The following is a 144,179-nucleotide window of genomic DNA, read 5'->3' as shown; positions in this document are numbered from 1 at the left end:
CAATTGTCTCTAACTACTTCAACAAGTATGTCATTTTTAATTATTTTAGTTAATTTCAAAATTGTTTTTTTTAAATTACTCATTCTTATTTCTTTATTGCAGGAGAAAGATCATCAACAACAAGAAACACACATTACTTAGTGATATATCCCCGTTGCAGATGATTGGAAAATAAAACTGTGAGTTTCACATATATGGTAATTTACTAAACAATTCTTCTCATTCAATTGAAATCATACAAATATATCATCATTTATATATTTATATGACACAAATCAGTAACAAAGTGTGAGCCACATAAATTTATATACTGCACTAGAAAGATAAGTGTAAAATGTAGTACTCACTATATTCTTGATAAGAAATAGGAATCTTTCACTCCTCAATATTGTCATATTATGGAAAAAAATAGCAACTTAATCATTCAAAGGGAACAAATGACGTCCATCTTGCAGTTAGATAGAATCTATTTTTATGTTCGTGAAAGTGATTTTAAAAGAACTTTTATGCCATCAGCAATGGTAAACAATCACATCAATCTTGATAAAAAAAATTAGCACAACTGATAACATCATTGCAACGACTAAATCAATATTAGAAAAAAAATAGTAGACTACCACGTTCATTTCAATACTAATCTAATTAAGTAATTAAATTTCTTTTATATCAAAAAAAACTACTCTCATTTCAATCTCAATAGAAATCTACCTATTTTTTCTTCCGATGAAGCAAAAAAAAAAAAATCTACCTGTTTGATCCTTTTTTCCCTTATTAGAGAAAGAAAGTGTGAGAATATCATAACTCAATTATATTTAATTATACACATATTCTAAATATTCTTCTAAATAATAGATTTCTTACCTTTCTACAAATTTAAATATTACAATTAAAAAATACAAATTAAAAACGAACCCGTGCAACGCACGGGTTTAATTTCTAGTTTAATGTAAAACTCAAGTCTCCTTCACTTTTTTTTGGGACATCGGAAAGATAAATTGCACTCGCCAGGAATCGATTTTTGAACCTCCCTCTATCCAACCCATATGTCCCCAGCTCTTACCACTTGTCCTACGGGGACCAAGTCTCCTTTACATATAAACTCAAATGCACATAATTGTTTTTAATTGTGTTTTTTGATTGTAAGATCTTTATAAATTATAATTTTTTATAAATATAAGAAATATATTAAATAGAAGAAGAGTCACTATTTCCTTCACTATTGTCTTATAATTTTGTTTTTTAATTAGTTAATGGCTTTAAACATTGCAATTTTATTAAGTTTTTAGAGTTGTGGTATGTCACACGATTTCAGATTATAATCTCATTATTTTCTAATAACTGATACTTAAATTTTTTTTTAGTCGGTTACATCTCCATGGATATGCATGTAGTATAATTTTTTTGCGAGTTCATTTCATTGACCTTTCATTAAAAGAAAAATGAAAATACATCAGAAAACACAAATACATTCTAAGAGTACATTATATTCATTGTATGTTGGTTATACATATTCATCTGTTTATTTATTTAACTATTATTGGGAACTTTTCATTTCTGTCAGTTTCTTAATCCTTACTCCCTCATATGCCAACTTACTAATGTGAATTATCATGCTTATAAAAAAAAACTAATGTAGATTATTATTTTAATTCAATCTTTGGATTTAATACAATGATGAAGTCTCTTGTACATATACACATTTAATGCTTAAAAAAGCACAAGTGTGCTTTACATATATATATAGATTCGATAAATTTAAAATTGTGATAATTTTCTTTGCAAAATCCATGTACAAAATATGAACAATTTCAACAGGTTCAAAACTGACTAAGAAACATCTATATTCTACAACTAAAAAAACTCGTCACTACAAATAGGGTACAGTCCTCCATTCTCCCAGAACTTTCTTTCCCCTAAAAAATAAAGTAAGCAGACCAAAGATCCAACCCAGGGACAATGGTGATGAAAGCATTAAAAAATCATTACAATACTTGTCCAGCCTCAACTTCTTTAATGCAAGGCAACCGCAATTGAGTAGCCAGACTCATAGCAGCACTAACATTTACACTTCTACTACCAAGGAGTCCTACTACCAAGGAGTCCATAAATACAATCTCATCGCATAGCAAACTGAGAGAATAGAGACACCAAAAAAATCATTCTACTGAAACAAAATACACCAAAGGCCTCATTAAACTCAATATTACTAATGCTCTGTTTGGTAGAGAAGAGAGAGATAGAGAAGAGAGAGTAGAGAAGAGAGAAGTTGAGTAGAGAGAAATAGGTGAGAAATAAAGTAGATTTATTGAGTTGTTTGGTAGGGTAGAGATAAAGAAGAGAGATATGAGAAATAATGAGGTGGAAGAGAGAGAAAAAATTAAGTTTTGATTAAAAAAATCATTTTTAAATGCAAAAAGTGAAAAGTTGGGTGTCAGACACAATTAGTGGCGGTTTTAAACCGCCACTAATATCCAGAAACGAAAAAAAAAAAGAGAGAGACAGCCCATCTCTTCGCAATTTGCGAAGAGATTGAAAAGGGCAAAAGTTCCACCCCCAATCTCTCTCTCACCTATCATTTATACTAACCAAACAAGGTAACTCTCTCCTATCTCTCTCTCTTCCATCTCTCTCTTCTAACTCACCTTAAACAAACAATGTGTAAGGGAAACCTTTATGGGCCAAGATCAACTTGATTGACCCCAAGCCTCAAAGTGTTTTGAGAATTTAATTGAACTTTATCAAGGAATTATTGCAGCAAATCTTAATAATGTAGACCTTACTACCACACAGTTCATCTAGCTTCAAGAGGATGTATGTTGCAGTGTGATTTATCTTAAATGAGCTATTTTTAAAATTTAACTTGACATGTCGTATAAAGAAAATTGACTTCAGATAAAAGTTGGCCCCATTGAACAATTCTAGATAGAAATATGATAATAGTAACGTTATAATTTGTTAACCATATTTAGTTGAACCACTCTAGATAGAATTTTTAGAATTTAATTGAACTTAAAGCCTCCATTCCATACCTTGTACTCCCTTGTGGAATCATCAACCCGCGACAATGACAAATATATGGATTATTTTTCTAGTCTAAACTGGTTTGGAAACAAATTAAACATAAAAAGTGATTTACAATAGACTGAAAAATTGATCAAGTTGACAATATATATAATCGGACTATAATAGTGGAATGTTGATGCAAATAGCATAGCAAATATTAAGCAGCTGAACCTGAAAGTATTAATCTTCCCACCCGTCTTTCCAAAGTCTTTTCTCTCTGTCCAAAAAAAACTATTATCCGATACAAAATTGAAACATTTCAAAAGCTTAAAACAATGAAACTTATAAGACTCTATTCAACTGAGAACTGAGAAGCTTAAACTACATTACACAATATTCCTCTTCTAATGAGGGATAACTCCCTTGTGGAAGCAAATAATCCCTTTTGGATTCTCTCTAAACTCTACATTAACATCACCATTTTCTACCTCTATAAAAGCTCTCAAGCTTCCAAGTAATTTCACTACATTTAACGAACAAAGATGACACAAATCCAACATGAGGATCAATGGTAAAATAATCAAATATATTGTCATTTGGAAATCGATATTTCATCTCATGTGGGCAGCTCCAAAGAATCGATGAATTTTTTTTGACATGTACTGCTAGTTATTCTATAATCATAACTAACCTCATCAATCTCTTTATCAATAAAGAATCGACGAAAAATTTGTACCAAAAGAAAATCAACGAAAAAACATAACTGGATTGATCAGTCTTCAGCAGAAAAATCAATAACCTAGAATAATCAACGAAAAAATATCTAATTTTCGAAACAAAGAAGAGGATGTAACCTGGAAGTTCTTCAAAACCTGGGAAGCATTTTATCATACAGCTGATGTGCATTGCATTGCATTGGATAAAGTATCATTTAAGGACCTTGATACAGAGAACCACATATCGTCGTAGTCTCAGGCTCGTTCCTCGATGGCTAACATCTACTCAATGATGTAACACGTGGAATTTTTTTTATGAGAATTAACGTGAGAATGACACGTCACTAAATCAACTTGATGGGAGTTCTTCTTTTCTAATATATATTGATTGATATTGATGATTGATTGATATTGATATTTAATTTTAATATAAAAATAAGAGTATCAAAAGTAAAAAGAAATGTGACTTTGTCACGAACTCACGATACATCACTTCTAATTTTAATATAAAGATTTAAATATTAAAAATTTGAAAAATAAGAGATTGAAAAGTAAAAAAAATGTGACTTATCCATTACACATCATTTCATTTCATTTGTAAGAATATTTTGTTATAAGAATCTGTACTATAATAATGGTAGAAGAGTCACAACAAATATTGAATAACCATTAATTATTGAATATTTAAATTAGTGAAAAATATAAAAATACATATATGATATCACCTACCTACTAATAATAGTATGAGAGAAAAAATAGATCAAGAAAGACATAGTATGAGGGGTGACACCTATAGGAGTTGCCACTTTTTAATTTTAAAAATAGCATATAATATGAGATATGATATGATAGAATAATATAAGTGGACTGGGCGAGCCCCTAGGGGGGCAACGCCCAGCATGTATCCCGCCCTGAGGCGGGGCCCTGGCCTTCAGATGGGCCTTGACCTCGGAGGCCCAATTGGCCCAATAGGTAGTACCCAAGCTCTATAAATAGGAGGTAGTTATCAAGTGTAGGGGACTTTTGGCTCATTGGATGAAATAACACTCGAAATTCAGCACACTCTCTCTCATTCTGATTCTCTCTTAGCACAATCCCTCTACCTCTAGGTACTATACCTCTCTTGAATGTTCATTCCCAGAACATTTGGCGCCGTCTGTGGGGACCGAACCCACGACCACGTGGTTTGATTGTGCATGAAGTTACCTCTGATTGTGATTAGGCAATTCTCTGGTTTTCTGATTTTGATTCTGTGATTAGTGATTGGTTTTCCGATCGAGTTTGCATCGTTTCTGGTTTGGATGGAGACTCGACGCAGGAGGCAACATCATTCACCAATGCGACAGCGGATTTCGCCGCCTCGGCGGCCTCATCGTGTGGTCCTGGATTCTCCGGTACGAACGACAGGAGTACAATCGCCTTCTCCTCCTCCATCACCTCCTGTACCACCACCTCCTCCATCGCCTTCACAGGTGGGATCTCTGGAGCGCTCACCAGAGAATTCACCTGCTCCGGAACAACAACCGGCGGTGACGCAGGAGCAATGGCGCCATTTGATGCGCAGCATTGGAAACATCCAGCAGCGGAATGAGCATCTACAGGCTCAGTTAGATTTCTACCGCCGCGAGCAGCGAGGTGATGGAAGCAGAGAAGCAGATTCCGTGGCTGAGTTCCGTCCGTTCTCGGAAGATGTCGAGAGTGTGGCGATTCTGGATAACATGAAAACGTTAGTTCTGGATTCTTACAGCGGAGATTCCGATCCGAAGGATCATCTTCTGTATTTTAATACGAAGATGGTGATAATTGCGGCGTCAGATGCGGTGAAGTGCAGGATGTTTCCATCGACGTTCAAATCGACGGCGATGGCGTGGTTCACAACTTTGCCGCGCGGATCGATTTCAAATTTCAGAGACTTCTCATCCAAGTTTCTAGTGCAATTCTCGGCGAATAAGAATCAGCCGGTGACGATCAACGACCTATATAATATTCGCCAGCAAGAAGGAGAATCACTGAAAGAGTACATGGCAAGGTACAGCGCAGCGTCGGTCAAGGTTGAGGACGAGGAGCCTCGAGCTTGTGCTTTAGCATTTAAAAACGGTTTGCTACCGGGAGGGTTGAACAGCAAATTGACACGTAAGCCGGCGCGTTCGATGGAGGAGATGCGTGCTCGCGCCAGCACTTATATTCTTGATGAGGAGGACGACGCTTTCAAAAGAAAGCGCGCGAAGTTGGAAAAGGGCGACACGTCGCCCAAGCAGCGATAAAAGGAGGAGTTTCAGATCGGTGGCAAGGCGGAGGGGAAAGAACAAGGTGCGTTCACGAGAGAATGACAGATCGAGATTCTTCAAGGCGCATCCAGCGATGGTAGATCGGAGCAACACGGTTCAGACCGACAATGAAGAGCGTCAACAGAGGTGAAGCTTCAGATCGAGGAAGCATGTAGGCGAGGGAGAGCAGATTGGTAATGACGAAGAAAAGAACGAAGGCGAGGAATCTGTCCAGAGCACAATACATGAAGAGCAGAGCCAATCCCGAGACGTTTTTTTTTATGAGGCGTTGGAATTCTGGCGATCACGTTTGCTTTGGCGAGCACGTTTGCTTTGGCGAGCACGCGTTGGCTTTGGCGAGCACGTTTTGAGGTTAGGCGGCGAGCAAGTGTTGTTGGCGATGGAGTTCGGCGGCGGGAGAACGTCGCTGGCGTTGGAATCTGGCAAGCACGTTTTACTCCGGCGGCGGAATTCTGGCGGGCACGTTTTGTTTTGGCCGTGGAAGTTTGGCGAGTAAAGCGTTGCTATGGTTAAGATCGCTGGCAACAAATTTTCCAATTCCTTCAAACTTTTCCTCCATCTTTCATTTGATTCCCTTCTCAGTTGTTGTATTTCCTAATTTTCTTATTTTGAAGTTGATATTAGAAGTTATATTGTCTTCACTGGTTTTGATTCAGACAGAGAGGAGCAAATCGGATCAAAGAGAAGGAGTGGGTGAATTGAGGCACACCATTAAAGTTTTATGAAACTTGGAAGACTCTTCCATAAGCGGTTGGTTATTGGGTGGGACAAGCTCCTGATGGCGCGATTTAGTTACAAAGTGAAACAAGTTTCACGATGAACTAAATTAGCCCCGGAAAAGCCCACGTAACCACCGGATTCATTGGCGATGTGTGGGGTACAAATTGCCCATTCTACTGAGCACCGCTTTGGTAATCCAACTGGCCATTGGAACCCAAAGCACTTTGAGTCCCGAAATGGGACGATCACACCAAGGGTGGCGACCTACCGCTAGGGTGGTGACCTCATGCCAAAGGGTGGCGACCAAACGCTATGGGTGGCGACCTGTAAGACTCAGTTTTGACACACAAAAGTCGCCAAAAGGGTGGCGACCTCACGCTAAGGGTGGCGACCTACCGCAAGAGGGTCGCGACCTACCGCAAGAGGATGGCGACCTACCGCTAAAGGGTCGCGACCTACCGCCAAAAATGAGGGTAGCGACCTACCGCAAAATGGTGGCGACCTACCGCAAGAGGGTCGCGACCTACCGCAAGAGGGTTGCGACCTACCGCCAAAAATGAGGGTAGCGACCTACCGCAAAATGGTGGCGGCCTTACGCTGAGAGTGGCGAGCAAGTCAAACTAATTTCTTATAAGGCTAAAGCAAGATGGTGATGGCGATGCGGCAAGTGAGGACACTCCTACTCCTCATGACTTGGACACAGAGTCTGGTGGACTTGTAGACTATGGCGAGTGAAGGAGCATGCGTGCTGGGCGGATCTTCTCCTAGGGACGATGCGGCGGCGACTTCAGCTTGAAGACACATTGTGCTCTCATGCTTCGAGCTCGGTGTCTTGTGGACTGGTTGAGTCCCTTCGCCATATTAGGGGGCTCGCCCAGGAAGCAACTTGATCCATGAAGATGCTACGAGGGGCGGATGCGGGGGAGATTGGCGGGAGACCATGTCATCAGGCGAGCCAGCTTCTATTCAGCGAGTCACGTCATATAAAGCGGGCCACCACGACTCCTTAATCTTGTAGGCGTTTGTACACCATCTTTCTAGGTCCCGCGTCAATCGGAGATTCATGTATTTGCGTATTTCCTTGCGCTATTGGCGGTTTGTGTTTCATTTGCGCCATGTCGGCGACCTACACGCTTTATACATCCTTTGTTGATCCCGCCAAGTGGCGTGGCTAGGTGATCTTCTAGGCGGGGAAGCTATTGCAACTAGAAACTTGGGAATAGTTCCTGCGCGTTGGTCGAAACCGCCAGCCGAGGAACGCCGTACCAAGTGGAAAGTGGCAACGGGCGACTTGCTAGGGGAATCACAAGGGGACAGAGATTGACGGTCACAGTTTGGAGACACACTTCGCTCTCCTGCTTCGAGCTTGTGGACTTGCGGACCAAGGGCGCTCGCCCTTCATCTTTTGGCTGTCAAACCCAATTGTTATTGTTTGTGGGAAAGCGCGAAAAGCCTCGCCATTATAAAGATCAAACACCATCGCCTGGCAGGTGACACCAACAACAAAGTTCAGTCGCTCGCCGGGGTTACCGCCAGTCGGTGATTGAATGATCAGCACATGACCCATGCCTGCCACCTTTTCCGCCGGCGAACGATCATACACCTGCTCCAACTTATCGCCAATACGAAGTAATCGTTCTCGCCGCTTGTGGACTAGTGGACTTGCCAGCTCGGGTTGCTCGTCAAGTCAGTGGACTGGGTAACTGAAAATGCAAGTTTCCTTTTGCTCAAGCCATGTTGGCAGTGCAGATTCTGGTGTACTGTAAGACATATGTAAAAGCATTTAAAAGACACCCTTAGCTCTCGTACCTCGAGCTCGGTGTCTTGTGGACTAGTGGACTGGGCGAGCCCCTAGGGGGGCAACGCCCAGCATGTATCCCGCCCTGAGGCGGGGCCCTGGCCTTCAGATGGGCCTTGACCTCGGAGGCCCAATTGGCCCAATAGGTAGTACCCAAGCTCTATAAATAGGAGGTAGTTATCAAGTGTAGGGGACTTTTGGCTCATTGGATGAAATAACACTCGAAATTCAGCACACTCTCTCTCATTCTGATTCTCTCTTAGCACAATCCCTCTACCTCTAGGTACTATACCTCTCTTGAATGTTCATTCCCAGAACAATAAGATTTGTAATTTTTTTTACATACGAAAATATATTTGAACAATTAATAGAAATATAAGAAATAAATAAAAAACAAAATCTATCTCTATCAAAATAGATACTAATCTATAATAAAAATAACAAATCTGATCTTATTCTAATCAATCATAACAAAGTTATAATTATATAATCAAACAAAATATATCCGCGATGTGAGGGGTGTTTATGAGATCCCACATCGACTGAAAATATGATTAAAATAGAGCTTTCAAAGGGGCAACCCTCATAACCTCATTAGCTAGTTTTTGGGATAGAGTGCGGCCTAACTGAAATGTAAGAAGAGGAAAGGGCAGCCCATGTAATCCAAGGAAGGACGGAATCAAGCGTTTGGGTTAGCATTACTTGTATTTGCTAAAAGTTGATTCCTCGGCTTGAGCATGTGACCTTTGGGTTACATAGTGATAACTAACATTGCATCAAGGCTCCCTTTTTCGAGGAAAAATGTTTTAACGTGCTACCTAAGCTAATGCATAAATCAGTAGAATCAATGAATCATAATAATTTTCTGCTTCCTTACTTGCTACTTAATGCTCAGGCAATGTTAAATCATTGGAGGGATTTGGATAACTATGTGAATAGGCTTTGTCTTGAATCTCATCCACTTCAACTTCATATATCAATTCATGGCCTAATATTTGATATGTAGGTTGGGCAAACTGGAAAGATTGTTGCTCCCGAACTCTACATGGCTTTTGGTGTATCCGGAGCTATTCAACACATCGCAGGAATGAGGGATTCCAAGGTCATTGTTGCTGTGAACAATGATGCCGATGCTCCTATATTTCAGGTAATCGCTCTTGTTCAAACTGATAAAGCGGCATATTTTAGTTCAGCTTCTACTTTATTTGCCCCCAAAAAATCCCTAGAAAATTACTTTGCCATTTATGTGATGCTGGATTGGCTTATCAAAAAATAATGATGCTGGATTGCAGGTTGCTGATTATGGACTTGTAGGGGATCTATTTGAGGTGATACCAGAGTTGCTGGAGAAGCTTCCCGAGAAAAAAAAAAAAACAATGTAATCTGTAGAACTACATAGTTGGCCATTGTATGATTGTATCATCATCATTTTAGTCTAAAATATAAATAGCAGTTTATCTAAAATAAAAAGAAAATGAAGTTTTTAAATGGATCATCACTATATACCGGATGGCTCATTTTGCACTATTACAGTGGATAAAAATATTAAAGGCTCGTTTGTTAAATATTTTGAAAGAAATAAGGTTATGTAAAAACTGTTGTTAACCACTTGTTTCAGTGAGAATTTAAATCACATCCGCTCAATAAAAAACACATTTAAGTAAATTTAAGAACTGGAATTTAAAACTCAAAAGGCTACAAAAGAGTATATACCTATAAGAAAAGACTATCAAGGTCCTTAAACATCAGAAAGTGGCACAAAACAGTAAGAGCTTAAGTTGATAGTCTTGTTGGGAACCAATCGTACAGAAGTATGTATATCAAAGTTCATCTTGATTGAATGCGAGGTTGGACGGAAATCACAACCGCTTTCACCAACACCAAAGAACGAAATTTGATATACACGTCCTTCACTTAGAAAATATTGGAATCGGTAAATAGGAGTCTTCCTAACCGAAGCGTGAATCTTACAACCTTGAAATTCAATAAATAGAGAACATAAGAGATTTACCAACCATTAAAAAAAAACTTAAAACATGGTGATTATGTAAAAAAGTGTTATACCTTGTCATCCATAAGAATCATGTCCATGGAAAATGGAAGCTTCAAACCATATAAGCTCGGACTTAGCCATAAATGGTTCACCTTTGCAACAATAGTCAAGTTCTCATTTGAGGCATCGATGGTGGCGAGATTGTTGATTGCCATCAGGAAAAAGACTATTCCAAAGCTATTAGATGCTGGAAAATGGAAGGAATGATGAAGGTGAAGAATAGCATAAGGTGATTTATATAGATGAGTTAGAATTAGGGTTAATGATGACTGCAGGTTAAAAAAGGAAGGAGAATATTTGATGAAAATTAATAATGTAATTTATTTTGTACGATATTTGAAATTGTAATTATTACCTTTTTTCCAAATGAAGATTGTTTCTCAAAGATAAAAGGAATTTGAGATTGTGATTATTTTTTATTTATAGTCAGAGTTATTGGAGGCAGCCTTAACAGGCAATTACCGAATCTAACAATCCTTGCTTTCTATTTAATTATTTTTAATTTTCCAAATAAAGTTCATTGCTTAAATTATGGAAGGAAATTAGTGCATTTAAAAAACGCCCATAAATTAGTCAGTTTAAAAAAAAACGACAATAAGTTAGTGAGTTAAAATAAAAATTTAGTTCGCTAAATGTAAGGAACGAAATTAATGTATAAAGCAGTCAACGAAATTAAGACTACTAATTGTTAAAATCATCCCAATGTAATTAATTTTGTAAGGAATTTGAAATTGTGATTATAATTTATGCTCCAAATTCAGGCTTAACATTTCTCAAAGATGGAAGAAATTTGAAATTATCATTATTTTTATTTATAGTCAGAATTATTGTAACATCCTTAACTGAGCCAATTACCCTCGCAGTCCCGTCCGGCCGAGACTTGAGAGGAAGATGGAGGCTATGGCGGAGAGGAACAGGAAACGCCCTCGCCTCCAAGCGGAACGGATGAGGCGCACCTCTTGGTCCTCCGAGGAGGGTTCATCGTCAGGGAAGTCCTCTTCCTCGGATGCACTCACCGAGGAAGCACCGGATGACAATGAAGAAGAGCCCTAGGTTCACAGGTAAATTGCAGATGCGTTCTTGGAAGAGATAACTTTTTTGTAATAGTTTAGCTTATCAACTAGACTTTATTGGACCTGAGCTAACTAAATATTGTAATTACGTTAACCTTCTGGTTTAAATTGAGCGGGTGACAAATGCTAAACCCTCCTGCAAGGAATTGTTTTAAATGAAGCATTGTCTTTCTCTTTCTGGTGTTTTAAAATCGTTTCATAATGTTTTAACAGTTTATAGAGAGGCCAAGGAAAGGTGTGACGAGTCTTTTACTTGTTCAAATCAATTATTTAGTTTTGTGTTGTCTTTGACAAATGCTAAATAAAATCAATCATTTAGTTTTGTGTTGTCCAGCAAATCCGTTATTTCCGTTTCTGGCATAACGGCGTTCGCGGCCGCGATCGCGATTATCGCGGTGGCCGCTATGTAGCGGCAGAGCTATAACGGGTCGCGGCCGCTATAGCCGCTATTTGACAACACTGGTGCATTGTCAACACCATAATACGAAGACATTGTTGTGAATGCAACATTGATGTCTGAGGGGCTAACAGTTCAGGTTGGTCCTGCAAATGCTGATGGCGGAAATGCCAATGCTATTCTGAATGGTGTTGAGGTTTTGAAGATAAGCAACTCTGTGGACAGTTTGGATGGAGAATTCGGTGTTGATGGAAGAAAAGCCAGTGGCTCCCACGGTTGCAGCCGTTGGATTCGCCATGATGTTTAGAGCATTTGTTGGTCTTGGTGCCATAGTGATCAAGGGGCACAAGAGGCTACAAGATTGGCAAAAGAGAAACAGCTTCTCTTCGTGGTTGCTTCCTCTACATGCTGGTGACACAAGCTTCATGAGCAGCAAGACCTCAATGGGGAAAAGCAACATCTACTCCTCATCAATGGGGTTAGGAAGGCTTTTCACCTTTGCAGAAATCACAGAAGCAACAAAGAACTTTGACTCCAAGAACATCATTGGTGTTGGTGGGTTGGTAATGTGTACTTGGGTGTGATTGATGAGGGGACTCAAGTGGAAGTGAAAAGAGGAAATCCACAATCAGAACAAGGAATCAATGAGTTCCAAACTGATATTCAAATGCTGTCTAAACTCAGACGCAAGCACTTGGTGTCATTGATTAGTTACTGTGATGAGATGATTTTGGTTTATGAGTACATGCCTAATGGTCACTTAAGAGACCGTCTTTATGGAAAGGGCATGCCTGCCTTGTCCTGGAAGCAAAGATTAGATATCTGCATTGGTGCGGCGCGTGGTCTTCATTACCTTCACACTGGAACAGCACAAGGAATCATCCACCGCGACGTGAAGACCACAAACATTCTCCTAGATGAGAATTTCACAGCCAAAATTTCTGACTTTGGGTTTCAAAGGATGCACCAATGGGCAGGGTCATGTGAGCACTGCAGTGAAAGGTAGCTTTGGTTATCTTGACACTGAGTACTTCAGGAGGCAGCAATTGACTGAGAAATCAGATGTGCACTCATATGGAGTGGTGCTGTTAGAAGCTTAATGTGCAAGGCCAGCAATTAACCCTCAGCTTCCAAGAGAGCAAGTGAATTTGGCTGATTGGGCTATGCAATGAAAGAGAAAAGGGCTTCTTGACAAGATCATTGACCCTCTTCTTGTTGGTTCCATTAACCCTGAGTCTATGACGAAGTTTGCTGTGGCTGCTGAGAAGTGTTTGGCTGATAATGGAGTTGATAGGCCTCCAATGGGAGATGTTCTGTGGAACTTGGAGTATGCATTGCAGCTTCAAGAGGCTTTCACACAAGGTAAAGCTGAAGATGAGATCAAATCCTACCACACCTTCTGATGAACATCCACTTCCACCTGCTTCACCTTCTCCTGCTCCTGCTGTTGTTCCTGAAGTGAATAATAACAATGCGGCTCCAGCTCAAGTTCCTGCTTTCGATATGTACCGAGATTAACGTGCTGGGTGTGATATGTGCATTCAGTACTATTAATCATATGATGTTATTTAATTGGTTTGTTGTACGTTGTATGTAACATTTAGAGAGTAATTTTAAAAGCAAGTTCAAAGAACATGGCGAGTGATAGTCTGTTTGGATGCACATTTGAATCCCTTTAATCACTTCTTCTCCGACGTGAAAGACTACCTGTTAAAACCAATTAGTCCAAAAGCTTAAGCTGCTAGGTAAATTCACATGAATAATTTTATATTATATTTTTAACACGCTCCCTCACGCCAAAACTCACTAGGGCTTAAAGCATGGATCATGCACCAGCATACTCAGGGTCGTGTATTGAGGCAATTGTCTTATGCCTCTCAATTGTCTTAGGCCCCCAAAAATAGTATTTATATAATCTATAATACATGTCAATAATTGCAATGTGGGAACGGGGAAGTGCAACTTTAGAAGTTACTAGTATTGATGATACCACGCCATGCACGAATGAAATAAGAGTAATTTGTATATCACTTATATAGGGCTCGTTTGGCACGCCGTATTAGGCATGATAGTATAAGCTTATACAATACATTATGAGTTTATCCATTGTTTGGTGATGACATTGTATTGTATAAGCTTATCCATCAAAGTCCCCTTATACGTTAAAATGACGTATTATTTAATCCATCATGTGAGTGATGGATAAGGCATGATAAAGTTGTGATGTAGTCACCATCACCACCACCCTCTATTGCTGCCAACTTACACCATCATTGGCACCACCACCGCCACCACCCGATCACCGTCGCCGCCACCACCACCACCACCGCCGCCACCCGATCACCGTCACCGCCACCACCACCACCACCATTGCCTCCACCCTCCACCGTCGCCGCCACCACCACCACCACCATTGCCTCCACCCGATCACCGTCGTCGCCACCACCACCACCACCGCCACCACCCGATCACCGTCGCCGCCACCACCACCACCACCATTGCCTCCACCCTCCACCATCGCCGCCACCTTACTAAGCCGCCACCGCCTTACCACCACCACCACACTCTATCGTCGCCAACACCACAACCACCATCGCTGCCACCACCGCCACCACCCGATCACCACCACCGCCACCACCGGTGTTGCCGCCACCGCCACCACCACCGCCGCCGCCCTACCGCCGCCACCGACACCACAACCACCACCCTATCGCCACCACCACCATAATCGTCGTCACCACTCTATTGCCACCACCGACACCACAACCACCACCCTATCGCCACCACCACCACCATTGCCTCCACCACCGCCTTACCACCACCACCCTATCATCGCCACCACCATCACTTCCACCACCACCTCCAACCTATCTCCACTGTCACCACCACCGCCACCAACACCAACCTACCACCATTGCCACCACCACCACCAACCTACCACTACTTCCATCACCACCGCCACCACCGTTATAATCATCTCCATATTTGATTTTTATTATATACCATTATTCAATACTTCATTAAACATAAAATTGCATCAATTTAAACGATATGGTAAATTATACAGAGTATGTCCAAACGCTGGATAGTATAAAAAAGTTATCAGGGCTTATACTATCAGGCCTAATACTATCAGGTCTTATACTATCAGGCCTTATACTATACGTCGCACCAAACGGGCCCATAAGTTACATTCAAATTCATTTTTTTTTCTTTCTAATTTGTTATGTTTTGAATTAATACAGCAAAGCCATTTTAATCTTCTAGATGTAAATACGAAAACATAAAATACAAATCTTTTGAGTTAATTTCGAAATCAATTCTTTAAAACTATTTGATATCAATTTTTTAAGGCATATTTGATATCCTTTTGAACCTAATATATTACATTCAACTTTTTTTATTTTGTTATATAAAAAATTACTATAATTATTAAAAAAAGACTTTGTCAAGATATATCTTAATGGTAGAAAAGTTACAATTGACTTTTATTAATTATTTAATTTCATTAAAAACAATTAAATGTTAAATTAGTACAATAGTTATTTTCGAAAAGTAACAATTGATTTTTTTTTAATTATTCTAATGTCATATATAACTATTAAATGAAATGCTAATATATTAATAATTTTTAAAAATATGAAATTATTTAATATTTAAATTACTAAAAAATCAGAAAATATTAATATGACATCATTTACCTACTAATTATAATATGAGAGAGAAAACTTATGAAGAAAGACATAGAATGAGAGGGTGGCACTTGTTGAAGTTGCCACTTTTTAATTTCAGAAATAGTATACAGTATAAGATTAGTTTTTTTTTATAAGTCAAACAATATATTGAAATGAAGTACAAGGAGTACTTCAACCCAATCTATACACTTTATAAAAGAACAACCTTATCTGAAATCATTAGACAAGGTTGCACTCCCAGGTTCACTCTTCTCCCACCCCCTCACCAGTTGACAAGTGTCACACCCACAACAATTCATAGAATTTTATTAAATGCAAAAATTTCTCCTATAATTTGCTTTTGTTATCCCCCACTATTTATATATTACATTACCATTTACTATAAATGATTATGATCCTTTCAAATAATCTGCACAATTGCTAAAAACAAGAATTCTAGCCATTTGAATCAACCTTCTCATATCAAAAGGTATTTTTTCCTATTTTCTATTCAATTGACCTGTTAGATCTGAATTGTTTTTGTTAACTATTACCGAGTTATTGTCTTTTTCAATTGCATTTGATGTTTACCAACCAGATGTATTTTTCAATCGACCGTTTCATATCATTCGAACTTTTATCACCTTTATGCTGCAAATGTTTAGTTTCATGTGATTTATCATATGTTAGGTTCTAACCATTTTTTCTTTGGATGATGTAGCATTACTAAATTAGACAGGAAAGGGATATCCGACTAAAATTCAACAAACTATAACTTAGAACTAGGAGTTAGTTCCTCATACTTGTGAATCTAGAGCTGAATATAGTTCCCCAATTTGTGAATGTTAGTTTAGGGAAGAACTTGTGATTGGAAGGGTAGTATACCCTACTTATGATATGTGTGTGTTAGATGTTGACCCTTGCTTGTTTGTTGTTTGTTGTTTGGGGCGCTTAACGCCTAGACAACGAGCATGCGTGTGATAAGTCGAGATACGATCTTATACCTGCTTGATGTGGACGACGATAAGGCTTAGGACATTGACCGTGTAATTGATGGTTCAGCTATGGGATCGACGAGAGCAGAAGATGTGAGACGATGTGATGCGAGCGTGGGATGAGGCCTTGGAGGCACGTGGATTATGATTCGGGTATTGAGTTTGATAATTGAGTCTGTTCTTGGGGGTGAGCCGAGTTTGTTTATAGGGTTCGAACCTATCCTCGAGACCTTCTTCTTGAGTTGGCTCAAGGGCGGTCAAACACTAGTTTAATAATTATGTTTTAATTCGAAATAACCATTGTACGCTTTCGATGCTTTATTAATAAAATGAAATTATTCAGTCCATTTGCTCATGTTATTACTTCTTTATTGTTAAGCTATGTTTTAATTTTTTTTTATTTAGGCTAAAATTCACTCATGTTTTTGAAAATGTTACTAAAGTGACCCTCAAGAAATCGGGGCGTTATAGTTTCATTGCAGAAAAATCAGATACATTTGAAGTCTTTAGAGAACTTAGTCAACAACTTAAAATAGAGAAATGTTATGGGATTGTAAGGATTTGAAGTGATCATGGGAAGGAATTTGAGAACAGAAAATTTGCAGAGTACTCTATTAATGAAGGCATCAAACATGAGTTTTTAACACCAATTACTCCTCAACAGAATGGTGTGGTTGAGAGTAAGAACAGAACCTTGCTAGAATCTGCTAGAGTTATGCTACATGCAAAGAGGGTTCCTTATCATTTATGGGCTGAAGCTATAAACACTGCTTGCTACATACACAATCGTGTGACCATTCGTTTAGGTACTGATTCTACTCTATATGAGTTGTGGAAATGAAAGAAGTCAACTGTCAAATGCTTTCATGTCTTTTGAAGCAAGTGTTACATTCTAACAGATCGTGAGCAGAGAAGGAAATTGGATCCTGCAAGTGATGAGAGAATATTTCTGGGATAATCAATCAATAGCAAAGCATACATGGTATACAACTCTCGCACCAAGACCCCGATGGAGTCTATAAATGTTGTTATTGATGATAATGTAAGTGATATGAAAGAAGATGTTGTAGATGAAGATGACAATATACCTCAGTCAGTTGATGCTAGACCAAATGTCTCAGACATCCGGTCCAAAACTGCATCTGAAGATGAGAGTGAGTGTAACGCCCCAATTTCTCAACTGAGGAATCACATAAGTAACCTAACAAAGTCTAAGGACTATTCTGCAATCCCTAAAATCCAAGGGTATTTTTTTTATAAGACTAAATACCATAGGGTTGGAAACATTTCATAACTTTATTTAAATAACTGTTTCCTGACATAATAATATACATAACATAGAGTAGTTCACAACACCATAAACGGGGTTCCAAAATAAGTACGCCCACTTAGACAAGTGGCGAAAATAATGTTTAAACAACAGAGTTTTCAGATGGAGGAAGAAACTCAGGCATAGTCCACAAAAGGGAGAAGCAAACTGCTTCATCCACCTTTACTCGACCGCCCACAGTCACGGTCTCCAACTCGAACAGCTAAACTTCAGCGGAAGGCTCTCCATCGCCTAATAACGTTAAGCGCCCAAACAACAAATAGCAAATAGAAAAGGGTTAACTCCATGCAATTACCACATATAAAAGAGAAAAACATGTTATTCAAATCTAATTCATGCCATGGTAAGTAAGCTACCAATTTAATTCAGGATATATGACAACTCACCCTATCGATCATGAAATCAAACCATATATCTAACAGAATTAAACATATCAGCATATCAGCAAAATCAACGATATGGTTTTAAAACAGATACCAACAAAACTTAACAACATAAACTAACTCAGGAATCAATAACTTAACAGCATAGGTTAATTCAGATAACAATAACTTCAACAACATAACATCAAATCAGATATCAATAATCCTCAACAATATAACATCAAATCAGATATCATCAATCCTCAACAATATAACAACAAATCAGATATCAATGATCCTCAACAATATAACATCAAATCAGATATCGACAATCCTCAACAATATCAATCAAACAATAACGTCTCGCAAGACGGGACAATCCTGTGAAAATATCTACTCCACTGTCACTAAGTAACGCCTCGAAGGACGGGATAGTCATGTGAAAATATTCACTCCACTACCACTTGATAACGTCTCGAAGGACGGGACAGTCATGTGAAAACATCCACTCCACTGCAACTTGATAACGTCTCGCAAGACGGGATAGTCATGTGAAAACATTCACTCCACTACCACTAAGTAACGCCTCGAAAGACGGGATAGTCATGTGAAAATATCCACTCCATTATCACTTGATAACGCCCCGAAAGACGGGACAATCCCGTGGGACAAACCCACCTCATCGCCACTTCAAGCAAACCAAAACATCTCATCCAATTCAGTGGTCACTCAAACAACAATCTCAAATTCAATAATCAAATCAACAAAATCACATGTTATTCATATTATCAACAAACATACGTCTCATTAAAATGCATACTAACTCAGCTCACTATTTCAACATAACAACAATCAAGGTATCAACAATAACCATGTCTTATCCACTAGAAACCAGTAATGATAGAAACCAGTAAACGGCCGAAGCCTCTCAGAAAACGGAGACACACGTCTCAATAAGTTCACTCGGCCGAAGCCTTCAGAAAATATTTGGCACAAGTCTCAGAAACATTCAACATAAGCAAGCATACAACATTGCAAGCATACCAACATTTCAATCAATTTCCAATCAAGTTTAAACAACTTCATCTCAAACGCAAGCAGTGCGATAAAAGCAGGCAAGACTCAAGGACACTCTAAAACTGAATTACCCTTACCTTCGTGAGTAGAAGTTGTGCATGGAAGTTGCGAACCTAGAACAAGGAGACACAATCATCAACACAATCCTCACTAGGAGCAACACGATCTAATAATACTAATCGAAATCGTAAAGAAAGCATTTAAAGCTTCAGAGTTCCTATTTAGGCACGAATTGACAACAGAACTTCGTTTACTAAAACGCGCATAACTTGAGCTACAGAACTCGGAATGACACGAAACCAAAGCCAAAATTTCGGCAATCGAAAGAGCTACGCTATAGCTCAGGCCATACATACCCAAAAATTATTTTTGGACACGGTACCCTAACAAACAGGTTTCGGCCATTTTAGAAAATAGGGTTTCCGAACTTTTTCTTCGATCTAAATCAATTCCTAGGTATTCTTAGGCGATATCTAGGCCAGGGAAACTCTCAGAAAAATTATCGGATCGAAAACTAGAACAGGGGTATTTTGGTCAAGATTTTTAGCTCGGAAACTCAAAATCGGAATTTCGAAAAATAAATTGGATGAGCGTGATCCTAACGACATTTATAACAACTAATCCTACTGACTCTAAGCTCAGACGAGAGTTTTTGATTCAAAAAGCGGAACCTCAGCATAAAATGGGTATTTTGAGCAGAATTGAAGCTCGCGGCAATTCGGCGAAATGTAATCCGCTAGAAGTATTCTTGGGTTAGTAGAGAATAAGTTTAGACACTGAAATCAAGTTATTTGGACAGTTTTACAAAAAGCTCGAAACTTTGAGCACATAAAAACATAGAGAAAAGCGACAGAATTTACGATCAGAGGTAAGGAAAAGCATCAGTGCCTCGAGGCCTACGTATAGCAACTGTCAGTGAGACGATCAGTCAAGGATTGCAAAAAAGCTCTTCTCCCTCTTCTCCTCAAGCTCACCCACGGCCAAAGCATGGGTGTACTTCGTGAATTCTGAGTGGGTTTCCGATGTCAAGTTTCCAGAACTTGAATCAAGGTTTTGGAATAAATGAAACAATCCAAAAAGCGGTATGAAATAATTCAACCCAAAAAACTACTTTTTGCAGTGAATGTCAGATGCAGAAACTTCCTTCTGAAGAAAGATTGGAAACATCGAAATAAATGGGTGTACGCTTGTGGAATCTTCATTTGAAGCTTCGAATAGAAAAAGTCTTCATCGACAGTTTACTTTAAGGTTCTTGAGCTATCAGGGATTCAGTTTCGGCAAACTTCCGAGAATCAAAAACGATCATTCGTACGTTCCAGGGTTTCGTGTCGAAACACTTGTCGTGGAAAGGAATAAGAGAAATTCTTATATTCCTCTGAATATTTTTGAATATCGTTTCTACAGTGCTTTAAGAGCAAATTAGCCCTTTACTAACGTTTTCGCCCTAAGGCGGAAGTGAATAAAACTCGTGCTATAAACGATATCGACTATAGTACTATTCTTAGTCATTTCCTGAACTTTCTTCCTCATTATTCTAATCCGAACATCAAACATAGGTCGAGTTCCTCTCACGCTTAAACATAATCCTATGCGTGAGGTGGAAATTAATTAATTTATTTTAATTCTAAAATCCTGAGTCTTACAGTGAGCACATGTCACCTAAGGAGAAGGTTCCATCAATCAGAATTCAGAAGATTCATCCTAAAGAAAATATTATAGGGAATCTGAATGAAGGGGTCACTACCAGATCTAGAGAAATCATTGCTAATGCCTGTTTTATCTCCAAAATTGAACTAAAGAACAATAAGGAAGCTTTAGCAGATGAGTATTGGATCCATGCAATGCAGGAAGAACTTTGACAATTCAAAAGGAATGAAGTATGGGATATAGTCCCAAGGCCAGATGGAGTAAATGTAATAGGTACCAAGTGGATCTTCAGAAACAAGTCATATGAGAATGGTACTGTAACAAGAAACAAGGTCAGATTAGTTGCTCAAGGGTACACTCAGATTGAAGGAATTGACTTTGATGAGACTCTTGCTCCTGTTGCCCGTTTGGAATCAATCAAATTATTGTAGGAAGTAGCATGTCTACTGAAGCTCAGATTATACCAGATGGATGTGAAGAGTGCATTTTTGAATGACTATCTGAATGAGGAGGTATATGGAGAACAACCAAAAGGCTTCATAGATCCAACATTTCCAGAACATGTGTACAAATTGAGAAAAGCTCTATATGGATTAAAGCAAACACCTAGGGTTTGGTATGAAAGGTTGACTGAATTTCTAACAAAAAAAGGATACAACAAAGGTGCGATAGACAAGACCTTATTTGTGAATAATGACTGGGGAAATCTCATGATAGCTCAAATATATATGTAGATGACATTGTGTTTTGCGGGATGTCAGACCAGATTGTAGATCATTTTGTCCAACAAATGAAGTCAAAGTTTGAAATGAGCTTGGTTGGTGAATTAAACTAATTTTTGAATTAAACTAATTTTTGGGGCTGCAACTAAAGTAGATGGAAGATTCTATATTCATTTCACAAAGCAAGTATGCCAAAGAGTTGGTTAAAATTTTTGGACTTGAAGGTGTTTCTCATAAGAGAACTCCAGCAGCCACTCATATCAAACTGATCAAAGATGGCAATGGAGCTGATGTTGATCAAAGCTTATACAGAAGTATGATATGGAGTCTCCTGTATCTTACTGCAAGTAGACTAGATATTGCCTTTGTAGTAGGGGTGTGTGCAAGGTATCAAGCTGCACCTAAGGAAAACCATCTTATTCATGTGAAGAGAATCATCAAGTATATCAGTGGAACCATTGATTATGAGATCTTTTATGCTCACAATACAGATTCTAGTCTTGTAGGATACTGTGATACAGATTGGACAGGAAATGCAGATGATAGAAAAAGTACTTATGGGGGATGCTTCTTTTTGGGGATTAATTTAATTTCTTGGTTCAGTAAGAGGCAGAATTACGTCTCATTATCAACTGCAAAAGCTGAATATATAGCTACAGAAAGTGGATGTACTCAATTGTTGTGGATGAAGCAGATGTTGAAGGAATACAATGTCTTACAAGATGTTATGACCTTGTACTGTGACAACTTGAGTGCTATCAATATTTCTAAGAACCCAATTCAACATACCAGAACCAAGCATATTAACATTCATCATCACTTCATCAAAGACTTAGTTGAAGAGAAAATTATTGCACTTGAGCATGTGGAAACTGAATTGCAGTTAGCAGATATTTTCACCAAGGCGTTGGATGTGGCTAAGTTTGAGAAGTTAAGAGGGAAATTAGGGATTTGTGTAATAACTGACTTATAGTAGTTATTGACACATATCAAGGGCAACAACTACTTTTTCTTCTATTTAATCGCCCTTGATCGCTTTTTGGAAGTCATCAATTCACACTTCCTTGATCTTGCAAATTCTGATTATCCCCTCTCGCTCAAGTATCTAACCTCCAACGCTTATTTTCCAACTTCTCTCAAATTCTCCTTTATCAGGAAAGAAGAGTGACGCCGGTCTCAAACTCATCACAAATGTTCATGGTGTCAATTTCTTGACTTGAATTCTTCATCATCCACACCCTCTAGGGTTACTCGCTCCACTGCTGCGATTGCGTCTCCATAATCCTCTGGTCCAGCCAAAATGACACGAAATATGAGAATCAAGCATGTTGCAACCAAGAAGGGAATTGGTAAAGCCTCTAATGCTTAGGACATCCCTGATTGCTCCATGCCAGACAACGACGTTGATGTTGGTCAATCGAATGATGTTCCAGATGCTGAAGTGGATGTGGTTATCAATAATATGCTGGAGACTCTTGATGATGCTACAACAGTACTATTGCTTCTAACTTTAATATAAAATTTTTAATTTAAAAATTTAAATATTAAAAATTAAGAGTTTGAAAATTAAAAAAAATGTGACTTTGTCCGTACACATCATTTCAATTCATTTAATTCGTAAGACTATTTTGTTATAAAAATCTATACTAAAATAATGGTAGAAGAGTCACAACAAATATTGAATAACCATTAATTATTGAATATTTAAATTAGTGAAAAATATAAAAATACATATATGCCCACACATTACATTTATATATATATATATATATATATATATATATATATATATATATATTTTTTTTGAAAAGAACCTGCTATCAATTAAATAGGGGGCATAGAAGCCAAAAGGTCTGCGGTTACAAAAACATCGACTTCAGGCGGTACCTCCTCAATCCACACCAAACCGGCGTATGAGGCGGCATTCCTGGCCAAGAAGTCTGCGACAACATTGTCTGAACGGCGAACAAAAACTACAGACACATCTAAAGAACGACACAACTGAAAGCAATCACTAAAAATAGTAGCTAAGTAGTTCCTCCCGTCCGGAGGCTTCTTCCACATCTGAAAGAGAGTGAGACAATCCGTTTCAAAGCAAACCCGCATGAACCCAAGGTTAATAGCCAACCCAATCGTCCACCGGAAGGCTAATGCCTCAGCCTCCACCACCACACATTACATATTGGGAACTAAGACTTTTTTAAAAAACAAATAGCTAAGAGAAAATTGATTTTGACTTCTAATTTTAATATTAAATATTTAATTTTAATATAAAGATACGAGTATCAAAAGTAAAAAAAAAGTGACTTTGTCGGGATACATCATTTCATTTCATTTGTATTTGCTTCTAATTTTAATATAAGAATTTAAATATTAAAAATTTGAAATATAAGAGTTTGAAGAGTAAAAAAATGGGACTTTTTCGGTACACATCATTTCACTTCATTTAATTTGTAAGAATATTTTGTAGAAGCTCAAGCGTTGATAGACACAATCACTTTTTAAAAAATTGGCAAAAGACAGAGAAATTATAAAATTGAAGGAAAAAGTAAAACATATAGTGAAAGAGCATTCACCATTGGGAGTTTGATCAAACTTGAAGTGACTATGACCAAATCAACTATAAACCAAATAAAAAACAAAAATAAAGGTAAGAAAACCGGCAAAAAAAGAATGGAGCAAAGACGTATTTATACCTGTAGTTTAAGCTTTAAAGAAGATTGAAGGTTTAAAAAAACTAAAGAATATTGAAGGTCTCTTGAAAGGTTCTTAGGATCCCCTATGAATGCATGCATTGGTTTTTATAATTAAGTTTAGTGAATGCATTTGAGAATGCAAAAAGACAATGACATTGCTACGAAACAGACAACTGTGATTGAATCTGGGAGAATAATTTTCATTTTTACCAAAATAAGCATAGTCTAATTTTCAATGTAGTGTAATAAATTGTTGAATAACTATTTTACCTCAAGGTTGCCAAAACTTCTCCTTTGTATAGATGATAGATGATAGATAGATAGATAGATACAATAACACTATATGTTACAATATTTGTTAGAAATGCACAAATAATAAATTAATAAGTCAAAGAGATACTTAATGACCAATTTAATGCCCACACATTACATATTGGGAACTAAGACTTTTTTAAAAAACAAATAGATAAGAGAAAACTGATTTTGACTTCTAATTTTAATATTAAATATTTAATTTTAATATAAAAATAAGAGTATCAAAAGTAAAAAAAAAATGTGACTTTGTCGACGTCATTTCATTTCATTTGTATTTACTTCTAATTTTAATATAAAGATTTAAATATTAAAAATTTGAAAAATAAGAGTTTGAAAAGTAAAAAAAAAAATGTGACTTTTCCGATACACATCACATCATTTCATTTAATTTGTAAGAATATTTTGTCATAAGAATCTATAGTATAATAATGGTAGAATAGTCCCAACAAATATTGAATAACCATTAATTATTGAATATTTTAATTAGTTAAAAATATAAAAGGGTTAAGCGTCATATTAGTCCCTGTCTTTGTATCGTCGTCTGATCTAGGTCCCTCGTCGGAAAAATTATTGCAAATGGTCCTCGTTTTTGAAATATTTTTGGAGCGGATCCTCGCCGGAGGGTGGAGCTCCGACGAGTGCTTTGTTGGCTTGATGACTGTGTCAATAATGCCGACATGGATTAAAAAAAATTAAAATTAAAAAACAAATTACAAGTCAGAATTTTAAACCTAATTAACATATTCCTAATTATAACCCTAACTAAATCAACTAAATTAATTTTCCCCCAAAACTTATCTCAATTCACCCCAATTAACCCAAATCCTCAATTCAGACTAATCCCAATCTTCTCCTTCTTCCCAACACGCCACCCACCACTTCTTCACCCCACCACCGCCGCTTCTTCACCTTTCTTCTCCACCCCACCACCGCAATGTTGAAGAGAGGGGCAAGGAAGAAGGGCTCACGATCTGGAAAGAAATGAAGAAGTGAAAAACCCAGATTCGTCCCCTACAACAGCCAACAAACCCAAATCGACCAGAAAGGAAGATGGAAACACGTCCATCACTTCAAATCGAGATTCACGCTTCTGAGTTTGTATGAAAAACAGTGGTATCCCTTTCTCTAAGATTACTGCAAAACGGTGGTATCCCTTTTTTTGAGATTCACGCTTCTGGGTTTGGCTTGGCTCTTCAGTGGTGGGTATGGCACGACCTGGGCCTGTTACGTCTGGATCTTGCTCGAATTCATTGAAGCCAGAAGGATCTGGGTCTGTTTCGTCTGGTTGCTGCTTGATCTCGTGTCTCTCTGTCGCACTTCTGGGTTTTGGAAGTTTAGGAATTTTGTGTTTTGTGTTGTGTTCTGGGTTGTTTTGGTGGTTGTGGGATTTGATGTGTAAAATCTGGTTTCTATAGGTAGATGATGATGATGAAAAGGATGAAGTTTAGGACTTTTGGGGTTTGATTTTCTGGGATTTGAGATGTGAAATCTGGTCTCTCTCTGTCGCACTACCCCTTTTTCTTCTTCTCATACTTAATCATAAAAAACCATGCTTTTTCTCCTTTCCTTAATCTCATGCTCTCATCTCCTTTCCTGATTCAGTATCGTGATTATTCTTGATCTAATTTTGCCTCAAATTGCGTTAATTTTAATGGGTTCTTCTTATTTTTTCTTTTTCTTTTCCCGATCACTGATTTTATTATTACCTCAAGTGGCTTCTATTTGGATTGTAATGTTCAAGAGATATGTGATTTGAGAATTACAATACTCTGGGTTAGAATGATGAAGATGGACCAGAGTATTAGGGTTCAATTGTGGTAATGTTTCTGAGTTAGGGATTTGGGTTAATTGGGATAAGTTTGGGGGGATTTAATTTAGTTGATTAAATTAGGGTTAGATTTGTTAATTTATTTTATTTTTCTTAATTAAATTAAATTTTATGATGTGTTATTTATTTTTTATTTTTTTAATTCCACGTCGGCATTATTGACACAGTCAGCAAGCCAACAAAGCACTCGCCGGAGCTTCGCCCTCCGGCGAGGATCCGCTCAAAAAATATTTCAAAAACGAGGACCATTTACAATAATTTTTCCGACGAGGGACCCAGGTCAGACGGAGATACAAAGACAGGGACTAATATGATGCTTAACCCAATATAAAAATATATATATGATATCACCTACATACTAATAATAGTATGAGAGAAAAAATTGATCAAGAAAGGAAAAACATAGTATGAGGTGTTGACACTTGTAGGGTTGTCACTTTTTAATTTTAAAAATAGAATATAATATGAGATAGGATAGGATAGAATAAAATAAAATTTGTACAATTTTTATTTGTTACATAAAAAAATATATTTGAACAATTTATAAAAATATAAGAAATAAATAAAAAACAAAATATATCTAAATATATCTCTATCAAAATAGATACTAATCTATAATAAAAATAAGAAATCTGATCTTATTCTGATGAATCATAACAAAATTAAAATTATAATTATAATTATATATAATCAAACAAAATATATCCGCGATGTATAGTTTGATCCAGTTATTAGATTCGCGTGTCAGACAAAAAAGAACATACACTCTCCCTCTTCCTCTCAAACCGCCTCCATCTGTTCCAATTTTCAATTTTGTGTTTAGGGTTTGATCTTGTAGGCAAGGAGTGTGTGAAGAAGCGTTCAAAATTGAATCTCTTTGATCCTGCTTTGGTGATGGAGTCTTCTTGTGAACCCAATTTCAGCTTCGGTTTCAATGATATCCATTACTCCGACAGAGTTCTCCGTATTGAGTTCATTCCCGACCCGGTTTATGCAGATCGTCACCGTATGAAGAAACGCCAAAAAGGTAATTTCCGTTCGTGTTTTTTTGTGGGTTTTGATTCTGATGGATTCTGGTGTGGCAACTTTGAGAAAATTGTCTAATTATGCTCGTGTGATCGCCCCTATTTTCTCAATGTTGCAGTTTTGAATGGGAATCAACCTGTTGATATGGATGATGATGATGAGACTTGTGTAAACAATGATTCAAACTCTGCAGCTGCTACAGTTGTTCGAGTTGAAACACTGCATATCAGTTCTCTTATACTGGCAGCTCAAAGCCCTTTCTTTCTTAAGGTATATAAACACCTCTTCTTTATAGACTAATGCATACTTCGTTCTGCCAAAAATATGTTTGAATAGCACCAATTTTTTCTTTTCAGCTATTCTCAAATGGTATGAGCGAGACAAAGCAGAGACATATCTCCCTCCGGATTTATGCATCTGGTAAATTTTTGTATCTTTACTACTGATCGTTTTAATTTTTCGTCAAATAATCCACTAAATGTTATATTCTTTTTCATTACAGAAGAAGATGGTCTCATGGAGCTACTGAAATTTTTGTACAGTAATACTTTGAATATTACGGCAGCACCTGCTTTGCTGGATGTACTTATGGCGGCTGATAAATTTGATGTGCCTTCATGCATGAGATACTTGCTAAATTTGCCCATGACACCGGACTCTGCATCACTCTACTTGGAGCTTCCTCATACCGTTGATGCATTCCAACCGCTGATTGATGCTGCAAAGCAGTATCTTGTTGGTCGATACAGGGAAATAACCAATGACAAGTAAGACTTTGCATTTATTTAATTTCAGTTGCATCATCGTAAAGGAAAAAACGTACAAGTCCATTCCATCAAGTATAGAAATTATACCATTATATGATTGGATAACTTGATAAAATGGATATAAATAACTTATATAAGTTTTGTGCTATCTTAAATTCGAGCACTACAAATATTTTATGTTTTTTTCTCTTCTATAAGTTCCTTAACAAGTTGTATGTGTGTTGCATCTAATGTATGAATCTTGGTGGATGGATTTTATTTTTTCGTCTATTTTGGCATTCATGAAGTGCCGTTTTCAAACCTTTTCTATGACTTCATTGATTCTAATTGTCCATTCTTTTGAAAAACACATTTCTTTGTTTTTTAATCCTAATAATATTGTATCTTACAAGGTATAGGGAAAAGCATATGGCCTTGTCTCTTTCTGCAATAGAGGCAATCTTGGCTAGTGATGGGCTCCAAGTTTCATCAGAAGTGTATATGACTTTGCATTAAACTGGGCTAGACAAAAGTACGACAGTCTGAAAGAAAGGCGAGAAGTTCTGGCTACACGACTTGCGTGTTTAATTCGCTTCCCTTATATGACATGCCAAAAGCTTGAGGACGTCTTAACCTGTAATGACTTTGAACATGAGAGTGCATCTAAGCTTGTACTTGAAGCCCTATCTTCGAAAGCGGAGGCTCCACATTGCCAACGACCATTGGCAGCAGAAGAGTCTATTTCCTTGAACCGGCGTTTTAGGGCGAGGGCATATAAGCAGCTTTTCTACATGCATTTGGAGTGGAAGGATTGTGTCAGCTTGTTCCCATCTGGCCATGTGGATTCTGAGCCTTTCGATTTTGGTGGACAAATGTTTTTTCTATCTGCACAATGCAACATGGACAACAATGGCTCCCATTGCTTTGCGCTGTCTTTGGGAATGAAGGAAAGTTGCTCAGGAAGCATTGATGTGGACTATGAATTTACTGCAAGGTTGAAGAAAACAAAGGAATTTATTAGCCTGCACAAATCCAATTGCACATTTAACGGAGGGACCCATATTGGCTGTAAAAACCTCTTTGATGTTCCATGGACATTCTTCATTGAAGAGAATAGTATTTTCTTTGTTAACGGCAGTCTCCACCTAGCAGCCGAGCTCACTATCACACATTGATTCCTTATTTCTATCTATGAACTATTTTTGAACTATTTATTCTAGCTGGATAGCCTTGACTTTTAGCACATTGATCCCTTATTTCTTTATTTCTATTTATGAACTTACTATTTCTTTTTATTCTTGTTGGATAACCTTGACTTTTAGCTGCTGATTTTGATTTCTGATTTTTTTTTTGTTAAACTGCTAATGTCAATTTGATGTTATCTACTAACTGAAAATTCAGAGTTCAATTTCACTGTTCATGCGCACATTTTTCTTGTGTCCTCACTTGGCATGTTATTGGGCCTCTTCGTTATTGGGCTGTGTTGGAAACCCTGTTCTAACCCTCCTAGGGTTAGGCGAGACCCCCTCTCTAAACATCATCTACGCTGTAGCCGGCCAGACTGCAACTCTACCTGGTGGTCATCATCTCACCTCATCCCCTTTTGCACTTGCAAATCGTACTTCTGCTACCCTAGCTATTGCATGCGACATGTGCTCTACTCTTCTCTAGGTCGTCCTTTCTGTATCCCTTTGCTGGATTTTCGCATAAAGTTGGAAGCCATAACCCTCGAAATTTTACCTATTTCCTTGCACGATTCAAGCTTCGATTTAACCCTCCATCAGTGATCTATGATCTACACCCTACCTCGAAAACCAGCTATTGATTATGCTTTCCAGGTTGTGTGGCTACACTCTAGATCAGAAAGCCAGCTCTTAATTCTTCTATACAGGTTTGTTTATTTGATGCACTGCCAATATTGCTGGATTCACTATCTTTATATCTGTAGCTTTTTTGTGCTTATAAATTGAACCTTTGGTTGCCAGGTTCAAATTCATTCTCTACATGTTTACATATAGTCTGTTCTCAATGAGGTTGAGACTTGAGAGGTCGAAGAGACCAACGGAACCCTTCACCTGCAGATGTGACCTCCAGATTCATCACTGCAATGCCATCATTTCCACCACCCGTCAGTTCCAAATTTGGTGATTATCAATGGTCAATTTTCTTCCCCCATGCGTTGTTACTTGTTAGTACCAAGTTTCAAATCTTAGTTGCATTGTTCACACTTATCCCAATTCACAATGCAATGCAATGCAATGGGTGTATGGTCTAAGATAAAAGGGAAGCAGACAGGATTTAAGGGTATGTATTTTTCTTTTGGATTCTTTCTACTGATTATTGATTTTGGAATTGGATTTTGATATGCCAAATGGTGATATGTATGTTTTTATTTGTGCAGCTATCATTAACAATCTTCCTCCATCGGAAATTATTGACCCATGTACATCATGTAGCAGCTATATACACAGCTCAGGTACATGCACATTATGTGCTATGTATTTTTCAATTATACTTGATAAATTACCTACTTAGGAAACCTCCATTTTCGTCTTTGACCTTGAAATGGTTTTTCATATTAATCCCTGCACTAAAGAAATATGAATTAAAGTCTTAGACCTATATTTGAGGGCTAATGGGAGTATGTGACTATAAAAAGATTGAGGATTCAGTTGACTTAAAGAAGCCCAGGTGAGGATCTTTGTTCATGTTTTTTCAATGTAAGGACTAATATGAAAAATCATATCATGGTCGGCGATGAAAATGACATGCAATCATTTACTATTAGTGTGTTAGGATAACATAATAACGTGAACTAACTTTCATCTTAGTCCTAAGAAGAGTTTCATTCTTTTTTTTTTTACCTTTGAAGTGAGTTCTAACGTCTTCAGTGCCAACATTTATCAAACATAGCCTATAAAACTTTGTAATATTACTTATGCTTTGGTGGTTGATTCCAACTTTGAATCATTCTAGGTAGCTTCTCAACATGGCACATATCTTGCTGACTGTGTCAATCGCATGGAGTTGTGTGAGAAGTATCCTGAAGGCCCTCTTAGGTTCAGGGGTACAAGACACTGTTGCAAACCCAAACACTAGGCCCAGATTTGGCAGAGTTTATGAGAGAAGGCCCAAGCAAGTGCCAGCTGCACCTGGTGACCAACATTCTAGAAGCTAGGATCCCTAGATAACCGCCTAATGAGGTGGCAGCACCCATGTGGGTGAGGGGGGGACCATAGGAAATAGAATATATGTTGGTTAGGAAGAGAGAGAGAGGTAGGCAGAAATTAGACTGGTTTTGGGAGAGATAGAGCACTCTCGAATTTGCTCATATCCTTGTATTTCCTTTTCTTGTATTTCCTTCAAGCACTACTACTGGTTCATATCAGGGGAATTCAGTGCATTAATACAATTTCTAGTTCTTGTCCTTAATCTCATTTCTCTGGTACCTATCATTGGTATCAGAGCTCCCGATCCAAAGGGAGCTGTGTATGGTGCTCACCCGCGGCGCCATGGAAACACGAGTAGATCATTTGGAGCGTTCGATCACTGAAATGAAGGAGGTGGCACAGGAACAGTTCGAGGAGCTCCGGCGACTCTGTATGGGTCGCGACAGGCGGCGCACTCGAGGCCGTTCCCAGACCCCACGCCATCGGCGAACGTCGAGAGACGCAAGCTCACTCTCTATGATGCGAAGCGACGCTGGAGTCCATTCCGGGTCGCGAACCGGGTCACGAGACCCGACACTCGGTCACGAACACCGAGAGCACTACCAACACCGCCATCATCTGAGGGCGGTCACCGGACGAAGAGTCGACATACCGATGTTCAACGGTAATGACGCGTATGGGTGGATAACGAAGGTGGAGCGATTTTTCCGACTCAGTCGAGTCGACGAGGGAGAGAAGATAGAAATGGTGATGATTGCCATGGAGGACCGAGCCCTCAGCTGGTTTCAGTGGTGGGAAGAGCAAGCCCCTGAACGCGCCTGGGAACCGTTCAAGCAAGCTCTGATCCGTCGTTTCCAACCGGATCTGGTCCAGAACCCGTTTGGACCTTTGCTGAACGCCAAACAGCGAGGAAGTGTCATGGAATACAGAGAAGCGTTTGAGCTTCTAGCCGCACCCATGAGGAACGCCGACAGGGAGGTGTTAAAGGGGGTTTTTCTGAGTGGGTTACATGAAGAAATTAAGGCTGAAATGAAACTATACCCAGCGGATGACCTTGCAGAGTTAATGGATAGAGCTCTGCTATTAGAAGAGAAGAACTTTGCCATGAGAGGAGGGAAGGCAAGAGAAGATGACAAACGAGGTTGGAAGGATAAAGGGGGTGCGGGAGTAAGATTTTTCCCCAACAATGGAGACAGCAAAGGGAAATTTCCTAGCACAACAATGACTAACCACACTAAGAGTGGTACTGGAACCCCAGAAAATGAAGGAAAGAACCAGATGACTAAAGGGGGAACAGGAGGTAATGAAGGAAAACTTCCTGAGAGGAGGTGGAATGGAGGACAGAGGCTTTCTCAGTCAGAACTGCAAGAAAGAAGTAGGAAGGGGTTGTGCTTTAAGTGTGGGGAGAAGTGGGGAAAAGAGCACATTTGTGCAATGAGAAACTACCAATTAGTTCTGGTAGAGGGTGAAGAGGAAGATGAGGAAGAAGAGGTCTTTGAAGAGGCAGAGGATGGGGAGTTTATTTTGGAAGGGAAGGTTTTGCAATTGTCACATAACAGTAAAGAAGGGCTAACATCCAATAGGTCTTTCAAGGTTAAGGGGCAGATTGGGAGTAGAGAAGTGCTAATGTTGGTTGATTGTGGTGCCACTAGTAATTTCATCTCACAAGACTTGGTGAGGGAACTGAACCTTCCTGTAATTGCAACTTCTGAATACATAGTGGAGGTAGGGAATGGGGCCAAGGAAAGGAACTCTGGGGTTTGTAAGAACCTGAAACTTGAAGTTCAGGGAATTCCAATTATCCAACACTTTTTCATCCTTGGGTTAGGAGGAACTGAAGTGGTTCTGGGAATGGATTGGCTGGCCAGTTTGGGCAACATCAGGGCCAATTTCCAGAGGCTCACAATTCAGTGGGAAGTCAATGGTCAGAAAATGTCTCTTCAAGGGGAACCTTCATGGTGCAAGGTTGCTGCTGGTTGGAAGGCCATTAAAAGAACAGTAAGAAGTGAAAGGGAAGATTACTATCTTTCCTATGAGAATCTCATTGAGGAAACCAGAGTCACAACTGAAATTTCAGAAGAAATGGAAAGAATACTGGCAGAATTCCCAGAAGTCCATCCAGTTTTTCGTTCAAATAATGAGCCGGTGATCTTATTTCTAAAAACAAATGACATTCATTTAGGATTTATTGTTGAATTTCAAAAAGAAAATATCTTCAAGTGGTATTCAATGATTCCTCTTCATCCTTCTATTAAGTTATTTCCATTGCTCTTGGTGGAGACAAGAGAGACATGAGGAAAGAAAGGCTTATGTGTGTTTGTGTGCGTGTGTTGCATCTAATGTTTGAATCTTGGTGGACGGAACTTCCTTCATGTTATAAACATTTGAGAGGCTTTTTCAAATATGGCATTCCATTAAGTGTCTTTTGCAAAACATCTTTTTTTTATCATTATTTATTCTAATTGTCCATTCATTTGAAAAACATTTGTTTCTTTTGTTATCATTCTTCATTGTCTTCATCTCGAAGTCATCTTTCTTTACTAAAGCTAATAATCTTGTATATGACCAGCTTTCAGGAAGAGCTTATGGCCTTGCCTCTTTCTGGCATAGAGGCAATCTTGGCTAGTGATGATCTCCAGGTTGCATCAGAAGATCATGTATATAACTTTGCATTAAATTGGGTTAGACAAAAGTACAAAAGTCAGAAAGAAAGGAGAGAAGTTCTTGGTACAAGGCTTGCGCGTTTAATTCGCTACCCTTATATGACACGCCGAAAACAGAAGGACCTCTTAGATGACTTTGAAGAAGAGGGTGCATCTAACCTTTTAGATCAAGCCCTATCTTTCAATGAGAAGGCTCTACATCGCAATCGATCATTGGCATCAGAAGAGTCTATTTCCCTGAACCGTTATTTCATGTCGAGGGCCTATAAGTGTGTGATGCACATGAATTTGACGCGAGAAGATTGGGTCACTATGTTCCCATCTGGCAAGGTGCATTCTGAGGACTTTCCTTTTGCTGAAGGCATATTTGTTCTATCAGCGTATTGCAAAAAGGCGGAACGTGATTCTTGCAATGGCTTTGGGTTTTCTGTGGGAATGAGGAGATGGTGCAAGGGAAGCATTGATGCGGACTATGAATTTGCTGTAATGTTGAGGCCAACAAAGACGTTTGCAACACTGTTCAATTCCAATGCCACATTTACCCCAGGGCAACATAAGGGTTGTGGAAGCCTCTTTAGGGTTCCTTGGACTTCGTTCATTGCTGAGGGCAGTCCATTCTTTATTGGAGGCTTTCTCCACTTTAGAGCCCAGCTCACAATAAGACATTGATCCCTTATTTATGTTTATGAACTACACTTTAGGCTTAATGGTTTTAATTTAGTATCTAAAACATTTGAAAATTAATTATCATATAAAATATGAGATATATTAGGATGATTTTTGTATGAACAACTATAATTATTTGTCCATTATATAAAATTAAAGGGTTAATGGTCAAATTGGTCCCTGTCTTTGTAGTGAGTTTTGATTTTAGTCCCTTCCCGGAAAATATTTAGCGATATCCCCCTGCGATTGCATGTGTTTTGGTATTAGTCCTCACCGGAGGGCGGAGCTCCGGCGAGACCACGTGGCACGCTTACGTGTTTAATGAATCCTACGTGTAATATATATATATTTTTAATTTATTACACCTCATATTACTAATTAAAATATAAAAATAAGATATTATGAAAAACCTAAATGCCCTTAATTAATACCCAGATCATAAATCTAAATGCCCCCAAAATTCCAAAATCCCTAAATCAGATTTCCCCCTTTTTTTTTTTCTTCTTCTTCTTGCAGAAGTTCAAAAATCAAAAGCTTCTTCCTCCCTTCAACAATCTCATCAAAGAAAGTATGCAATAATGTTCTCTGCCCCAGATCTGAGAACCCAAAGATACTCTCATATTCTTCGTTCTGTATCCCAATCCATAACCACTCCTCTTCTCTCTAATTCCCCTCTGAGATCCTCCATGGAGATTGAATCTAGGGAAGACTTGCTGCGGTTGCTCTCGTTCCAAGGATTGTGGTCTGTTGTTTTCGGTCTTTTCCTGGTTTCCTTCTCCTTGTGATGGATGTGTGTCTTTTCCTGGTTTCCTCTTCTCTCTAATTCCCCTTTGTTTTTCCCTTGTTTCTTGCTGTGTTGTTTATTTGTTGTTTTTGTTTCTAGTTGTTTGGGTTTTTCTACACCGTTACTCTTTTCATATATAGAATTTGGTTTGATTCTCAAATAAAAAACTCTCTACATGGAACGCTTTGGGGATTATGTAGGTTTTGAAAGTTTGGGATTTTGTGGAATTTGAAAATTTGGGGATCTTGTGGGGTTTGAGTTTGGTGTTATGGGTTCTAGTGGTTGTGGGGGTTTGATGTTGGAAATCTGATTTCTAGAGGTGAATGATGATGAAGATTGAAGATGAAAGGATGAAGGTAGATGAAGATGGATGATGAAGATGATGGAGGGTTTAATTTAGTGATTAGATTATTAAGTGATTTAATTTAGTGACTAAGGTTGTTTTTGTAATTTTAATTTTTTAATTATAAAATTAAATTATTAATTGAATATATGGAAATTAAATTTAATTAAAAATGATGTGGATTATGCCACATAATCATTGACCTGCCACTAGGCAATCTCGCCGGAGCTCCGCCCTCCGGCGAGGACTAATACCAAAACGCGTGCAATCGCAAGGAGATATCGCTAAAAATTTTCCGGGGAGGGACTAAAATCAAAACTCACTACAAAGACAAGGACCAATTTGACCATTAAAGAGTAAAATACACTCACCCCCTTCAAGGTTTGTGAGAATAACACTTAGCTTCATTCTTGTCCAAAATATGCACTCCACCCCAATAATAATCTCACAATTACACTCAGCTCAATTCTTATCTAAAATCTACACTCCACCCCCCTTTTAACACCATCCAAAAGATGCTAACGAAATATTCATTTAACTCAAAATTAATTAATTTAAATATAAATATAAATAAATTACATTATCCTCTAACTAAATAATAAATATAATTTTTTTTTGTAAAAAAAAAAGTAGCACTAGATAATCATTGCTCATTCAAGTAAACAAATCCTTGTTATTTGGAGGGCAGCACAAATGATTTACAATAAAGCATGTTGTATTTTAAATAAAAAAATATATTTATTTCATTCTCAAAAAATAATCCTACAGTTTTCAAATTTTATTTTTACACCATGAAAACAAAGATCTGTTCTCTCAAACTTAATTATAAGAAACTTAAGTTTACTAAAAAAATTGTCAATAAGTTTACTAAACTTTCAAAAAATATTGTGTTATGACGATATGTGATTACCTTAGTTATTAGGTTGTATGAGCACTTAAGCACATGACATTTTAAGTTCTAAAATATAAGTTGTTAAAGGTTATACACAGGTGTTAAGAACTCATCATTTGATAAACATTTTGACCGAAATATTCCATATTTAAATTTGAGTTTAGAGAGAGAAATATTTTGACCATAATAAACATCAAGTTTAATTATTATTTTTTATTTGGAGGTATTTAAAATATTTTATAAATATTTAGAATATTTACAAAATTATAGTATATTTATTATTTGGTTAGAGATAATGTAATTTATTTATCATTTATATTTAAATTGATTAATTTGAGTTGAAGGAATATTCTGTTAGCATCTATTGGATGGTGTTAAACGGGTGGGATGGAGTGAAGATTTTAGAGAAGAATTGAGCTAAGTGTAATTATGAGATTATTATTGGGGTAGAGTGTATATTTTGGATAAGAATGGAGCTAAGTATTATTCTCACAAACCTCGAGGGGGTGAGTGTATTTTACTCAAATTAAAAACATCAAGTTGAATTAGTTTTTTTAATATTAGTCATGGTCAATCTCGTAGATCCCAACTAAATAAAAAAAAATAGTAAGAAAATGAGAAGGGGAACACTTATAGAAGGGGAAAACAATATAGATGAATATAAACAAAATACCCATTGTTTCACTCCCAATGTGGCCATGTGCAGACTGAGAAATAGAGGTCATCAAAGAAAAATTTTAGCAAAATTTTTAAAAACGTTGCGATCCGAGGTGCTTCAGTATTTCCATGCATTATTTGGTGCCCGTGCACCTCAGAATAGGGCGGTACTTCATCATCTGACCTTCCCTAGGCTTTTAGAGGTCGCGGTTCACTGCATTGGTGACTCTGTGGATAAGGAGGAAGTGCGTAAAGCTCTTATGTCCATGAAATCTTTTACGGCGCCAGGACCTGATGGATTTCAACCAGTATTCTTAAAAAAATATTGGGACGTCGTGGGTGATGATGTTTGGCAGCTAGTTCGAGATGCGGTTGATCATGGGAGAGTGGAGGCTAGTATTATGGAGACGTTGATTGTGCTGATTCCAAAAGTTGATCATCCAGCTAGCATCAAGGAGTTCAGGCTTATCAGTTTCTGTAACGTTGTTTGCAAACTGACTAACAAAGTTATGGTGAACAGAATCAGGCTATTCCTCGATGGAATTATTAGTCCAATGCAGAATAGCTTCCTTCCGGGTAGGGGTACTATGGATAACGCTTTTCTTGCCCAGGAAATCATTCATCATATGAATCAGTCTCAAGCCAGGAAGAGTAGCTTGGCTTTTAAGATTGATCTGGAGAAAGCCTACGATAGTGTGTCTTGGACGTTTCTTGAAGAAACCTTGGTTCTTTTTTGCTTCTCCCGCCGAATCACTCACCTGATCATGTGCTGTGTCACCTCTTCTTCTTTATCTATCCTTTGGAATGGTGATCGCCTTCCTTCCTTCCAGCCGGGTAGAGGATTGAGACAAGGCGATCCTCTGTCTCCCTATTTGTTTGTTCTCTGTATGGAACGTCTTTCTATCCATATTCAATCTCTTGTTGATGGGAATGTTTGGCAGCCTGTGCTTCTTTCTAGGGACAGTCTGCCTATCTCACATTTGTTTTTTGCAGTTGTTATGCTCCTTTTCTGTAAAGCCTCGGGGTCCCAAGCTCAGGTGGTGGCTGAGGCTTTGCGGGTGTTTTTCCATAGTTCAGGTTTGCGCATTAACATTACTAAATCTAAGGCTATTGCGTTTAGGGGTGTGAGTCATGCCATTCAGGATGAAATTCGAAATATTGCCCCAATTCCGTTTGTGAATAATTTGGGTAAATACTTGGGTTTTCCATTACATGGAGGAAGTAGAGGACGAAGAGCTTTCCAATTTCTTTTGGATAATATACAAAAGAAGTTGGCTTCGTGGAAAACTAACATGTTGAATCTTGCAGGTAGAGTTTGTTTGGCGAAGTCTGTGCTTGTTGTTATCCCAAGTTACTCTATGCAGGTGTTCTGGCTTCTGCGCTGGTTGACGGAGCGTATCAATCAACTTGTCAGGAATTTTATTTGGTCCTAGCAGAGTGGGAATCATGGCTGGCATTTGGTGAAGTGGAATACTCTTACTCGCTAGAAAGATTGTGGGGGTCTTGGTATAAAGGAGATGAACAGATTCAATACTGCTTTGTTAGGCAAGGCGGTGTGGCAGATGGTTCAGATGGCAGATAAGTTGTGGGTCAAGGTTTTTGTGCATGAATATATTAAGGAGTCATCAATTCTCAACGTCCAGGTAAAGCAGCAGGACTCGTTGATTTTGAAAGGGATCTTGCGCGCCAGGGATCAAATTGGGCAGAACTTTGGATTTAAGCTTGGTGATGGCAATACGTCGATTTGGTATAAAGATTGGAGTAGGACGGGTCTTCTTGCGAACCAAGTTCCGTTTGTCCATATTTCTGATACTTAGGGATGGCAATGGGTCTCGGACCCATATGATACCCACAAAAAATATCCACTATGGGTAGGGTAAAAATCCGCTAGATGGGTATGAGGTTGGGTATGAATAATTACCCGCAAAAAGTAGTGGGTATGGGTACTATAGTACCCAACCCGCCCCATACCCGTACACACATATTATTATTATTATTATTATTATTATTATTATTATTATTATTATTATTATTATTATTATTATTATTATTTAGTAATATATATGAACAAATTAACTTAAGCTATAGTTTTTCAAACTTAATTATTTTAAAAAATAGGTGAGTATTTAAGGTATTCATAATCATTGCTAATTTACATCTACTTATTTTTAAAATTAGTAATTTAATAACCTATAACTTTAGAACTATATTATAAATCCAAAATTAAAAATTAAAGTTATATCTTTCTTGCTTAGTTGAATGATTTTATTTGTTAAGGGTAGATAATCTTTTGTATTTATATTAGTGTTTTTTATTTAAAAAGTTAGTTGTATTTTTTATTTTTTATTAACAAAAATTGTGAAAAATATATTTTGGTTAGTTAAATTGCGGGTAATGGGCACGGGTACGGGTATATAGGTACCCAGAGGGTACGGGGACGGGTATTCAAATTGCTACCCACGCGGGTATGGGGACGGGTACGGGTAATTTTTTAAAATGCAGGTATGGGGATGGGTACTATAGTACCCTACCCAGACCCTACCCATTACCATCCCTACTGATACTAATCTAACTTTGAAGGATATTATTAGCAACCACAACTGGAACTTGAACCGGCTCTCCACCATGCTTCCTGACGATGTTCAACAGAAGCTGCTGGCGATGGTTCCCATTTTATGCGCGTCGTGAGGTGATGCTTGGTGCTGGACCGTGGGTAACTCTGGTTCTGGCAAGTACACTGTGCGTGAAGCCTATGCATGGCTCAACGATTAGCCCACAATGCAATGGAGGACTGCAACCTTAGTTGGGTTTGGAAACTTAAAGTACCTGAGAAAATTCGTATGTTTATCTGGTTGATTTTAAATGATGGCCTGTAGGTGAACCAGCTCAGAGTCCGGTGTCATCTTGCGGTTGATGCTACTTGTTCGCGTTGCTCGAATGCTCTCGAGGATGCCTTCATTGCCTCCGAGACTGCCCGCAGTCCTGGGCCCTTTGGCAGCGGCTAGGCGCGACGACTTGGCCTAATTTTCTCTGCTCCAACCTCGCTGTTTGGGCTGCTTCCTTAGCTCGGGATTCCCATGGGCTGTGTTTCCTGGCTGGCTTGTGGGGAACGTGGCGGTGGCGGTGCAACTGGGTTCTGGACCCCCATCAGTGGCCTCTTGAGGTGGCTTGGCAGAAACTTTCTCATGATCATGACAATTGGGTGAGGTGCCATTCTAGCAATGACTTGCTTCTTTGTAACGCTTGGTCGCCGCCGCCGCCGGGGGTGGTCAAGTGCAATTCCGATGGGAGCTTCCGTGAGTTGGAAGGGATAATGGGGAGTGACGATGTTATCAGGGACCACCACGGTCGTTGGGTGCTACTCCCGAGTGGACGGCGGGAACGCGTTCAAAGCGGAAGCCTTAGCGTTGCGTGATGTGCTCCAGCTAGCTTGGGACAGAGGCTTTCGACAAGTTATCTGTGATGTAGATTGTGTTGATTTAGTGAAGATTGTAGCTGGTCCAGAAGCGGTTCAGCTCCACATAGAGTTCTTGGTGCTTTTTTCTATTCGCCAACTTATATCCATGGAGTCGGATGTGAAGTTGAATGGTGTCAATTGCGATAGCAACGCTATAGCGGATTGCTTAGCTTGGAGAGGTGTTGCAGCTGGTTTGCTTGGTTCGTGGGTGATTGAGAATCCGGATTCGGATGTTGACTACCTTCTGTTGAAGGATTCTGTTTCTGTTCCTTAGTTTTCTGTTTTGTTGCTAGTTTTCCGATGTATCAAAAAAGAAGAAAAAGGAATGAGAATGGGTAAATAGCCAACTTGGTCCTTGAAAGTGTCACCCACCTTCAAGTTGGTTCCTAAACTTTTAAAATGCCTCCCGCAGTCCCTGGATGTGGAAAAATGCATTCAAGTTAGTCCCTGACGTTAAAAATCTTAAGAGACGTAAACGGAGACACTGACATGTCATGTTTTTTTCTCTCTCCCCCATCTTTCTCTACCTCTCCCCTCTTCCTCCCACCACCATCACCCTCTCTTCCTCCCCAACCGTCCACCCACTCCACCACCGCCACTCTAAAATCACAACTCAAAAACCATAAAACAAAAAACCTCCAGTTTATTTAAGTGGAGGTATGTGTGCTTAATATTTCATTAAATGAACTGCATTTTTGATACAGTCTTTGAGTTCTAAAAATCTTTTGTAAGAGTGGTATACTGAACTTTACATACTGACCAGTCCTAAGAAACAACATTTGATTATATTTCAGCTTTTGATTATGTAAAATTGCATGTCTGTTGTAAAAGTAAAAGGGTAATTTTACTTATAACACAAGTTAAAACCTTCTACACTGCCTTGGTGGATTCCACAACAAAAGGAGAAAAGATTCCTTTCTTTGGTTCTTACTCCATAACCTAAATCTGAAGTATGCACAGTATTTATGGAGAATTAATTTTAGATAAAATATGCACAGTATTCCTTTATTTGCAGTGGACACTTAATGCAGTTCCGTTGATTAAAGCATTGCAGCTCATGCTATCTTTTCTCTTTTGGTAGGTTTTGGACCTCATTTTTTGGCTTGTTGAATGTTGTAACGATTTTTAGAGTTAAAGTTGAAGATATGTATTTTTATTTTTATATTTAACTTTAAGTTCACGTTATCTTTCAATCAGTTCAACAAGGATTCTTTAGTTTAACCCCCCCTAAATGTGGTGCTTTGTTCCTTGATGTTTATGTTGTTATTGAATTCTAGAAAAAAAAAAGTATTGTCTGAGGCAACATAGATGCAAGCAAGTGGCCATTGTGTCAAATTTTGGGTCTGAAGATTTCCAAAAATAGTCAATTTAAATTGTTGAATAGTATCAGCTTACTAAACTCTATTGCTTAAGATTCCATAACAGCTCAAAGGGGAAGAAGTACTTGATTATTTGTATTTGACAACTGGAACGATACAGGTTATTGTGATGAAGGTATGTGGTCTGACCTATGCTGCTCCAAAAGATGTGGTTATGTGTCTGATTGAGAAGGAAATTGAGTTTGAGGCAGTGCATGTAGACCTCTCCAAAAGGGAGCATAAGGGACCTGAGTTCCTCAAGATTTCAGGTTTAATTTTTCACTTTTTTTTTGTAAAGTTAATTTTGATCTTCTACTTTATCACCTTGTTTGCCTCATTGGGTTTTCCTTTACCTGCTTGTCATAAATTCGTTTTCAGATAATCTTGTTTGTTTTTGATGATAGAGATTTGATATTAATATAAATAAAAAACACCGGATGCAACTCATGCAACGCCTATGTCATTTTTCAGTTTTTGAATTTGGAGTTTTTTTTTGGGTACATCATAAAGATAAATTACACCCTTCAAGGGTTGAACCCTGAACCTCCTCACCCCAACCCAAATGAATTTGAAGTTTTTTTTAGTAAGAATGGTGTTCTCCTTCGGAGGCAATCTTGTTCGAGCCGGAAACATCCACATTATGATGAGGCTAACTCTCTCAGCGAGGTTATTTCCATCCACAAGACTCAAACCCGAAACCTTACTTAAGAAGAATCAAGGATGTACCACTTGAACCAACCACCCGTTGATATATGAATTTGAAGTTTAGATCAATATATAGTAAAATAAAAAATATTAACTTTTACAGTTATAATTATATTACAAAATTTGAATTTACTATCACTTGAATTTGATTACCACTATATATGACCCCGTTTGGAAACACAGCTTAATTAAGCGCTTTTGATCATAAGCGCTTATAACATAAGCGTTTATTCATAAGCTATTTTAAATGTTTGTTGAAATAATGGAAAATAAGTTATATATAAGCATAAGCTCTTTTACATAAGCTATCCTGAGTAGCTTATGAAAATAAGTTCAAAACAACTTATAGTAGGTCATAAGCTGTTTGCATAAACTCTCTCAAACACTGGCATAAAAGTTTATGCTATCAGATAAGCTTAAATAAGTTCTTCCAAACGTGGTCTTTATATTATGAGGCCATAATTAATATTCGGTAAAAATTTTAAGAGAGCATAAATCATTCTTGTACACTTCTAAAGATAGAATAAAATATATTATTTTCTTGACAACCAAAAGAAAGATTGTTTTTATATGAAAGTATTTGCCAACCATTACCACTCTTTAAAACTACATATTGTAAATTGTATTTTAAAATTACCTAATATTAATACAAAAGTTTGTGATTAAATTAATAATTTATGTGCATTGTTAAAATTTTAATGATATTTAGTGGAAAAATATAACTGGTAAAAGATATTTTAATTGTAGTAATATAACCTAAAATTAAAAAGAGATGTTTTTAACTATAACTTGAAATTTTAAAAATTAATTTGGTAGCAAATCAATGTAATTGTGCCATGTGAACCCTCTAAGCAGAGCATAATTTTATATTCTATATTCTATTCACTTGCTGGTAAGTAGTAAATACATAAAAGCTTATCCTAATTATCAAAACTATATACATAGTTTCAGCTTAACCTTACAAATGTAAGGTAAAAAAGGCACAAGCAACTTTCAAAATAACGTGTCTCTTCAAATGCCACAGTCAATATAGAATATTAGTTAATGTACAAATGCTATAAAAATCACAAGGCAAATAATCATGTTAAGTTGGCAGTGGTGGCAGAGACATTAAGTGTAATGCATAATTTTCTTTATTATTCTGGTCACCAATATTAACAATTTAGACATGGTAAACTGGCTTCAGCGCAATCCACTTGTCCCCTTTGCGGACTTCAAGACCAGGATTTGAAGCAAGAAAGTCATGCCCACTGGATATGAGTGTGATGATAGTTACAGTGTCAACTCAAAGGCTCATAGACAACTCATAAAGTCAAAATAAATATAAGCCAAAGCTAAAACTCTAAAACAAACAAATATATATCATGACTTCAACCAAAAAAAAATGATGGAAGTTGACATTTCAAATTGGGATTTCTTTGTGAGTGAGGAAGAAGTAACACTCCATCCATGTCAGTGGCAGACCTACCACAGGGCTTGGTAGGTCCAATGTCCTGGCTCAAAGAAAAAAAAAATCTCTTTGGACTAGGTAGTTTTTTTGGCCAAAAAAAAAATTAGAAAAAAGGCAAAATTTAAAGGAAGGCAAAGTTTAGGGACTTAATCAAAAATTTTGCCTAGGCTTCCTAAAATTTCTAGTTCCGCCACTAATCCATCTGAACACTGCCTCCTCTTCCAAGGAAGTGAACAATTAGAGTCATTCCCATTCTCATGTGATCTTTCCATCTTGGCTTCTCGTACTTCATATGGTCTTATGAGCACCTAGAAAGACCTTATATCTTATACATAAGCACACAATTAGAAATGAATTTCATTAGTGATTATAATAATTAACATTTGTTGCACAAAGAGAAAGAATAACAAAATATAAGAGAAGAAAATTGTTAAGTAGTGAAGCTGGTTTGAAGTGTTTCACATGATCGTTGTACACTTGTACTTGTTCGATACATGGGGAGAATAAACATAATATCGCGTCTTGTTTTAACATTTTTGCAGTGGAAAAATAAGCTGGGGTAGATCTAAAAATACTGCATCAGCCAAGCCAACAAACTCATTAGAAATCCCTCACCCTTAATGTCTCTCATGCCAAACAAATGGTATATCATACTTCCAATGTTGGTAAGAACCAAGAGCAATCATCATCATTTCTACATAACAATAACATCGAAGAGTAAAATGAACAACATACAAACTGAAAATCGAAAGGTAACTGACACAGATTCAATTTCGATGTTTGTAGTTCATTTTCACAAGAGTAAAAGAACATAAGTAAACCAGCAAAGTGAAGAAGTGCTTGCAACTCAATTTACTAATCAAATCGTATCATGAGCTGTGTAAACCCTATTACATTGAGCAATTCAAAAAGGAAATTAAATACATTGGATTTGGAACCGTGGCAGGGCGTGATCCAGCAATGACAACAGAGAAAAACTAAATGGAAAACAAAAACACAAAGGAGAGCAGATCGAATCACAAAAGAGATAAAAGAGGGATGGAAAATTGGTGAAGAAAGAATTAGGAAAGAGTCACCTTTGTTTTAGTTTTGACAATCGTTCTTCTTTATGAGAAGATGATTCATCTCGGAGCAGGTGCATCTCTAAAAACTGAAAGTTGCACATAAGTTATATAGGTAAAAAAACAGGATGGCAACCACTGCTTTGTTCATGTGGTCATAGTCAACCTGCTTAATTGTGAACTTTTCAGTTAGGTCTAGCCATAACTATATCACCAATTTCAATGATTCATGTTAGAATATCCCATGATTGAAGTACAATTTTATTTTTAAAGTTGTCCTGTAAATTAATCTATTATCCCAAAGTTATAATAGTGGCTAAGATTTGATCATCAGATCATGAATTCTATAATAGTTGTAATAGTAGCTAAGATTAGTATTTTTCGGATCATGAAATATTATGCTAACACCATCCCCCTTATATAGGAAAATTCTATCTTTAATAAGAGGACCAAAGTAATAATACAACTGACCTAAATTTGAAGGTTGTGAAATTGTGAATGAGACAAGAGGGGCAGGAATATCTCCTTATCTGCACTTAAACACCAAACTTCAAAATTAAACCGAACCAGCATCATATGGGGAGCATGAGGGATATGTAGGAAAAAGCAATACCATCATATTCAGAGTAGCTATCAGGGTGAATTGAACATCATAAAGTGGACAAAAAACACATATATTGAACTGAGGAGTAAAGATCAAAACTTTTTTAAAGAAAAGCAAAGAAAACATCAGAACTTTGCTTTCAATTATGTCAGTAGAAATGAATATACTATAACAGATTATACGTTTGAATGAGAATTAAACAGTGTTCTTTTTCCTTTTCTTTTTGTGTGCCCTTTGAGGTCTTGTCTTGCCAAGAATTATATATCAAGACCTTAAAGTGTAGTGCAAACTTTAAAGTGGATCTTTAGATTCTGCTTGAGTCCCTACTAAATATGAATCTCCTTGTCCAGTCAGATACCACCAAAGCTCTTGTTCTCCAACTGACTTGTTTGCTGCATGTTTTGGGAATCGTTAGAGGATGAAAACCTAGTACCATTATTAAACCTCTAAAATACAGTTTATATGGAACAGAATAATACCTTGTGTAAGCTGAATACCAGAGCCACTGGCTACTATGGCCAATTGAAATCCAATCTCCTGGAAGCTGAGCTGCAGTTTGTTCTCCTAGAGGAGCAAATTGCACAAAATGCTTGTACCTTTCATTAATTAAAAAAACATTAGACAATGAAAAACTTGAATCATTGGATGTGAGCTCGATTGAATACGCTTTGGAAAGTATGAAAACAGGAAAATAACATATCATATGACACTTTTGTTGAAGTAGCAAGTTGCACATACCTGAAGGGATGAAACAGATGGTGTCTGATAGGTACCAGAGAAATGAGATTAAGGACAAGAACTAGAAATTGTATTAATGCACTGAATTCCCCTGATATGAACCAGTAGTAGTGCTTGAAGGAAATACAAGAAAAGGAAATACAAGGATATGAGCAAATTCGAGAGTGCTCTATCTCTCCCAAAACCAGTCTAATTTCTGCCTACCTCTCTCTCTCTTCCTAACCAACATATATTCTATTTCCTATGGTCCCCCCCTCACCCACATGGGTGCTGCCACCTCATTAGGCGGTTATCTAGGGATCCTAGCTTCTAGAATGTTGGTCACCAGTTGCAGCTAGCACTTGCTTGGGCCTTCTCTCATAAACTCTGCCAAATCTGGGCCTAGTGTTTGGGTTTGCAACATCACTCCCCCCTTGAAGAATCACCTTGTCCCCAAGGTGATGGTTAGGGAATTGTTCCAGGAGTTCAGTAAGATCTTCCCATGAGTTCTCGAATGCTGGAAGGTTCTTCCATTTCACTAGAACCTCAGTGTTCCCCTGCTCCCTTTCTCTGACCTCCAGAACAGTTTCTGGTTCTACCTTAAGTTCCCAATCCTCTGTCAAGGAAACTGGTAGAGGTTGGCAAGGGGTCCCTTCATTGATTGCCTTTTTGAGCAAGGAAATGTGGAAAACTGGATGGACTAGGCTCCCTTCTGGTAATTGGAGCTTGTAAGCAGCAGGATTGATCTTTTCAATAACTGGAAATGGTCCATAGAACCTGGGGCTCAGCTTCTGATTCTTTCTTTTTGCAAGGCTCTTGAGCTTGTAAGGTTGTATCTTGAGGTACACCATATCACCCACTTCAAATTGTACATCTCTCCTATGCTTGTTGGCTTGTAGTTTCATCCTGTTTTGAGCCCTTTCCAGATTTTCTTTCAGTTCCTTAAGGATCAAGTTTCTCTCAGCAGTCATTCTTTCAACCTCATCTATTGATGTTAGGGAATCAGTCCCCTTAATTATAACAGGGGCCTCTCTCCCATAGAGAGCTTTGAATGGAGTAGTCTTGATGGCAGAGTGATAATTGGTGTTGTACCAATATTCTGCCCAACACAACCACTTAGGCCATTGTTTTGGTTTAGTTCCTGTCACACACCTTAGGTATGTCTCCACACATCTATTAACAACCTCAGTCTGCCCATCTGTTTGAGGGTGGTATGCAGAACTGAACTTCAGCTTAGTTCCTGCCAACTTGAATAATTCTGTCCAAAATGCACTCAAGAAGACTCTGTCCCTATCAGAAACTATGGAGGTTGGAAATCCATGTAGTCTCACTATCTCCTTGATAAAAAGACCTGCAACTTCCTGAGCATTATAAGGATGTGAAAGAGCAAGGAAATGTGCATACTTGGTAAATCTGTCTACCACTACCAGAATTGTGTCTTTTCCCATTGCCTTGGGTAATCCACCAATAAAATCCATAGATATGTCAGTCCATACTTGTGAGGGAATTGGTAAAGGTTGTAAGAAGCCAGCTGGACTCAAAGCCTCATATTTGTTTCTTTGGCAGGTCTCACATTTCTGGACATAATTCTGAATGTCCAATTTCATTCCTTCCCAGAAAAAGAGACCTGATATCCTCTTGTAGGTCCTAAAAATTCCTGCATGCCCACCTTGGTTTGAGTCATGAAACTCCTTCAAGATAGTGAGGATTTTTCCAGATCCTTTGGGAATGACTATTCTCCCTTTGTAAAGCAATCTTCCTCTCCTCAACTGGTAGCCAGCAGCAGCATTTCCTTGAGTAATTAATTCTTGCATGATCAGCTTATATTTCTCATCTGCCATAATTTCAGCTTCTAGATCTTCCCATTCTGCACAGTGAACTGATGAAATAGCAGAAAATTGCAGCTTCCTAGACAAGGCATCTGCAGCTTTATTCTCAATTCCTGGCTTATACTTAATCTCGAAATCGTATCCCATAAGCTTAGATACCCACTTCTGTTGCTCTTCTCCCATCAGCCTTTGATCAGCCAAGAACCTCAAGCTTTTCTGATCTGTGTGGATAATGAATTTGTGGCCTAATAAGTAGTGTCTCCATTTCTGTACAGCAATCACCACTGCCATTAGTTCTCTTTCATATACAGATTTGGCTTGTGCTCTCTCTGATAGGGTTTTACTCATATAAGCTACTGGTTTTCCTTCCTGCATGAGCACAGCTCCTAACCCTTTCCCTGATGCATCAGTCTCTAAGACAAAGGTTTTCTCAAAATTTGGGACTGCTAGAACAGGGACAGTGGTCATCACTACCTTCAGTTTCTCAAAAGCTTTAGCTGCTTCTTTACTCCAGCTGAAATTGTTCTTTTTCAGTAGATGATTGAGGGGTTGGGCCAGTTTACTATAGATTTTTACAAACTTCCTATAGTAACCTGTCAACCCAAGGAACCCTCTTAGTCCTCTCACTTCTTTTGGAACAGGCCAGTTCAACATATCCTTGATCTTGTTAGGATCAGCTGCTACCCCTTCCTTTGAAATGACATGTCCCAAGAAGACCAGCTCATGTTGCCCAAAAGAGCATTTCTTCTGATTTGCCACAAGATGGTTCTCACTCAAGGCTTGCAACACCTTCCTCAAATGATCCCTATGTTTTTCCTCATTCTCACTGTAAATTAGTATATCATCAAAAAATACAAGTGCAAATTTCCAAAGATAGGGCCTTAGAACATGGTTCATGAGAGCTTGAAAAGTTGAAGGTGCATTGGATAGTCCAAAGGGAAGCACCAAGTACTCATAGTGACCCTCATGGGTCCTAAAAGCTGTCTTAGGTATATCTTCCTCCTTCATTCTGATTTGGTGATACCCTGACTTCAAATCAAGCTTGGAAAAAACCACTGCAGCTCCTATCTCATCCAATAATTCATCAATTATTGGTATGGGGAATTTGTCTGGGATTGTGAGCTTGTTGAGAGCTCTATAATCCACACAGAATCTCCACCCCCCATCTTTCTTCTTTACCAATATAGCTGGGCTGCTAAAAGGACTTGTGCTTGGTCTAATGATCCCAGCCTTGAGCATATCTCTCACTAATTTTTCAATCTCATTCTTCTGATAGAAGGGGTATCTGTAGGGTCGAATGTTGGGAATAGGGGCTCCTTGTTGTAATCTGATAGCATGATCAGTGGTTCTTTGAGGAGGCAAACCCTTGGGCTCTTGGAAGACTTCTGGGAATTCTGCCAGTATTCCTTCCATTTCTTCTGAAATTTCAGTTGTGACTCTGGTTTCCTCAATGAGATTCTCATAGGAAAGATAGTAATCTTCCCTTTCACTTCTTACTGTTCTTTTAATGGCCTTCCAACCAGCAGCAACCTTGCACCATGAAGGTTCCCCTTGAAGAGACATTTTCTGACCATTGACTTCCCACTGAATTGTGAGCCTCTGGAAATTGGCCCTGATGTTGCCCAAACTGGCCAGCCAATCCATTCCCAGAACCACTTCAGTTCCTCCTAACCCAAGGATGAAAAAGTGTTGGATAATTGGAATTCCCTGAACTTCAAGTTTCAGGTTCTTACAAACCCCAGAGTTCCTTTCCTTGGCCCCATTCCCTACCTCCACTATGTATTCAGAAGTTGCAATTACAGGAAGGTTCAGTTCCCTCACCAAGTCTTGTGAGATGAAATTACTAGTGGCACCACAATCAACCAACATTAGCACTTCTCTACTCCCAATCTGCCCCTTAACCTTGAAAGACCTATTGGATGTTAGCCCTTCTTTACTGTTATGTGACAATTGCAAAACCTTCCCTTCCAAAATAAACTCCCCATCCTCTGCCTCTTCAAAGACCTCTTCTTCCTCATCTTCCTCTTCACCCTCTACCAGAACTAATTGGTAGTTTCTCATTGCACAAATGTGCTCTTTTCCCCACTTCTCCCCACACTTAAAGCACAACCCCTTCCTACTTCTTTCTTGCAGTTCTGACTGAGAAAGCCTCTGTCCTCCATTCCACCTCCTCTCAGGAAGTTTTCCTTCATTACCTCCTGTTCCCCCTTTAGTCATCTGGTTCTTTCCTTCATTTTCTGGGGTTCCAGTACCACTCTTAGTGTGGTTAGTCATTGTTGTGCTAGGAAATTTCCCTTTGCTGTCTCCATTGTTGGGGAAAAATCTTACTCCCGCACCCCCTTTATCCTTCCAACCTCGTTTGTCATCTTCTCTTGCCTTCCCTCCTCTCATGGCAAAGTTCTTCTCTTCTAATAGCAGAGCTCTATCCATTAACTCTGCAAGGTCATCCGCTGGGTATAGTTTCATTTCAGCCTTAATTTCTTCATGTAACCCACTCAGAAAAACCCCCTTTAACACCTCCCTGTCGGCGTTCCTCATGGGTGCGGCTAGAAGCTCAAACGCTTCTCTGTATTCCATGACACTTCCTCGCTGTTTGGCGTTCAGCAAAGGTCCAAACGGGTTCTGGACCAGATCCGGTTGGAAACGACGGATCAGAGCTTGCTTGAACGGTTCCCAGGCGCGTTCAGGGGCTTGCTCTTCCCACCACTGAAACCAGCTGAGGGCTCGGTCCTCCATGGCAATCATCACCATTTCTATCTTCTCTCCCTCGTCGACTCGACTGAGTCGGAAAAATCGCTCCACCTTCGTTATCCACCCATACGCGTCATTACCGTTGAACATCGGTATGTCGACTCTTCGTCCGGTGACCGCCCTCAGATGATGGCGGTGTTGGTAGTGCTCTCGGTGTTCGTGACCGAGTGTCGGGTCTCGTGACCCGGTTCGCGACCCGGAATGGACTCCAGCGTCGCTTCGCATCATAGAGAGTGAGCTTGCGTCTCTCGACGTTCGCCGATGGCGTGGGGTCTGGGAACGGCCTCGAGTGCGCCGCCTGTCGCGACCCATACAGAGTCGCCGGAGCTCCTCGAACTGTTCCTGTGCCACCTCCTTCATTTCAGTGATCGAACGCTCCAAATGATCTACTCGTGTTTCCATGGCGCCGCGGGTGAGCACCATACACAGCTCCCTTTGGATCGGGAGCTCTGATACCAATGATAGGTACCAGAGAAATGAGATTAAGGACAAGAACTAGAAATTGTATTAATGCACTGAATTCCCCTGATATGAACCAGTAGTAGTGCTTGAAGGAAATACAAGAAAAGGAAATACAAGGATATGAGCAAATTCGAGAGTGCTCTATCTCTCCCAAAACCAGTCTAATTTCTGCCTACCTCTCTCTCTCTTCCTAACCAACATATATTCTATTTCCTATGGTCCCCCCCTCACCCACATGGGTGCTGCCACCTCATTAGGCGGTTATCTAGGGATCCTAGCTTCTAGAATGTTGGTCACCAGGTGCAGCTAGCACTTGCTTGGGCCTTCTCTCATAAACTCTGCCAAATCTGGGCCTAGTGTTTGGGTTTGCAACAGTGTCTTGTACCCCTGAACCTAAGAGGGCCTTCAGGATACTTCTCACACAACTCCATGCGATTGACACAGTCAGCAAGATATGTGCCATGTTGAGAAGCTACCTAGAATGATTCAAAGTTGGAATCAACCACCAAAGCATAAGTAATATTACAAAGTTTTATAGGCTATGTTTGATAAATGTTGGCACTGAAGACGTTAGAACTCACTTCAAAGGTAAAAAAAAAAGAATGAAACTCTTCTTAGGACTAAGATGAAAGTTAGTTCACGTTATTATGTTATCCTAACACACTAATAGTAAATGATTGCATGAAATTTTCATCGCCGACCATGATATGATTTTTCATATTAGTCCTTACATTGAAAAAACATGAACAAAGATCCTCACCTGGGCTTCTTTAAGTCAACTGAATCCTCAATCTTTTTATAGTCACATACTCCCATTAGCCCTCAAATATAGGTCTAAGACTTTAATTCATATTTCTTTAGTGCAGGGATTAATATGAAAAACCATTTCAAGGTCAAAGACGAAAATGGAGGTTTCCTAAGTAGGTAATTTATCAAGTATAATTGAAAAATACATAGCACATAATGTGCATGTACCTGAGCTGTGTATATAGCTGCTACATGATGTACATGGGTCAATAATTTCCGATGGAGGAAGATTGTTAATGATAGCTGCACAAATAAAAACATACATATCACCATTTGGCATATCAAAATCCAATTCCAAAATCAATAATCAGTAGAAAGAATCCAAAAGAAAAATACATACCCTTAAATCATGTCTGCTTCCCTTTTATCTTAGACCATACACCCATTGCATTGCATTGCATTGCATTGTGAATTGGGATAAGTGTGAACAATGCAACTAAGATTTGAAACTTGGTACTAACAAGTAACAACGCATGGGGGAAGAAAATTGACCATTGATAATCACCAAATTTGGAACTGACGGGTGGTGGAAATGATGGCATTGCAGTGATGAATCTGGAGGTCACATCTGCAGGTGAAGGGTTCCGTTGGTCTCTTCGACCTCTCAAGTCTCAACCTCATTGAGAACAGACCATATGTAAACATGTAGAGAATGAATTTGAACCTGGCAACCAAAGGTTCAATTTATAAGCACAAAAAAGCTACAGATATAAAGATAGTGAATCCAGCAATATTGGCAGTGCATCAAATAAACAAACCTGTATAGAAGAATTAAGAGCTGGCTTTCTGATCTAGAGTGTAGCCACACAACCTGGAAAGCATAATCAATAGCTGGTTTTCGAGGTAGGGTGTAGATCATAGATCACTGATGGAGGGTTAAATCGAAGCTTGAATCGTGCAAGGAAATAGGTAAAATTTCGAGGGTTATGGCTTCCAACTTTATGCGAAAATCCAGCAAAGGGATACAGAAAGGACGACCTAGAGAAGAGTAGAGCACATGTCGCATGCAATAGCTAGGGTAGCAGAAGTACGATTTGCAAGTGCAAAAGGGGATGAGGTGAGATGATGACCACCAGGTAGAGTTGCAGTCTGGCCGGCTACAGCGTAGATGATGTTTAGAGAGGGGGTCTCGCCTAACCCTAGGAGGGTTAGAACAGGGTTTCCAACACAGCCCAATAACGAAGAGGCCCAATAACATGCCAAGTGAGGACACAAGAAAAATGTGCGCATGAACAGTGAAATTGAACTCTGAATTTTCAGTTAGTAGATAACATCAAATTGACATTAGCAGTTTAACAAAAAAAAAATCAGAAATCAAAATCAGCAGCTAAAAGTCAAGGTTATCCAACAAGAATAAAAAGAAATAGTAAGTTCATAAATAGAAATAAAGAAATAAGGGATCAATGTGCTAAAAGTCAAGGCTATCCAGCTAGAATAAATAGTTCAAAAATAGTTCATAGATAGAAATAAGGAATCAATGTGTGATAGTGAGCTCGGCTGCTAGGTGGAGACTGCCGTTAACAAAGAAAATACTATTCTCTTCAATGAAGAATGTCCATGGAACATCAAAGAGGTTTTTACAGCCAATATGGGTCCCTCCGTTAAATGTGCAATTGGATTTGTGCAGGCTAATAAATTCCTTTGTTTTCTTCAACCTTGCAGTAAATTCATAGTCCACATCAATGCTTCCTGAGCAACTTTCCTTCATTCCCAAAGACAGCGCAAAGCAATGGGAGCCATTGTTGTCCATGTTGCATTGTGCAGATAGAAAAAACATTTGTCCACCAAAATCGAAAGGCTCAGAATCCACATGGCCAGATGGGAACAAGCTGACACAATCCTTCCACTCCAAATGCATGTAGAAAAGCTGCTTATATGCCCTCGCCCTAAAACGCCGGTTCAAGGAAATAGACTCTTCTGCTGCCAATGGTCGTTGGCAATGTGGAGCCTCCGCTTTCGAAGATAGGGCTTCAAGTACAAGCTTAGATGCACTCTCATGTTCAAAGTCATTACAGGTTAAGACGTCCTCAAGCTTTTGGCATGTCATATAAGGGAAGCGAATTAAACACGCAAGTCGTGTAGCCAGAACTTCTCGCCTTTCTTTCAGACTGTCGTACTTTTGTCTAGCCCAGTTTAATGCAAAGTCATATACACCATCTTCTGATGAAACTTGGAGCCCATCACTAGCCAAGATTGCCTCTATTGCAGAAAGAGACAAGGCCATATGCTTTTCCCTATACCTTGTAAGATACAATATTATTAGGATTAAAAAACAAAGAAATGTGTTTTTCAAAAGAATGGACAATTAGAATCAATGAAGTCATAGAAAAGGTTTGAAACGGCACTTCATGAATGCCAAAATAGACGAAAAAATAAAATCCATCCACCAAGATTCATACATTAGATGCAACACACATACAACTTGTTAAGGAACTTATAGAAGAGAAAAAAACATAAAATATTTGTAGTGCTCGAATTTAAGATAGCACAAAACTTATATAAGTTATTTATATCCATTTTATCAAGTTATCCAATCATATAATGGTATAATTTCTATACTTGATGGAATGGACTTGTACGTTTTTTCCTTTACGATGATGCAACTGAAATTAAATAAATGCAAAGTCTTACTTGTCATTGGTTATTTCCCTGTATCGACCAACAAGATACTGCTTTGCAGCATCAATCAGCGGTTGGAATGCATCAACGGTATGAGGAAGCTCCAAGTAGAGTGATGCAGAGTCCGGTGTCATGGGCAAATTTAGCAAGTATCTCATGCATGAAGGCACATCAAATTTATCAGCCGCCATAAGTACATCCAGCAAAGCAGGTGCTGCCGTAATATTCAAAGTATTACTGTACAAAAATTTCAGTAGCTCCATGAGACCATCTTCTTCTGTAATGAAAAAGAATATAACATTTAGTGGATTATTTGACGAAAAATTAAAACGATCAGTAGTAAAGATACAAAAATTTACCAGATGCATAAATCCGGAGGGAGATATGTCTCTGCTTTGTCTCGCTCATACCATTTGAGAATAGCTGAAAAGAGAAAATTGGTGCTATTCAAACATATTTTTGGCAGAACGAAGTATGCATTAGTCTATAAAGAAGAGGTGTTTATATACCTTAAGAAAGAAAGGGCTTTGAGCTGCCAGTATAAGAGAACTGATATGCAGTGTTTCAACTCGAACAACTGTAGCAGCTGCAGAGTTTGAATCATTGTTTACACAAGTCTCATCATCATCATCCATATCAACAGGTTGATTCCCATTCAAAACTGCAACATTGAGAAAATAGGGGCGATCACACGAGCATAATTAGACAATTTTCTCAAAGTTGCCACACCAGAATCCATCAGAATCAAAACCCACAAAAAAACACGAACGGAAATTACCTTTTTGGCGTTTCTTCATACGGTGACGATCTGCATAAACCGGGTCGGGAATGAACTCAATACGGAGAACTCTGTCGGAGTAATGGATATCATTGAAACCGAAGCTGAAATTGGGTTCACAAGAAGACTCCATCACCAAAGCAGGATCAAAGAGATTCAATTTTGAACGCTTCTTCACACACTCCTTGCCTACAAGATCAAACCCTAAACACAAAATTGAAAATTGGAACAGATGGAGGCGGTTTGAGAGGAAGAGGGAGAGTGTATGTTCTTTTTTGTCTGACACGCGAATCTAATAACTGGATCAAACTATACATCGCGGATATATTTTGTTTGATTATATATAATTATAATTATAATTTTAATTTTGTTATGATTCATCAGAATAAGATCAGATTTCTTATTTTTATTATAGATTAGTATCTATTTTGATAGAGATATATTTAGATATATTTTGTTTTTTATTTATTTCTTATATTTTTATAAATTGTTCAAATATATTTTTTTATGTAACAAATAAAAATTGTACAAATTTTATTTTATTCTATCCTATCCTATCTCATATTATATTCTATTTTTAAAATTAAAAAGTGACAACCCTACAAGTGTCAACACCTCATACTATGTTTTTCCTTTCTTTATCAATTTTTTCTCTCATACTATTATTAGTATGTAGGTGATATCATATATATATTTTTATATTTTTAACTAATTCAAATATTCAATAATTAATGGTTATTCAATATTTGTTGGGACTATTCTACCATTATTATACTATAGATTCTTATGACAAAATATTCTTACAAATTAAATGAAATGATGTGATGTGTATCGGAAAAGTCACATTTTTTTTTTTTACTTTTCAAACTCTTATTTTTCAAATTTTTAATATTTAAATCTTTATATTAAAATTAGAAGTAAATACAAATGAAATGAAATGACGTCGACAAAGTCACATTTTTTTTTACTTTTGATACTCTTATTTTTATATTAAAATTAAATATTTAATATTAAAATTAGAAGTCAAAATCAGTTTTCTCTTATCTATTTGTTTTTTAAAAAAGTCTTAGTTCCCAATATGTAATGTGTGGGCATTAAATTGGTCATTAAGTATCTCTTTGACTTATTAATTTATTATTTGTGCATTTCTAACAAATATTGTAACATATAGTGTTATTGTATCTATCTATCTATCTATCATCTATCATCTATACAAAGGAGAAGTTTTGGCAACCTTGAGGTAAAATAGTTATTCAACAATTTATTACACTACATTGAAAATTAGACTATGCTTATTTTGGTAAAAATGAAAATTATTCTCCCAGATTCAATCACAGTTGTCTGTTTCGTAGCAATGTCATTGTCTTTTTGCATTCTCAAATGCATTCACTAAACTTAATTATAAAAACCAATGCATGCATTCATAGGGGATCCTAAGAACCTTTCAAGAGACCTTCAATATTCTTTAGTTTTTTTAAACCTTCAATCTTCTTTAAAGCTTAAACTACAGGTATAAATACGTCTTTGCTCCATTCTTTTTTTGCCGGTTTTCTTACCTTTATTTTTGTTTTTTATTTGGTTTATAGTCGATTTGGTCATAGTCACTTCAAGTTTGATCAAACTCCCAACGGTGAATGCTCTTTCACTATATGTTTTACTTTTTCCTTCAATTTTATAATTTCTCTGTCTTTTGCCAATTTTTTAAAAAGTGATTGTGTCTATCAACGCTTGAGCTTCTACAAAATATTCTTACAAATTAAATGAAGTGAAATGATGTGTACCGAAAAAGTCCCATTTTTTTACTCTTCAAACTCTTATATTTCAAATTTTTAATATTTAAATTCTTATATTAAAATTAGAAGCAAATACAAATGAAATGAAATGATGTATCCCGACAAAGTCACTTTTTTTTTACTTTTGATACTCGTATCTTTATATTAAAATTAAATATTTAATATTAAAATTAGAAGTCAAAATCAATTTTCTCTTAGCTATTTGTTTTTTAAAAAAGTCTTAGTTCCCAATATGTAATGTGTGGTGGTGGAGGCTGAGGCATTAGCCTTCCGGTGGACGATTGGGTTGGCTATTAACCTTGGGTTCATGCGGGTTTGCTTTGAAACGGATTGTCTCACTCTCTTTCAGATGTGGAAGAAGCCTCCGGACGGGAGGAACTACTTAGCTACTATTTTTAGTGATTGCTTTCAGTTGTGTCGTTCTTTAGATGTGTCTGTAGTTTTTGTTCGCCGTTCAGACAATGTTGTCGCAGACTTCTTGGCCAGGAATGCCGCCTCATACGCCGGTTTGGTGTGGATTAAGGAGGTACCGCCTGAAGTCGATGTTTTTGTAACCGCAGACCTTTTGGCTTCTATGCCCCCTATTTAATTGATAGCAGGTTCTTTTCAAAATATATATATATATATATATATATATATATATAAATGTAATGTGTGGGCATATATGTATTTTTATATTTTTCACTAATTTAAATATTCAATAATTAATGGTTATTCAATATTTGTTGTGACTCTTCTACCATTATTATAGTATAGATTTTTATAACAAAATAGTCTTACGAATTAAATGAATTGAAATGTTGTGTACGGACAAAGTCACATTTTTTTTTAATTTTCAAACTCTTAATTTTTAATATTTAAATTTTTAAATTAAAAATTTTATATTAAAGTTAGAAGCAATAGTACTGTTGTAGCATCATCAAGAGTCTCCAGCATATTATTGATAACCACATCCACTTCAGCATCTGGAACATCATTCGATTGACCAACATCAACGTCGTTGTCTGGCATGGAGCAATCAGGGATGTCCTAAGCATTAGAGGCTTTACCAATTCCCTTCTTGGTTGCAACATGCTTGATTCTCATATTTCGTGTCATTTTGGCTGGACCAGAGGATTATGGAGACGCAATCGCAGCAGTGGAGCGAGTAACCCTAGAGGGTGTGGATGATGAAGAATTCAAGTCAAGAAATTGACACCATGAACATTTGTGATGGGTTTGAGACCGGCGTCACTCTTCTTTCCTGATAAAGGAGAATTTGAGAGAAGTTGGAAAATAAGCGTTGGAGGTTAGATACTTGAGCGAGAGGGGATAATCAGAATTTGCAAGATCAAGGAAGTGTGAATTGATGACTTCCAAAAAGCGATCAAGGGCGATTAAATAGAAGAAAAAGTAGTTGTTGCCCTTGATATGTGTCAATAACTACTATAAGTCAGTTATTACACAAATCCCTAATTTCCCTCTTAACTTCTCAAACTTAGCCACATCCAACGCCTTGGTGAAAATATCTGCTAACTGCAATTCAGTTTCCACATGCTCAAGTGCAATAATTTTCTCTTCAACTAAGTCTTTGATGAAGTGATGATGAATGTTAATATGCTTGGTTCTGGTATGTTGAATTGGGTTCTTAGAAATATTGATAGCACTCAAGTTGTCACAGTACAAGGTCATAACATCTTGTAAGACATTGTATTCCTTCAACATCTGCTTCATCCACAACAATTGAGTACATCCACTTCCTGTAGCTATATATTCAGCTTTTGCAGTTGATAATGAGACGTAATTCTGCTTCTTACTTTTTCCCCAAAAAGAAGCATCCCCCAGAAGTACTTTTTCTATCATCTGCATTTCCTGCCCAATTTGTATCACAGTATCCTACAAGACTAGAATCTGTATTGTGAGCATAAAAGTGAAGGTATGAAAAACGGTAGAAAGGGGGGGTTTGAATAACGTTTTCAGTATAAAACTTCCACCTTAAAGATTTTGACAAATCTTTCGAGAACTTAAGTGCTAAAGATAAGAGATAGAAAAGCACACAAGGATTTTATCCTGGTTCACTTGATAAATCACTCAAGCTACTCCAGTCCACCCGTTAAGGTGATTTCTTCCTTCTTAGAATGAAGGCAATCCACTAATCAGGTAAGAGTTACAACTGCACTTGAAACCTACAAGTGACTAACAATTACACTGACTTAGCTCACACTAAGATTCACTCTCTTAGTCTTCTCTAGGATCCGATCAGCCTTGATCTCCTAAAGGAACTAAACAAACTGTTTTTCAAAGAATTGTTTACAAGAGATTTGCTTCTAAAAAGCTAATAGTAAACTCAATGAATTTCAGATGAAAGAAAGCTTAGAAGAATTTAAGTTTGTCTTGCGCGTATGTGAATGCTTCTAGCCGTTTCTTTCAGTCTTCAGCCTCTTTATATACTCCAAGGATTAGGGTTGAGCGTTGCATGGGAAATGCTACCGTTGGAGGGCAGTTCTGGAAAATCCAGCTTCTGCTGTGTCTGAGACTGTTAGGTAGGTCGTCAGGAAGGTACAGTTGCTTTTGTACTTGGATAGCGACTTGACCTTTAAACCTAGGAGACTTCTGATCAGGGGAATGCTTCATATTGGAACTTGTGAAGCCGGTTGATCAGAGTCAGAGGGAAAGCCCAGATCCTCTGACCATTGTTTCTTCTGATTCTGAACTCAGAGGGAAGAACATGGTCTTCAGAGTATCTTGCTTCTGGACAACAGAATTTCACTAATCAGCTTCTAGATCTTCAGAGTCTTCTACACCATCAGAATATCTGAGCCTTCAGTGTTTCTTGGTTATCAGACTTTCTGGATCTTCAGAACTTCTAGTGACTGAGTCCACATCAGAGTTTGTATAACTTCAGAACTTCTGAAGCTTTTCCACTGTTCATACTGAACATGGTGAATGCGAAAGCGTTGCTTGGGTTGCTCTTTATACACAGTGCTTCTGATTTGTGTGAGATTGAGTTGAGGTCAGAGCCTGTAAATAGCACACTCAGAGAAACACGTTAGAGTACCACAATTGTTCATATCAAAAGGTTAAATTGTAATCATCAAAACATAGAGTTGTACTACTAGATCAAAACTTGATCTTACAATCTCCCCCTTTTTGATGATGACAAAACTAAGATTTTTGATGAACAATTCTTAAACATTAAACTAAATTCACTCAGAGTTTAGAGATATAGAATAATACTTATCCTGATGTGAATAGTTTATCTTGCTCATTCTGAATTCAAGTCACTGCTTGATTCTGAGCTTAGCTCCCCCTGAATCTAATACTTGATGAAAACGTTAGTAAAGTCTAGATTCTGAGCTAAATGATATAAGAGTTCAGAGTGAAAAACTTATGACATAGATGAAAATCGAGTAATCAGAGCGCATAAGTAATCAGAGTCACGGACAAGATATCAGAGTCTTGGGTATCAGAGTCAACTTGGAATCACTTCAGAAGAAGTGAAATGTATTCCTTGTATTTGCCCAGTGACACATCTATGGTCATGAAGGTGGAACTCTTAAATTCTCTCAAAAGAGAAAAAATAAATCACACTAACACATCTTACACATCAAAAACTGGGTGTACTCCCCCTTTTTGTCATAAGCAAAAAGCTTGGGGTGTGAAAAACTTAGCTTGAAGTACAAGGTACTCCCCCTTAGAGAAGGTCTAAGTTTAAAGAAAATGAAATCGATGCAATAATCAGAGTTAGGCGAAATGAATAGAAGAGTTAATGCAAGAGAAGAACGTTTACCACCGGTCAAGGGAGTAAAGAGAAGGGTCAGTTACCAAGAACTTAACCTCGAGAAACCGTAGGAGCATTAACTTTCAGAGAGAAAGTGAAGCCTATATAAAGCGTTGGAGAGAGAGGTAAGCTTCACACCTCGAACAATTTGCAGTAAGGAAAAAAAATGACATCATACATCGTAGCACTAGAAGAGCTGAGGAAGAAGGCCTTCGAGGAGGACTTGTTCCTGAACATCAGGCATCCAGAGGGTACAACGACCATCTCGGAGCTGACACGGACACTGCTGGAGGAGGACCTGCGTCCAGAGTTGAAGAGAGACCTGAGGGAATTTCTTGCCTTCGTGGAGGAGGTGCAAGAACTCAGCCGGCTTGAACTCAAGCTGCTGGAAGAAAAAGAGAGTTTGGAAGAGAAGCTCAAGACTGCATAAGAGATTCTGGAGAGGGATGAGCTAAAGAACAGGCTCAACAACATCCAGCATGCACTGGAGCGTCTGGAGAAGGATAGGTCAGAGCAGCGCCAGGAGTGCAGAAGAATGAGGAGGGATTCTCCATTCTAGATTTTATGGAAAGAATGTATGATGTAAACATAAAGAGAGTAGGAATAAAAAGATTTTTGCAAACACATGTAACAAAAATATATATAGATATGCATAGATAATCACAAACGAACAAAGGAGAATAATTAAGTAAAAAGAAACAGAAGTTAACAAAATAAAACAACGTTAAAGAAAAAGAAAAACGAAGAGATCCTAAAACTAGGGTTTATCAGTTCGACGCAGAAGTTCCATCATCATGTGCTTCATTTCAATTAGCATGGATTCATGAGTGTCAAGACGCTGTTCCATGATGTCGAGTCTGGATGAGCTTGACTGAGTAGAACCGGAAGGAACATTCTGAGCAGCTTGAGGATCTGGAATGGAAGCAGAAGCAGCAGGAGTAAACACTACTGGTGCAAGTGCTTGGCATCTAAGGGCTTCAGCCTCAGCCTCAAGTCGTTCTGCCTCTAATCTGGCTTGTTCAGCTTGAGCTGCTGCTTGACGTGCAGCTTCTTCTGCTTGAGCTTTCTTTCTCTTGGCTTCTTCAATAGCTTCAAGAAGCTTATGTCTCTGTTCTTGTTCATGAAGAGCCACCCTTCTAGCAAACCTTTGCTTTGCAGCCTCAATCCTCTGACTTCCCTCTGCATGCAGGAGCTGCATCATAATTGGAACTTGAGCCACTAGCCAAGTGCCCAGGTTGTTCCACTCATCAGCCACACGTTCAGCATTCTCACTTAGGTCAGTCTGACCGTGCACATTGCGTAGCATCAAAGAGGCTTCATGATAGAAAATATTGATGCACTCAGAGAGAGACGTGGGTCGGAGGTGAGTGTAAGGAATTATGGAGAGGTTGGTTTCAGGAGAGGCTGGGTGATTGCTGCTGTGAGCTTCAGAGGCACCTTGTGGAGAGCCAATGTTAAACATTTGAGCATTGGGTTCAGAGGTTCCAAGGTGAGGTTCTGAAGTTTCAACCAGAGGATGAGGTGATCTAACCGAGGATTGGTTAGACACAGATTGTTCTGGTTCAGGTTCTGGTTGAATAGGCTCTTGTTGGTCAGGGGCAGGGTGAGCTTGTTGAGTCAAAGGGTCTGCCTCATGTAAAGGATTGACCAAGATAGGTTCATCTGGGTCAACTAGACGTTCAGGTCTAGGGCCAGGATATCTCCTAGGGCTTGGACAAGTGAGATAATATTCTTCTAAGGTAGACACCTTTTCTTTTCTGACCTCCATGAATTTTCTAATGGATTCAGAGTTATTGGAGGGAGAAGAGTCAGCAACATTGGTTGGGAAGGATACAGGTGTAAGGGCGGTGGAAGAGTCTGTATCCGTGGGTCTGAGAGCCCGACGTTCTGATGCTCTTGGGACAGAGTGATCAGAGGTTCTGGGTCTAGGTTCTGTTTGGGTAGGCTCTGGTTGTTCAAGAATGATGGGTTCAGAAGTTAATGGGTTGTATGGAATGGTGATGGGAGAGGTTGGTTCATCTGACCTAGAGGGTTGGTTCTGGAGCAAATTCCAGAGAGGTGCTTCAGTAGGAGAAGGTTGAAAAAATGAAGACCTTGGGGAATGTGATGAAGAGGTGGTTTGTGCAGCTGGTTGGGATTCAGGAATAGGAGTGAGGGGATTTGAAGAGTGTTTGAGCATGGCAGATATGGGGAGTGCATCAAATAAATTCAAATCATCATCAGAAGCAATTGCAGACTTACTTGAATGTGCTGATGATCTTGTCACTCTGGCAGGAGGTTCAGTCCTTCTGAGCACTTCAGCAGCTGGTTCCACCCGAGTAGGCTTCACCACAATTCTGACCTGCTTCTTCTTCTTCTTAGGAGGACCATCCTCATTATCACCATCATCACCATCATCAGGCTTGCTGGTTTCATCTTGCTTTCTCTTGGATTGACCAGCCTTCTTCTTTTTGATCAGAGGGACATCTGATTCCTCAGAAGATTCTTCTAGGATCATCTTCCTCTGAACTTTCTTGGGAGGAGAAGGAAACTCTGGAGCTGGCGGCAGTCTGCTGAAGAAGTCATCGAGATCAATTTCGAATCCTTGAGCCCTTAGGTCTTCAACATAGCACCTAATGGCGTCAGGATTGTCTGCCTGTGTCCACAGAGGGTAGTCATTCAGAGGCATCCTTCTACTTCTGATCTCAGAAGATGTGTCTTCATGGGCAGGAGCAATCTTCTTCTTGATTAGGCCCATCTTCTTTAGAGAATTTGCCGTGAAGACATCACTGACAATGGTGGTCAGATCCTCTGTGCATCCAGCATTTATCAGATCTTGAATGAGGCCACTCTCAATGAAGAGATCAGACAAAAGTCTCCCGAAGGGAATATACTTGATCGCTGACTTGATGGAGGCAGTGGTACGAGACTTCCGGATACATTCCTTCAAGTAGGAGAACAGGAAGTAGGGAAGGCAGATCTTCTTCTGGTCTTGGATGAAGAACAACATCACCTTCTGGTTGAAGTTGATGTAGTCTGGGGAACTGCCCTTTGGTCTCTGGTTTATGCAGTGGAGCAAAATTTTGTGCCAGATCCTGAGCTTGGGATGAAGGTCCATTACCTTGTAATTCGTCTTGCCCGGTTTGTAATTGGTGTACAGGGCCTTGTTGATCTCATCCTTCGTCTTGGGTTTCAGCTTCGATTCCGTGAATTGGAAACGATACCCAAAAGCAGTTTCTGCACCCAGCAAGTTCACGAAGGACTTCTCTGTGATGATGATCTTTCTTCCAAGAATGTGAGATACCACCTGAGTATCATCGCAGTCGGCGTGCTTCCAGAATTCCTTGACCAGTTTATCATACACCGGTCCTCGAAGTCTGTTGAAGTAATTTCCCCAACCTTGAACTTGGACTTCAGGACGAAGATCATACCCATTTGTAGCCAGGTTGTCGAGGTCGAATCTCCATTCTGCCAGGACTTGAAGTTCCTCAGGAGCATATACGCAGTGAACGGCACAGCCCCGTTCTGCAATTGGAATAATCTGCTCTTGAGCTTGACCTAGATCTTGTGTCGGATTCTCAGGGCCCCTTTGACCCGTTGCTAGACCAACTACCATGTGAGGGAACTGGGTTGCATCTGCAGTAGCTCTTCTGGTTTGACTCACCATTTTTGAAGCGGTTGAAGGTTTGAGGTAGAAGATGAAGGTTGAAAGATGAAGAGAGATCGAGAGAGAAAACGAGGATAAGCGGTTTCGAAATAGCAGAGAGAGAGAGAGTAAAAACCGGAAGTGAAAGAGATCGTGTGTGTATAGTGGGTTTTGACAAATAACCGTTGTTGATTCCAAAAGCAATTTAAGATCAACGGTTGAAAATTAAAGATAGATAGTAACAGTAAATACACAAATCACACACAGGAGAGAAGCACATCTACACGCAATCATAACAGACTGTCACACGGGCACAAGGAACTATGCATCAGAAATACTGACACACGTGTTGTTGTCTCAGCTTCAGAGTCAGTACCAGTGGGTACACACACTCTGATTGAGTTACCTTCTGGACTAGACATCTTCTGATCAAGAAGTATCATAGTCAGAGGTTCTGATCCATCTTCACTCTGGACAAAAGTCCATGTTTAGATTTTTCAGAATGAAATTAAATCTATCCTCTGCTAAGGGCTTTGTAAAGATATCTGCCCATTGATGGTCAGTATCAACAAACTTCAGAAGAAGTACGCCCTTCTGTACATAATCTCTAATAAAGTGATACTTTACCTCAATGTGCTTTGCCCTTGAATGCAAGATAGGATTCTTACTCAATGAGATTGCAGCAGTGTTATCACAATAGATTGGGATATTGCTCTCAAGGATCTGATAATCCTCCAGCTGATGTTTCATCCAGAGCATCTGAGTGCTGCATGTTGCTGCTGAGATATATTCTGCCTCTGCAGTTGATAGTGCAATGGTTGATTGCCTCTTGCTTGCCCATGAGACTAGATTGCTTCCCAGAAATTGACAATTTCCAGAAGTACTTTTTCTCTCTGTTCTATCTCCAGCATAATCAGCATCACAGTAACCTGAAAGCTTATACTCTGATGTTTGCTTATACATCAAGCCAAGGTTAGTGGTGCCTTTCAGATACCTTAGGATCCTCTTAACAGCAGTTAAGTGGGTTTCCCTTGGATCTGATTGGAAACGAGCACATAAATGAACACTAAATAGTATGTCTGGCCTAGATGCAGTTAAGTATAGAAGTGAACCTATCATGCCACGATAGAGCTTCTGACATACTTTACCACTTTTATCTTCTTTCTCCAGAATGCATGTAGGATGCATTGGAGTCTTGGCCACTGTAGATTCCAGCATATTGAACTTCTTCAGAAGTTCTTTAGTGTACTTGCTCTGATGGATATATGTTCCTTCTGGTGTTTGATCAACTTGTATTCCCAGAAAGTACTTTAATTCTCCCATCATACTCATCTCAAATTCAGCCTGCATCATCTCAGAAAATTCTTTGCATAGAGATTGATTAGCAGAACCAAATATAATATCATCAACATAAATTTGCACAATTAAGATATCATCTTTATAAGTCTTGCAAAAAAGAGTTGTATCTACTTTACCCCTTACAAACTCATTCTCCAGAAGGAATGAGCTAAGTCTCTCATACCATGCTCTGGGAGCTTGCTTCAGACCGTAGAGTGATTTCTTCAATTTGAACACATGGTCTGGTTTCTTCTCATCTTCAAAACCTGGGGGTTGATGAACATAGACTTCCTCTGAAATATAACCATTTAGGAAGGCACTCTTCACGTCCATCTGATGTAGAACTATGTTGTGATTTACTGAAAAAGAAATCAACAGTCTGATTGCCTCCAGTCTTGCTACTGGAGCAAATGTTTCAGTGTAGTCTATTCCTTCCTGCTGGCTGTAGCCTTGAGCAACTAGCCTTGCCTTGTTTCTGACTACATCTCCTTTCTCATTCAGCTTGTTTCTGAATACCCATTTCGTTCCAATAACATGGACACTCTCAGGCTTCTTCACTAAGCTCCAAACATCGTTCTTGGAGAATTGATTCAATTCTTCTTCCATGGCCAGAATCCAATCCTTGTCCTGAAGAGCTTCATCTATGGACTTGGGTTCAATTAAGGACACCAATCCTTTCAGACTGAGCAAGGTCTCTTCAGAGGGTCTGAAGGCAGATCTGGTTCTGACTGGTTCGTCTTTGTTGCCCAAAATCAATTCCTTAGGGTGAGCTGCAGTGATTCTGCTCTTCTTCAGAGTTTGTGAGTTAGAGGGACCAGCTTCTTCCTCTGGTTCATCTTCCTCTGGCTCAACTTCCTCTGGAGCTTTGCCTTTGTCAGAAACATTAATGCTTAAATCTGAAAACTTTTCAGCTAGCTTTGACTGGTCAGAGTCAAGCTTATCGTCAAATCTAACATGAATAGATTCTTCAATAGTCTTAGCATCAGTATTATAAAATCTAAAACCTTTAGATCTCTCAGAATAACCAAGTAATAGACATTTAGAAGACTTAGCATCAAATTTATGCAATCTATCCTTAGTATTGAGAACATAACAAACACAGCCAAAAGGATGAAAATAAGAAATGTTGGGTTTTATGTTCTTCCACAATTCATAAGGAGTCTTATTCAGAATTGGTCTCACAGAGATTCTGTTCTGAATGTAACATGCTGTATTTACTGCCTCTGCCCAAAAGTGCTTAGCCATGCCAGTTTCTTGGAGCATGGTTCTAGCCATCTCCTGAAGAGTTCTGTTCTTCCTCTCAACAACACCATTTTGTTGAGGAGTTCTGGGACAAGAGAAATCATGTGCAATTCCATAGGAATCAAACAGACTCTCAAACTTGTCATTCTCAAACTCTCCACCATGGTCACTTCTGACACGCACAATCCTACAAGCCTTCTCGTTTTGCACTTGAGCAATGAAGGTAGAGAACACAGCATGAGACTCATCCTTGCGGGTTAGAAACTTTACCCATGTCCAGCGGCTATAGTCATCAACGATAACCATCCCATATCTCTTGCCACCTATAGACTCAGTTTTCACTGGTCCAAAAAGGTCGATATGCAGAAGTTCTAACGGCCTTGAGGTTGAGACAACATTCTTTGCCTTGAAAGGGACTTTTGTGAATTTGCCTTTCTGACATGCTTCACAAAGAGCGTCTGAAGCGAACTTCAGATTGGGTAAGCCCCTGACAAGGTTTAGCTTGCTCAGCTGAGAAATCTTTCTCATACTGGCATGCCCTAACCGTCTATGCCATACCCACTGCTCTTCATTAACAGACAGAAGGCACTTCACATTCTGAGCCTCCAACTCAGATAATCTGATCTTATAAATGTTGTTCTTCCTCTTGCTGTTAAACAGAACAGAGCCATCGATTTGACTTACAGCCCAACAGAGACAACTTTTGATTGAATATAACATCATAACCCTTGTCAGCTAATTGACTTATAGACAATAAGTTATGTGTTAAGCCGTCTACCAATAACACATTATCAATGCATGGACTACTATCTACACAAATAGTACCAGTACCAACAATTTTACCCTTTTCATTTCCTCCAAAGCCAACTTCGCCTCCAGGCTTAAGTTTCAGCTCTCGGAACATACGCCTTTCTCCCGTCATGTGACGCGAGCATCCACTGGCAAAACAAGAATGTCTCATTGAAGCTTTTAGCTAGGAATCTTTGAAAAGACTTTTCATACTTAGATTCATTTCTACAATCAGAGGCATCCCTGATTCTTTGCACTCAAAGCATGTGACTTCCTTAAGTGAGGACTTCTTCTGACCTGAGGATTCAGACTTTCCTTTTGCCTTTCCAGAGCCTTTGTATTTGCTCTGCCTGTGCTTCCAGATGCGATTGAGTCTCTTGGAGATCAGAGTCAGCTCATCTTCATCAGAATCTTCTGATGCTTCTTCAGATTCCTCTTCTTCAGCTTGAAGAGCTTTTGACTTCTCAACCTTAGCCTTTTCAGATTTAGATTTCAAGGCTATGGACTTTTTCCTTAGATCTTGCATCTCTGAGCGCTTCAGCTCATGGCATTTCAAAATGCTGATGAGTTCTTCTAAACTCATATTCTCAACGTCTCTCGTGAGCTCTATTGAAGTCACTAAAGGCATCCAACTTTCAGGAAGACACCTGATGACCCTTATGACATGATCTTTTGTTGTGTAGCTCTTGTTGAGAGGTCGTATGCCAGCTACAAGCAACTGAAATCTGGAGAACATTTCTTCAATGGACTCATTTGGCTCCATGATGAAGGATTCATACTTTTGGATCAAAGACAATGCCTTTGATTCTTTGACTTTCTTGTTTCCTTCATGAGACATCTTCAGAGATTCGAAAATGCCTTTCGCAAACTCACGATCTGTAATCTTCTGGTACTCTTCATAGGAAATAGCACTTAGAAGAATTGCTCTTGCTTTGTGATGTTGTGAGTACAGCTTCTTTTGATCTGCAGTCATCTTTGACCTTGGGATCTTCTTGCCATCTGCATCAACTGGACGCTCGTAGCCATCCACAATAATATCCCAGAGATCTGCATCGAAACCCAAAAAGAAACTTTCCAGTCTATCTTTCCAATATTCGAACCTTTGACCGTCGAACATAGGAGGCTTTGCATTGTAACCATCTCTTTGAGTTTCACTGGTGGTGGCAGCCATTGTTTTTCACACCGGCCCGGATCACTGAACACTGTTAGGTGTGGTAATCAGAACTTGCGCTCTGATACCAATTGAAGGTATGAAAAACGGTAGAAAGGGGGGGTTTGAATAACGTTTTCAGTATAAAACTTCCACCTTAAAGATTTTGACAAATCTTTCGAGAACTTAAGTGCTAAAGATAAGAGATAGAAAAGCACACAAGGATTTTATCCTGGTTCACTTGATAAATCACTCAAGCTACTCCAGTCCACCCGTTAAGGTGATTTCTTCCTTCTTAGAATGAAGGCAATCCACTAATCAGGTAAGAGTTACAACTGCACTTGAAACCTACAAGTGACTAACAATTACACTGACTTAGCTCACACTAAGATTCACTCTCTTAGTCTTCTCTAGGATCCGATCAGCCTTGATCTCCTAAAGGAACTAAACAAACTGTTTTTCAAAGAATTGTTTACAAGAGATTTGCTTCTAAAAAGCTAATAGTAAACTCAATGAATTTCAGATGAAAGAAAGCTTAGAAGAATTTAAGTTTGTCTTGCGCGTATGTGAATGCTTCTAGTCGTTTCTTTCAGTCTTCAGCCTCTTTATATACTCCAAGGATTAGGGTTGAGCGTTGCATGGGAAATGCTACCGTTGGAGGGCAGTTCTGGAAAATCCAGCTTCTGCTGTGTCTGAGACTGTTAGGTAGGTCGTCAGGAAGGTACAGTTGCTTTTGTACTTGGATAGCGACTTGACCTTTAAACCTAGGAGACTTCTGATCAGGGGAATGCTTCATATTGGAACTTGTGAAGCCGGTTGATCAGAGTCAGAGGGAAAGCCCAGATCCTCTGACCATTGTTTCTTCTGATTCTGAACTCAGAGGGAAGAACATGGTCTTCAGAGTATCTTGCTTCTAGACAACAGAATTTCACTAATCAGCTTCTAGATCTTCAGAGTCTTCTACACCATCAGAATATCTGAGCCTTCAGTGTTTCTTGGTTATCAGACTTTCTGGATCTTCAGAACTTCTAGTGACTGAGTCCACATCAGAGTTTGTATAACTTCAGAACTTCTGAAGCTTTTCCACTGTTCATACTGAACATGGTGAATGCGAAAGCGTTGCTTGGGTTGCTCTTTATACACAGTGCTTCTGATTTGTGTGAGATTGAGTTGAGGTCAGAGCCTGTAAATAGCACACTCAGAGAAACACGTTAGAGTACCACAATTGTTCATATCAAAAGGTTAACTTGTAATCATCAAAACATAGAGTTGTACTACTAGATCAAAACTTGATCTTACAAAAAGATCCCATAATCAATGGTTCCACTGATATACTTGATGATTCTCTTCACATGAATAAGATGGTTTTCCTTAGGTGCATCTTGATACCTTGCACACACCCCTTCTACAAAGGCAATATCTGGTCTACTTGCAGTAAGATACAGGATACTCCATATCATACTTCTGTATAAGCTTTGATCAACATCAGCTCCATTGCCATCTTTGATCAGTTTGATATGAGTGGCTGCTGGAGTTCTCTTATGAGAAACACCTTCAAGTCCAAAAATTTTAACCAACTTTTTGGCATACTTGCTTTGTGAAATGAATATAGAATCTTCCATCTACTTTAGTTGCAGCCCCAAAAATTAGTTTAATTCACCAACCAAGCTCATTTCCAACTTTGACTTCATTTGTTGGACAAAATGATCTACCATCTGGTCTGACATCCCGCAAAACACAATGTCATCTACATATATATTTGAGCTATCATGAGATTTTCCCTGTCATTCTTCACAAATAAGGTCTTGTCTATCCCACCTTTGTTGTATCCTTTTTTTGTTAGAAATTCAGTCAACCTTTCATACCAAACCCTAGGTGTTTGCTTTAATCCATATAGAGCTTTTCTCAATTTGTACACATGTTCTGGAAATGTTGGATCTATGAAGCCTTTTGGTTGTTCCCCATATACCTCCTCATTCAGATAGCCATTCAAAAATGCACTATTCACATCCATCTGGTATAATCTGAGCTTCAGTAGACATGCTACTTCCTACAATAATTTGATTGATTCCAAACGGGCAACAGGAGCAAGAGTCTCATCAAAGTCAATTCCTTCAATCTGAGTGTACCCTTGAGCAACTAATCTGACCTTGTTTCTTGTTACAGTACCATTCTCATATGACTTATTTCTGAAGATCCACTTGGTACCTATTACATTTACTCTATCTGGCCTTGGGACTATATCCCATACTTCATTCCTTTTGAATTGTCAAAGTTCTTCCTGCATTGCATGGATCCAATGCTCATCTGCTAAAGCTTCCTTATTGTTCTTTAGTTCAATTTTGGAGATAAAACAGGCATTACCAATGATTTCTCTAGATCTGGTAGTGACCCCTTCATTCAGATTCCCTATAATATTTTCTTTAGGATGAATCTTCTGAATTCTGATTGATGGAACCTTCTCCTTAGGTGACATGTGCTCACTGTAAGACCCAGGATTTTAGAATTAAAACAAATTAATTAATTTCCACCTCACGCATAGGATTATGTTTAAGCGTGAGAGGAACTCGACCTATGTTTGATGTACGGATTAGTATAATGAGGAAGAAAGTTCAGGAAATGACTAAGAATAGTACTATAGTCGATATAGTTTATAGCACGAGTTCTATTCACTTCCGCCTTAAGGCGAAAACGTTAGTAAAGGGCTAATTTGCTCTTAAAGCACTGTAGAAACGATATTCAAAAATATTCAGAGGAATGTAAGAATTTATCTTATTCCTTTCCACGACAAGTGTTTCGACACGAAACCCTGGAACGTACGAATGATCATTTTCGATTCTCGGAAGTTTGCCGAAACTGAATCCCTGATAGCTCAAGAACCTTAAAGTAAACTGTCGATGAAGACTTTTTCTATTCGAAGCTTCAAATGAAGATTCCACACGCATATACCCATTTCTTTCGATGTTTCCAATATTTCTTCATAAGGAAGTTTCTGCATCTGACATTCACTGCAAAAAGTAGTTTTTCGGGTTGAATTATTTCATACCGCTTTTTGGATCGTTTCATTTATTCCAAAACCTTGATTCAAGTTCTGGAAACTTGACATCGGAAACCCACTCAGAATTCACGAAGTATTGCACAGGAAAAATCGGAATCGGAAAATATTTGTTTTGCCGCGTTTTTTACCAATCTATAAATAGCCAAAATTTGAAATATCTTCATCTTTTCCATGCTTTGGCCGTGGGTGAGCTTGAGGAGAAGAGGGAGAAGAGCTTTTTTGCAATCCTTGACTGATCGCCGCACTGACAGTTGCTATACGTAGGCCTCGAGGTACTGATGCTTTTCCTTACCTCTGATAGTAAATTCTGTCGGTTTTCTCTATGTTTTTCTGTGCTCAAAGTTTCGAGCTTTTGTAAAACTGTCCAAATAACTTGATTTCAGTGTCTAAACTTATTCTCTACTAACCCAAGAATACTTATAGCGGATTACATTTCGCCGAATCTCGCCGAATTGCCACGAGCTTCAATTCTGCTCAAAATACCCATTTTATGCTGAGGTTCCGCTTTTTGAATCAAAAACTCTCGTCTGAGCTTAGAGTCAGTAGGATTAGTTGTTATAAATGTCGTTAGGATCACGCTCATCCAATTTATTTTTCGAAATTCCGATTTTGAGTTTCCGAGCTAAAAATCTTGACCAAAATACCCCTGTTCTAGTTTTCGATCCGATAATTTTTCTAAGAGTTTCCCTGGCCTAGATATCGCCTAAGAATACCTAGGAATTGATTTAGATCGAAGAAAAAGTTCGGAAACCCTATTTTCTAAAATGGCCGAAACCTGTTTGTTAGGGTACCGTGTCCAAAAATAATTTTTGGGTATGTATGGCCTGAGCTATAGCGTAGCTCTTTCGATTGCCGAAATTTTGGCTTTGGTTTCGTGTCATTCCGAGTTCTGTAGCTCAAGTTATGCGCGTTTTAGTAAACGAAGTTCTGTTGTCAATCCGTGCATAAATAGGAATTCTGAAGCTTTAAATGCTTTCTTTACGATTTCGATTAGTATTATTAGATCCTGTTGCTCCTAGTGAGGCTTGTGTTGATGATTGTGTCTCCTTTTTCTAGGTTCGCAACTTCCATGCACAACTTCTACTCACGAAGGTAAGGGTAACTCAGTTTTAGAGTGTCCTTGAGTCTTGCCTGCTTTTATCGCACTGCTTGCATTTGAGATGGAGTTGTTTAAACTTGATTGGCAATTGACTGAAATGTTGGTATGCTTGCAATGTTGTATGCTTGCTTATGTTGAATATTTCTGAGGCTTGTGCCAAATGTTTTCTGAAGGCTTCGGCGGAGTGAACTTATTGAGACGTGTGTCTCCATTTTCTGAGAGGCTTCGGCCGTTTACTGGTTTTTGTCATTACTGCTTTCTAGTGGATAAGACATGGTTATTGTTGATACCTTGATTGTTGTTATGTTGAAATAGTGAGCTGAGTTAGTATGCATTTTGATGAGACGTATGTTTGTTGATAATATGAATAACATGTGATTTTGTTGATTTGATTATTGAATTTGAGATTGTTGTTTGAGTGACCACTGAATTGGATGAGATGTTTTGGTTTGCTTGAAGTGGCGATGAGGTGGGTTTGTCCCACGGGATTGTCCCGTCTTTCGGGGCGTTATCAAGTGATAGTGGAGTGGATATTTTCACATGACTATCCCGTCTTTCGAGGCGTTACTTAGTGGTAGTGGAGTGAATGTATTCACATGACTATCCCGTCTTGCGAGACGTTATCAAGTGGCAGTGGAGTGGATGTTTTCACATGACTGTCCCGTCCTTCGAGACGTTATCAAGTGGTAGTGGAGTGGATATTTTCACATGACTATCCCGTCCTTCGAGGCGTTACTTAGTGACAATGGAGTGGATATTTTCACAGGACTGTCCCGTCTTGCGAGACGTCATTGTTTGATTGATATTGTTGAGGATTGTCGATATCTGATTTGATGTTATATTGTTGAGGATCATTGATATCTGATTTGTTGTTATATTGTTGAGGATTGATGATATCTTATTTGATGTTATATTGTTGAGGATTATTGATATCTGATTTGTCGTTATATTGTTAAGGATTGTTGATATCTGATTTGATGTTATGTTGTTGAAGTTATTGTTATCTGAATTAACCTATGCTGTTAAGTTATTGATTCCTGAGTTAGTTTATGTTGTTGAGTTTTGTTGGTATCTGTTTTAAAACCATATCGTTGATTTTGCTGATATGCTTAATTCTGTTAGATATATGATTCGATTTCATGATCGATAGGGTGAGTTGTCATCTATCCTGAATTAAATTGGTAGCTTACTTACCATGGCATGAATTAGATTTGAATAACAAGTTTTTCTCTTTTATATGTGGTAATTGCATGGAGGTAACCCTTTTCTATTTGCTATTTGTTGTTTGGGCGCTTAACGCTATTAGGCGATGGAGAGCCTTCCGCTGAAGCTTAGCTGTTCGAGTTGGAGACCGTGACTGTGGGCGGTCGAGTAAAGGTGGATGAAGCAGTTTGCTTCTCCCTTTTGTGGACTATGTCTGAGTTTCTTCCTCCATCTGAAAACTCTGTTGTTTAAATCTTATTTTCGCCACTTGTCTAAGTGAGCGTACTTATTTTGGAACCCCGTTTATGGTGTTGTGAACTACTCTATGTTATGTATATTATTATGTCGGGAAACAGGTTATTTAAATAAAGTTATGAAATGTTTCCAACCCTATGGTATTTAGTCTTTTAAAAAAAATACCCTTGAATTTTAGGGATTGCAGAATAGTCCTTAGACTTTGTTAGGTTACTTAATGTGATTCCTCAGTTGAGAAATTGGGGCGTTACACTCACTCTCATCTTCAGATGCAGTTTTGGACCAGATGTCTGAGGCATTTGGTCTAGCATCAACTGACTGAGGTATATTGTCATCTTCATCTACAACATCTTCTTTCATATCACTTACATTATCATCAATAACAACATTTATAGACTCCATCGGGGTCTTGGTGCGAGAGTTGTATACCATGTATGCTTTGCTATTGATTGATTATCCCAGAAATATTCTCTCATCACTCGCAGGATCCAATTTCCTTCCCTGCTCACGGTCTGTTAGAATGTAACACTTGCTTCAAAAGACATGAAAGCATTTGACAGTTGACTTCTTTCATTTCCACAACTCATATAGAGTAGAATCAGTACCTAAACGAATGGTCACACGATTGTGTATGTAGCAAGCAGTGTTTATAGCTTCAGCCCATAAATGATAAGGAACCCTCTTTGCATGTAGCATAACTCTAGCAGATTCTAGCAAGGTTCTGTTCTTACTCTCAACCACACCATTCTGTTGAGGAGTAATTGGTGTTAAAAACTCATGTTTGATGCCTTCATTAATAGAGTACTCTGCAAATTTTCTGTTCTCAAATTTCTTCCCATGATCACTTCAAATCCTTACAATCCCATAACATTTCTCTATTTTAAGTTGTTGACTAAGTTCTCTAAAGACTTCAAATGTATCTGATTTTTCTGCAATGAAACTATAACGCCCCGATTTCTTGAGGGTCACTTTAGTAACCTTTTCAAAAACATGAGTGAATTTTAGCCTAAATAAAAAAAATTAAAACATAGCTTAACAATAAAGAAGTAATAACATGAGCAAATGGACTGAATAATTTCATTTTATTAATAAAGCATCGAAAGCGTACAATGGTTATTTCGAATTAAAACATAATTATTAAACTAGTGTTTGACCGCCCTTGAGCCAACTCAAGAAGATGGTCTCGAGGATAGGTTCGAACCCTATAAACAAACTCGACTCACCCCCAAGAACCGACTCAATTATCAAACTCAATACCCGAATCATAATCCACGTGCCTCCAAGGCCTCATCCCACGCTCGCATCACATCGTCTCACATCTTCTGCTCTCGTCGATCCCATAGCTGAACCATCAATTACACGGTCAATGTCCTAAGCCTTATCGTCGTCCACATCAAGCAGGTATAAGATCGTATCTCGACTGATCACACGCATGCTCGTTGTCTAGGCGTTAAGCACCCCAAACAACAAACAACAAACAAGCAAGGGTCAACATCTAACACACACATATAATAAGTAGGGTATACTACCCTTTCAATCACAAGTTCTTCCCTAAACTAACATTCACAAATTGGGGAACTATATTCAGCTCTAGATTCACAAGTATGAGGAACTAACTCCTAGTTCTAAGTTATAGTTTGTTGAATTTTAGTCGGATATCCCTTTCCTGTCTAATGTAGTAATGCTGCATCATCCAAAGAAAAAATGGTTAGAATCTAACATATGATAAATCACATGAAACTAAAAATTTGCAGCATAAAGGTGATAAAAGTTCGAATGATATGAAACGGTCGATTGAAAAATACATCTGGTTGGTAAACATCAAATGCAATTGAAAAAGACAATAACTCGGTAATAGTTAACGAAAACAATTCAGATCTAACAGGTCAATTGAATAGAAAATAGGAAAAAATACCTTTTGATATGAGAAGGTTGATTCAAATGGCTAGAATTCTTGTTTTTAGTAATTGTGCAGATTATTTGAAAGGATCATAATCATTTATAGTAAATGGTAATGTAATATATAAATAGTGGGGGATAACAAAAGCAAATCATAGGAGAAATTTTTGCATTTAATAAAATTCTATGAATTGTTGTGGGTGTGACACTTGTCATTTGGTGAGGGGGTGGGAGAAGAGTGAACCTGGGAGTGCAACCTTGTCTAATGGTTTCAGATAAGGTTGTTCTTTTATAAAGTGTATAGATTGGGTTGAAGTACTCTTTGTACTTCATTTCAATATATTGTTTGACTTATAAAAAAAAACTAATCTTATACTGTATACTATTTCTGAAATTAAAAAGTTGCAACTTCAACAAGTGTCACCCTCTCATTATATGTCTTTCTTCATAAGTTTTCTCTCTCATATTATAATTAGTAGGAAAATGATGTCATATTTATATTTTCTGATTTTTTAGTAATTTAAATATTAAATAATTACATATTTTTAAAAATTATTAATATATTAGCATTTCATTTAATAGTTATATATGACATTAGAATAATTAAAAAAAAATCAATTGTTACTTTTCGAAAATAACTATTGTACTAGTTTAACATTTAATTGTTTTTAATGAAATTAAATAATTAATAAAAGTCAATTGTAACTTTTCTACCATTAAGATATATCTTGACAAAGTCTTTTTTTAATAATTATAGTTATTTTTTATATAACAAAATAAAAAAAGTTGAATGTAATATATTAGGTTCAAAAGGATATCAAATATGCCTTAAAAAATTGATATCAAATAGTTTTAAAGAATTGATTTCGAAATTAACTCAAAAAATTTGTATTTTATGTTTTCGTATTTACATCTAGAAGATTAAAATGGCTTTGCTGTATTAATTCAAAACATAACAAATTAGAAAGAAAAAAAAATGAATTTGAATGTAACTTATATAAGTGATATACAAATTACTCTTATTTCATTCGTGCATGGCGTGGTATCATCAATACTAGTAACTTCTAAAGTTGCACTTCCCCGTTCCCACATTGCAATTATTGACATGTATTATAGATTATATAAATACTATTTTTGGGGGCCTAAGACAATTGAGAGGCATAAGACAATTGCCTCAATACACGACCCTGAGTATGCTGGTGCATGATCCATGCTTTAAGCCCTAGTGAGTTTTGACGTGAGGGAGCGTGTTAAAAATATAATATAAAATTATTCATGTGAATTTACCTAGCAGCTTAAGCTTTTGGACTAATTGGTTTTAACAGGTAGTCTTTCACGTCGGAGAAGAAGTGATTAAAGGGATTCAAATGTGCATCCAAACAGACTATCACTCGCCATGTTCTTTGAACTTGCTTTTAAAATTACTCTCTAAATGTTACATACAACGTACTACAAACCAATTAAATAACATCATATGATTAATAGTACTGAATGCACATATCACACCCAGCACGTTAATCTCGGTACATATCTTATCCAAAAGTTTGCTACCGTGAAAAATATTATGCCACACACAATACAGAAAGACACTCAGGATACCAAGAGTACCTAGTAGAGAAACATCACAAATCATAATACAGAATTTTTTTTGCCACAGACCTTCAGAAACCAACTATAACACCCCCACCACATGATCAAATTTATATCAGTTCTGGTGAAAGTTCCACCAATTCATAGCTTTCACCTTCCATTAAGGTTGTTGAACTGTGCAAACATTGGAGTTCCAGAATGGTCATCGAAAGCAGGAACTTGAGCTGGAGCCGCATTGTTATTATTCACTTCAGGAACAACAGCAGGAGCAGGAGAAGGTGAAGCAGGTGGAAGTGGATGTTCATCAGAAGGTGTGGTAGGAGTAGGAACAGGTGAAGTAGGAAAAGCTGCAGAGGATTTGATCTCATCTTCAGCTTTACCTTGTGTGAAAGCCTCTTGAAGCTGCAATGCATACTCCAAGTTCCACAGAACATCTCCCATTGGAGGCCTATCAACTCCATTATCAGCCAAACACTTCTCAGCAGCCACAGCAAACTTCGTCATAGACTCAGGGTTAATGGAACCAACAAGAAGAGGGTCAATGATCTTGTCAAGAAGCCCTTTTCTCTTTCATTGCATAGCCCAATCAGCCAAATTCACTTGCTCTCTTGGAAGCTGAGGGTTAATTGCTGGCCTTGCACATTAAGCTTCTAACAGCACCACTCCATATGAGTGCACATCTGATTTCTCAGTCAATTGCTGCCTCCTGAAGTACTCAGTGTCAAGATAACCAAAGCTACCTTTCACTGCAGTGCTCACATGACCCTGCCCATTGGTGCATCCTTTGAAACCCAAAGTCAGAAATTTTGGCTGTGAAATTCTCATCTAGGAGAATGTTTGTGGTCTTCACGTCGCGGTGGATGATTCCTTGTGCTGTTCCAGTGTGAAGGTAATGAAGACCACGCGCCGCACCAATGCAGATATCTAATCTTTGCTTCCAGGACAAGGCAGGCATGTCCTTTCCATAAAGACGGTCTCTTAAGTGACCATTAGGCATGTACTCATAAACCAAAATCATCTCATCACAGTAACTAATCAATGACACCAAGTGCTTGCGTCTGAGTTTAGACAGCATTTGAATATCAGTTTGGAACTCATTGATTCCTTGTTCTGATTGTGGATTTCCTCTTTTCACTTCCACTTGAGTCCCCTCATCAATCACACCCAAGTACACATTACCAACCCACCAACACCAATGATGTTCTTGGAGTCAAAGTTCTTTGTTGCTTCTGTGATTTCTGCAAAGGTGAAAAGCCTTCCTAACCCCATTGATGAGGAGTAGATGTTGCTTTCCCCATTGAGGTCTTGCTGCTCATGAAGCTTGTGTCACCAGCATGTAGAGGAAGCAACCACGAAGAGAAGCTGTTTCTCTTTTGCCAATCTTGTAGCCTCTTGTGCCCCTTGATCACTATGGCACCAAGACCAACAAATGCTCTAAACATCATGGCGAATCCAACGGCTGCAACCGTGGGAGCCACTGGCTTTTCTTCCATCAACACCGAATTCTCCATCCAAACTGTCCACAGAGTTGCTTATCTTCAAAACCTCAACACCATTCAGAATAGCATTGGCATTTCCGCCATCAGCATTTGCAGGACCAACCTGAACTGTTAGCCCCTCAGACATCAATGTTGCATTCACAACAATGTCTTCGTATTATGGTGTTGACAATGCACCAGTGTTGTCAAATAGCGGCTATAGCGGCCGCGACCCGCTATAGCTCTGCCGCTACATAGCGGCCACCGCGATAATCGCGATCGCGGCCGCGAACGCCGTTATGCCAGAAACGAAAATAACGGATTTGCTGGACAACACAAAACTAAATGATTGATTTTATTTAGCATTTGTCAAAGACAACACAAAACTAAATAATTGATTTGAACAAGTAAAAGACTCGTCACACCTTTCCTTGGCCTCTCTATAAACTGTTAAAACATTATGAAACGATTTTAAAACACCAGAAAGAGAAAGACAATGCTTCATTTAAAACAATTCCTTGCAGGAGGGTTTAGCATTTGTCACCCGCTCAATTTAAACCAGAAGGTTAACGTAATTACAATATTTAGTTAGCTCAGGTCCAATAAAGTCTAGTTGATAAGCTAAACTATTACAAAAAAGTTATCTCTTCCAAGAACGCATCTGCAATTTACCTGTGAACCTAGGGCTCTTCTTCATTGTCATCCGGTGCTTCCTCGGTGAGTGCATCCGAGGAAGAGGACTTCCCTGACGATGAACCCTCCTCGGAGGACCAAGAGGTGCGCCTCATCCGTTCCGCTTGGAGGCGAGGGCGTTTCCTGTTCCTCTCCGCCATAGCCTCCATCTTCCTCTCAAGTCTCGGCCGGACGGGACTGCGAGGGTAATTGGCTCAGTTAAGGATGTTACAATAATTCTGACTATAAATAAAAATAATGATAATTTCAAATTTCTTCCATCTTTGAGAAATGTTAAGCCTGAATTTGGAGCATAAATTATAATCACAATTTCAAATTCCTTACAAAATTAATTACATTGGGATGATTTTAACAATTAGTAGTCTTAATTTCGTTGACTGTTTTATACATTAATTTCGTTCCTTACATTTAGCGAACTAAATTTTTTTTAACTCACTAACTTATTGTCGTTTTTTTTTAAACTGACTAATTTATGGGCGTTTTTTAAATGCACTAATTTCCTTCCATAATTTAAGCAATGAACTTTATTTGGAAAATTAAAAATAATTAAATAGAAAGCAAGGATTGTTAGATTCGGTAATTGCCTGTTAAGGCTGCCTCCAATAATTCTGACTATAAATAAAAAATAATCACAATCTCAAATTCCTTTCATCTTTGAGAAACAATCTTGATTTGGAAAAAAGGTAATAATTACAATTTCAAATATCGTACAAAATAAATTACATTATTAATTTTCATCAAATATTCTCCTTCCTTTTTTAACCTGCAGTCATCATTAACCATAATTCTAACTCATCTATATAAATCACCTTATGCTATTCTTCACCTTCATCATTCCTTTCATTTTCCAGCATCTAATAGCTTTGGAATAGTCTTTTTCCTGATGGCAATCGACAATCTCGCCACCATCGATGCCTCAAATGAGAACTTGACTATTGTTGCAAAGGTGAACCATTTATGGCTAAGTCCGTGCTTATATGGTTTGAAGCTTCCATTTTCCATGGACATGATTCTTATGGATGACAAGGTATAACACTTTTTTACATAATCACCATGTTTTAAGTTTTTTTTTAATGGTTGGTAAATCTCTTATGTTCTCTATTTATTGAATTTCAAGGTTGTAAGATTCACGCTTCGGTTAGGAAGACTCCTATTTACCGATTCCAATCTTTTCTAAGTGAAGGACGTGTATATCAAATTTCGTTCTTTGGTGTTGGTGAAAGCGGTTGTAATTTCTGTCCAACCTCGCATCCAATCAAGATGAATTTTGATATACATGCTTCTGTACGATTGGTTCCCAACAAGACTATCAACTTAAGCTCTTACTGTTTTGTGCCACTTTCTGATGTTTAAGGACCTTGATAGTCTTTTCTTATAGGTATATACTCTTTTGTAGCCTTTTGAGTTTTAAATTCCAGTTCTTAAATTTACTTAAATGTGTTTTTTATTGAGCGGATGTGATTTGAATTCTCACTGAAACAAGTGGTTAACAACAGTTTATACATAACCTTATTTCTTTCAAAATATTTAACAAACGAGCCTTTAATATTTTTATCCACTGTAATAGTGCAAAATGAGCCATCCGGTATATAGTGATGATCCATTTAAAAACTTCATTTTCTTTTTATTTTAGATAAACTGCTATTTATATTTTAGACTACAATGATGATGATACAATCATACAATGGCCAACTATTTAGTTCTACAGATTACATTGTTTTTATTTTTTCTCGGGAAGCTTCTCCAGCAACTCTGGTATCACCTCAAATAGATCCCCTACAAGTCCATAATCAGCAACCTGCAATCCAGCATCATTATTTTTTGATAAGCCAATCCAGCATCACATAAATGGCAAAGTAATTTTCTAGGGATTTTTTGGGGGCAAATAAAGTAGAAGCTGAACTAAAATATGCCCCGCTTTATCAGTTTGAACAAGAGCGATTACCTGAAATATAGGAGCATCGGCATCATTGTTCACAGCAACAATGACCTTGGAATCCCTCATTCCTGCGATGTGTTGAATAGCTCCGGATACACCAAAAGCCATGTAGAGTTCGGGAGCAACAATCTTTCCAGTTTGCCCAACCTACATATCAAATATTAGGCCATGAATTGATATATGAAGTTGAAGTGGATGAGATTCAAGACAAAGCCTATTCACATAGTTATCCAAATCCCTCCAATGATTTAACATTGCCTGAGCATTAAGTAGCAAGTAAGGAAGCAGAAAATTATTATGATTCATTGATTCTACTGATTTATGCATTAGCTTAGGTAGCACGTTAAAACATTTTTCCTCGAAAAAGGGAGCCTTGATGCAATGTTAGTTATCACTATGTAACCCAAAGGCCACATGCTCAAGCCGAGGAATCAACTTTTAGCAAATACAAGTAATGCTAACCCAAACGCTTGATCCCGTCCTTCCTTGGATTACATGGGCTGCCCTTTCCTCTTCTTACATTTCAGTTAGGCCGAACTCTATCCCAAAAACTAGCTAATGAGGTTATGAGGGTTGCCCCTTTGAAAGCTCTATTTTGATCATATTTTCAGTCGATGTGGGATCTCATAAACAACCCTCACGTCCAGGATTGGACGCGTGGAGAATGGTGGGATAACATGACTCGGAAGTCACGGGCCAAATAGATTTTAAGACAGTGACGGGTGGCCCAGTTTCAGATCTAAAATAGACTTTGATACCTTGAGAATTTGGACTAGGCCATCTAACTCTATCCAAAAAACTAGCTCATGAGGTGAGGATTGTTCAAGCCTTTATAAGCTCTGGTTTGGTGATATCTGTAGAATGTAGATGATGTGGATAGATATCTCTCAACAATAAAAAGTTGCTAAAAGATTGAAAGATAACATGAAAGATTAAATATGTATGACTACTTGACAAAAAGTATATGTTCAGCTTTCATGTTTAATAATATTTAGTCATGTCCAAGTCATATATGTTTTGCAATTTTAGTTTAGAGGCTTAGAGCTTTCTACTTATCTTAACTTTCACAGTATTTCCCATTTATTAAGAAGTACATACACTTCCTTGAGTTCTTAGAGCGCCCAACAAGCTTCTGAAACTAACCCCCATAAAACACTCCTCACCAGGTGCTTGATAAAAAATATTACTTTTCATCGGTTTGGACACAGTCCACATTGGCTTGGAGACTTAGCTGATTCTCATCTATGAGTTGACACTTGAAGTATAAGTTATAAAGAACTTCCTTTAAGTCATTAAAGAACTTTTAGAAAATCATAAAATAAAATAAAAAATAAACCGTAAATGTCAACAAAGGTCTAAAGCACACTCATTTGGGGTGTTCTCCTCCTGTTCATTCTTGTACCACCACCCCCCCTCTCTCTTCATAAACTATAAAAAATAATAATTAAACCCTAAATGTCAACAAAGGTCTAAAGCGCATTTCATTTGGGGTGTTCTCCCTCCTGTTCATTCTTGTACACCCCACCCCCCAACGTACATGTGAGAGATGAGAGTATTCTATCTTGATCATTTAACCCAATATATGGATAGTCAAGACTAACTCCTCTTACCTTTTCTTAAAATCAAACATGGAACAAAAAAAAATTACTATTCAGTCCTCCATTTTTAAGCAACTCAAACACATCCATACACATTGCCTCCGTGTCAGTGTTTAGATGCTAGTGTTCTGTTTGGTGTGCAATGCGTGTCTGTTAGGTTCCTAACAATATCTCAGTCTACACTTCAGCCTATTTACACAAAGCAACATGAAAATGAGCAGCATAAGCAAGGGAGGAATGAGTGTGGAATTAGCCTAGGATATAAAATGAGTTAACCCAGAATGAGATTTCTTTCATCTTTTCCCTTTCAGTTTTAGTTTTATATCTCTGTGGGTGGGATTTCAGGGGGTGGTTAATATTTATTTGAAAGGAAGAAAAGTTGTCACCTGGAGTTCATTAGGAACAAATCCTGCATCTACAGCAGCACGAGTGGCACCAACTAAAGCAAAGAAGGAAAAAGTTAGCAGATTTTAAATAATTCACAAAACAAAAAATAAAAGGGCAAACTAATAATATGCAGTCAATGGCTTACGAATATAAATCAGAATGCAATATAGTGAATCCAACAAAACAAAAAATAACAAATCCTGGGCAACGAAAATGACTCATTGTAACACAGATATAGAAAATAATACCAGCAGCACCCAGTTTCTCGGCAAGATTTTCTATCAATTTAAAGTTCTCAGCATTCTTTAGCGCTCGACCACCAGAAACTACAATTCTTGCATTCCCAAGATCTGGCCGTTCGTCCTCCTGAGTAGTTTGAGATATATATCGAGACTTGCCCAAATCTAGCAAACAACAATAATAAGAATAATAAAATAAGTTCATTTTGCTATAAGGGAAAGTTCCAAATATTCAAGTCTGACAGGCTGGCAATTGATCAAAATGAACGTAAATGGCTGAGGATAATTATCCCTCATACTATTGATGCATTGCTCTTCAAAGCACTCTATCAGGATCTATAGTCAACGGACAAATAAGATGCATTTCGTACTTCTTGACTGTTTAAATTTTCCCATAAACAAAATGTCCATGCACTAGAAACAGAAAAACAAACCTTCATCGAAGGTTGAAAGGTCAACCTGAGATATTGAAGCCTCATTAGATTTTGAGTCAACTGACTTCTGGGGAGCAGGAAAAGATGTAGCTCTTATAGTTAATATACAAGGACCGGCACCAGTATATCGCACAGTACAAAGCGCATTTCCAGCATATATAGGCCTGTATGAATTACAATCTTACTTTCAGTCAAATGAAGAAGCCAACATTTAAATTTCATACTAAGATGAAGGCAGGTTCATAATGAGCAACTCAAATACAAGAAGCACACGGCACTGCCTCCATTAGCTGCTAAAATCCCAAAATCGAAAAGACATCCCTACTGTGTTAGCTATCTCTCCAACTCTATAAGATGCCCTACCACATGCAAACTCTATCATTTAAAAACTATGCCATTAGCTATGAAGGTCAACTTTAGCAGCAGAACAAATAAAGAAGTTACACGAAAACTCGCAAAAGCTTAAGTCAGTATCATGTCCTTTTTCATCTAACCAATGTATACTATAGTTTCTTTTTTTTCTACTCCTTCTCTAGAAAGAATTAAGTATGGAATTGCAAAAATCTTCTCCTATATACATGGACCTATTCACATTGTATCACTTCAGTCCTCTCCAAAGAGTCATGCCTATGATGAGTATATTTGTTTGGATGTCTTATATCTGGAGCCAGAAGCTAGCTATGGGAAATACATTCTGATAGCAATAGCTTCCCAGAATTTGAATAATAAACCCTAGATAATCCAGGTTCACAGGATTTTAATTTATCTACTCTGCACTCCAGATTACTGCTAGATCTCCAAGTAGTCACTGCTTTGTTTAAAAATAACTCTTATAAAAGCTCTTATAGACCCGTCAAAAAGCACGAAAGAAAGATACAAATATTAACATCATTGGCGATTGAGCTGAAGAAAAGCTTGTCATACTAAAACAATGGGTGAGGAGATCATGCTTTAGTCTATAGCCAAGGGAAGAAGAAAAAGAGTTCTTATTTTAATTTTTCAGATATGAAAATAATCTTTTTACAGGGATTCATAATATAAGAGAGCAACAAAATTAAGAAAATGACACATCTTAGGCAATATTAGGATTAAGGCACTCAAAACCTTAAAAATGAAAAAGAAGTCAGAAGCTTGATTATATGGATTAGCTAGAATGCTAAATGATAAAAAAGATTCTACGGGACACAGTCCAAAAGCATTAAGATCTAACATGAAACAATAGTATAGATCTGAATTTGCAATGCGAGTTTGTCTCCTTTATTAATAGCATAGACACAACACAGTCAACAACTCATGATAACAATACCCAAAGAGGGTAATGTCAAATAGACAACAACACAGCATGGAATTTACAGTTACACAGTAAAATGATATTTCCATATCCAAAAAAGTACATTGGTTCAGGAGCAACAATTCATGACAGATCTAAATAGCAGGCTACCAGCATCGAAGTGTGCAACAGCCGGTTTCTATTTATTAAAATAAAAATAGAGCACAACAAAGTGCACCTTAAGATATTTAATATACCTTACAAAAGTATGAGAATCAGAAATCCCAGTAACATCAGTAACTGGAGAAACATCTAAGAGGGCAGCTGCGCGAGGCATGACATTTTTCCCAAAAGAACTTGAAGCAGCAATTATATGAGAGTAACCACCTCTCTGCTGAACCATATGGACCAGTTTAGCCCAGGGTTCTGCCAAAGGGCTCTTGAACGTATCCGAATCTGCCACCAGCACCTACACCACAAGCAGCACACCCACACCAACTATCAAAATCCCCAAGTTCAATCTTCCTTCCCAACAGGTATCTGTGCACACAACAAACTGCACCCTTTCTCAATCACAACGTTTCCATTTTATTCTCCCTCCCTATCATTTCAAGTTCAAAATTAAATGCTCAATGCACTAAGACACAAACTTCCACTCATCAATAACACATTATCAGCAATATCCCATAGAAGACAACAATCACTAATCAGCTTAATTATGCGCTTATATCAATAAGCACTTAGACAGTGTTTCAAAGAGTTTATTTGAGCTTATCTTATAGTATAAGCACTAACCCGGATGTTTCGGTAAGCTTATGAAAACAGTTTATGATCTACACGTTGTTTTGAGCTTATTTTCATAACCAGTTCATATTAGCTTATGAAAAAAAAATGCCCATACCCACTTATAAGCACTTTTAGTCTTATTTCATTTAGTTTCTCAAATATTCTTTTTTAATAAGGACGCATTTGGATAAACAACTTAATGTTTACGCCAATAAGGGCAAATCACTATTCCTAAGCTAATAAGTTCAAAATAGGCTCAAAGAAATGATCATCATAAGCTATTTGCATAAACTCAAATGAAGATTCCAATTTTTTTTATAGACAAATGTTAGTCGTTAATTGCTAATAAATTAGTTCCTTTGTCGGGATTTGGACCCTGACCCTTCACCCTGCAAATCTCTTTATTTCCCTTAGCTCACCAACCCTCCCCCGAAGATTCCAAATTCTGTTGCATGTCTTCAAAAAACTTCCCAAGTAACATATCCACCCAAATAAAAACCAATTTGACAGAGCATCTGAGTAACCTGAGAAATTGAAGGGTGGCAGGAAGCAGCATGTGAAGCAGCTTGATGGAGAGAAGGACCAGAGCCAGCCAAGAGGAGAGAAACGGAGGAGCCGCTATCAGGAAGACACGTAGTGGCCGTGAGCGCAGAGAGAGAAGGAGCTCTGATAGCACCACCGTCGTGCTCCGCCACAACCAGCGTGCTACCCTAAATCGAATTCAACAACAATGGCACAGTGAATAATAAATCGCAGAAAGAAAATCGAAAATGGGAGCGAGAGAGAGAGTGTGATTTGTTACGAGTCGAGTAGAGAAAATGGAGAAGCGAGGAGATGAGGGGAACAAGAAGGAGCGTTTGTTCTTCATTGCTTCGAGGATCGTGCGAGACGCCATTGTTTGTTTCTTCGGAACTGAAGACGATGGGTTGATCTTGATGTTGAATTGAAACGGTGCCGTATCGGAGTCAACAGTTGCAAATTTGCTGATTCAGCTTTAGGAAAGACTGAGGATTAGAAGAAGATGATGATGATGATGATGATGATGATGATAATGACAAGGATGATAGTGACGATGACGTGTTCTTATGTTTAATGTTTTACTCTCACTGCTGGTAGATGCATGTGGGCGTGGGCGTGGGCGTGTGTTGTCTATCTCCTTATTATCCAAAAAAATTCAATATAGGGTTGATAGTTGAGTTGCTTAAGGTGGCAAAGAGTTCCTATAGTTAAAGAATGAAAAGGGCTAGCAACACATTCTTTTACAGTTTCTTTTCAACACTATATCATTGATTGATTGAAATTTATGTAGGTTCAATAAAAATATGGGTCACACTTTCAATTTAATGAGACTCACATGAATTTTAATTTCTTAATTTTGAAAAAATTTGGATCCTCTCAAACTAAATTTCTCTCGATCTTTCTTAATCCATGACCATGAACGGTTGATTTTAAATCTAACTTATTAAAAAAAATATAATTTAAATTTTACCTCATGATGTGAACTAAGTGAAACTTTTTTTTATTCATCTGAAAATTAACAAACAAACTAAAAAAACTCAAGGAACTAACACAATATCTCTCATTACCAGGGTCTCAACCTCCCATGGAGGCTCCTCCAACACACAAAAATCGACGAATGCAGAATTAGCTCCACACATGGTAAGAAAATCTGCAGGGGCATCACAATCACTTGGCAAGAAACTTTTGTAGACTGTTTGATTTAAAATTTACTCATTAGAAAAAAAAAAAAATTATTAGGGCTCAAATCATGATTGAATTGAGAGAGATTTGGATCAAAATTCATTGAGAGAGACGGCTTAATATGCAAGCAATGACATAATTATTATAAACAGAATATAATAGCATCTTCTAGAGCATTCAAGAAGAGTGACCTGGGTCAGCTTATGTACACGTGGCAAGTCTTTACTCGTCAAACACAAGGATAGTTTCGTCATTGGGTCAAAAAATAAAACTATAAATAAGCTCCTCCTTGCCCTCTCTATTCATCGACATTCTCATTCGAATTGAATCAGTTCATCAAAACCTAATTCCTCTTCTCTCTATTTCTCCTACCAAGGTGCGTCTTCGTCTATTTTGAATTCATCAAATTGCGACTCTGGTTTCATTATCTTGAATTCTGATTCATCCCAAATTTATGGTTTAATATTTGTAGTTCTAATAGGTTACAATCCGATTAGGGTTTGATGGATTAGGGATTTGTTTGTTATAATCTGATTAGGGTTTGATAATTGATCCTGCTTATGTTTTCAATGTCATGAGAGATTCACTAGTTTCTGATTTTGTGATCTATTCATTATGTGTGAATTCGTTCCCCAAATTTGTGGTTTTAATGTTTATGGTCTCAATAGGTGCTTATGATTTTGATGGATTTAGGGTTTATATTTTGATTTCTATGGTGTAGTTGCTGTGTTTTTTATGATTTTGATGGATTTAGGGTTTATATTTTGATTTCTATGATGTGGTTGCTGTTTTTTGATGTTTTAGTGGTTTGATGTTATCAGATGCAGATTTTTGTGAAAACTCTCACCGGCAAGACCATTACCCTTGAGGTGGAAAGTTCAGATACCATTGACAATGTTAAAGCGAAAATCCAAGACAAGGAAGGGATCCCACCTGATCAGCAAAGGCTTATCTTTGCTGGTAAGCAATTGGAGGATGGTCGCACCCTTGCTGATTACAACATTCAAAAGGAGTCTACCCTTCACCTTGTTCTTCGCCTCAGGGGTGGCATGCAGATCTTTGTTAAGACTTTGACTGGGAAAACCATCACCCTTGAGGTTGAGTCCTCGGACACCATTGACAATGTCAAGGCGAAGATCCAGGATAAAGAGGGCATCCCTCCAGATCAGCAGAGGTTGATTTTTGCTGGGAAACAACTTGAGGATGGAAGGACCCTAGCTGATTACAACATCCAGAAGGAGTCCACCCTTCATTTGGTGCTTCGATTGAGAGGTGGCATGCAAATTTTTGTCAAGACCTTGACAGGGAAAACCATCACCCTCGAGGTTGAATCCTCGGACACCATTGACAATGTCAAGGCGAAGATCCAGGATAAAGAGGGCATCCCTCCAGACCAGCAGAGGCTTATTTTTGCCGGGAAACAGCTTGAGGATGGAAGGACCCTAGCTGATTACAATATCCAGAAGGAGTCCACCCTTCACTTGGTGCTTCGATTGAGAGGTGGCATGCAAATTTTTGTCAAGACCTTGACAGGAAAGACCATAACTTTGGAGGTGGAGAGCTCAGATACCATTGATAATGTGAAAGCTAAGATTCAGGATAAGGAGGGCATCCCACCAGACCAGCAGAGGCTTATATTTGCCGGGAAACAGCTTGAAGATGGAAGAACCCTTGCTGATTACAACATTCAGAAGGAGTCTACTCTGCATTTGGTCTTGCGGCTTCGTGGTGGCATGCAGATTTTTGTGAAGACTTTAACTGGGAAGACCATTACCTTGGAGGTTGAGAGTTCTGATACCATTGATAATGTTAAGGCGAAGATCCAGGACAAAGAGGGTATCCCACCGGACCAGCAGAGGCTTATCTTTGCTGGCAAGCAGTTGGAAGATGGGCGGACCCTTGCTGATTATAATATCCAGAAGGAATCCACTCTGCACTTGGTTTTGCGACTTCGCGGTGGAATGCAGATATTTGTGAAGACCCTGACCGGAAAGACTATTACCTTGGAGGTGGAAAGCTCTGATACTATTGATAATGTGAAAGCGAAGATCCAGGACAAGGAGGGTATTCCTCCAGACCAACAGCGATTGATTTTTGCTGGCAAGCAATTGGAGGATGGCCGTACTTTGGCAGATTACAATATTCAGAAGGAATCCACCCTGCATCTTGTCCTTCGCCTTCGTGGTGGCTTTTAGTTTTAGGTGTCTTTCAAGTGTGAGTCTGTCTAATGCCCTTGATTCTATGATTCTGGTTGTTATAATTTTCTAAACTTGTGGTTTGAAGCCCGTGTTTAATGGCTATTATTATGTTCTGAATTTGTTGTATGAGCCTGCTCCTAAATTCCTAGTAGTTCCTTTATATATGGTTCCCTCTTCTAATTTGTGATCCCTGATGAGTGGTTATGTATGCCTTTGTGATTTTCAAGCAGTTTATCCTCTACAGAATTGAATTATGCAATGACGAAATCAACAACCTTTGCATGACGTTTTAACAAAAGTTAATTCTAAGGTGTGAGGTTCTGGTTGATCTTCTTACTTGTTAGGTTCATGTTTGGTAGTTAGTCCACACAGTTTCTCAGGCAAATACTTTAGCCTTATCATCTTCTGCAGCAGCTTCACTTAATTTCTTTTTGTAAACTGAAAGCAGTTTAGTTACATCACTGAAGAATGTTACTTTTTTTGGGAAAATGAACTTCATTACTCCCCTCTGTTCCAAAACTATTGTAGTATTAGTTTTTTCACTAAGTTTAAGAGGTTATTAATTGATGTTATAATTTGACTGAAACACTCTTATTTAATATGAGTTATATGAAATAGAGAGAATGAAAATCATTGGTTAACTAATTGGTGAGAATTGTGATTGGTGGAAATAAGATGTGGTACTTGGGAGATACAATATTAAATGAGGGCATGGATGGAAGAGAATGAGATAAAGTGCATTGAAAATGTAAAACAATGATTTTGGAACAAAACAAAAAAGCTAAAACTACAATAGTTTTGGAACGGAGGGAGTAATATTTTTCACGGGTGCTCTTTCTACAATGAAAGACACCTTATACTTTTGTATATGGTACCTGGCTAACTTCACTAATTCCATCTTCACCATCTATCTATATAAATCACTCCTCCTTAATATACGTATAGATTGTTTAAAGAGGAAGTCAGTGTACTGAGTAATGATTGGTGCATTTGAGTAGTGAAATTTATTCTTTTCTTGTTCTTGTACTCAACTATATATCTTTTCTATATTGAGGAATAAGATGTAAGAACATCAACATCGGTATACATTACTGAGTTGCTATCTGACACAAATTAAATTGAGTTGCTATAACCATTGCATTACAAAAGTTGCTGCAAAGAGGAACCGGTGCTCAAAAATAGTGGGTTCATTATATTGTTACTTTTAGGCAAGTGTAGGTTGATAGTAGGTCCATTTAATAATCTTTGTTAAATTGTTGGAGTGGAGTAAAAAGTAGCTAGAGTTGTTTAAAGTGGTGTAGATGACGTGACACAATTTATTTTTTGAGAGCAAAAGATAACATTTATTAATCAAGGTCAAGAAACAATTCCTCTCGACAGAGGACGATACAACAAAAAGAAAGGGAAGGGCAAAATGAATCAACCGTCAGGCATCAAATAATTTACAAATTTTATTTTCTCTACATCTCAATGTCATCATCAACATAATATTTCATAACTTCAGAGTATAATTTCGTAAAGATCTGAAACAATTCATGCACAGAATGTAACATTCTCTTTTTTACTTTATATTAATGTTTGGGACAGAAAAACTAATAGCATACTGATGGAAAGGCTAAGAACATTTTAGATTTGACCAGAATGACACGAAGATGACTACAATGAAAAGGAAAAGAAGATCTTTACAGGCACAATTTTAGCTTCCATCATCTTGAGAGGATATCTGAGAAAGAGAAATCATGAAAAGGTGGTCCTGTAACAAGTAACGGTTAAGTTAACAAATATTCACTTGAAAAGATGAAAGAGCGATCCAGTACAGTTCAAGCATCAAAATTTGGAATTGTACAACTGGACAAGTTTAACCACATGCATTAGATATGGAATATGAGTGTGTGGCTGTGTGCATGTGATGCAGATAAAGGAATAACTGAGAGGGAGCGAGGTATCTTTCACCTTCTTGTTCTCCTAGAATGTAAAATGGAATATGTGCAATCATCTTTGTTGCACCTTCACTCCAGTTCATGCTGCCAATTTTCTGTGTAGTGCCTTGTGAAGATCTTGAAGGCCCCAATATGGATGAACATATAGCAGGGTCTTTCATCAAACCCAGGTAATCACATGCACGCCTCCATACCCTAATATCTGAAATTCGAGACCGTGCCACCTGAAAAGAAGATACTTATTAGAAAAGTAATTACATCAAGGACCTCTTAGCTTTGCCCTGTGAACCCACGCAATACCTTGCCCAAGGCTACACGTGCTCTTGGGAGTAATTCTCGATGATGTGTAGCAAGTTTCGCAATGGCTGTCACAACGAAACATAAAAGCCTGGACTGTGATGACCTTCTATAGGTATCCTTATCAGAACTAAGAAATACCTCCTGTGTCATGCCCAGACGACTTCCAAGGAAACAAGTAGATGAGTCATCAAACAATTACCCATGAATTATCTCCAGAACTTGAAGAAGCAAGATACTGTATATACAAGATCATACCTTGAGGAGAGGTTTTCATACAGAAGTAGTTCTAAACTCTCAAAAAGCTCACGGGCTTCATCTTTGTGAGATCCACCACCACCACCATGCTCTCCAATGGCCCAACATAATTGCAATGCCAATTCTGTCTAGACAAAATTCAATGAATTTTCAATTGAATATTGTTGCATCACTTTCCCAAAGATAGTAAAAACAGTTCTTTACTAACCTTGTCTGGGCTGTCATATTCTCCAAGTCTGTCCATTATAGGTTTCTGCAAGAAATTTATGAGGTTTAGACGTAAAATCATTCATGAGCTTACTCCTAAGAGAGCTTCTATAACTAAATAGTCAAATGTGTTGACCCTTGTTTCCTCAAATCTTGCAACAATTGACTGTGTTGGCCAAAGCAGCAGGCCCAAGGCAGCCTTTCACCAAATATAATTATTGTTAAACAGCTCAATCTCCTGTTCACAATCTAATTAATGAACTGAATATCTGTCTAAAATATGATATATCAGGTAGATCCACGTAGATCACCAACTAAAAGTTGAAGATGAACTAAATCTGGTGTAAATCATAAATAAAAGCAATATATTGTTTGAAGATACCTTCAAAATAGCAATGAATTTTGGGGAGCGTTGAAATGAAGAGAGCATAAACTCCAAAAGCCGCTTACGAACCTAAAAGCACATCTGAACTTAGAATACCAAGTAATGTGTAGGAACTAGGAAACTATTAATGCACAACTTAAAATATTTAAAGGTAGAGTTTATAACAATATCAAGGTAATCAAAGGCAAAGGTAATGTTCATGCCTTTAACAATAGAAAAAGAAAACTGTTAAATATTAGACCATTTTGCATTAATTTTCCACATGAATTAACTACTAAGCATAACAGTCACATTAAAAATAAGAGATCACAATGTTTAATACTTCTATATATAAAACCCTAAGCTGCTTGCGGCTAACTCTCAGAGACCTATTCTGACAATCACCCTCTTTGGCACCAAAGGTAGCAAGTTAGAGGCTAGACTTTCAGAAATTATTATCAATATGATGGTAAAGTAGCCTGAACCTAGAGGCGTCTATAACCCCAAGAGCTGTTGAACGTTTCTAAAGCCTCACCTCAACACCTTAGGCAGGCCTTCTAATTGGCTATTCTAAACAACATCTTCTACCATTAGCCTGCTTATCCTTTCTGTTTAGTGGGCACCCCATAGTTGGGCTTAGTAGGGCTCTAGTTCAGGTGTACCACAGAAGGAAAAGGCATTATAGAAAGGGCGAGATAGGAATTAAAGCGGAATTAAAGCGGAGCACTTTGTTAGGGGAAGCCTAACAGAATGGATAGGTGGCAGCAGATTAATGGTAAAGGGAGTGTGGAATGAATGGGGAGTGGAGGGAATATAAGGGAGAGAAGGAGTCTAGAGTAGGCACTGAATATGTAATGGCATTAATATGTTCGGATGATTCAATTCAATTTCTAAGAACTTAGAATATTGAGAAATTAAATTGATGCATTTCAATAGCTAAAATTTATAAAACATGTTGTTTGGACATTAGATGTAAAAGAGGAGAAAGTAACTGGGTTTAGTGAGAAAAAGATTTAGCTTTTGTGAGAAAGGAGATGTGGGGTTTTCCAAAATTCCTTCTAAGATGGTAGAATTTCATATCCCTTGTTCCAGGTTAATAAAAATTACCCAGTTAAAATACTCTTCCCTCTCAATAAATACATTTCCTCATTTAACTCCATTACCCAAACACAAACTAATGGAGAATTCTGAGATGTTTAGGTCTAGGGGCAAAGAAAGCTGCCTCCCTGATTCCTTCAACCTTTCATTCTTTATATATTGTCTTAATATTTTTTACTGTCCGAAAGCTTGTTTTCTGAAAGCTTCAATCGTAAATTTTCAGTTCCTACCATCATTCTACTGTAAACTGTAAAGGAACAGATCTGTTTTTTCTATTAATAGAGCAAAATAAAATAAAAGTTATCTCATAAATAAATAATAACATTTTATTAATATCATAGCAATAACACAACAACAATAATCATAATAAAGGATTTGTAATTTAATAGAACACCTTAATAAAAAATCAACTTGCTGAAACCTTACATGGAAGGCAAAAAAAAAAAACAGAAAAGAATGATTATGTGAGAAGATATAATCAATACCTCATAAGAAAATATTTTGTCTGGAAATATTGTAGAATATCTTGACATAAGCAGGGGAATCAATGCACAGATCAAAGCTGAAAATGAATTTAAAAGAATGAGGAGGAAAACTGTAAATACAGCCAGGTCATGGAAACAGCTCAAGAAACTCTCCATGTATTCCACTAATGCTAATTCAATCAATCACTGAGAGTACACAAACAAAACTTACAGTCATTGACATCGTGCAATGCTATGGAGAAGTACACATCAAGAAGATGAGGTGCCATGCTGAGTACTGATTTCAGTCTGTCAGAGTAAGGACTATTGACTGCGGCCTGCAATATTGTGGTCATCATCGGAGATGACCAGGGACGTTCCTGACATACAACAGAATTTACTTAAAGAACCATACATGAAGATTGATACAAAAAAAAGAAGGGAGTTTAATGGAGTCATAATATCAAACATATTTCAAATTCAAGCAAACATATTTCAAATTCAAGCAAACGTATATTAAATACAAGCAACACATATTCACCTTGAATATTAACGTTTCAAAGTGTACAAAGCATTAATATTTATTAGTAATAGTGAACTTATCATCAACCCGTTGTTCAAAATTATATTGACATGTAGTAAGAATAATGGCTGAGAAATTTTGGCTAACTTGAATTTTGACCTTCAAAGCAAGAAAAAAACAAATTGAACTAAAAATGGCGACAATGACCAAAAAGATGAATGGTGAACATACAGCGATACCATCATTTTCATCCTTTAAAAGCTCCAGGAATATAGGATCAGATACATCGATTGCACTGCTATCCTCAGATTCAGAATCTCCTCCGCCATCTTCTATAGTTGAACCAGTATATGCTTCATCCATAAGGGCAAGTAGCATCTATATCGAAAATAACAAAATTCACTAACAGTGTACATTTATTCAACTGTTTGCACACTTTAAATTATCAAAGATAACCTTAGGAGCAGTATTTTTCTGAATTGAAGCTATACTGCTTCCAATTAGTGGTCCTGAGCTTTTCTCCACCTTTTCCAATGCCACTGCCAAAACTAGCAAAGATGGGTAGAAAAACGTTGAATTGATCAAATTGTTGTTAAGTGAGATGAGAAGAAACAGATTATAAGCATATTCTAAAATCCTCAAGCTTATTATACGTAGCATTTGCCGTAGCTATTGAGTTTTCCTATGTGATTTTTATTCATTATTGAACAGTTAACGGTCCATGGTTCCTCCTTTTTCTATTTTAGTTTTCTACACTGAGAAAGGGCCAAGATATTTCTGACCGAATATTGCAAAGGTAAATGCCCCTAAAAGGAATAAAATTTGGAAAACATGTAGTTTTAGTGAAGTCAATTTTTCACACTATCTTCACTATAATTTGAAATTGGTTGTTCATATACACGAAATTCAAAAGAGTAGAGAAGTCGAAAGCATAGAATAATAGAAATAAAAATCATAAGTCTTGAACAATAACACACAACTAAAAACAACTCGAAAGCAAGGTAAAGAAGTCGGATTTGCAAATCTGAATGAAGAATGAAGCTCCATTCTTTCAAGTTTGACCTAAAATGGTCCTGAGAAGTCCTAAAATGCTCCTAAAAAGGTTCCCCAATGATTTAAAACAGAGGGGCTTGAGTCATTTTTCCCTTCGACCATATAGCGCTGCTATTTCCCGCTATTGGCCGCGATCTGCCGCTATTCGCGCCGCTACGGCCGCTATTGTGAAGTGTGCCGCTATTTTATCTCAATAGCGGCAGGGAGGCGCTCCGCTCCGCTACACCGCTATAGCGGCGCTATAGGGCGCTATTGACTACTATGATAGGTGCCACCCCAATATCTTCTCTTATCTGCTCATCGCGTATCTTATCCTTTTCTAGTGTGGCCACTCATCCATCTGAACATTCTAATTTCTGCTACTCCAACTTTGTTCTCCTGTAGTCCCGTTAAATCCCAACATTCACGATCATAAAGTATAGAAGGTCTTATAGCAGTTCAGTCAAACTTTCCTTTGAGCTTGATAGGTATTTTGCGTTCACAGATAACCCCTGACACTTCTCTCCTTTTTAACCACCCACCCAGCTTGAATTCTATGTGGAACATCTTTGTCAATTTCCCCATTATTTTGTATAATCAATTCAAGATACTTAAACTGTGAAACTTGTGGTATGATGTTGTTTCAATTTTTTACTTCCAGATTACTTCTAACATCAGTCTCTAAAATTGAAGTGCATATACTCTGTCTTACTTCTGCTTAATCTAAAACCCCTAGATTCCAAAGTCTTCCTCCAAATCTCAAGTTTATAATTAACCGCTTCCCTTGATTATTCAATTAAACTATATCATCAACATGGAGTTTGGAACACTCTTTTGTATATCCCTGGTAAGCATGTCTAAAACCATATTAAACAAGTACGGAATCAACGCTGAGCCTTGATGTAAACCAAGCTTTATAGGGAAGTTCTCAGTTACAACCCCCCCCCCCCGCCCCCCCCCCCGCCCCAAGAAGTTCTTACACTAGTAGTTTCCCCCTCATACATGTCTTGTACAGCTCGAATATACACCGCGTGGACACCTTTCTTTTCCATAGCCGTCCACGACAATTCCCTAGGCACATGATCATATGCTTTGAATTGTGTAAGATGATGTGGTACAAAAGATAAATCACTGATCCTCATTTATACGAATTTTTTATTTCTAACTCAAATTAAATAAGAAAACAAATCATGAAATATAAGGAAAGAAGGAAACATTTCCTACAAGATAACCTATGATACTCTAAATTACCCTAAGTTAATCAATATAATATGAGATATTTCTCATATTCTAATATTCCCCCTCAAGCTAAAAGTTATCAAACTTTAAGCATGTCACAAATAAAACCATTATAAAAGGGAAATAATATAGTCTGTCTGACCATATTTGGAAGTAAGACCCACAAGGGCAGACTTCATCTGAGACGAGTGTGAGGGCAATAATACTGCATCTAGAGCAAAAGTCGAGACTAGACTGCATCTAGGGTGAATGTCGAGGCCAGACTGTATCTAGGACAAAAGCCAGCCCAAACTACGTGTGACTGGTGTGAGATGAAAATCGCAGTCAGACCACCTCTAGGATGTGACAGTTGGGGCCAAACTGAGCAAGACTTTGGGCCAAGCCTATCTTCCATCTCTCTCGCTCTCTCTCTCTCTCTCTCTCTCTCTCTCTCTCTCTCTCTCTCTCTTTCTCTCTCTCTCTCACTCTCTCTCTTGGCATTGGAAAAGATGTCTTCTAACATCAAAAGGAAGGGACAATTTGCTGGAAAGACGCTGCAATAAATGAGGGCCAAACGCCGGAGGTATGGATGTGTGGGTCATTGAGATAAAGTGGAGCTACTCACCAAAAAAGTGGAGTTCCGCATTATAGGGAACTCAACAAAATAGTATTGACAAAACAACTCATAGAAGATGGTGCTAATTGAAATTATTGGGTTTTAAGACAAAATAATATTGACAAAACAACTCTTAGAAGATGGTACCAATTGAAATTATTGGGTTTTAAGACGCAAGGGATGTATAGAATGAATGAATACTCTGAATTGGGTATTTTGATGAGTTGTACCATTACTATATTCTTAATTCTGATTAAATTAGCAAAGAATGCAATATAGGAAAATTTGAAAACTAATCCTAAGCAATCGGCTGAAAAACTCTAAACTACTCTAAGATACATACAATCAACAAACTAAGGTATTTTCACATATTCTAACATATATTATTTTTCCGTAAAAGTTGAATAGGTAAATGAGAATACGCAGTCAAATAACTTTAACTTACTCGGCAAGTCTAGTAAATATGGAAATAATGGAATAAATGACCCAGGTGATATCAATCCCGGAAAGGCTTTCATAAATAGTTTCTCTAATCTGCAAGAGTAGACAAAAAGATACTTAGTCAATATCCTTTGTCTATTGGCACACTCTTACACGACAATTCAACAAAATGCAAGTTCTGTTAAATATTTGTAGTAAGCTTGTTTTAGGGATGAAAGATCATTAAGATAAAAAGATGAAAAGAAAACAATGAGATAGGAAGATAAGAAGAGGGAAAATGGTCCATACCTTTCACCATTCCAAGCAATCATTTTTAACAACAATGGAAAAAACTGCCAAAAGAATAATTACACAGCATATCAGATATAAATTTACTGTCAATCATTGGGATAAAACCAAGCTCCAAAGCCCTAAAGCAAATAAGCTCAAGAATCAAAGGGTTAATTTCCCTGCACTTTGATCTCTTGCTTCAAGTTGGATTCTAAAAATTCATAATTTGCAGAGTGAAACATATGGCACTTAAACCCAACCCAGAGCCTAGACAATTAAATACATCAGTGACATCTTTATTTTTCTATCATCCTAAAGACTTGCAATATCTAAAAGTACCTGATAAAAAAAAACTGATAACCTAAGCAAATTTCTTCTCACTAATTGCTAAACTTCTAAATTTTATTGCATGCTACACTTTTAATAACGGAAAGTGCAGAAGAGCATTGCTTATACCTGAGGCAACAAGTTAGGGAAGGAAGTTAAAAGCTTCTTCTTGTTAGTAATGAGGAATTCAAGCATTGCTTCTGCGACAACAGGATCTGCAAATTCCCTGCAACAGGATAGAAATAATTTTGTAGAATGATAAAACCTAGGAAGTACGAACACTTCAAAATGGTAGCCATGCCATGTTGTAGCTGGGTCAGACAAATATTTATGTCCGACACTTCACGGACACTTCTGTTGTATCTCACTATTTTTTGCTCCAAACTTTAAAATTTATACGAATATAAATAGAAATGTCGGAGTAATTAGATAAACAAAAGCATTTTATTATGTCTAAAATGATGCATGCTAACATTTACAATATTCTATCTTTTGATTTAACATTTGGGTTTATTGATTTTATACTTATTTTGAATGTTATATCAGTGTCATGTTTTATAATTTATAAAAAAAATCATATTCTCGTGGCCATGCCGTATCATATCCGTGCTCCTTAGGATAAAACTCATGTTAGTAATATTGCATTTTTTGGAGGTAACTACAAAAACTAGAGTGATAACCACCAGCAATAGAGTAAATGGAGGGGTAAACTTGTTGGTAATAAAATTTGAAATTTCCTCATTTGATTACTGTCTGGTTGGTCAGGAACGAGATAGTGTAAGTTGACTAAGTTCTATTGGAATAAACTTTCACACGATTTCAGGAGTAAATAGCATCCTAATTGAGGCTGACTAATGTAAATTTTCCAGATTTCCTCAAGCTCAACAAATCCATACAAATCATTAAGACTCCCTAACCTCTGGTTCACATCTTTCCTGCTCTGACTGCTCAGTAATGGGGGCACAAGGTACAATAATGAACTGTTTGTCATTCCTATTTATTTCTTTAATAATCCAAGTCTTCTACCCACTAATGTATGTTATAATATTTCTTCCATCAAAATTTTGAAATGCTCCTTTTTTAGAAGGCTTGAAATCTCAGTTTTATTTTGGGAACTTTCATGTTTTGACTTTTGTAACATGTTCTGCAGCACTTCTAATCCAAAATTAAAATGCATTCTGTGTTTGGGTTAACATTTAGCACGCAATATCAACAACGCAATATCAACTAGTATACAACTACACATGCTTGAAAATAGTTATTCTTGAGGGAGAAAATACAAGATTGAAAATTGAGTTTTAGGGAGAGAAAGTGCGTGAAAAGTGGGTAAAAATTTGACTTCTGGTTTAATTAGAGTGAGAGATTACCAAACAGTGTGAAAATTTTGACTTTGAGCATGCAGCAAACATTAGTGTCTGAAATATTAGTGTTCCCAAAACACTTATGGTGGCCCCTTCACACCCTGTTCCTCTCCTTCCTTGCCAGTCTTGGGAGCAATGTTATTAATAAGGATTGGGAAAAAGATTAAAAGAGGAATAAAGAACAAGCAATGCAAAACCAACTAACCTAAAAGGTTAAGATATTGAGAAGATACATAAATGGGTTTATATTACATTTCACAGGCCCATCACCATGTGCTGAAATTTAACTTTTCATTACAATAATGGAGGCAACAAAGATTGAACTCTAAAACACTTAATTATAGAAGCTTTGATGCCGGGTCATGAACCAACTAACCTAAATGTTTAAAATGTCGGTTATTATATTACCAACATGTACGATATATCCAAACCAAGATGTTTTAGTTTTAACCACTTATACTACTTAATTTTTGTCAACTCTAACGTAAACATCACCTGCTCCAATGCACTATCTGGATTCCCTTCTGTTAAAATTTCCTAAAGTCACTGCAATCATACTCCGGTAGCTCCTGGATTACGATCAAATGGGTAGGATTTAAAATGATAATCATACGCATAAAATTGATCACTTTAAATTTGAAGACGGACGGCTACGTAGTCATGACTGGAGTGACTTTAGCAATTTTTTACAGCAGGAAATCCAAATCCGAATAAAGTCTCCTTACACTGAGCATTAACCTCTCCCTCTTTCACACACACACATAATTACCTGCTCAAACAGGAACGAAAAAAAGTCCTGAGACTAGGATCAGCATCATGTAGAACAACATCCCCAAAGTCAAGGTAAAACTGAAGAATTGCCTGGAAACCAAACAACAAAACACTAAATTGAATTGAAAACAAAGTAAACAATAGTACAAAAAAATTCTAAAATGGCATACGAGTAAAAGAAGTCCATTAGAGGTTTGAGATTGCGAAAGCGAAGCCACGGCACGCTGAAAAATCTTATTAATCTGAGGATAAACCCTAGCTACCAAGTCCTCAGAATTCTCAGCCTTGCACAATCCATGAAGCTTCTTCACCTAATCATAACAACAACAACAACAATAACAACAACAAAATCAATGAAATGATAACAAATCGATAGAACGAGCAAACACATTGGAATTGAAAATCGAGAAAGGGAAGAGTTACGGATTGAAGAAGAGAGGGATCGGAAGCGGGATCGTTGGCGGTGTTGGAGTCTCTGGCACTGATGGAAAGAGTTCGGAGGTGGAAATCCCAACCTCTATCGTCTTCTTCTGACATTGTTACGCGATTGAACGAGATCGATGTGAAAAACTGCGAGCGATTCTTTCAGTTCATCGTTTTTTCGCGGAATGAAATTGCTTGGAGTGAGGCGAACCCGGTGTGTCGCTGAAACGACAGGACGTTTTGGTCCCTGGAAAATATATGATTTCTGTTTTTAGTCCCTAGCAAATATTTTGTTTGTTTAACATCCTCTCATAATTATACGTTTTGTTTTTAAACCTTGTGATCACATTTTGCATCTAAACTAAATGGAATTACACGTGAACCTGATTCTTAATTTAAGAACTCGCATGTAAGACTAAGAGCATCTCCAATAAGAGTTGATTAATCCGATTGGAACACTTAAGCAACATTGCTTCTTTTGGAGCACCACCGTAGTAACATAACATGACAGTTCTGGTTGCTTAAATTTTAGCAACATTGCTTATTTAGGTGCCCACTAAGGTGGGCAATTTTTATTTTGGTCCACCGGTGGACCAAAGGGTATTTTAGATTTTTCCCTCTTTCTTCTTCTCTCTTCCCCTCTTCCCTCCCTTGATGTTCCATCTTCTGCTACCAACACTGAGAACACATGAACTAGTCATAAAAATTCCAGGAAAAATGAAAAAGCAACAATAGAACACACCGAGCCACCACCGTCAACACCACCCACACTGAGCCAACCCACCCTAACCACCAAAAAACCTACAAAACTCCAAAATCCGGAAACCCAGAAACGAGAATCAACCCAGAAAAATGTAACTGAACTAACAACTCTGTATTGGAGATGCTCTAAGAACTAGCATTGGAGATGCTCTTAGTAATCCTATCATTCCTATCATATACTTCCTATACTATATATTATTTCCGAACCCAAAATGTGTCAACTTCAACACATGTCACCCCTCATACTTTGTCTTTCTTAAGTAGTTTTCTCTATCATACTATTATTAGTAGGTAGATTATGTCATATTTGTATTTTCTGATTTTTCAGTAATTTAAATATTCAACAATTCCATACTTTTAAAAATTAATACGACATTAATATGACATTTAATGGTTATTAATGATATTAGAATAATTAACTAAAGGTTAGTTGTGACTTTAATATTTATTGTTTGAGTTTAAATATAGAAAGTTACACCATTTTATAACTATGAGTATTTGATAAATTAAAATTTAATTTAATATAAGGTTAAATTTTTAGACTAATTGTAATAATTTAATATGATGCAATTGTATCATTCATTTAACCAGTAATACAATATCATATATTACTATAATTTAATAAATACAATCAAAATCATTATCTATATTTTAGAATAATCATAAAATCATTAATATGATGTCATATATCCATTTTAATTTATAATTTTAAATTAAATATAATAAAAATAAATAAAATTTGTACAACTATGTCATGCAGAAATTTAAAAAAATTTCATTCAAATAAAAAAATGTTGATCATTACCGTCACAATTATATAAATTTGTCAGACTATTAGTTAAATTATATGTATTACCATCTGAAGTTTGAAAAATAACTTAATTATATTAAATTCATTCACTGATTTAAACCAATCAATTTATTAGATAATGCGGTAAAATAACTTGATTACGTTCATACATTCCCTAATTTATTCACCACAAAAAATATATCTCATAATTTAAATTAATTTTAATTGAATTAAACTTCTCCGTCTAAATTTCCTCCTGTAACCAAAATAAACTTCTCTGTCTCTCTTCAGCCGGGTTTTCTCGGCCTAAAATATGGCAAGGTGGCTTTAGCGATGTCTGGCTCGCTCCTTCCTTGTCCGACGGGTTCCACACGATGTTGTTGATATGGTCTGGCTTTTTTGTTGGGCCCTTCGTGGTGTTCTTTCTAGGGGCGACTTTGAGGACAAAGAGGATGGGGTTTTGGTCCTGTTGCTGGGCGGCCTGATGCGGTAGCAGCAGGTGTTTCATGGTGGAGATCTTGCGTTAGGGGAGGTTGCTGTTGTGAGCTTTGCGGCGCTGCTGGAACATTTCTATTTTATGCTTTATGTGTTTGTTTGGTTCGTAGTCATTGGGAAACCGGGGTTCAGTGGTTGTGGCTGACAAGTGTTTCATGGTGGAGATCTTGCGTTAGGGAAGGTTGTTGCTGTGAGCTTTGTGGCGTTGCTGGAACGTTTCTGTTTTATGCTTTCTGTGTTTGTTTGGTTCGTAATCATTGGGAAACCGAGGTTCAGTGGTTGTGGTTGAGTTAGATTCGTTGGGTTTCGCTGCTATGTAGGTGCTTCGGTGGGTGTTGTCGGCGGTGGTTTTTTGGGTTTTTGGTGGTGAGGTGTCTTTTGCCCTTGCTCAGCGTAGCTATGGGCGTCTTGGGATTCAGTGTCCGCGGCGTCTATCATATTTGGGACGTTGCTGAGACTGGTTATTGTTTGGGGTTTTGGTTCTCTTGGGGTTTTTAACCGTGTGTCTCCTGTTCGGCGTGAGCTTTGTTGTTTTTTGATTTAGAGTGGCACCTCTTTGACTCTTGTTTACTTCTAGTGCCTACTGCTATTTGGTTTTCTTGGTTTCTGTCGTCGTTATTATCAATGCCGGGATGGGCGTTTGTGTGGCCTGTTTTGATCTCGGATCTCTTCTTTGCATCTCGGTCCCCGTTGGAGTTCCATTTCGTTTGATTTTAGGCTGCGAGGTTTAGGTTTATTGGGTTTTAGATGCTTTTTATGAGGATTGTGATCCATACGTTTTTTCTATGCATTTTGGATTAGTAGGCTTTTTACCTTTCATGGTTGGGGTTGTATTCAATCTTCGCGGCAGATTGTATCTTGTTGGAGCTTTGGTTTTTGCCAGCCTTTTGCTTGGCTAGGTAACTGTACCCATGTTGTTGAGAGAGATTGTTTCTCAACATTTCCTATTTATTAATATATTTCCCCTTTAAAAAAATTAAAATTTTAGCGCAATTACATACAATATTAGACTAAAATTTTGATTTTTAAAACAATTACTACAAATTTAATTTTTTGTATTATTACAGTTTGAAATTTGAAAATAAGCATCGAATTGTCAAATTATGTAGCAAAATAAGTTATTTATATTTAATGCATTTTCTAACTTAAATCAATTTTTATTTAATTAAAATATTTTATACAGTTGGGGTTGCTTTTATTGTGAGAGCATGACCAATTGTATGCGTCACTTGCGAAAGTTACAAACAAAAAAAATTGATTTTTTTATTTTCGATAGTTAAGAAATATATGTTCAACAACAATGAATGTGATTTATAAGAATGTGTGTACCAATAATTAATCAACACTTATTAATTTTCTAACTTATATTCATGTATTCATACTCGATCTTATTCAATCAGTGCATGACGCGAGATCAATACTAGTATTGATTGATTCACATTCCAATTTTTTTGCAATCTATTTTCACCTAATTTTATTTCTACCTGATGAGAACATAAAAGTTCACTCCACAATTGAAGGAAAAGATAAAAAATCAAAGTCAACCACAAACACAAATATACGATTGGATATAAACTAAGCTCACAAGCTTTGTGGTAAGATCACAATTCTATCAATCCTCAAAAATGCACTATAAGAGCATACATTTATAAAATAATTCTGAAGCTGATTATATAATGCCAAAAGTTCAATGGGTGAAATTTTGAAGGATATATTATGGACATGTATATATATTGTGGACTTGTTTTTGTGTATCGGGTTGTGTTGGTGACATTATTGCGTAAGGGGTGCTTTACCGTCTTGCCTCTAACCTTGTTCATTGGGTTGTATACTACATGCCAACAACAATCATTTGGTGCAAGTACTTAACTTTTTCTTACTTTAAATACGCATTACATGCCATTATAATTGTGTGTTTAGTAAAAATATAAATGGTCTTGTAGGTGCATTTGTCAAGAGGATTTCCTATGTAACCTACTAATCTGCAATTGTGTGATCAAGCTGTTGGTTGGGAGGTACATATTGGAACGCATGTCTAAATTACTCCAAATTCTTATGGAGCAAAACTTACAAAGGAGCGGGGAAATCGTAGATCTTACGGATGACTAACTTGTTGCTTATGCTAATGTTGTAATAGTGTATTGTAACCTTGTAATACTATAATATTGTACTCATGTGGTTGTGATTTTAAGCTACTTTTATTTTGCTTGTAGAATATATGTTGTGTGATCGTCATTTTATAACGCTTTGTTTTTTGGTTTTGGTATGTTCTGTCTTCTCTCGCACTTTAAAACCGATTGCCTAACACGGTTTGAGAGTTAGAGACGCACTTGTAAAATGCGTTACTCACATAAATTTAAAGTGCAACCGTAACACAATCAGAAGTGTTTGTGAATTTCACATATTTCCAGCAGCACGAATAAATAATAAAGGTAAACAACCAACAAGTCTCTACTTTAAATTAAGCATTATAAATGGATAATAACTTAAAAGTACAACTCGCACTGGCCGTCTATGTGGAATGGGATTATTTCAATATAGAGTTTGAATTAGTTGAATATAGGCATGTAATCAAATCAGTCCACATTCCATATAGTAGGAACCTATAGAATAGATCTTGTCCAAGTAAGGTTATAGGATAACTCAAGTGCTAGGAGCTGAAGAACATATGAGTTGGGTAGGGAGAAATCCAATGATCAATTTCTAACGAATGCAATTTATCAATCCAATGCACTAAAAAATGTTTTCTGTCGCCAACAACTTCCGTATATAATGAGGTTAGATATCACCGCGAAAACTTTAATTTCTTTTTTCCATTCACAACTCCAATTTGATTTCTTTCATAGTGGCACTCAACTAACCTCTCGTATTCACTAAGACTTTTCTCACTTCTCATTCTCAAAGGTCATTTATGAAATTTTATTCTTGATTTCCCATCTGCATTGGAAAAATGGTTAAGACTGCATTGTTTAGTTTGTGCTATATTTAAATGAGGTGATAAGAATTCGGCAAGGACAAATGTGTAGGTTTTATTGTTGACCAATTATAAATTGAAGTAGATTAAAAAAATAGTAAACTAATATATAATATAAGTTATCATATTAACAAATTAACAAATTATTAAGAAAGAGGAAGATAGACTTTCTTTAAAGATAGTCAAATGGGTCAATTTTTATCATCGCATACATGTATTATACGTGTCTAGTGGATATTATGTTAGCCTTTTTATTGAAGAGTAAGATCAATATAACTAGACTACGACCCGCGCGTTGCGCGGGCGAATACAACTGAGATAATTTGTAGTGTATTTATTGTAAAATTCTTTATAATTGTACTAATCGTTGTTAAGACATGGAAATTGAATCACTACAAAACAAATCCTTTTATAGTAAAACAAATCATTTTTCATTTAGAATTTAAGAATCAACTCTTGAGTCTCCTTTATATCCTGCATGCTGAATAGAAATGAACTATTGAGCCTCCTTCTTTATATCCTGCATAATGAATAGAAATTAATATAATGATAGGGATAGAATAACAAATGGAAAGCTATTTTCCAAATAAAGGAATAAAAAAAGAATAGGTAAAGAGCATGGTTTTCAATTCAGATCTTAACTGTATTGGTTTTGAATAGGTAATTAAAAAGCATTTTCTTTACATATCAAACACAACTTATTATAGTTTTCCAGCAGAAGTAATTAGTGAAGAGCTTGAGAAATCATGTTTCCTACTGCATAACCATTCCTAGCACTGAGTGCTGCAAGCCTGCAACACCTCTAAGCTCATGATCCTCAACCTATAAATGCAACCAGTTTTTCTGAGTTTTGCAAGATATTCCAGCTATATGGGAAAATTGGCAGGCAGAAAAATCTATTATTAACTAAGATCTACAGCCAAATAACTTTGATTATGAGCTCAAAATGTTCAATCATCCATAGAAATTAGAGCTTACTTCTCTAGACATTATCTAGAATACACTAAACTATTCTAAACTGCTATACTTAGGCGGTAGTGAGAAGCCTATAAATAGGAAACCTTATCTATTACTTGAGGTGTGGAGAAGCATTAAAACTTCCCCTCCTGTAAACTTTCTATATCATTTCTAATAAATCACTTTTCATAACTAAACCATGAAAGCCACACGGCTATACCTTCCAGTTTCTAAAAGGTATAACCCGAATCACCTGAAACATTAAAAGTAAAATCACCTTGACTGCCTTCTTCCTTCCCTAACTGATATGGCCAGTAAATCATGTCAATGTAAACTCCAACAAAGATTTATAGGTAATGCTCTAATCATTCAGAAGAGATCCCAATGCATCTAATATGGGAAAAACATGATCATCAAGCACATATATCAGAAAGGCAGTAACACTACAAAAAAAATTGTTTTTAGTGGCACTATATTTGTGGCATTTACCAAAAAGTGCCACAAGTGTATATTATTCTGGCATTTAATCAGAATGCCACTAGTATAAAAATACATTCGCAGCTATTTAGCAGCTATTTGGTAGCAATTTTCAAAAGTGGCACTTAACTTAAATGCCATTAATTTAAAAACAGATTCCTAGCTAATTAGCAGCTATTTGGTAGCAATTTTCTGAAGTGGCACTTAACTTAAATGCCACAAATAACCCTTTTCAATTTTAATATATAATTTGTTTTTTAACTTTCACTCACAGTTAGACAGTTCCAGATTTTTAAACTGAAAAGGAAAACGAAAAACCTTACATATTTCCTCTCTCCTCCTCCACTAGTGCCCGTTCCTTTTCTGCCCCTTCTTCATCTTTCCCAAACCCTAACACCACCTTCCGCCATGGCACCACCGCCACCAATGACGGCAATAACCGCCACCTCTTTTCCTCCTCCGCCAGATTCCTCAACAAAAACCCTTCCTCCTTCGCACACAACTACTGGATCGCCATCACCATCGCCATCGGCGTCCACACCACCTTCCACATCGGCGTCCAATTCAAACTCCGAGAATGAAGGTTCGCGAAGGTGGAGATTCTCGTGAAGGTGATGACGAACACAATTTGGCATCGAGGTTTGCGTGAAGGTGATGGAGATCGCGTGAAGGTGAAGGTTCTATCTGTTTCTCGCTCAGAAATTCTGGATGGTAAGATTCTCGATCCAAAGTTTCCATTCCAACTTCGTTTCTCGTTCCACAATCTAAGGCTTGAGCGTTACAGAGGCGTTTTTCGGTGAAGGTTGCGATGGTGAAGCTTTGTGTTCTGAACCGAAGCAATCGATGAGTTGGTTACTACCCTAATCCTTTGAATGGAACATTGTTGAGTTTTGAATACCCTAGTCTTTTCATTCCCTAGTTTGTGTGTGTCACGAGATGGTGTTTCTAGGCAAATGGAAGTGGATTAAAAGTTTATTGATTTTTAATTTGTGGATTGATGATTCAAATAGTTGTGATTGTGAGAAAGTGATATGGACAACATATGCAGATGTGGAATAAAACACAGCATTATAGTCCTGTTAAGATGATTTGAAAATCTTGATTCTAGTTTTAGAATGATTAGAGTGTTGGTCTTGATTATGGAAAAAGGGTGAGAGTATACTCATTTGTTTCCCCTTTATCACTACTGCTGACTGATAGTGATTATTTCACTCTTAAGAATTGTATTCTAATTTCTCCACTAACTGAATTCATCTATTGTATGAATAATTAGATCACCCCGTGGCTTAAAGAACGTGAAATGCATTTGCGTTTATGCTTGTTGGAATCTTCATGAGGTTATGAGACTGGCATATGCATTTATGCTTGTTGTGATTTTATGGATGCTTATGGTCATTTGGAGCTGCTGTGTTGTGGCTTCAAGCATGTGTGATGGTGGACGCAGGTGGCTTCTTGTGGTAAGGTAGCAAGTTTTGGTCTTAATGGAACATATTATGGCATCATATTGTGTAACCTTAGCTCATTTGATTCCACACTGATACTTATATCATGCTTGCAGGTCAAAGATAGGCAAGAATGAGTTTTTGTTATGCTGTATCGATTTTCTTTTTCATCTTGTGGAGACACTTATCTGTTTCTATATTAGTAATCACCTTCCATGTATAATAGAAATTGAATCTTGTAAGTGATTATCAAAATTCAAATATGAGATATTCTTGGTTTTCATTTAGTTTCACTAGTTATACTCTTGTCCAATGCAGATTGTTGTTTATGGTAAAAGCTTTAACCATTCTGCTAGAGATGCTTGGGAGTTATTCCAATCAACTGGATTTGAAGCACTTGTGACCTATGATTGTTCAGGTGTTGTGATTTAATGGAATGTTAATGAATTTATTACTTTTGGGTTTAGCTCCTTGCTGATTTTCCAAGTGTTTTGTGTTGCACTCTTTTTTTTTTGAGCTAGTGTTGCAGTCACAGTTGTGTTATTTAGTTATTTGATTAACTCTTAGATTAATATACTACAACTGATTGACAAAGTACTGTCAAGAATGATGGGGTGCGTCCCATGATAATTAGTTTTATGGGCTTTTTGCATTTTCTAATTTATGCCTCCCATGTTAAGAATGATAGTGTGCGTCCTGTAAATGTTTTAAACACTGCATCATGTGATGGTGTTTATCTAATGTCAAGCTAGTAATCATATCAAGCAATTTATTGTATTGTAATGTCCGGTTTTGCATGTCTATGGTTCTTTATTATAATTACCATTTTTTCTTTTTTCAAGCTTTGTTTTACTCTCTTCTGAGAGCGAGAACAAGAAGAGTGATTTCTAGCCAAGATGAGGATGCTGCTTTTGCTCAAAGGTTGCAAAGTGAAGAGTTTCTTCAAGTTTATAGGGGGGAAGCCAGGAGCAGTCAAGCAAGTATATCTTGTTGGGTAGTAAGTAATACATATATCTTGTTTGTGTTTGCATGCTTCATTCTTGTCTCTTTACCATGTTTTTGAGTATTTTGATCCAGATGTCGAAATTGGTTTTGGTTATTTCCAATTAATGAATAAAGTGAAGGAAAAAAATGTCCTCAAGCTTAGCCAAGCATTATGTTAGTTACTTAGTGTACTGTGATTGTTACATTAGGTATGAAAATATCTAGATAGGTTCTTTGCAGTGTCTTTGTCTTCAAAATGGAAATCTAAATATATAGGAACCTTTTGGAAATCTAAATACATAGGAATCATCTAGTTCGCTGAATCTTGTCAGCAGTCAGTTTTTTTTTCTGTTGTCTTCTTAGAGCTATTTTCACAAAGAAAAACGGAGAAGCCACATATTATATTTATATAAAATAGTTTAGGACCATGCTTCTTTAATTCTACAATTACAACATTCTAGAAGGATTATTCAAATAACTCAAAGGATATTAGTTCTATAAGACCTTTGGTCTGATGATTTCAGTGAAAGGATCTCCATAAGCATTCCACTGATAATTGAGACAGAAGGAATGCTAAGTATTAAGTAAGTATGGTACTTATCTTTTGTGAAATAAAGTGTAGTATATCATTATTGTTATTTGCAGGTTTTTTCTGCAATTAATCTATTTGTTTCTACTGAGCTTCCGCTTCAACAGGCTATCCTTCTTCTGCAAGTTTCTTCCTGTTTTGTCAGGTAAAAAAAGTTGTAGCCAAAATGGGTTAAGATTGTTGTTCTTACTTAAGATGATGGAAGTTATGAGTGGAAAATGATAATTTTAACAACCGACTCTTTTAAGCCACTAAGATAACAAGGTTCCTGAAGCTCTAGAGAAAGCCAAGGTATCACTTCTGTTCTTGCGTTATGATGATCTGTTATTTCACTTATTTGTGGTGGAAATTAAAGGATAAGTATTTTTTTGTTTTCACCTTCGTTCACTTCATCTATTCCTCACACTTTTGCTCTGTTTTGATTTTTGCTGATGTAGCATTGAGATTGGCAACTTTGAAGGCACCTATTGGCATTTGGGTCTGATGTGGGATTTGATTTCTCAACAGTTGATGAGTGGCCCCTTGTTGCTTTCAATACTATTTTCTATTTCGTAGGTATAGACATAGACATAGTTCATTTTTATGTTTATAAGAATAATTCTCCTAAGAGAGATTATTGAAAGGAACATATTGCAGTTGTCTGCATTTCTATTGTGTTTAATTTTGATGACTCTGGTTTAACTTTGACTTAATCTATCTTTTGTGTCTATGAGATTGTATCGAAATTGTGAGTTTTGCTGACTTTGATTTAAATTTGACATAATCTATTCATTGTGTCTATGAGATTGTATTGGAACGGGTGCTGGTCTAGCACAAACATGAATTTGGCTATGGAATAAAATAAGGAAGTATAACCAATTATTGAAAAATATTATTGAAATTGAAGTTAATTGGTACGTGACGTCAATAATGTGAGAATCACATTGCATTTTGTGGCATTTACCAGCTGCCAGAAAAGTTTGAGTCTAATATAATGGTTGTTGCATTTGTGGCATTTAAAAGGTGCCAATACCATTTGTGGCATACAAAACCGGCATTTAAGCAAAAAATGCCACAAACAAGTTGTGGCATCTGGAATATGGGCACTTTAAGTAAATGCCAGTAACAGCACATGTGGCACTTATTAAATGCCACAATTTAACAAAATAAATGCCTCTAAAAAACACTTTTTTTGTAGTGTAAACTATGCATTTATCAAATTCGAAATGTAAAAAAAATATTTGATCCAAGGAGTTACTTAGTGATACAAGAAAACCTCTCATCTCCAGTCTCCTCCATATATATTATCAAACTATATTTTAAAGAAAATGAGTACCATGTTTGTGATGCTCTGAGCCACCCGTGTTTCAATCCTTCATTTGAAGCACTAAGAAATCCCACAAGGGGAACCATGTCTATGTAGAGAACTGGCACATTGGTGCTTATTTTCAGTAGATAAGAGTTAAACATAAAATGCTCCTATTAGTTTCACTTGAGTGATTTGATAAGAGGGTGACAACAGTAAGAAACAATGGGCATATGAATGTTTCTAATTATCAAAAGGCCATGGGAAGACCATTGGCACTACACCTCGACATGGTTGACTATGTGTGCATCAAATTAAAGGGTTTCAGTTCCACCTATTCCGCACTCGATGTCATAAATCATAATCCAACAGACTATGCTATCTATACAACAACAGTGAAACAATAGTTAAGATGAAGGGATACTTACTGTAAGAAACATTGGGATGACGTAAACTTGAGTCCTACGCGCGCGGCTACATCTTGCAATCAGAGGCAGGACAAATTTACTAAAATTACAAAGTGTGTTGAGATTGTATTTGTATGTGGCTAGCACCAGAGAATCAATTGAAGGAAAAAACTAAGGTTGAGGTTGGGGAATGAAATTGATTACCTACCGTCGTTTGTGGGCTGTGCATTGTGCAGAGAGAACAGAGCAATGTCGTTGTTGTTGTAGCCATTTTTTTATCCGAAGAAAAACTGGGTATTAAGGCTAGGAACGATTTCTATCGCAGTGACCATGTAAAAGCATGAGAGGGAGCTTAAAGGGGTGTTTTACGTTAGGGGATGGGGAATACAAAAGTCACGATGGATAGTCACGTTTTCAAGCTTATTAGAGATGGGAGCTGACACATCAGCTTAAAACATGATGTGGCAAATTTTAATATAGGAATAAGGCTGATTTGTCGACGTTATAGCGCGCGCTTCAGAATTACTATATTATAATAGATTAGTATTCTGGAGCCCCGGACAAAGATATGAATCACATCCAATTATCCATGTCGTTCTCTAGTTAGGTTGCACGAGTAGCAAGCATGAGAGGTTGACACGAAAGAGGAAATAAATGCTGAAAAGCTTGCAACTTGGTAAACTAAACTGAAAGCAACGAGAAACGAGAAATGGTCCCATATTTATGTTTATATCTTAAATTACAGTACACTATTTCTTATTTTGGGATTTTAAATATCTTTTATTCCGTATATAATATTTGGTTTTTATCTAAATTAAAAAGGCTACTATAATACGCAGAGTATGTACTTGCCAGTTGGTACTTGCTACAACTAACACCATAAATTATACCAAACAAATTTGTTCAATGAACCACTGGCCCTTGGGTGATGTATGTATTGTATGGTTTGTAATTCTGCCTCACATCACACGTCTTTTTCGTTAAGTATTTCCATAAATAAATTTTCTGAAAGCTTCTTTTTTAAAACCCTACACGGCTACACCCCGTTGAACTATTAAATAATGGGAAGCCTATCAAAAAAAAATTAAATAATGAGATGCATTTAGGGGTGACAACTGACAATACAGATTGACAGGTGGGTCGGACTCACACCGTCATTGGTTCGCCAAAACGCGGGCTGAGCTGACTTATTTTCAACATTTGAGTTTAAAGCCTTAACACAACCCACCTTTTGGCATTTAGCTGGTTGGCAGACTAACTCACTTAGAGATTATATTGACATAAAAAATAGGTAAGAAATGAGTAATTTTAAGAAATTCACTTTTTCTATGTTGTCACATGTAGAAATTAAAATCATCATAAAATTATATTTGTTCTTTATCTTTAAAGGTTATAAACTCAACAAGAAAGTTTCACAAATAACAATATCCAACAAATATTACCATGCCTTGTTATTAAAAACTATAATTGTAACCTTAATACGAACTATAAGTGTAAGTGGTAATGATGACCTTCATAAAATCAATGGTAAATGTGACATTTTCTTTGATACACACTCACGTAACATTCTTAACAACACTAGATGTGTTATACAATCATCGACAAGAGTTTGCTTCAGTCAATAATAATCAACCAACATGCGTAAACAATAATGTCCCTCGATAGAAGCTTTCTCTCCGGTGGTGGCGGAGGCTTTGGCCTTGCGTTGGCGCTCTCTCTAGCTTCCGAGATGGTTTTTTGGATTGTTGGTTTCGAGACTAATTGTCTTCAGCTTCAACTTTATGAGAGGTGGAAGAGGCCTTCTAAAAGACTTACTACCGGTGTTATTCTTAGTGATTGTTGTACTTTGGTTTCGATTTTTGATGTTGCTGTTTTTGTTGCCGCTTACATGGCAAACAATCTTCTTTTTAGTCGGATGGAGGAAATCCCTCATTGGGCTCTTTCAGGGCCGGCCCTGGGCCTGTGCAAGCAGGCCCATAGCCTAGGGCCTCCAAAAAGAAGGGGCCTCAAAAAAAATCCCATTAAACTTTCCCCTAAAATAAAATTTAGTTATAATAATTAATGTTCAAGATGTTATTAATGACTTGAGCTGGTCTAGTCGTAAGTAACTATGTATGTTACTTTTATGTACCGGCCAGTTGCCAAACGAACTAACATAATAGTTATGTTGAAATTTCGAACGTTAAAATTATTAGGGGTCCATTTTTATTATTTGCCCGGGCCTCCAAAATGTCGGGACCGGCCCTAGGCTCTTTTTACCGATGCACCATGATTCAATAACCCCTGTACTCGTTTTCTCTTAATATTATGCAGGTTTGTTTAAAAAATAAAACAAATTAACACAAATCTTTTTCTTCATATGCTTCTTGTGTGTGGGTCTAAATGTAGTTTACATTAAAATCATACACACGCATTTGTTTCGTTGCCGGATCCATGCCTTAGTCCGGTCACTCCTTAAGCAAGAATTATAGTAAATAAAAGTGATTTAAAAATATAAAAAATCCCAAATAACACACTGATGCTTGAAAATTAAAGATCCATTAGATACATAAAATTATAAATTCTTAACATAATACAATATTTTGATAATTAATCATCCATGATTAAATTACCTTCAGTTGCATTATTATACGAAGAGGGATGCTGATAACACTCAATTTAACACATTTTTTTTCAACGGTCATTCATTGATTGGTTGAATTTCATTAGTCCCACTAAATTGGATGTAGAACTCATATTTTTAGTGGACATTACATGAATTTCAACCCATCAATAAAAAAGTTTCGGAAAGAAACTGAAGAGAATAACCAATTTCAGATTTGATCCCTTTTAAGATAATCTACCACTCTATTTGAGATACAGTAAGCAGTGGATTGGATTGTGATCATGGGATTAACTCCAACAGCAGTTGGAAGCAAACTTGCATCACAAACAAACAACCCTTGTGCCTCCCAACTCTCTCCATTCTCATCAACAGCACCTTCTTTTTCATTCATTCCCATTCTGCAGCTCCCCATTTGATGAGCAGAGGTGTAAATGTTCCAATTCTCACCTGGTGAAAGTGCCCCCTCCATTGGACATACACTATCTATGAACTCTGCCATTTCATTTTCACTAACCTCACCACACTTAACTCTCTGACCATCACTTCTGTGTGTGCCAACTTCAACTGCTCCTGCAGCTTTCAGAATCCTCAGTGCTTGCTGCAACCCACATTTCATGTTCTCTTTGTCAAAAGCACTTAATTTGTAGCTGACCCTCCCCTCAGTTGTGACTTGTCCACAAGCCTTGTCTCTGATTATAGTGATCAAATGAGCAGTTCTAGGGTAATTCAGCATTCTCTCTTTGAAGTCAAGACCTGATTCCCAAGGACACAGTGAAGCAAATGATCCTGGTCCTAGTGAAGGGGTTTCAATTATGGCTCTTGTGTCTGAATATGAGTTGGAGTCTCTTGATGGAACCTTATGCACTGATGTGATTATACCTCCTTCAAAGATTTTTCCTTTTAGCTCTGAAGTTGATTCTGGGAAATACCCCCATGTCATTAGCACAGGGTGCAGATGAAGGTTTTTGCCAATATTCTTGTTCTTTAACCCACTAGAGATCATCAATGGAGGTGTTAAAAGTGCCCCACCTGCAGAAATTGTTACTTTAGCCTCAATTTGAAGCTTCATTGTGACTCTACTACTTAGAGCCTTTGCCAAAACTCCCAAGCATTTCTTCTTTCTGCCACTTCCATTCCTGTTATTTTCCAACAAGAACCTCTCAGCTTTGCATCCTGTGATTATCACAGCACCATTCTCAACTGCATCTACAAGCCATGTATCTTGAGTCCCTTGTTTCTCTCCTTTGGGACAACCATAACCACATGAGCCACAGAAATGGTTCCCTGATGAGTTTCTTGGCACATAATCAACTTTCAGGCCAAGATTCTGACACCCTTTTCTCAACACTTGGTTTTGGAATCCCTCATGTGTGCAACTTTCAGTGACACCAATCCTCTCACACACAGTTTCCATTGCTGAGAGATACTCTGAAGTTGAAAAGAGGGAAAGGTTGTGGTTTTCAGACCACTCTTTGAGCACTTCGTGAGGTGTTTTAATGCATGCTGACCAATTAACAGCAGAGCCACCACCTACTGTTGATCCTGCCAATAGAAGTATTCTGGAATCCACAGAAGCTAAAATCCCTCCAGTTTCATATAACTGATCCATGGAAGGTCCTTCTAGAGAAGAATAATCGCGGGGGGCGAAATAGTTTCCTTTCTCTAGAACAACCACCTTGTGTCCAGCCCCTGAAAGAACAGAAGCTGCAACACCTCCACCACAACCAGACCCTACAACTATTGCATCACATTTGACTTTGAGGATGTTGTTTCTGGAGTCCAGTGTGACATTCAGGCCTTTCTCAGTAAGTGATTGTTGAAGAGTTGAGTTAGTTTCATGCATGGTTTCCACAATCCCCTTTTCAAGGAGCCTCCCATTAGAAGAATTGGGCAATTTCTCATCAGCTGACACCTCATATCCAATGGCTTTCCATGCTGGGTTATCCCCATTTTCATCAACCTGCAAAAATTCAAAAACTTATAAAAAACTGTTCTCCAGTTTCTTCCTTATGGCGTGTTTGGATCTGCATAGCTATAATTGATTTTGGACACACTGACTTTGGTAAAATTTATTATGATAAAAGTGAGTTAAAGTGACTTCAAAGTGAAGTGATTTATGTTTGGATACGTTTATGGGAAAAGTGATTTCTAATGATAAAGCTGTTAAATCTAGTTACAAAATTCACAATCGATTATGTCCACCGCAGAAATTATTCACTCTAGCTTCTCAGCAGAATTGGTTTTTGGACTAAAATCAATACTCTAAGTCGATAGTCAAACATCTATGTAACCACCTAAAAGCGATTCAAGTCGACCGAAATTGATTCCAAGGCTCCCAAACGTAGAAAGACTAGAATCAAAGACACTTAGTTAATCTTTCTTACATGAACTCATTGGATGAAGATGACAAGTAAATCTAATGTAAGAAATATAATTAAAGAGAACTTTAGATCTAGGTTGAAGTATACCCAAGTGAAATAAGCAAAGAGGCACAGGACTTTGAGGTAAGCAAATGCAAGTCTAATAGGTGTGATGAACCTATTCTTCAGCCACCACTGCATAACCCTTTCTCTTTTCTTCAAAGACATGCTTGAAAAGTTGTTGATAAAGGGCCATTTCTCACTGAAACAGAGCAAACCACAGAGCAAAAATGTGCCCAACCTCGTTGCTAGCAGCCATAAAACCACTCTAATCAGTATTACTGCTTCTATTAAGCTCCTCTTAGATAATATCTCAGCAACCTGTCGCCATTGAAAATTAAAACATGACATGCATGAGATATGAAGAATGTAGACAAAAGTTTATTCAGTTAACTTAATACCTTAAAAGTGAAGTTGGAAAATAATGTGGGAATCTTAATACCTAAACTTTGATCAACTTACTTATATCATTTTCATTGAGTTCACTAACCATATACAATGACACATGTATAATTTTAAAAAAATAAAAAAAGTGGTAATTAATGAAAGTCATTTATTTTATTTTGAAAATAAAGTTTTTAGAAAATTTTCACTGAATGCCAAATTACTAGAAAAAAAGATTCGTTATGAGTTCCTGCATTTCACATGGACAACCCAGGATAGCAGTAATAAGTAGCTACCACAGTTGTTAGAAGTAACTGCTCAACAATAACAAAAAAAAGGACAAATAATACTGTAGATAACATTTAATGATTCCTAGTTTACAGTCACATGTTTCCATCCCTCAATTTCATCATAGAGTTGCCAAATCCCATAAAAGGGTGGGGTTTTATCTTTACCATGTTTGGATACACGACAGAAAATCACTTAGCATGTTTGGATACACAAAGAAAATCACTTTGAACCCCAAAAGCTAAGAGAAGTTATTACTGTACTTTCATCATGTATCCAAATATGTCAGTAGGAATGACAGTTTGTTTTTGCAATTACTTTCTGCTATAATTTAGAAGTTCTGAAATTACATAAATCCTCATATTTACACATGATGAAATGCACAGTAGCCACATAGAAACTAAGTAGGTCTCACTTGTACCTTGCATACAGGACTCTCTCTTAGATCAGAAATGGACAGAGAAGGAGAAAAAGAGACAGAGAAGCAATCATGAAGAAAACTGTTAAACATTTACACATGCAATACATATGTATTATGTGTATACCTCATGAGGGATTGGATAGTGAGAAGCAGAAGTGTTCCAGAAGAATTCCACATCCTCAATAGACACATCATCATGCTTTTTGATCTTCAGAGCATCCATTGGCAATGGAGGAAGAATAACCTCACATATGCTAGCAAGTGATTCCATCTCAGATGAAGAAAACCCCTGTCTGAATTTGTTGTCCTTTCTCCCTCCCCTCAACAGTGGATGACACTCCTTCCTCATCTCTCTTTCTTTCTTTCTTTCTTTCTGTGATCACAGATGAATTGATCACTATACAAGAACTAATTAATAGATATGAAAAGTGGAGATGGCATTCCTAAAGATTGGTATATGCATATATATAGAGAATTGGAGATAGACGGATTCTCCAGAGGTGAATAGCTATTATGTGAATTAATTGTGGGAGTTGGAGGGGGAAGATCATGGAAGGGAAGGAAACGGATTAAATTGACTATGAAGTTTATGGTTGTTTAAATATTGTAAACTTTCTTGTTTTTTTCACTTTGGGTTGTGGGGCAGGGGAAGGAAGAGTCTTAACTCTTACCAACTTCTATCTTTTTTTAATTGGGAAACAGCTATTTCCTTAAAAATAAATTAACATGGTTGTATTCACAAGGACTCATTCAAGATTTATGTCAGTCAGAACAAACTCACAGGAAATAGCTGTATTTATCTCAAGTGATAAGACGATGTCCAGTTAAACATTGTATATGTCTCTCGTTACAGATATTCAAAGCTTCCACCTATTTAATACATATCATGGATAAAAACAGGTTATATGTACTGGATTTGCTAAGTTTTTGGGAGCATTATCTTATTAGCTGATAATGAGATATGCCTCACAGTGGAGGGGAGAGGTTATTCCCATGCTTTAATTTATTCCATATTAATGGAAGTTCTATTTAGTTTATTTTTTAAATTCAACTTGAGAAAATTTAGAAGAGTTTATACTTTTGACTACATGAAGAAGTCAGGAAAATTTTAAAAAGTTTATATGATAGGCCTGAAAGAATAACCAATAAACCCAAATATTTAAATGATTAATTATATCTAATTATCTTTCAAAAATAAATAATTAAATTATATATATATCTAATTAATTTTGATTAATTAAATTTGGTATATTTAGAATTTACTAATTTAGATAATTGTTTCAGTTTTTATCTACTTGATTCAGTTGTTATGATTTACCTATTTTATTTTTAGGCAATATCTAATTTATTTAATACAGTTAATTCCTGTTATTTTTTCCTAATATAGATATTTGGTTCAAATAATCAGTTTCTAATTTCAGTTAGATACTTTCTTCTGTAAGTTACTCCCTCCGTCCCCATTTATAAGTCACATTTTTTGAGTTTTTTCCCCCTAATTATAAGTCACTTTGTGATACTAATGCAACATTTAATATTTGTTTCCAATACTAACCTCATATTTAAGATGAAAGAGGTAGTTATAATTGAAAAATTTTAATTTGGAGAGAGAAATTCTAAGTGTGACATTAGAAATGTCATGTTTTTGTCTTACAAATTTATCGCTTTTAACTATTTTTCTTAATCTAAGATAAGTAGTTAAAAGTGACTTATAATAGGGGACGGAGGGAGTATAATTTATGTTTGATGAATCATATCAGAAAAATGAGCATGGTTTTTTCATTATTTTCTCTTACAATTCTCTAACCGTAACCGTAATTATTCTGATTAGGATTTCTATTAACCTTGAATAGTTGAACAGGATTCCTTCTCTAACGATCTTGATTAGGATTTCTAATCCTATCATTGTTTGTTAGGATCCTCGATTATGTACCTCACACCATTTGATGTACGTGGTTTTTCACTTTTTTGTGAGAAAGAATCTCTCTCTAAAATGATATGGAAATTATTTATTACTCATAAACTGTGCACGACATCGGGAATGCTAATGTTTTGACTTTCATCTGTTTTCTTTTCTGTCTTCATTTATGACTTCTGTTTCAAAGTTGGTTACAAATTTGATTGCCTCTGAGTTCTGTTTCTTCCATAAAAATTTCTTGCTAGACATTGTACACCTAGGTGGCACTCTTAAATGAAATTGTCGTGAGTAAGTAATTAAAAGTGAATTTACTCGAAATTTTTAGACTTAATTGAAATTTTAGGCTTTTTAGTTTAATGATTTCGTACTTTTTGTCATTCTACTTTATTTTTTAAACAATTTTAGAACATGATCCTCCCAATTATAAGAAAAACTAACCATGTTAATTTTCATTATCTTTTTTCCGATGAATCATGCGGGTAAACTCCCAAAGAAAACAAGAAAAACTACTTTATCATCTAATTATGATTTAATTATCTTTTATTTTTTAAATTATTAAACATAGAAAAGTCAATTGTGAGATAATGAACTTCTCATGGTCAAATTTTTCGTAAAATTGAGAAGATTCACTTCTAAAATTTTGTGATTCCACAATTATAGTTAATTATTATTTTCAAATACAATTTTGACTGTTCTTCTTGAGAGTAGGCGTGGACAATCTCTTCGGTCTCAGCAGCGGAGCACATCCAATTAGAGTGGCGGTGAGAGTGCGGTGGTGCGGGTTGCACGTTCGAGAGTAAATGCAGAAGACACTTTGACGCTAAAGTCAGCATGTGAACAAGAAGAGAATTCAAAGAGCTTTTTAGAAGATCTCATATTCTTAGAATTATTGAAGAACATGTGAAACAAATAAATTACTGAACATGTATTTATAGAGTCACAACCTAAATGTCTCTCTACAAGTGTGTGCGAAGTCCTTAAGTACGTAGGAGCTTTCGAGTGTATGGTTGGCTTCGCGTTTGCATCTCGGCTAGTGTGTGGCCGCTTAGACACTTGTCGGGGATTATATTCCTTTACTTGGTTATGCAGTCTACCCTAATGGTGCCTACTTATTTGCAAGCCCTATGGGTCGACTACGATTCCTTTGGGCCTTTTGGGTTGATTAGCCGAACAGAACATGAGCCCCTCGCTTGACATGTCAATTTTGGCATGCTTAGCTTCACTAGTATGAAGTCACTTTTTATGATGCTTTCAGAATTATTTTCTACCCATGACAATGTGTTTTGCTACTTCTTCGGGTGTGACTCTCTGTATGGCTATATGTCTACTGAAAAAAATTTCTAACCGTTCTTCATTGACATACAGACTTAGTAATTTTTGGGAGATTTCACAATCTGCTTGGAAATGCCTTCTAAGATTTGAAAATTCTGATCAGTTGACTTAGTAGTTGATGGGTTGTCCTTAATGAGAAGGTTGGGGTGTTAGAATATAATAGAATATTAAAATATTTTATTCCAGTCCAGTCCGCACAAAAAAAAAAACCTACTTTTCATTTTTCCCCCCTTTTCCCTTATCCTTTTATGGCCGATCACACTCCGATTCCAGCTTTCCGACGCCAACGGTTATTCCTTACGCCAACAATGGTTCCTCATCTTCAGGTCATCCAGTGTTTTCTCCGGCCGCTCTCGAGTTTGAAGGGTTTTATTTTCACAACAGGCCTACCTCATGTTCTTTTTGATGATTTTCACTCCAGTATCAGTCTCGGTGAATCTCTAGCTTTGACTGCGGGGGTGTGTTAGAATAGAATAAAATATTAGAATAGAATATTAAAATATTTATTCTTGATATATTATAATGTAATTACGCATGTAATCTAGTTTAGATTTATTTCCTATTAACTATTAGCTTAGGACCTTTGTATATAAATACTCAGTTATTTTTCAATGAAAAGCACGGAATACAATTCCTTGATGGGGTTCTATAAAATGTCTTTCCTTGCAACATTCCTTACATTTTAAACCTTTTAACTTTTTCAAACTTTTCATTCTTCTTTGATTTCCTTTCAATTCCTTTCTCTTTTGATCTTACTATGTATATGGAACGAAAAATATGGATGACCTTTTTAACATAGAGAAAGAGTTCTTTTTAGACACTCTTGAGGGTGTTCCCCATCAAAAGCCCTCCATAGAAGATGGTTTTCAAGTTGAGAACTATGATTGGCGTGGCCACACAATTTATCTAATGACATTATGCCAACAACTCCATGGTCGCACCATGTGTGTGTGTGCAACTCTATGTCAATGTAACTACTTACTACCATGGCTGCGTTGGTAGGTACTGCATGTGGTGAAATCTTGTCAAACTAAAAATTTTATGACGATTGTATTAACCCATGAAATGTATGGAATAGATCTATTTTTATATGATAGTAAACTGATATATCTAAAAAAAATAAAAAAATAAGATTTGAAGTAAATAAATAAAATTTGAACAAAGTGCAATTATTTTAAATTAATTATAAATTTTAAGGGTTAGTCCCACCATGATGTGGATGTTCTCGGCTTGAACAGAATTTCCTCTAAAGAAGAACACCTGTCTTACACTAAAAAAACATAATGGCAATGTTTAACACACCGATAAGCGGATTTGGATCCCCTCATATGTTAATCTCACATAATCATACATATTTAACGAAGCCACACCAAATAACTCACTCTTAAAACCTTCACGTTCTCATTTTAACCAAAAATGGTATCAAAATCTCACATATTTTCACATAAAACTTTCACGTTCTCATTTTCTCACATAATGACATAATCTTTAGTATTATACGAAGCCACCACTTGCAACACCAAATAACTCACTCTTAAAACCTTCACGTTCTCATTTTCACAAAAAATGGTATCAAAATCTAGGTAGCCACGTACCCACACCTGTTCGCCAGCAAAACCAACAAGAGTCCTTGTGTATGGCGTCAAGCCGTCAAGTCATTATCCATTAACCCCAGCTTGTCAAACGCGTCTCCATAAATGATATCAGCTGAACTTCCTTGATCCAAAAGCACTCGCCTAATGTTGAAGCTATTAACCCTTAGCTGAACTACAATGGGACCATCCTTATGCGGCTTGTCAAACGCGTCTCCATAAATGATATCAGCTGAACTTCCTTGATCCAAAAGCACTCGCCTAATGTTGAAGCTATTAATCCTCAACTGAACAACAATGGGATCATCCTTATGCGGCTTGACTCCCAGAAAATATGCCTTTGTGATCGTGATATCTTGGTGATCAAACCCCCAGGGGACTCATACGTGTTTCTTCAGCGCTGCATGTGTTTCGCCTCCACCCCCAAATCCTCCGTTGATCGTTCCCGTAGGGGGGCCTTACTCCTGGGCGAATGTTTCTTCCGCCCCATGTGCTATTGCAGCTAACGTTACTTTCTTCTGGTCTCTCGCCGGAGCTTGCGGGCGATCATTCCTTTGTATGTAACGCCGCAGATCCCCGTCTTTATCAACTTTTCAATTTCTCGCTTCAAGGTGAAGCAATCATCAGTATCATGACCCACCGTGCGATGATATTCGCACCACTTATTTGTGTCGACATCCCTCAGTGGGCGCTTTGGTAATTCAGGCTCGCCCACCATATTCGCATCCTTGATCTCGCGAAAGATATCCGTCAGATTCGTGTTTAGCTCTTTGTCAGCCTCTGCTCGCTAGCGAGAAGATTATGGTTGTTGCCAAGGACGCCGACGTTCATAAGTGGCGCGTGCTGCATACGACGCTTACCTGAACTACTTTACCACGGAAGGACCTTTCCCCTCCTTGTGCTTACTGCTATCTCCATGCTCGACATTAGATCACTTTTTCACCTGCTGTCTAGGAGGGGCCCCTACTTCTCTTTTTTTTCCCGTTGCCGCTTAAACGCCTCATCCTCCTCTTCCAAAATATACGTATGCACCCTCGCTCGTACCTCCGCCATCAAGGCTGCGGGCTTCCTACTCAACTTGTTATCCGTTGTCGAATGTTAAACAAGTTATTGATCGTCACCTTCTGAATCTTGTTTGCCGAGAACAGGACAAAAACTTCGAGGAGAATTCCCGGAAATTCGACATAGATCCAAGCGGTAAAGTTGTGAACCACGCCATTGTCGTCGACTTAAAGGTCGACGGAAACATCCAGCACTTCACCGCATCCGAAGCTGCACTAATCATCATCTTCGTATTGAAATATAAGAGATGATCATTCGGATCCGTATCGCCACTATACAAATCCAACACCATAGTTTTCATATTATCAAGAATCTCCACATTCTCCACCTCTGTGGAAAAAGGCATCGTCTTCGCCTCACGTACATCATCGTCTTGATGCTCGTGTCGAAGAAAATCAAGTTGAGCATGCAGATGCTCGTTTCGTAGTTGTATATCTCCAATATTATGCATCATTTGCTTCCACTCCTCTTGTGTAACCGCCAATGGTGGTGGTGGCGGCGGAGGCGACGAAGGAGGAGAATGAGATGGAGTTCGCAAAAGCGAAGGAGACGGAGGCGGAGAAGGTGATGGAGGCGGTGAGCTGGTGGAGGAGGTTGATTGCGGTTTCTTGGACCTGGAACATGCAGATATGGTTCTCGTCGCTCCACATTGTGTTGCACCATCTTCTCCAACATCGACTGGTGAAAACGCTTCGGAGGTGAGATACGCCTCCCCGCTCCGGTGAATCTCGTCGTCGTCGGCGAGTTTCCATCATCGCAACGAAATCTCAAGCTCTCTAGACTATACAACAAATCCACGTGATTCGGAAATCAAGAATTCACCGATCCCCACAGACGACGCCAAAATGTTCTTGAAACTAACACTCAAAGAAGGGGTAGTCCCCAAAGACTCAAACAAATCACGTGTTCACTCTCATAGTCAGTTAGTTAGTTATTCATCAAATGAGCCAAAAGTCTCATACAATAGACCCCCGGTCCCCTTTTATAGAGGTCTCATGGGCCTTTAAATTTTCCCTAATGAACCGATTGGGTCGCGCTACCTTAAGCCCAATCGGCCTTACATACGTTCCCCCCCGGGTGGGTATCCTAAGGAAAGTAACATCAACCCCCTATTTAAATGAGCCCCCACCAACGGGCGGGACTCCATGCCCTACTACCCCTGGGCGAGCCTCTTCAAGCCCTTTGTGGGGGGGGGGCTCGCCTAGTCCAAGCACCATCGAGTACCCCGGTGAATGTATCTTGGTAATTCCATTAGTCACAAACAATTAAAACCTTGAGATTTGGGAGGCCATGGTGAGGTAATCACTTCAGGTTCAAATTCTTTAGATGGTGTGATCCCACATAAGAGCAACTCCAACCCACAATTTCTTATCTGGTTTCTTAACACACTATTCAGCACTATTCAGCACTATTCCTGTGGGCCCGTACTGCCACATCAGACTTAAGAAACTTCTAAGAAACTGAAGCAGATTTTGCTCCAACCCATGGTTTCTTAAATTACTATTTGAAGGGTCCCACCCGTGTCCCACCATACAACATAAATTAATAATATTTATTTTCACTCAATTTAGATTTAACATTTAATACTAAATCAATACTTCAACTTAAAAATAATTTAATTAAAATTAATACGAATTTAATTTAAATTTAATTTTACTTAATATTTAAAACAATTAAATTTAAATATCGGCATGTTAACTTGAAACAAAAATAAAAAAGTACATTGTGTTTTTTCTAGCAAAAACAATTTTATTGAATGATAGAAATAAAGACGAAAGAAAATACATGACAATGAAAAATAAGCAACAATACATTTGAAATGAAATACATAATAACACTTGAAGGTTAATTTTCATTATTCTCGTTTTCGGGAAGCTGCCAAATATGCTCCACCAAGTCTGCTTGAAGCTGGTGATGAATTGACCTATCAATTTGATGTGCTCTTCTTTCCAAGATATTTCTAAAAGCGGGAATAGGACCACTTACTACTTCAGCATCCAATATGTCATTATTGACCTGATCATAAACAAAATTACCTCGGTACGTGTTGCGCTCATCTTCAACAATCATGTTGTGCAATATGATGCAAGCATACATTATTGACTTCATCTCATTCGGATGCCAAAAGCGTGATGGACCACGAACTATTGCAAACCGAGATTGGAGAACGCCGAATGCACGTTCAACGTCCTTTCTTGCTCCTTCTTGTCTTTTCGCAAATTCTTGTCTTTTTTCTCCTTGCGGCATTGGGATGGTCTTCACAAATGTAGCCCACGGGGGATAGATACCGTCTGCTAGATAGTATCCCATGTTATACATTGTTCCATTCACGCTAAACGGGCATAGCCTCACAATGTGTACTTGAGACTTTTGAACTACTGCTGCTACCAGTAGGAGGTGCTTGGTATTGTGGTGGATACATGCAATATTGTGGATTGTTTGGATAAGACATTTGTGGATGATATGGTCCCATTTGACCCTAAGGTTGGTTTTGATGGTAGAACGATTGTGGAAACATTTGATACGAAGGATTTTGAACATTACCACCGGTGTGAGGAGGTTGGTTTTGAGGGTGACACATCTGCGGATGTTGGCTTTGTGGTTGATACATTTGCGGATGTGGGTTTTGTTGTTGGAACATCGGCATAGGTTGGCTTTGCGGGCGAATCATCTGCGAATGTTGGTTTTGTTGTTGGAACACCATCATAGGTTGGCTTTGCGGGTGAATCATCTGCGGAGGTTGGTTTTGTGCCGGAAACATAGGCGAAGGTTGCAAACCTTCACTTGTAGGAGGTGTTTCATTGTCGAGCAGTGGATAATATTGCTCATAAGGATTAGACATTTTGAGAAATTTGAGAATTTTTGGACAAGAGAGAAATTGTGGGAGTAAATGTTGGTGTTTCAAATGGTCTACTGCACTATATATAAGGTAAAGAAGCTGAGAATTGAAAAAACGGTCGGTAAAGAAGCTGAGAATTGAAAAAACGGTCAGAAAACCGGTCAAACCGGTCAATTTAAAAAAATTCAAAAAAAAAAGCCCAAACGGGCAGAAAACCGGCTCCAGCCGGTGGGATGACCGGCTCAGCCGGTCACCCACTATATAATCTATTTTTCCTCACTCACTCTCCATTCTAACCCTAGCCGCTCCTCTCTTCTTCCTCTCTTCTCTCACGCAGCTTCTTCTTCAACCTCTCTCACTCACCTTCTTCCTCAAAGCTCTCACTCACCTTCCTCTTTTCCCCTTCCTTTTTCCCCCTTCCTCTTTCCCTGACCTGCAGCGTCTCCTTTTCCCCTTCCTCTCACCCTAAACCCTGCAGATCCTTCCTCTCTGCCTCACTTCTCCTTTTCTCCTTCCTCTCGACGCCTCCTCTTCTCCTCCCTCTCTCCCTCACTTCTTCTCCCTCGATCTCTCTGGTCCACTCCTCCAAAGCCCCAACCGATCACCAAACATCAACCGCCGCCACCAAACAACCACATGCAGTCACCATCGGCCACCAAACAACCACCACCGCCACCATACAGCCTCAATCCGACCCCCACAACCCCTGTTTGCAAGCTTCAAAGCCTTGAAGCTTGCAAAAATCCTTCCTTTTCACACATGCAAGGGCCATTACTCAGATCAGAGCTTCCAGAACTCACCAGAGAAGATTTTTTTTTTTAGGGTTTGTAAATATCAATTTATGTGTTTTAAGTTTCAATTTCTTCCTGTAAAGTTTCAATTCATTCAATAAAATTGCAATTTTCGTCCTCTGATTATGTCTCTGTTTAATTTACATTGTTCAATTTCATCCTTTCTGTTATGTTTGCCTCTGAAATCTGTTGGGGAAGTGAGAGAAAATAATAATTTTTAATGCTAAGAAACCAAAAAACATAGTTGCTTGCAGAAGCAACCATGCACTGTAGCTAAGAAACTGAACCTGCCAACTGAGCAAGCTCCAATGCTGAAAAAAATAAGAAACCGTATCTTAGCAACTCCAGCTGGGTTAAGAAACCAGCGTTGGAGTTGCTCTAAGAACTCTAGACTGCAAAATTCCACACTTGCTGAATGAACATCTTAGTTTCTTCCGGGGACGAGCGCCATAAATCATAGAAAACAACCGGTCCAAATTCTTTGCAATCTTGATGGCTTGCAATGTTGTTGATTTCCTTTTGCGATCAAGTAGGGAATGTTTGTTGAAGTATACCATTTTGCCTTCATGAGATGTTCTTAAAATAGCCAATAGCATTTGGGAGTAATTTAAACTCTCAAGCATCTAAAACCAAATAAGTAGAATTGTAGAAGCATAAACTATACAGAGGAACCAACATAAACCTCGTTTACATAGAAGGTTCTGAAGTTATGACATTAGTTGGCGAAGTTTTTATTGTGATATCAAGTGATTAAGTCCCATATTAACAGAACAAGAAAGTAGTGAGCATTTTATAATGGATAAAGATATATGTTACAGAGTGTTGTGTCACGAATTTTACGAATGCAAGGTAGCCGTATAGCATATCTCTTTTATAATTGAGAAGACTCATACACCCTATTGCTTAAAGTTTTGAGTGAAAGATATATTATTTAACCCACTTGTAGTGTATACTCTTTCTCTTAATGTAAAGATTCTTGAAGTTGAATACCTCTCTCCGCCCAATAGTTTTAAAAATGGGAGCTAGTGTTGTGCGAGCAATTTGGATCCTCTTAATCAGAATTAAAAGATCCATATTTAATATATAACTATTTTTTTTTTCTTATTAACTATTCCGAAAAGAGAAGAAACACACATATTAAGAAATGTAATTAATTGTCAATTTATAGACTTTTTTTATGTATTTCCTATTTTACCCTTCAAATTGTATTTTAACTCAACTTATTCTTCTCACAATGATATTATTAAAGGTTTCCAAAAAATTACATTATTTAAAAAACATCAATTAATATTTTTTTGAAATTTTAAGTGGACAATTTTTTTTCCTTAATCACCTACAACGTGGTAGGCTTAGACTCCTTAAGGGACACTACTACAGAAAACACCTTTTGCCACGCCTCAATTGCCACGGTTATAGGCGGAACCGTGGCAATAGGTCAGTTACCACGGTTATACACGGAACCGTGGCAAAATGGTACAATATTTTATTATTTTATTTAGGAACCGTGGCAATAGACAATTTTTTTTGAGATTTTCACTTACCCAAAAACCCTAACCCTCTCGATCTGTTCTCTTGGTTCCCTCTCTATTCGCTGCAATACGTCCTTCTCTCCCTCTCGTTCTCACTGCAAGTCAGTCCTCCTCTCCCTCTGCTTCTCAATCGCTCTCTCTCTCCCTCTCCTTCGCATGGGAGAATCGCTCCTTCTCCTGCTCGGTGCCGCCCATTCCACCGGCGCCGCTCCTTCCCTCACACGATGATGGTGGAAGAATCTTCTGTTATCTTCTAGATACATTTCGTTCCAGATCTGTTTCTCCGTTTCCTTCGTTTCACTCGAAGAGCAGATCGGTGACGAAGATGAAAACAAAGAAGGTGACCCTCCCTGAGCACGCGACGGCGCGTCCTGTGGCGGCAATGCGAAGAGTGAACACGGTGGCTAAGGTGGTGCCGCCCGTGCCATTGCCTGCGCACCATCTTCCCAACTCGTCCCGACTTGGAAGCTGGTTCCACTTTCTCTCTCTGCTGTGGTTCTGCCTCTCTTTATTTCCTCGCAGGTGATTCTAGCTTCTGGGCAATTGGATGAAGTTTACTAAATCATATTATTCATTCATTGGTAACTCTTGTGGTCACGCTATTGATTAGTGTAGTTTGCAATTGGTTGAATAATTTATGCACTAGAACTGTTTGATTAAATGCCTCACAGAAACCTTGTTTTGTATCTCCTGAACAATGCGGTTGAACTTAACTTGACTATATTTTCTTGAATATTTGTTTTACTAGTTGCTGCATTATGGAAAATCGAATTTAACCGATGGCAATACTTGAAAATGCTGCCAACAATGGTCATAGTTTCTGTCTTTCATTATGTGTGATTGGGAGAGGATCTCAATCTTAGTGTCTTATAGACAAAGGTAATCTCGAGAGTACATCTTTGATTTCATATTGTTCATCTCAGGTACTATAGACCATTGAGATGTTACTAGACTAGAGCATGGCAGCACTGCAATGGTTTTTATACACGACACTTGTTTCTTGTTCCTATAGATTAGGATGTCCAAGAAGTTTTTCCTATTCCTAAATCCAATTTGTTATTTTTCCTCTAGTAGGCATCCATATTTGGTCTTTTTGTTTCAATTGCTTTCTCATATTTTCATTGTAGCTTACACACATAAAACTTGTCTAATGAAGCTGTGTTATTGATGTCTTATTAATCTACAAACTGTTTGATGAAATGCTTGACTGACTTTTTCTCCTTTTTCTTCATGTTTTTGTTGAATGTGTGAGTATCACAAAGCTTGAAAAACGCACGGAGTCCATAACTGAGGTAGCGCACCAGCCCTCTTTTGAATTTGTGAAGAGTAAGGCAGGAGGAGAGCGCATCCAATAAATGCTTAGAATCTGGAACTGAGATATTCCGCCTGGTTTGCATAATTTGCTCTTACAATTTGCTGCTAATTTTACTTCTATAATTCGCTGATATGCTTGGACTGGTTTTATTGCAATCAAACATGTGGGAATGTGCTATGCCAAGGATGCCATAAGTATCGGGAGTGAAAATTCAAGTAGCTGAACTTATAATATATCAAGTTTAATCTTTGCATTCTGAATTTAGTTGACCACAAGGATACACACTTCACTTTCGTCAACACAACATAAAATTGGTTGCTAAATGTCTAATTAGTTATTGGCCAAACCTTTGTTCAGCAAGCATGTCGTGAGTTGAGTTGTTCTGCACTGAAATTCTTTCATATAAAGTTGATAGTCATTTACTTTTATTGATAAAGTGCCAGCACATTTTGAAGAAGATTTTCCAAGGTGTTTGTTCTGGAGCTGGTATACAATCAGATTTCATGATTCGCATCATGCCTCGCTTGTTAAGTTGATTTTCCAATTTATTGAATGACTTGCACACTTGTAAATTGAGCTGTTGAAAATTCAAGTTCATAGAACATTTTGGATCCCAAAAAAAAAATACAAGAACATGTGTCAAGATTAGATTTAAGTTGAAAAATCTCAACTTGATAATCCATGTATGATTATATGATGAAGAGTTAAGATTAATGCTTATCACCTTTGATGCTCTCACCAGAAATGTGTGTTTGTTTATTTACTTCTCGTCTTAACGGCTGAATTTTACAGGTTGGGGGACTTTTGGGTTCTGGATACTGGTATGGCATTTTGTATAATATTTGTTCAGTTCATGTTCTGTGAAGACTTTGATGTTGTGAGACTTGACTTGTTTGTTGGCATGTTGGCATTTGGAACAAATGATGGTGTTCAAGATATATGGCAATGGTCTGAATTAACTAGCTTTGGTGACTTGCCTTCATCGAGGGATTTCACTGCAGCTTCAGCAATTGGAAACCGGAAAATTGTTATGTGAGATCTATAGCATTTAATTTGACTTTTTATCCTAATTGGCTGTATTAGGATCAAATTATAACATGTGATAAGGTGGGGTTTATTTGAATGCAGGTGTGGTGGATGGGATGGAAAAAAGTGGTTATCTGATGTTTATGTCATGGACACAAGTATTTTAAGGTTTAGTCCTCTTTTCCCAACATGTGTGTTATGCAAAATTCAAGTTCTGAATCAACATGTTTTGTTTGAGATAGTCTCTCAGGGTTTTTGATAAGAATTGATTGTGTCCTGCTCTGGAATAGTCCCCCAGCCCAAATAATCTCGTTGCTTTGATTTCTCTGACTTACATGTAAATAAGTAACTGTTATGAGATAATGGAGGGAGCATATATATTAATTGTTGCCATGTCAATCTCATTAGAAGTTATCAGCTGAAATGAGTGTTGTACCCTGACTTAACAGGAGGAGGTGGACCAATTATGGGCGATTTATGGGCATTGAAGGGCCTTATTGAAGAAGGTGTGTATGTTTTTGCCATCTTTATAGGTCTATCATGTATATTGCTGTTTATTTAGTTGCAGGCTGCAAGTTATTTAGTAGGAACAAAGAGAAGAATCCTTATTAGCTTATTAGATTTTTTTAGTAACAAACCAGGTGTATGACCTATTGTCACGTTTAAAACTGTGGCAACAGAGGCCACCTATTGCCACGGTTAAGTAACTGTGGCAATAGAGGTCACCTGTTGTCACGGTTACGTTCTTAACCGTGGCAAAAGGTGGCCTCTATTGCAACGGTTAACTACGTAACCGTGGCAATAGGTGGCCTCTATTGCCACGGTTAAGTACGTAACCGTGGCAATAGAGGGAACCTATTGTCACGGTTACGCTTTACAAACCGTGATAACAGGCGAATCAATTGTCACGGTTCCGCCTTTAACCGTGGCAATTGAGCAATTGTCACGCCTTCTATCGTCACGGTTTAACCGTGACGAATGAGTGGTTTTAACCGTGACGAAAGGCCTTTTTTGTAGTAGTGGGAGTACACCTTGACTTTTTCATCCGCTCTTATCTCTCCTCCTCATTTCCCTCTTCACCTCTGTTAGAATTAGGGAGGTCTAACTCAACCCAAAAGCTAGCTTAAGAGTTGAGGGTTGCTCTACCCTTTTGTTTATAAGAAATTACTGAAATAAGAACTATTACTGAAATATAATTAATGCAAAACTCAAGTGTGATTTAAATATATATTGATAGAAATTATTTTAATTTTAGAGGGTGCAATTTAATTATATTGATAGAAATTATTTTAATATTGGCCGGTAAGAGTTAGCCAGTTAGGGAACATATGAATTGAATGAGGGAGGTTTAGAAACCAATTCTTAAAAGGTGCAATTTATCTTTCCGATGTACCAAAAAAGTATCATATCATTTATTAATTCTTAGAAGTATTACATTTTATATATATATGGAAATTATTATTTATTATTTTTTATTTTTTCTTCAAACTCCATCATAGTTGAAATTTAAATATTTTATTTATATATACACAAATTTTTATGATTGATAAATAATGCCCACAAATGACATGCGTGCTGATCATCCCCTTTAACAAAAAAAACATGATGACCATTAATATCTATTTAGTATTGTCATTAATGTAAAACTTAAGTCATGGTTGAGGTAGAAGTTTATATATAACAGGGAAACTCAACCCACAAAGGGCCATGAAAGTGAAATGAATCAATTTGCGAGTGTTTTGTTGTTACTTTGCATGTGCTTGTTGTCATCAGCTCGAGATGATATTCTTGTGAAAACACATGTGAATGTAAAAAATTCTTTAAATGGGAATCTTGACCTTACGATTCACATCAAGTCTAAGGATGATGATCTTGGACAACATGTTCTTCATCCTGGTGCCTATTATGATTGGAGTTTTACAAGCAGCTTTTGGGGCACAACACAATTTTTTGGTACATTTCAATGGCAAAATGTCACTAAATGGTTTGACATATACATACAAGAGAGGGATGAACCATATTGTTGGATATGCGTTTGGATCATACTACAAGAAGGACCATGTTTCGTAAAACAGAATCATGAATTAAAATGCTACCCATGGAATAAATAATTATAAATGTTTTGAATTTTATTTTAGCATAAATAAATAAAGTGTATGTCATGAATTTAGTTAAATAAAGAGTGATGAATAAAATTTAAAAAATTATAGTGTATATTTTCTTTCTTTTCGTGTTAGATTAATTGCTCAACTTCTAATGTATGCTTTATTTTTATTTGTTTGTTTATTTGTTTAAGAACTTCATTTGAGAGAGAGGGGGTGAAGGTAGTTATGGACGATACAATGTTATGGAAGGAGATAAAAGAGGAAGGGTTGGGTTTTTATGGTTGGGTTTGAGAATTCTTTAGGGTTATGTTTATTTATTTTAATTTATGTTTTAATTCTATTTTATTATTAAAGGTAATATAATATTATAGTTTAGGATTTAATTTATATATGTGATCTATGTCTCATACCAACATCGTAATCATTCATTTTTTAAAAAAATATGTTTGTAAATATTTAGTATTTGTTAAATAATATTTATATATTGCATGTCAATAAGATGCTTGCTTTGGTACCTTAAGCCAGATCAAGACGTGGTACCTAAAACGATATAAACCAATAGAAAACATACAATTTAAACTTAGAGGAAGAGGATGGAGGAAGATTTGGAGGTTTAATATGAGCGCAGCATGAAGGAAGAATATCCTAACATAAAATGAATTTATATGATCTCTCAGAATTGAAAGTTGAACTAAAAACCATAATTTTCAAATTGTGCATTACATAACATAAACAAACATAAGAACTATATGGTATTAATTCTTTAAGTCGATGATTGAACTTTTTAAAATTGCAATAGTAAATCATTTCTTTTTTTTTCAACAAAATTATAACTTAAAATATCATATGCGTACCACACCCAAAAAAACATTTGGGTACCGAAATGATTTAATTATAATATCCATAATTTTATATGACAAAATATGAGATTACTTCATTGAATTCTACGAGTATTATTAAAAATTTGGATTCAATTGTTAATATTGGACAAACTGGTTACTGCCTACACAAACATTATATATTATTTTTATTACTATTTCTTCTAACAAACAGTAATATATCTCATCCTATATTATATACTATTTTCGAAACTAAAAAGTGGTAACTCTGATAAGTGTCACTCCCTCATTCTATGCCTTTCTTCAAAAGTTTTCCCTCTCATACTATAATTAGTAGGTAGATGATGTCATATTTTTTTAGAAAGCAGATGATATCATATTTATATCTTCTGATTTTTTAGTAATTTAAATATTAAATAATTTTATGTTTTCAAAAATAATTAATGCATTAATATTGCATTTAATGATTACTAATAACATTAGAATAATTAACAAAAAGTCCGGTGTGACTTTTTTTGAAAATAATAATGTATTAATATTGCATTTAATAGTGATTAATGACATTATAATAATTAGTAAAAGTCAATTGTGACTTTTATAACATTAAGAAGTATGCCTATACTTTTTGAGTAATGATATATACACACCTCATCTTTTAAACACTTCATTTCCACATATTTTTGTTTCTACTTCTCTCCTCTTATCATCTATCACATCTCATACTTTCTCTCTCTTACTTTTTCTTTTCTTCCTATCTCTCTCATCCTCCACCTCCTTCCACCTCAAAATGAGGTGTGAAGAAAACATTATCCATACTTTTTTTAATGATTATGGTTATTTTTTATATTACAAAATTCAAAATGATATCAACTATATTATATACTATTTTCAAAACTAAAAAGTGGTAACTCTGATAAGTGTCACTCCCTCATTCTATGTCTTTCTTCAAAATTTTTCTCTCTCATACTATAATTAGTAGGTAGATGATGCCATTTTTTTTAAAAATCAGATGATGTCATATTTATATCTTCTGATTTTTCAGTAATTTAAATGTTAAATAATTTCATGTTTGTAAAAATAATTAATGCATTAATATTGCATTTAATGATTACTAATAACATTAGAATAATTAACAAAAAGTCTGGTGTGACTTTTTTGAAAATAATAATGTATTAATATTGCATTTAATAGTTTTTTTTAATAGGCAAATGTTAGTTGTTAATTGTTAGTAAATTAGTTCCTTCGTCAGGATTCGAATCCTGGCCCTTCATCCTGCAAATCCCTTCATTCCCTTAGCTCACCAAGTGAGCTACCCTTCCCCCCCCATTGCGTTTAATAGTGATTAATGACATTATAATAATTAGTAAAAGTCAATTGTGACTTTTATAACATTAAGATGTATGCCTATAATTTTTTTAATGATTATGGTTATTTTTTATAGTACAAAATTCAAAATGATATCAAATATAACATAAAAATTGATATTAAATAATTTTAAAGGATTGATTTGAAAGTTAACTAAAAAAATTTGTATTTTATCAATTAGAATGTAACTAATACTAGTGTTTTTTTCCCGTGCGTTGGACGGATAATATATCTATTGTATTTGATATATCAATTAATCATGAACGTGATTATGCGATTTTGTTTTCAGTTATTATTTTTTAAATTCTAAGTTATCTATGTTTTAATCTTTTTTTTAAAAAGTTGTTCATAATATGTGTTGTCCTCTTTCCCTATTAATTCCTTCTTAATTGTATCTTGGCTTAATAGCTCTTTTGGTCCCTCATCACAATTTTGCACTTTTGGTCCCCAATTGATTCAATTATCACGTTCAAAAAAACATTGATTATAAAATCTAGGTAATTAGGAAAAATCTTTTAAAATTTTAATGAATTATAATCTCAGCACTACATATTTTATTTTTATATTGTAGATCATGAGAAATAATAAAAGGAGAAATCAGGGGATTCTTGTAAATATGCAGTAAATTAGACTTGAGACTTTTCATAATTTAAAGAGATAATGAAAACGGTTTCAAGATTTGTTTTGGAAATAAATTTAGTTAGGAGTAATCTAGGTAAACCTTAAATAACTAGGGAAAATCTTTTAAAATACGGTTTCATGGTAAAGTAACACAACAGAAGAGAAGCTATCTAATAGAATGACACGTGGATTTTTTTTATGAGAATTAACTAGAGAATGACACGTGAATTTTTTTTATGAGAATTTACTTGGTACTGCAACGTCACTGAATCAGCCTGATAGAAGTTGTTCATTTATAATATATATTGATATTGATATTAATATTGATATTGATTGATTGATTGATATTGATTGATTATGACAAATCTTTTAAAATTCGGTTTCAAGATAAAATAACACAACATAAGAGAAACTATCCAATGAAATGACACATGGATTTTTTTATGAGAAATAATTTGAGAATGACACGTGAAATTTTTTTATAAGAATTAACCTGGTGCTGGCACATCACTAAATCAGCCTGATAGAAGTTGTTTATTGATTGATTATAAAAAAAATAAAGTAAAAAAATTTGCATTTTACGTTTTCGTATATACATCTAAAAAGATTAAAATGCTTTTGGTATATTGATTCAAAGTATAACAAATTAGAAAAAAAAAAAATTAGAACATGTACATGTTTTTTTTATAGGCAAATGTTAGTGGTTAGTTGTTAGTAATTACAAATGCTCCTCCTCAAGGTTCGAACTCTGAACCTCCATCTCCAACACCTATTTCTACCCTTAGCTCAACCAAGTGAGCTACCCCTCCCACCCCCTAGAACATGTACATGTGTTAATTTATTTTTAAATTATACAATCGTACCCTTCATTTTGCATCTGTGCATAACACACAGGTACAATACTAGTATTATATATTTGTGCAATGTCCCCGAATGTTAGCTCAAGTGGTAAGAGTTAGGGGACATAAGGGTTTGGGGGGAAATAGGTGAAGGGTCCAGGGTTCAAACCCTGAGGATGATTAATTTACTAAAACTAAAATTGGCCTATAAATATATATATATATATATATATTTGTGCAATTAAAAGCTTCTTTTAAAAAAAATCTGCAATTAAAATTACAAAAACAAAAAATATATTACACAAATTTGATGACAAAGTGCCCTGGATGATGAGATGAATTTTCAACCAGAGAATCAACCTGAGGGTGTGAGTTTGAACCAAGACACTGTCTTGGCAGCCGCAGAGACGTGATGCTACGTATTCCAGGGCACTTCTTCTTTAAAATTGTTTTAATGATTGTACAACCGGATTTTTCTGTCCTATCTTGGAATGTTCGGGGTGCAGCGAATGCAGTGTGCAAAAGACATATGAAGGAGTTGCTGAGGAAGCATAATCCAGAAGTTTGCTTTATTTTGGAAACTCATGTTCCGTTTAATCGTCTTCAAAATTTTTGGGTGAAATTGGGATATACTCCAGTTGGCATAGAGGAGGCGCAAGGCCATGCAGGTGGCATTTGGGCGCTGGCCAGAAATGATGTTGTGAGTGACATTAGTGTCGTGTGCTCCCATGCTTAGGTCATCACCTTGGACATATCTAGGCGAAATGTTCATTGGGTTTGTTCAGGCGTGTACGCAAGCCCAATTCCGGTGAATAGGACCTTCCTCTGGGATCACCTTCGTGGTCTGTCCGTGGCCATTACCCACCCTTGGGTTCTCGTGGGAGACTTCAACGACACCCTTGCTGCTTGCGAACAACGGGGACGTGTTTTTTCCCCTTCTAGGGCAAGGATCTTCCAGGAGAACTTAAATGTGTGTAACTTGATGGATATCGGGGTTGTTGGTATGAGCTATACGTGGTTCAGAAATTGTCAAGGGCGGCTTCATGTGCACAAGCGGTTGGATAGAGCGCTGGCCTCCTTGGCATGGCGTTTGACGTTTCCGGAAGGGGGCGCTGAAGTCCTCCCTAGATTGCATTCAGATCACAGTGCGATCCTGTTGAGGTGCGGCAAGAAAATGGAAAATAGGGGTGGAAGACCCTTTCGTTTCGAAGCAGCGTGGACTAGCCACCCTCTATACAAAGAGGTGGTTCATGAGGCTTGGCTTAAAGGTGGCCCGACCATTCCAGAATCTCTTCATGAGGTGAGAGTGGATTCTTTGGATTTCAATAGGAGAACTTTTGGGAACATATTCCGCAGAAAGAGACATGTGGAGAATTGTATGGCCTCCCTCCAGCATAGGCTTGAAACAGTTGATTCTGTTGCTCTCCTCAATCGGTTAGATGCTTTGAGGAAGGAGCATAGTGAAATCCTTGCCCAACAGGAGATGCTTTGGTACCAGAAGTCGAGGGAGAAATGGGTTAAATATGGTGATAGAAACACGGGCTATTTCCATGCTCACACAGTCATTCGCCGGAAGAGGAATAGAATCGTGGGGCTAAATTTACCAAATGGTGCTTGGTGTGATGATGCTGATGCGCTTCAGACAGGTTCTATTGAGTACTTTAAAGCTTTGTTTGCAGATTCTATGAATGTTGATACTTCTTGTTTGGTCACCCCCAATCTGCCTACTATCCCGGAGCAACATGTGTTGAATCTTGTGCGGGAGGTAACTAAGGAAGAAGTTTTCATGGCTCTGCAGCATATGGGTTCCTTTAAGGCTCCTGGGCCGGATGGCTTTCATGCGGTTTTCTATAAAACCTATTGGGATGTGGTTGGTGATAAAGTCTTCCAATGCATCAGGAAGGTGTTTGAGACACAACAGTTTGACCCTGTCCTTGGTGAAACTCTTATTGTGCTAATTCCAAAGATTGATTGCCCCCTCTCCTTTAAAGATTTTAGACCTATCAGTTTGTGTAACATGATTTACAAACTGATAACTAAAATTCTGGTCAACAGAATTAGACCTTGCTTGAATGAGATCATTAGCCCCAATCAGAGCAGCTTCATCCCGGGTAGATGTACAAGTGATAATGCAATAGCTCTTCAGGAGATTGTGTATCATCAACAGAAAGCCCGTAGGAAGAGTGGAAACCTAGTCTTTAAGTTGGATCTTGAGAAGGCTTATGACCGGGTGAATTGGTCCTTTTTAGAGGAAACGTTGGTAGCCTTCGGGTTCCCACCGACGTGTGTTAGACTTATTATGTTTTGTGTGACAGCCTCTCAACTCTCTATCTTGTGGAATGGTGAGAGGCTTCAATCCTTTTCTGCGAAGAGGGGCTTGAGACAAGGTGATCCTCTTTCCCCGTACCTGTTTGTGCTTTGCATGGAAAGATTTAGTTCCGCCATCTCTACTGCTGTGATGGATGGAAGATGGGATCATGTTTGTACGGTGCGGAATGGTCCAGGCTTATCCCACCTATTTTTCGCGGATGATGTGCTTCTCTTCATTAAAGACAAGGAGAGTCAGGTGAAACTTTTAAAGGAGGTGCTGGATAATTTTTGTAAAGCTTCTGGTTTGAAGGTGAATGAGGCTAAGTCTAAAATTCTAGCGTACTCAGGTATTACTTACCAAAAAAAAGCTAGTATTGCTAATATTGCAGGTTTTCAATTTACTGTGGACATTGGTAGATACCTGGGATTTCCTATCTTCCAGAAACGGGTTACAAAGGAGGATTTTAATTTCATCTTTGATCGAATTAATTCTCGCTTGGCGGATTGGAAGTGCAAGCTCCTCAACAAAGCTGGGAGGCTCACTCTAGCTCAATCAGTTATTTCTGCGATGCCATCCTACTGCATGAGTCAAGTTTGGGTACCTCAAGGTGTGTGTGACAAACTAGATTCGGTAATTAAAAACTTTGTGTGGAAGAACATAGATGGTAGAGGTATTAACTTGGTCGGTTGGGATAAAGTTGCTCTTCCTAAACGTTTTGGAGGCCTGGGACATCGCATTGCTGGGTAAACATGTTTGGCAGATTCTTAGTGAGGAGGACAAACCTTGGGTCCATATTCTCGAAGCTAATTATTTTCCATCTAATTCTTTCCTTGGGGCGGAGGTGCAGCTGGTTTCTCCAGTTTGGAGAGCGTTTCAGAAAACAATTGCAGTATTGAAACCAGGGTTTGAGTTCAAGATTGGTGACGGCTTATCCTCTTTCTGGTTTTCATCGTGGTGCACAACCCATTCTTTGGGCCAGCTAGTGCAGTTCGTTAATTACCATGACACGAAGGCTCGAATAAAAGATGTTTGGGATGGAGATAGGTGGAGGTTGGATCGATTGTGGACGATGCTACCAGATGACCTTACTGCCAGGGTTAATATGTTCCCTGCCCGTGTTAACTCCCATGTTCCTGATGGGATTCGTTGGACAGGTCATGTTAGTGGCGAGTATTCGACGTCAACGGGGTACAATTGGATCATTAGCCAGCGGATGGTCGTCGATGGTGTTCTTCCTGGTACCCACTCGAGTTGGAGTTGGATTTGGAGGTTGAAGATCCCCTTAAAGTGCATGATGCTCATCTGGTTGGCTCTGCAGGATGCGCTTCCCACTAACTGTTGCAGGTTCAAGCGTGGTATGACCTCCTCTGCTTCGTGTGTTCGCTGCAATGGTGGGGAGGAGACTGTGCTTCATTGCCTCCGGGATTGTCCCGCAGCTTGGAGGGTCTGGATTTTGATGGGTTTTGATACCTCTGATACAAGATTCTACAACATGGACTGCCAAAGGTGGCTGCGTGATTTGATGTCTGGATCAAGCTCTATGGCAGTAGCTACTCTTTGGTGGAATTGGTGCGCACGAAACGCGTTCTGCATGGAGAATCTCACCTTGAATGATCAGTTTCTGGGCTCTCATATTGCTGTCATGGGTGACGAGATTAGCCGTTGGATTACTAACTCCGAGAGTGGTTCTTCATCCTCCCCGCGTCTGGTTCGTTGGCAACCTCGTGACCCTAACTGCTTGGTGATCAACGTAGATGGGAGCGTGAGGGGTGATCCGTGCAAGGGTGGGTTTGGAGGTTGCTTCCGTAGTGGCTTTGGCCAATGGCACGGGGGTTTCTACGGGTTCTTCAATGACCCAACAATTTTGCATCTTGAGTTACTAGCCATATTTCATGGGTTAACTTTGGCTTGGGACCGTGGTGTGCGCGCAGTGGAATGTCAATCTGACTCCCTTGATGCTGTTAATTTGGTATCCTCTGGTCCTCCTTTGAGGCATGCTTTTGCCTCTCTCATTTGGGATATTAAGGATCTTCTCAATCGCTCTT

The 144,179-nt window shown here is 37.6% G+C and overlaps 6 protein-coding genes, 2 long non-coding RNA genes and 3 pseudogenes across 19 annotated transcripts; 5 read left to right on the top strand and 6 right to left on the bottom strand.

The window, feature by feature from the left end:
• The first annotated feature begins 12,093 nt into the window (after positions 1 to 12,093).
• Positions 12,094 to 13,541, top strand: LOC130748288 (probable receptor-like protein kinase At2g21480; annotated as a pseudogene).
• Positions 13,542 to 27,412: 13,871 nt separating this feature from the next.
• On the top strand, positions 27,413 to 31,898 carry LOC130745731 (BTB/POZ domain-containing protein At2g46260-like; annotated as a pseudogene).
• Positions 31,899 to 54,316: 22,418 nt separating this feature from the next.
• Positions 54,317 to 59,880, bottom strand: LOC130743739 (BTB/POZ domain-containing protein At2g46260-like). Its single transcript, XM_057595967.1, has 6 exons — positions 59,478 to 59,880; positions 56,240 to 56,428; positions 55,971 to 56,122; positions 55,821 to 55,884; positions 55,474 to 55,738; positions 54,317 to 55,082 (listed from the first exon to the last, which is right to left on the bottom strand). The coding sequence occupies exons 1-6, from the start codon at positions 59,878 to 59,880 to the stop codon at positions 54,317 to 54,319; spliced, it is 1,839 nt and encodes a 612-aa protein (XP_057451950.1).
• An 18,969-nt stretch (positions 59,881 to 78,849) lies between these two features.
• LOC130749634 (probable receptor-like protein kinase At4g39110) lies at positions 78,850 to 81,492 on the bottom strand (annotated as a pseudogene).
• A 1,322-nt stretch (positions 81,493 to 82,814) lies between these two features.
• On the bottom strand, positions 82,815 to 88,960 carry LOC130748644 (electron transfer flavoprotein subunit alpha, mitochondrial). The gene is made up of 8 exons (XM_057601877.1): positions 88,667 to 88,960; positions 88,389 to 88,574; positions 87,336 to 87,547; positions 85,809 to 85,972; positions 85,384 to 85,539; positions 85,135 to 85,187; positions 83,157 to 83,297; positions 82,815 to 83,009 (listed from the first exon to the last, which is right to left on the bottom strand). Exons 1-8 carry the CDS (start codon positions 88,757 to 88,759, stop codon positions 82,932 to 82,934), a joined length of 1,083 nt encoding a protein of 360 aa, XP_057457860.1. The 5' UTR covers positions 88,760 to 88,960; the 3' UTR covers positions 82,815 to 82,931.
• An 831-nt stretch (positions 88,961 to 89,791) lies between these two features.
• Positions 89,792 to 91,943, top strand: LOC130743390 (polyubiquitin). The gene is made up of 2 exons (XM_057595617.1): positions 89,792 to 89,941; positions 90,387 to 91,943. The coding sequence occupies exon 2, from the start codon at positions 90,387 to 90,389 to the stop codon at positions 91,758 to 91,760; it is 1,374 nt and encodes a 457-aa protein (XP_057451600.1). The 5' UTR covers positions 89,792 to 89,941; the 3' UTR covers positions 91,761 to 91,943.
• Positions 91,944 to 93,161: 1,218 nt separating this feature from the next.
• LOC130743388 (uncharacterized) lies at positions 93,162 to 103,587 on the bottom strand. Its single transcript, XM_057595615.1, has 16 exons — positions 103,374 to 103,587; positions 103,121 to 103,261; positions 102,949 to 103,040; positions 100,948 to 101,044; positions 100,510 to 100,553; positions 100,226 to 100,314; positions 97,371 to 97,462; positions 97,146 to 97,292; positions 96,624 to 96,771; positions 96,413 to 96,489; positions 94,848 to 94,919; positions 94,467 to 94,511; positions 94,259 to 94,386; positions 94,004 to 94,163; positions 93,717 to 93,927; positions 93,162 to 93,516 (listed from the first exon to the last, which is right to left on the bottom strand). The coding sequence occupies exons 1-16, from the start codon at positions 103,485 to 103,487 to the stop codon at positions 93,470 to 93,472; spliced, it is 1,704 nt and encodes a 567-aa protein (XP_057451598.1). The 5' UTR covers positions 103,488 to 103,587; the 3' UTR covers positions 93,162 to 93,469.
• A 5,069-nt stretch (positions 103,588 to 108,656) lies between these two features.
• On the bottom strand, positions 108,657 to 115,118 carry LOC130743393 (uncharacterized). 2 transcript variants are annotated; one of them, XR_009021466.1, is made up of 3 exons: positions 114,740 to 115,118; positions 114,557 to 114,608; positions 108,657 to 108,914 (listed from the first exon to the last, which is right to left on the bottom strand). It is a non-coding gene; the product is annotated as an uncharacterized LOC130743393 (long non-coding RNA). The 2 variants fall into 2 exon arrangements; XR_009021465.1 differs by having other exon boundaries at positions 108,659 to 108,914; positions 114,744 to 115,118.
• LOC130743391 (uncharacterized) lies at positions 110,006 to 113,610 on the top strand. Of its 8 annotated transcripts, none has more exons than XM_057595619.1 (6): positions 110,018 to 110,539; positions 110,613 to 111,285; positions 111,589 to 111,688; positions 112,113 to 112,267; positions 112,900 to 112,988; positions 113,281 to 113,610. In XM_057595619.1, the coding sequence occupies exons 2-6, from the start codon at positions 111,169 to 111,171 to the stop codon at positions 113,396 to 113,398; spliced, it is 579 nt and encodes a 192-aa protein (XP_057451602.1). In that variant the 5' UTR covers positions 110,018 to 110,539; positions 110,613 to 111,168; the 3' UTR covers positions 113,399 to 113,610. The 8 variants fall into 8 exon arrangements, 4 of the variants coding, with proteins under 4 accessions (XP_057451602.1, XP_057451601.1, XP_057451604.1 ...); XM_057595618.1 differs by having other exon boundaries at positions 110,024 to 110,539; positions 111,102 to 111,285; XM_057595621.1 differs by having other exon boundaries at positions 110,027 to 111,285; positions 111,387 to 111,688.
• A 1,936-nt stretch (positions 115,119 to 117,054) lies between the features above and the next one.
• On the bottom strand, positions 117,055 to 121,244 carry LOC130743387 (long-chain-alcohol oxidase FAO1). The gene is made up of 3 exons (XM_057595614.1): positions 120,778 to 121,244; positions 119,609 to 119,881; positions 117,055 to 119,100 (listed from the first exon to the last, which is right to left on the bottom strand). The coding sequence occupies exons 1-3, from the start codon at positions 121,000 to 121,002 to the stop codon at positions 117,349 to 117,351; spliced, it is 2,250 nt and encodes a 749-aa protein (XP_057451597.1). The 5' UTR covers positions 121,003 to 121,244; the 3' UTR covers positions 117,055 to 117,348.
• A 10,318-nt stretch (positions 121,245 to 131,562) lies between these two features.
• On the top strand, positions 131,563 to 134,588 carry LOC130743392 (uncharacterized). 4 transcript variants are annotated; one of them, XR_009021464.1, is made up of 6 exons: positions 131,563 to 131,657; positions 132,462 to 133,102; positions 133,821 to 133,849; positions 133,964 to 134,055; positions 134,157 to 134,222; positions 134,504 to 134,587. It is a non-coding gene; the product is annotated as an uncharacterized LOC130743392 (long non-coding RNA). The 4 variants fall into 4 exon arrangements; XR_009021463.1 differs by lacking the exon at positions 131,563 to 131,657 and adding an exon at positions 131,724 to 132,235; XR_009021462.1 differs by lacking the exon at positions 131,563 to 131,657 and having other exon boundaries at positions 131,718 to 133,102; positions 133,964 to 134,060; positions 134,504 to 134,588.
• The last annotated feature ends 9,591 nt before the right edge of the window (positions 134,589 to 144,179 follow it).

Source organism: Lotus japonicus, chromosome 3 (genome assembly GCF_012489685.1).
Source record: "Lotus japonicus ecotype B-129 chromosome 3, LjGifu_v1.2".
Lineage (NCBI taxonomy): Eukaryota > Viridiplantae > Streptophyta > Magnoliopsida > Fabales > Fabaceae > Lotus > Lotus japonicus.
This window is presented reverse-complemented; position numbering and strand designations above follow the sequence as displayed.

Coding starts and splice junctions, on each gene's coding strand:
- LOC130743391 (XM_057595619.1), top strand. CDS start 111,169: ATGAGACTGGCATATGCATTTATGCTTGTTGTGATTTTATGGATGCTT. Junction 111,689..112,112: donor TGTGACCTATGATTGTTCAG/GTGTTGTGATTT, acceptor TCTTTTTTCAAG/CTTTGTTTTACTCTCTTCTG. Junction 112,989..113,280: donor GTTTCTTCCTGTTTTGTCAG/GTAAAAAAAGTT, acceptor TTGCTGATGTAG/CATTGAGATTGGCAACTTTG.
- LOC130743390 (XM_057595617.1), top strand. CDS start 90,387: ATGCAGATTTTTGTGAAAACTCTCACCGGCAAGACCATTACCCTTGAG.
- LOC130743388 (XM_057595615.1), bottom strand. CDS start 103,487: ATGTCAGAAGAAGACGATAGAGGTTGGGATTTCCACCTCCGAACTCTT. Junction 97,463..100,225: donor ATATTTACTAGACTTGCCGA/GTAAGTTAAAGT, acceptor CATCTTTGCTAG/TTTTGGCAGTGGCATTGGAA. Junction 94,387..94,466: donor AATATGACAGCCCAGACAAG/GTTAGTAAAGAA, acceptor AATTTTGTCTAG/ACAGAATTGGCATTGCAATT.
- LOC130743739 (XM_057595967.1), bottom strand. CDS start 59,880: ATGCAGATGATAGAAAAAGTACTTCTGGGGGATGCTTCTTTTTGGGGA. Junction 56,123..56,239: donor TATGAAGAAACGCCAAAAAG/GTAATTTCCGTT, acceptor TCAATGTTGCAG/TTTTGAATGGGAATCAACCT. Junction 55,083..55,473: donor AGGGAAATAACCAATGACAA/GTAAGACTTTGC, acceptor GTATCTTACAAG/GTATAGGGAAAAGCATATGG.
- LOC130743387 (XM_057595614.1), bottom strand. CDS start 121,002: ATGAGGAAGGAGTGTCATCCACTGTTGAGGGGAGGGAGAAAGGACAAC. Junction 119,882..120,777: donor ACTATCCAATCCCTCATGAG/GTATACACATAA, acceptor CAATGGCGACAG/GTTGCTGAGATATTATCTAA. Junction 119,101..119,608: donor TCTTTGCTTATTTCACTTGG/GTATACTTCAAC, acceptor GAATTTTTGCAG/GTTGATGAAAATGGGGATAA.
- LOC130748644 (XM_057601877.1), bottom strand. CDS start 88,759: ATGGCGTCTCGCACGATCCTCGAAGCAATGAAGAACAAACGCTCCTTC. Junction 88,575..88,666: donor CCATTTTCTCTACTCGACTC/GTAACAAATCAC, acceptor AATTCGATTTAG/GGTAGCACGCTGGTTGTGGC. Junction 85,973..87,335: donor GATTCTCATACTTTTGTAAG/GTATATTAAATA, acceptor TAATTCATACAG/GCCTATATATGCTGGAAATG.